The 144,179-nt window shown below is 31.8% G+C and overlaps 6 protein-coding genes, 1 long non-coding RNA gene and 1 pseudogene across 22 annotated transcripts; 4 read left to right on the top strand and 4 right to left on the bottom strand.

The window, feature by feature from the left end:
- Window positions 1-40,521: 40,521 nt before the first annotated feature.
- On the top strand, window positions 40,522-45,640 carry LOC107896784 (protein IQ-DOMAIN 14). Of its 3 annotated transcripts, XM_041078886.1 has the most exons (7): window positions 40,522-40,778; window positions 40,983-41,012; window positions 42,139-42,315; window positions 42,779-43,192; window positions 43,692-43,931; window positions 44,096-44,224; window positions 44,752-45,640. In XM_041078886.1, the coding sequence occupies exons 3-7, from the start codon at window positions 42,241-42,243 to the stop codon at window positions 45,463-45,465; spliced, it is 1,572 nt and encodes a 523-aa protein (XP_040934820.1). In that variant the 5' UTR covers window positions 40,522-40,778; window positions 40,983-41,012; window positions 42,139-42,240; the 3' UTR covers window positions 45,466-45,640. The 3 variants fall into 3 exon arrangements, with proteins under 3 accessions (XP_040934820.1, XP_016677543.1, XP_040934819.1); XM_016822054.2 differs by having other exon boundaries at window positions 40,522-41,012; XM_041078885.1 differs by lacking the exons at window positions 40,522-40,778; window positions 40,983-41,012 and adding an exon at window positions 41,342-41,799.
- A 12,911-nt stretch (window positions 45,641-58,551) lies between these two features.
- Window positions 58,552-64,180, bottom strand: LOC107896783 (stearoyl-[acyl-carrier-protein] 9-desaturase, chloroplastic). The gene is made up of 3 exons (XM_016822053.2): window positions 63,934-64,180; window positions 59,410-59,914; window positions 58,552-59,314 (listed from the first exon to the last, which is right to left on the bottom strand). The coding sequence occupies exons 1-3, from the start codon at window positions 64,059-64,061 to the stop codon at window positions 58,754-58,756; spliced, it is 1,194 nt and encodes a 397-aa protein (XP_016677542.2). The 5' UTR covers window positions 64,062-64,180; the 3' UTR covers window positions 58,552-58,753.
- Window positions 64,181-65,426: 1,246 nt separating this feature from the next.
- On the top strand, window positions 65,427-87,981 carry LOC107896780 (uncharacterized). Of its 13 annotated transcripts, XR_005903291.1 has the most exons (7): window positions 65,427-65,632; window positions 65,829-66,685; window positions 66,816-66,911; window positions 72,390-72,785; window positions 73,142-73,218; window positions 80,288-80,440; window positions 87,716-87,836. It is a non-coding gene; the product is annotated as an uncharacterized lncRNA (long non-coding RNA). The 13 variants fall into 13 exon arrangements; XR_005903295.1 differs by lacking the exon at window positions 87,716-87,836 and having other exon boundaries at window positions 72,390-72,859; window positions 80,288-80,651; XR_005903293.1 differs by lacking the exons at window positions 80,288-80,440; window positions 87,716-87,836 and adding an exon at window positions 73,406-73,777 and having other exon boundaries at window positions 72,390-72,859.
- Window positions 87,982-89,181: 1,200 nt separating this feature from the next.
- Window positions 89,182-94,114, top strand: LOC107896779 (stearoyl-[acyl-carrier-protein] 9-desaturase, chloroplastic). The gene is made up of 3 exons (XM_016822052.2): window positions 89,182-89,400; window positions 92,853-93,357; window positions 93,442-94,114. The coding sequence occupies exons 1-3, from the start codon at window positions 89,285-89,287 to the stop codon at window positions 94,000-94,002; spliced, it is 1,182 nt and encodes a 393-aa protein (XP_016677541.2). The 5' UTR covers window positions 89,182-89,284; the 3' UTR covers window positions 94,003-94,114.
- An 18,392-nt stretch (window positions 94,115-112,506) lies between these two features.
- LOC107896777 (stearoyl-[acyl-carrier-protein] 9-desaturase, chloroplastic) lies at window positions 112,507-117,528 on the top strand. Of its 2 annotated transcripts, none has more exons than XM_016822048.2 (3): window positions 112,507-112,880; window positions 115,920-116,421; window positions 116,721-117,528. In XM_016822048.2, exons 1-3 carry the CDS (start codon window positions 112,756-112,758, stop codon window positions 117,279-117,281), a joined length of 1,188 nt encoding a protein of 395 aa, XP_016677537.2. In that variant the 5' UTR covers window positions 112,507-112,755; the 3' UTR covers window positions 117,282-117,528. The 2 variants fall into 2 exon arrangements, with proteins under 2 accessions (XP_016677537.2, XP_016677539.2); XM_016822050.2 differs by lacking the exon at window positions 112,507-112,880 and adding an exon at window positions 113,513-113,607.
- A 133-nt stretch (window positions 117,529-117,661) lies between these two features.
- Window positions 117,662-119,121, bottom strand: LOC121208034 (shewanella-like protein phosphatase 2; annotated as a pseudogene).
- A 652-nt stretch (window positions 119,122-119,773) lies between these two features.
- Window positions 119,774-120,184, bottom strand: LOC107896778 (uncharacterized). Its single transcript, XM_016822051.2, has one exon. It carries the CDS (start codon window positions 120,140-120,142, stop codon window positions 119,960-119,962), a length of 183 nt encoding a protein of 60 aa, XP_016677540.1. The 5' UTR covers window positions 120,143-120,184; the 3' UTR covers window positions 119,774-119,959.
- Window positions 120,185-132,213: 12,029 nt separating this feature from the next.
- On the bottom strand, window positions 132,214-136,854 carry LOC107896776 ((+)-neomenthol dehydrogenase). Its single transcript, XM_016822047.2, has 4 exons — window positions 136,301-136,854; window positions 135,910-136,171; window positions 132,866-133,048; window positions 132,214-132,784 (listed from the first exon to the last, which is right to left on the bottom strand). The coding sequence occupies exons 1-4, from the start codon at window positions 136,363-136,365 to the stop codon at window positions 132,392-132,394; spliced, it is 903 nt and encodes a 300-aa protein (XP_016677536.1). The 5' UTR covers window positions 136,366-136,854; the 3' UTR covers window positions 132,214-132,391.
- Window positions 136,855-144,179: the final 7,325 nt, after the last annotated feature.

Consider the following 144,179-nt stretch of genomic DNA (forward strand, 5'->3'; position numbering starts at 1 on the left):
TACTAGACTTGAGAGTGACATGGAGGATAAAACGAACACACCTTTTTTACAATGGTTGGGTACCATGTCGTGGCAATGAGCTCAAAGTGTCAATGAGGGCTTTCACTATGGTCATGTGACCACCGACTTGGCGAAAAGTGTTAACTCTGTGTTGATGAAAACACGACATCTTTCTATTTCATCTGTGTTCTCGGCTATGTTCTACAGATTGGCTACCTTGATGCTAAGAATAGGGCAACAACAAGTCAACCAGATGGAGGCAGGACACTTGTTTGTCAAATATGCCAGGGATGTAATGGTTGAAACCATAAGATGACGAGGTCGATGAATGTAAAAGTATATTCATGATGTCTTCAAACATTTCGAGTTACGGAGACCATTGGTCTTCTACTCGGTATACCACCTAGGTCTTATGGAGTTGATCTTTGAAATAGACGGCGCGACTGTAGGAGGTTCCAAACACTTCATTATCCTTGTGCGCATGCTGTGGCAGCTTGTGCTAAATTTTCACTCAATGTTAAACAATTTATTGATGAGATGTACACCCTCGAGTGCACGTTGCGTGTCTAGAAAAATGAGTTCCCCGTCCTGCCTGACCTGTTTATATAGGAGGTATCTTTAATGACTTTCGAGCTTGTCCAAAATAGAGGATCCCGTAGGTATCCGAAAGGTCGTCTGCAATCATCCAAAATCTATAATGAAATGGACATTAGGGAGAAATATTTGTGGCATATGAAGATTTTTTTTAGTAGAAATGACTGGTATTTATTAAGCACATAGCTCAATGAGGGTAGGCAAAAGTTTACAGCAGAAAACAAAATGAAAAGACCATACAACAGTAGGCCAAATGGCAAAAACAATTAATACCGCACACTAAAAAAGACAACCATAAATGCAAAAGATCCAAAACCTCCCTAAACCAAAACCAAGACAGTTTACAATCAAAATACTAGCCGGAAGAGCTTCATCTACCTTTATAAAAGACGGTCTGGAGATGAATAAAAGGAAACCCGAAAGCTTTGAGTTTAGCCATGGAGATTCGGAGAACCTTCTCCACATTAAAAGCAATCTATGACGAACTTTAGTGTCTCTGTTTCCAACCCATCTGATCCTTTTCCACTAATATCTTTACTGAAATCGAACCCCCATCAACCCAAATAACAGAGCTTTGTCTTCTCTTTCCTTCCATTGCCAAAGTATGGGCTGCTCTATTGACTAGTCGAGGAACAAAAAGGTAACTACTTCTTCAAAATAATTTTCCAAATTTCGAATATAATGAATAATAGGTCTAAGAATCGACTTATCTTCTTCCTTTATCTTAAGTTTTTTTTATTACCATCAGAGAATCCCCTTCCAAAAACAGGCGCCAGAAACCCATTCTAAATGCAAATAGCAAAGCTCTTTTACATGCCCTTGTTTCAGCCACGAACGCGTCGACAATGTCTTCAAACAGATAAGTTTCTGCTCCTACAATTTTTCCATTAGAATCTCTAGCTAAAACTGTTGATGTAAAAGTTTCAAAGTCACTTTGAAAAGTTGCGTCAAAATTTAATTTGATAAAACCCAAATATGGAGGACTTCAAAATTCTTTCGGCAGAGATCTATAAGAAACTCCCAGTTTCTTATAGCATAGACTTATTTCTTGACTATAGCCTTGGATGAATCCTCACAGTTCCTGTAAAGAAAATTTAGCACCTTGATGAATCAACTTATTTCTTTTGTACCATAAAGCCTATAGGGAAATTGCAATAAGTTATTTGTTTTGTTCATCAGCTACAAAGAAAGTATTAACAAAATGATTTTTGCAATTCGAAGTGCTATCGATAAGAGCAATTCTGATGTGAAGGGTCGCCCAGGCACTCTGTAATATACCACAGGACCATAAAAGATGATCAATATCTTCTAGAGCTTTCTTGCAAACAGGATAGTCAACTTTAGCTCTCAATGTTCTTTGAAACAAATTACTGTAATGATGTAGAAAATTGTTAAGTAATCTCTAGATATGTATTTTAATTTTTGCTGGGATGTGCATAGGCCAAAAAGACTTGTAAAAGTCCTTGTAAGCCTCAGTATTAGGAGTGATGTAATTAGTGTTCTGAAGATGTTCTGAAACTAGGACCTGATATCTGTTTTTCACTGAGTATTCCCCAGAGCCTTCATGTTTTTAGACCAATATATCCTCCGAACTAGACCCAGATAGTCGGCTGGAAAGAATGTGATTTGCCTGATCATCATCCACAATATTGTAGACCAGCTCCTTGTTCCAGGTATTGTCTTAGCCTTGATTAACTGATTCACTGTCTTTCAGTTCAGATTTATGTTTTAAACTGATATTCTGTTGTTCTCTACTCTAAGCAGCCAAGGGTCGTTCCATATATTTACGCTAGCTCCATTACCAATTCGCCACAAAATTCCATCTACAATCAGATCCCAAGCACTGCAAATGCTCCTCCAAGTAAACGAAGGGTATGAGCCTATCTTTGCTGATAATATGTCTAAGTGAGGATAATAACAGGCATTAAGAACTTTGGCTAAAAGACAATTGGCCTGGGATAAAAGATGTCACACTTGTTTTGCTAATAAGGTTTTATTAAACAAAAATAGATTTTTGAATCCCAGCCCACCAACATTTTTTGGTATACAGAAAGTGTCCTAATTACTCCAATGGATACCCTTAGTCAATTTATTATTAGACCACCAAAACTTGTTCATAAAACCTTCAAGTTTTCGACATAATATTTTTGGCAAAGTAAAACATTGCATAATGTAAACCGGTATAGACTATAAAACTGATTTAACGAAAACTTCTTTTCCCCTATTGATAAGTAGCGTAAGCTCTAACCTATGATACATCTTTTAAAATAATCAATAAAGTTGGCAAAAGCCCAAGTCTTCTTCCGTCCAGCCATTATAGGCAACCCTAAGTACTTCTCAGGATTTGAAGCTACCCTTACATCTAAGATATTAATTATGGTGTCCTTGACATTTACATCTACATTAGCCCCAAAGTATATTAGTGACTTATCAAAATTCACTTTTTGGCCCGAAATCATCTCGTACTCTCTAATAATATCTCTAACCACATTAGCACCCTCATTAGAAGCATCTCCAAAAAGAATACAGTCGTCTGCGAAGAATAAGTGGTTGATCGAAAATCTTTCCCTTCCAACAGAAGCCCCCTCATTAGACCCTTTTGCTTTGCTTCATTAATTAGTGTTGAAAAGCCCTTTGCTCAAATAAGAAAGAGATAAGGGCTAAGTGGATCACCCTATCTTAAGCCTCGTGAAGGTGGGAACCACTTACTATTCGAACCATTGAAGCTCGCCGAATAGGAAACAGAACAAATGCATCTCATGATAAGAATAATCCAATTAGCATGAAACCCCAAATGATTCATCATTTTAGCTAAAAAATCTCATTCAACACGATCATCCGCATTACTCATATCGAGTTTAAGCACAAAGTTCCCCTTCTTTCCTTTATTCTTCATTTTCAAAGAGTGAAGGACCTCATAAGTAACAAGCACATTATCCGAAATATGTCTTCCTGGGATAAAAGCCCCTTGAGCTTCATTAATGCAGTTTCCCCAAATAGCACTCATACGATTTAACAAGACTTTTGCGATAATTTTGTAAATTACGTTACAAAGACTTATGGGTTTAAATTGTGAAAGATTTTTTGGTTTATTGAGCTTAAGGATCAAAACAATACGGGTCTTATTAATATCTCCTATTTTAGATTCACCATTCAAAACATATAAGTAATAGCTAGAAATTACTGAAAAACCATCAATGCCGGGAGCTCTCAATGGCGCTATCATCTTAGCAGCATATGCGATATCCTCCTCTGTAAATTCTTTAAGTAAGAAATCATTCATATCTACAGTAACTCTTTTCTCCATTAACCCAAAACACACTCATCTGAACCCATATTTGAAGCCGAAAATAAGTTACCAAAAAAATCCAAAGCAAGCTTTAGCATCTCCTCAGTCGTGGAAATCCTTACGCCATTCGCCCCTTCTAACTCATTGATTCGACCACGGGGCTGACATTGAACAGTTACTTTATGAAAATAGCTAGTTTTTCTGTCTCCATTTTTCAGCAAATTTACGCGGGCTCGTTGTTCTCAAAAAATTTCTTCCTGATCAGCCTCTAAATTAAGGCCCAATTGAACATCTGTAATTGTAGCAAGAATCTCATCTGTTGGTTCCCGGTTATAAAGATAGTTTAGTCTTTCTTCAAGATCTACATGGTTCTTCTTTTGCTCTCTAATTTTAGATCTACTCCACTTTTGAATCTGCTGCCCCAATCTAACAAGCTTATTCGGGACACTTCCTGAAATATCAGTCCAATTTCTTTTAATCTCCTCCTCAAAAGAATTACCTAAACACCATTTGGCCTCAAAACCTGAAAAGATTATCTTTATTAAATAGATTATTTCTTTACTGTCCCATGGTATTCAAAAGAATCAGACAATGATATAAGAAAGAGTGATTCAAGTGTTCTAATTGGTAACTAGGACAAAGATTTACCCAATTCAAGGATGCAACACCTCGATCCAGCCTCTCCCTTATATTTGTTGACAAAAACATTCCTCGCTCTCATGTAAACCACCTACCAATGTACCCTAGATCATTGAGCCTGTAATTTTCCAATGTCATTCTAAAGTCATTCATCTGACGTTCAGCTCTTAGACGACCACCTTTTTTTTCAAAAGAGTTCACAATTTCATTAAAATCCCCCAGCACTACCCAAGGGGTCGTTTGGTCCCCCCCAATCGTCTAAATAAATCCCAAGACTCACTTTTGTTCCTTTTTTCTGAATTCCCATAAAATCCTGTTAATCGCTAAATAGCATTACATTAATTATTGTGAACCTTAATATCAATATGAAGAAAAGAGAAACTCTTAAGATGAATCAAAGAATTTCCTTTCTAACCCCAAGATATACCTCCTTTTGAACCCAATGCTCTTATATCAATACCATTTTCAATACCTCATTTCATTCTCATCATCTCCATCTTTTTAGAACTTAACTTTATTTCCATAAGAAACAAAATCTGGGGATTAATGGCTCTCAACTTGTTCTTGAGCCTCTTAACAGTTCGTGATCTCCCCAAACTATGAACGTTCCAACTAAGGACTTTTATTGCATTCGGCTGCTCTGTTCACCAAAGCTAGCCGTTAAATCAAAAGGACCTACTTCCACATTGTTCCCCGCAAGAGTTAATGAGCCCTCCACTATCCTTTGCCATTTCTTTCCTTCCAAATTAATTAATGGGTCATTTTCCTCCTCAAACATTAGGTCTGTGGGCCCATTTCTTGAACCATTTCCATTGAAAACCCCACTGCCCAAATTGTGCCAACTGTCTGTGTAACGACCCGAATTTTACGGTTATCGAAAAAGTGTATTTTCGGGTCTCAGTTTCTGAAAAATGGATTCTTAAATTAAGGATAATTAGATAAAAGGATTAAATTGAATAAAGGGTGAAAGTTCAATACTAATATACATACAATTGTGAAATACATGGATGTTTACTTATTATATAAGTATATTATTAAATTATATTATTATAATATATATATAAAGTAAATGAAATAAAAGAAAAAGAAATGAAAAAGAAGGAAAGTAACAGAATAGCATGAAACGAAACAGAGAAGGAATGTAGGAAAGAAAGAAAAGAAAGAAAAAAAGGGAAAATTGGGGATTTGAAGCTTTAAGCCTTAATAATTAAGTCAATTAAGTCCTTTTTCTTTTAATTTTGATGTTTTAAAAGTTTTAGAACAAAGTTTTGTAGAAATTAAGTTGAGATTTTGAAAGTTCTTAGGTTTTTGAGTATAGTTCATGTTGAACAAATGATTGAATTAAGGATTAAATTGATAGAATTTTTAGTTAGAATTGATTAAAGGATTAAATTGTAAAAGAAGCTATTAGTTTTACATAGTAGGGGCTAAATTGCTAGAATTTCGAAGTTAGGGTTTTATGATGAAATTTAGATAGTTATGTCTAAGTTTGGTTGAAAATTGAGTAGAAACAAAGTATGAATTGAGATAAAAAAGTAAGTGAATTTAGTTAAGATTAAAATTGAAATTAAAGTAGAAATTGAATAGAAATTGAGTAACAAATGTAAATATTAAATGTAAATTAGTATTGTATTAATGATTATGAAAATTATCTTAATTTTTCGTAGCTAACATTGCACCCGAGGTATCTACGAAGAAAGGAAAAGAAAAGGTGGATGAAGAATAATTCGAGAAATTATGGTTTGTATTTATATAATCTGAATTTAATTATTAATTGTTATATTTTAATTTAAATGTTTATGGTAAGAAAATTAAGGAAAGTGTAGTATATTTGATATTGAATTGAGTATTTGTGAAATTATAATTTATATGATATTTGAGAATTGGTATTGAATTTAAAATTGAGTTGGTAAATAATCTGAATTTTAATTATTAACTGTTATATTCGGATTTATATGTTATTGTAAGAAATTAAGGTAAGTATTTGGAATTGTTATTGAATTGAATTTATATGGATATATGTGGTTGATATAAAAATTGAATATTGGATGTATGTTATATTTGAAAAATATATTGATTGGGAATGTGATGAAATTAATTATGAATATGTAATTATTGTGAAATTTAAATATTTGTTATTGAAAAGTAAAGTGAATTGTATTGATTTGAGAATATATGTGATTAATTGAAATGTGTATTGGTTGAAATTTTTTTTTGAAAGTGAAATTGAAAACCCTATTAACAGTATTCGGGCTAAGTCGGATATAGTTGGCATGACATAGGATTGGAAGTGTTCAGGGATACTTTGACCTTGAGTTGATGAGGCACTATAAGTGTCGTACTGTTACTTCGACTTTAAGTCAATGAGGCACCTTGTGTGTCGTACTGTTACTGTTACTTCGGATTATTCCGATGAGGTACTCTGTACCGTACTGTTACTGTTTACTTCGGCTTGGCTGATGAAGCACTATGTGCTGTACTGTACTGGTGTGATGGGCTGATCCGTGTATCCGTCAGTGTCCGGGTCATGTTAATAGGGGTAAATAAAAGTACTGAATGACTGACTGTTATTGAATAATTGATCGTTACTGAATAACTGATTGCTTTTGAGCAAATGATTGTTACTGAATAACTAATTGCTATTGAATAATTGAATGTTACTAAATGAAACTGATAAATTGACTGACACTGAAAAATATTGACTGATATTGAGCTTGGATATACGGGTTACTAAATGAAATGTAATAGTTGAATATTATTTACTGAAATTGAATAGTGAATAGAAGTGCAAGTGAGACATATGAATGGAAAATATTATTGTTTTAAATGATTTGTGAATTTATTTTGAAAAGATAATCGGGTTAATAGATGATAAAGACTGAATAAGTTATAAAGAACTTATCCATGAAATGAATAATTGAATATTTATGATCATTATATGATTTTAAGTGTATGTTATGTTATTAAGTGTTCAGATTATAGAAATAGCACTGAGTTCATACTCAGCGTACGGTTTGTTTCTGTACGTAGGATAAGTTAAAGTCAGATCGTTGAATCGACATCCTAGGCCGATCCCAAACTGTGAGTGGAGAAGTATGTTCATTATTAGTAATGGCATGTACATAAGATGTCAAAAGTGGTTATTTTGGAAAGTTATTGTAAATGTTGTTATAAATGATAATGGTTGAGTACATAGCTTAATTAAGTTTGGTATAAAGATGCAAATTTGGAAATAATTATAAATAGGTTTGATTAGTAAATTATCGCTAGGTTTTGTTGATAAAAATTGTGGTACCAATGAAGGTACATTGGCTAGACACTTAAGATGGTCGATTTAATATGTTTTAGATGTGTTTGATCGTAATTTGAGTAAGTTAAAAGATTAGAAATTATGTTGTTTGTGGTTTATGATTTGCAAGGTTGGTAAACTTGAACTGTAAGATTCATTTTGGGTCCACACGGCCTGGCACACGGGCGTGTGTCTTGGCTGTGTGAAACTAATTTGTTCATAACTAATACGTCAGAGAGTTATATGGGTAAAGGACACGAGCGTGTCCCCTAGACCACACGGGCGTGTGGGTACTGTTCAATAAGAAAATTTGAAATTTTGAGAAAAATTCGTAGAGATTTTAAATTAGTCCCGAATTGATTTTACTGTTCATATTGGACTTCGAGGGCCCATTAAAGGGACAATACATTAAATTTAGGATAAGTGTAAATAATTGTATTAAATAATGTCCGTAATTGAACTGTATTGGCTGGTAATGCCTCGTAATCCTGTTCTGGGGACAGATAAGGGTTAGGGGTGTTATAGTCTAGCTCTTTAGATAAAATCTATTGACTAGATTTTAAAGGGATTAAATTTGGATTTGAATATTGATCCCACAAATCCCCCATTAAATTTCGCCCAAAATCATTCACCCATTTACTACTTTGATTGTTACATTCCATATTCTCAATGTTCCACTGTGATCCATCAGCTTGAAGGAGTCACCGACTCGCCACCGTACTTTGCAACCACGCCACTGCACACAATGATATATCTCAACCAAAAAACAATCTTAGCTGGTTCAATCCGAAGTTGAATGGGACAGTAACTCTCATCGTGTCCCAGCTTGCCACAAATGAAACAAAATAAACTCAATTTCTCTTACTAAAAACAAGCATAAACAGTCGTTTCTTTTCCAATCTGGATCTTTTTCTTTCATTTCAACGGAGTAGAAACATCCAAACGAATACGAATACGTATAAATCTTTTAAGACCCAAAGTCAAAATAGAAGTATCATATTCTAGAAATTTTCCCAAAAATTCACCAAATTGTTTTGCCATTATTTCAATCATCAGCCTTGGAGGCAAATCACGAAATTGGACCCAGAATTCAGTAAAATTTAATAATATGGCTGAAAGATTTTCTCATTTTTGGATTGTTTGCAGGATAAATAAATGGTTGTTAAAAAACCAAGGTGTACCGAAAAGCACCCTTTGCATGTTAACCTCATGGAAGAATTGGAAAAAGATATATTTTATATTGGAAAAAGATATATTTTATCTCCTAGATTCGTGATACATATCCCTCCAATTGGATGCCACAGATCAGCTATAGTGTTACGTAAAGAAGGGAAATGGACAACACTATCAGTGAGACATCGCCCCACCAAACAAAATTGATAACTGCGGTCCACAACCACTGCTTCCTTTTGAAACACCTCTGCTTCTTCATCTAGAAGTCTTAAATTGGCTAATTCTTCTTCCATGCCAAAGCCACGCACAACAAAAATAAAATAAAAAACAGAACAAAAGATAAAATTGTAAGAAAACAAGAAATCAAAGGGAAAAATTTTAAGAGAACGTGTCAAAAGACAGACAAAGAACTCATGTTATAAGACAGACCATGCAGATGAGCGAGTCATAATCGGAGTAAATGCCCATAGCGAAACTACCATATTGGACAATCGTCGTGATTAGGTAGGAATTGAGTTAATGTACTCCAATGTAGCAAATTTATATTACAAATTTTGTTCTTCGTTTTAATGTTACAATTAATCTAATTTAAATTACAAAGTTTATTCCAAGTTTTAATGTTGTAATGAATATGAATTAAATAAATACAAAGATTTTTTTTTCATTTATATTTTTGTAGAATTAAATAAATACAAACTTGACTATTTAAATTGCAAAAACCCCTAAAATTGATGCTTTGATGATGTGGCCCTAGGGATATATTTTTGTAGAGGTCGACGTTCACATTGCGAGTGATCGCAACGATCAACATTCTCTACACTCGCACATGAGGGTATGCAAAACATAGAAGAAAAATCATATTTCCCCAACGCCAATGATGAACTTGAGCTGGGAGGAGTGGAGTACTGCGATGGATATAAGCTGGGAGGAGTGGAGTACTGCAATGGATACGTGCCGGGAAGAGTGAAGTACTATAGTGGATACGAGCCAAGAGAAATAAAGTACTGCAGTGGTAATGGGCTAAAGATATCAAACTCTGACTGATATCCATAGTCTGACGAACCTGGGAAATAGTCATTGGCCTACAACTTCGGATGATAAAAACTATCCCCAGAACATGTATGAGACCGCTTGGTCTCTAGCTCTGACTCTAGCACGGGCTCTGGCTCGTATGCCCCAAGTTGGTGCATGTGTGAGGGGACTACAATCGATTTCCTATCAACTAAATATGGTTTCCCGTATTGGAGTAACACTATATGTACTATAATGAGGGTTACAAATAAAAAAAAATCTATCTGAAGTCTCTGCGCTATCCAGTTGTCCCACATTGCAATATATTGTTGATGCACAACCCCCCAATTATTTCCATGTTTCCCCTCTTGTTAATCTCGTGGATCTTGCCCAATTGCATTGGCGGAGCTGAGATATACTATATGCAACCAAACTGCCGGAGTACTCAATCCCCATTATACCACTCCACTGTCTGGAAATTGATAATGGGTGTGTTAGTGCACCATAGGTGTGAGTGAATGTAGGCAGACGAGGGAATAACATCTACAATTTCTAGTATTTGATAGGGTATCCAGATGAATTGAACAATTAATAACATGGTTAAATTCTAACATGGTTCGAGTAAGATATACAAAATAATTACGTGTCACAAATATTGGAATAGCTTACCACTTCCCCGGCATGTTGTTCAATCATCAGATGGTATATCGAAACAGTATATGACCTCCGGATACCTGGTTTGGTGCTCCATCTACGAGAACAAATAACTTGTTAGAATAATATCATTAAAAAAAATATCAATTGATTGCTATAACGGGTAAAAGTTTGTCACCTATTCACTAGTGGAAATACATATGCTCGGTACTAACTGATGCTAAGAATAGCATCAGGTAAATAGCCCAAGACTGCAGCAATATAAGGCATCCACCTATCTCCACGGTAGAAGGCTTTGTTGTCCGACAAAGCTCACAATACAACATAGCCAGTACTGCGGAACCCCAATTATACGAGCGGACATTATGAAATTCAGTTAATAGGGGTAAGTACATCAAATGAACCTTGTTATTGTTTGCATTCGGCATGAGCACACCCCCTATAATGTGCATAATGTACGCTCGAGTAGTGAACATCACCTCCTATTTAGTGGCATTAATTGATAAATGCTCAAAATTGGCTTTCAGCCATGAAAATCTCAAACCTGTAAATTTCGACTCAGCATCACCAGACGTGTAACACTCCTAACCCGTATCCGTCGCCAGAATAGGGCTATGAGGTATTACCGATCAAATATAGCATACAACAAACATTTCTCATACTTGAATCCATTATCGCATAAACATTAATCAAACATAATCAAAATGGCCCTTATAAGGCTCTACGAGACCTTAAAACATACTTGGAAGAGGTTCGGGACTAAACTGGTAACATTTGAAAACTTTGGGAAATTTAGAAAATTTTCATGCATAAAGGGATCACACACCCGTGTGAACAGGCCGTGTGAAAACAGGGCATACATATTTGACTTGCACCACACAGTCGAAGACACGCCCGTGTGCCATAGCCGTGGGAAAACTGGAGGGTAAACTGGCTTGGGTCACACGACCGGTCACATGCTTATATGACAGCCCGTGTGTCACACATGGCAAGTAGACACGCTCGTGTGTCTAATCCATGTAACTCACTGACTTGATTAATTAAGTTACAGTAGACACAGGTCGAGTCACACGCCTGTGTGCTCAACCATGTGGGGTGAAATTACGCTTGGTTTAAGCCACATTTCTCACCCTCCTCAAGCATACCTAAACCACATCATTTCATACCATTTCAATGCACTTATAGGCAACCAAAACATGCCAATTCATATACAAATTATCCCATTTCATCTTTAACCATTTCACTACTCAAATCAATGCCATTTGTACAATCAGACACATACTAACTAGCATGATCCATTCCTCATTACTTACCTATTCAATCATATACCAAAGTACATATCATACTCATCAATACAACCTATTTTAATATGTGTTTTTACTACCATCAATCACAAAAAAAGCTTAACTCATAAATAATCTATTAACCATTCATTTATTAAGTCCAAACTTATGCTTTTCATAAGTAAATACTCAACATATACCAAATTGCCAAATGATCATCTTGAACCATCACCAACCATACCAAATTATGCCATTACATAAGGCAAATTACACATAAAACATAAGACATTAATAAGCCATATAAAATGGCCAAATAGATCACCAAAACCTTTATAAAAAAAAGACTCCAGCCTATACATGCCATATAACCAAGTCACAAGTGTATAAATACCGAAATAAAAAACCAAATAGTGTGATGCTGTCTCTGCCGACTTCCAACCTGAGCGAATGCCCGAATCACTATAAAACATAGAAAAATAACACAAAGTAAGCTATAAAGCTTAGTATGCTGGTATGGTAATAAACTCGTATTATTAAATAACTGCATTTAAAACCATTATTCAAAATATGATATAATTCATATGATTGCACCATTCTATCTCGAATTCATGCATATAGCTAATCAAGATTTTCATGAGTTTATTTATTCAAAACACATATGGTTTGAATACTTCTTATCAATTCATTCACATCTTTATATGCATAAGCAATTATATATCTAAACTTCATTTAATTCAATTACCATCACCTTTTTTTTAGCCAAGTGAATTATATGAAATGTCATCAAATAACGGTATTTCTCACACTATGTGCCATATATATATTTAGTTAAAACAACTACAACTCATATCTCACATATCATTCAATTCACACCTCATTATAGCCAAACAAATACATTTTAGTAAGGAACATACTTATACATAAATATTTCTCATTTCATATACATGATACACTAAAAACTTACCAAATTACCTTCATTTGATTCTCATATAAGTTCTGTATGAACCTGTATCACTTAATTCAATTGTACTTTCCTTCTCGTCTTAACTATGCCCATTGAACCATTCGGAATCATTAACGATACTCAGAAATCACATAAAGCTCATACAATGCCATATCCCAGATATGGTCTTACATGTTATCACATATCGATGCCACTGTCCTAAACAGGGTCTTACATGAAATCGTATAACGATGCCAATGTCCTAGACATGGTCTTACACATAATCACAATACAATGCCAATGTCTCAGACATGGTCTTACATGTAATCACATCTTGGAAATCCTAATGTCATGGCATTTGTATCCTATATTATTCCTAAGGTTCGTACGGGACTTTCGAATGTTGTAACTTCGTCATTCTTGCTTGTATTTGCTCGTTCAACATTCGTAGCAATTCAATGATAATGAAACATATATAATTCAATTCAATTAAATTCAATGATAAATAAGCATTTATAACACAATTTAAATATGTTTATTAGCATATAAACTTACCTCGTTCGTTGTAACGACGAATTAGGTCGATTAATCTGATACTTTATTTTCCCCCGTTCTAGATCCAAATCTCATTTTTCTCAATCTATATAATAACAAAATTTAATTATTTAATCATTAATTCATTCAATTCAACACAATTTACACATTTTTGCAAAATTACACTTTTGCCCCTATTATTTCACATTTTTGCAATTTAGTCCTTATCACAAAAAATCACAATTTCATCCTACCCATGCTTAGCCAAATTCTTCTTATTGCCTTAGAAGCCCATATTTTTCAAATAATCACACTTTCAACCACATAATTTCAAAATTCACAATTTAGTCCAAAATTGACATTTTTACCAAAATTCACTTTACAAAACATTTATATCCAACAACAATAATTTATTTTCCATCATCAACTATCAAAATACTCATGCATTCAACAATGGAAATATTCAAATACTTTAACAATTTTGAAATCAGAGGTACGGGCTAGCTAGAATACAAAACAACGATATAAAAAACGTAAAAATCATTAAAACCGGGTAAAAACCACTCACCGAATTAACTTCCAAACTTGGCCTAATACTCAAGCTTCCATGGCTGTTCAAACTTTTCATTTTTAGTGGAGAATTAAAGGAGAAATATGATACAAATGTTTGTTTGATTATTAAACTTATTTATTTCCTAAATTACTATATTATCCTTAATTAATAAACATGTTAAACATCCATTTCATGTCCATTAATGTCCACTCAACATGTCAATGGTATAATATCAACATAAGGACTTTTAATTTAATGTTCTATAGCTATTAGACACCTTTAGCTAATAGAACTCAACTTTTGCGCTTTACGCGATTTACCTTTTTACCGAATTAACCACTCAAAAGGTAAAATTTCTTCACGAAATTTTCAAAAAACCCTAATATCATGCTGTAAATATTAAAATAATAATAAATTAAATTTTTTGATTTCAAATTTTTGGTCCCAAAACCACTGTTCCGATTAACCCTAAAAACGGGCTGTTACAAGATGAGACTCCTAGTAGGTTATAACAAAGGGCGGCTGGCTCAAAGATCGTAATTACACTCGTTAATGCACTCCTATTGATTGGAAGCCCAAGTTGTAGTGCAACATCCTCTAGAGTTATAGTGCACTCCCCACACGGCAAATGAAAAGTGTGGGTCTCCGGGCACCAATGCTCGACCAAAGCAGATATTAAGTCATACCGCAAATCAAACATCCAGATCAATGCTACTGACCTGAATCCGGCTAACTCCAAGTATGGCATCAGTCGTTCATCCAGGGGATATCCTAAACCATTCACATGACCCCTCAATGCGCGGTATGGGCCCTAACACTATTAAATTACAGAAAATAGTTTTTATAATATAATTTAATTCCCTAAATGGCGTGGAGCTTTTTATAAAGGAACCCGTGAATAACAAATAACAATATATTACCATCTTATTAACTGTGGTTGATATGTGACCATCGTACAAAGAACCCATTTCGATATCTGTAATTTTAAAATAAATTTCGATAATTAATTTCTAAGTTTGATCTATTTTAAATATTTATCAAAATACCTAAATATGATATACAAAATTTTACAACAAATACAGTACAAAAATTTCATTACAAAAATATTAAACAGTTTTGTTCATATCATATTTATATCATATTTTTTGTTATACTATTGTAGTATATAATTAACAAAATAAAAATATCTCATTAATTCCAACTCAATTGTCCCATCTTTTACCTACATAAAAAACAAAAAAAAATATGTTAAAATAATAAAAATAACATGCCAATAAAAAAATATAACAGAAACATAACATAAACTATCTCAACATAATAAATTTAAAACACTCATGACAAATAAGCTACATAAAAAGCAAAACATAGAGGATTATACATAAATATGAATATTGTTATTTAAATATAATAAAAAAACATAAAAAAACTTACGAATGAAAATATAAAATAGAAACATACCTTACCAAAATAATATCTCTTTTTAACGAAATAATACCTTACAAAAATAAAATCCGAAATAAATAAATAACAACAAAAAATTAACATTTATAACAAAAAAACCACTAAATTAAAAAAATACCTTTTATGATTTTTTTTAAACACCAAACCCCTATAACCCCCAAATACAACCTCTTAATTTTTTTTCAAACTCTGAACACAACCTTAAATTAAATCCCTTTTTCTTTCCCATTCTCTTTTCCTTTCCTTTCTTCTTTCCTTTTCTTCTCCTATTTTTCTTCTTCTCATTCTCCTCATTTTACCTATTCTACTTCTATTTTTTTCTTTCTTTTTCCCTTCCTTCCCTTCCCATTCTCTTGTTCTATTCTTCTAAACTGTTTTTTTTCCTTTCAGATCATAATGGGACTAGGGACCATTATGAGGCCTCTAAAACACAATCCATGGGACCAATAATGGTCCCGTCCCATCGCTGCAGGGCAGTGCAGTGTCCCATCGTTGTAGAAGAGCCTGGTGCCACCTACCAATTGGGCTTTACCATTTCGGTGTTACTTACCAATTGGGCATCACAAACTCGGTGTCGTCTATGAGGTGGCCTTCACCTATTGTTTTCACTTCGCTGTCAAGGTCATGGGGTTAGTTTTGGTGGTATAGGGTCGTATTTGACCCGTATTTCTTTGGTATCGCATATCTACATGCCATGTCCTATTAAAATATATATTTTTAAATTTGACTATCAGAATTTAGGGTAGTGTCGCCTATGCACCACTTTCCACTGCCATGGATATACCATTTTGATATATATTTGGCTGACATACCAATTTGGTATATAAATATTATTTTTATATTATTGTTGTAAAAAGCCTCAATCATCTCTATAAAAATTTATTACGGACAAAGTTTAAAATTTGAAAATTTATTTGCTAAAAATTAAATGTAGAGTTTAAATTATAAAATTTGTGGTATATTACTTAAAATCAAATACAAAATATAATTAAATTGTTTAATAAATATAAAATTTTAAACCATGAAAGTTTTTATTTTACATTTTTATCTTTAAAGGTGGTAACAGGTAAGCTTGGATTGAGCTGTGTTTGGATTCGGATTATTTCAGGCTCGAATATCTCTAGTTGGAATCAGTTTAAGCTTTCTTGGACTCGAATTTTTCTCAAATTCAGATTTTTCAAATTTGGGTTTTCTCAAACTCGGACCCTCTTGGATTCAGATATTTTTAGGCTCAAAATTTTTCAAGGTTAGGTCAAGTGAGCTTAAAGAGATTCAAATAATTTGATTTTTTATAATTTATATTCGTGATAATAGCATATTTGCCTCCTATCCTTTAGCAAATGTTTTAATGTGGTATCTAAAGTTTTTAAATGTCCAATGTGCCTCCTATACTTTGCTTTTGTTGTCCAAAAAAGTACCTGGGTCTAAAGACGTTAACGTATGATGTGGTAGTACACGTAGACCGCTAAAATACTACCATGTGGTACTTTACTATAAAGAAAGTTAATCAAGTCAAATAGAGGCATAGTAACAATTTTACCATTTTATTTCTAAAGCCAAAGAAATATTTATTTTTTCTTTCTTTTCTTTTTCTTCTTTTTTTCCTTGACCAATTGGCAAAAAAAAAGCTTTCTTTTAAAAAAAATTACAAAAATGGGTCGATTTTTTTAAAAATGACGGGAATGGTCTATTTTTACAAAAAAACGCTAAGCTGGCATGGTTTTCAAGGGAAACACAGAAAAATATGTCCAGCTCAGTACTTTTTTGCCTGATGTGAAGTAAAACGCGCTGAAGTGGAAGCGTTTTTCTAAAAAGCGTCTACGTGGGTACGCTTTTGCCCATGTTTTCTTAGTTAGGGTTTTTTAATTTTTAATTATCTAGGTTTAGGGTTATGGTTATAGTTTAGGGTTTATAAAATTAGGGTTTAAAGGGTTTTATTTTCTAAGTGTCTAAGTTTAGGATTTCCTTTATTTTTAGGGTTTAGAGGGTTTGAAAAAAATAATTTGTACAAGATGGGTTCTGAAAAAATAGTTTTGAGGGGATAGATTCTAACAAAATAATTTTGACGAGATGGATTGAGTTTTGTATAGAAAAATGCTTTTAGTAGGATGCAAAGTCAGCAAAAGAAATAAAAACACTTCCAACTGGACACCCTTTCCAGAACTACTGCTTTTGAGAAAATAAATTTGATGAGATGGTTCTGAAAAATATCCCGAGATTCCCGGGATGAGGTTTATGAAAAATTCCCTAAATAGTGGGGGTTGAAGTTTGTAGAGGAAAAACGCTCCAAGTAGGATGCATTGTCAGCAAAAGTAGTGAAAATGCTTCCAATTGGACTCTCATTTCAATACTGCTGCTTTTAAGAAAATAAATTTTATGAGATGGTTTTGAAAAAATATCACGGGATTCCTAGGGCATTTTACAGAAAGGAGTGGGATGCATTCTCTTAGTCTATAAATGACCCATATTTCAGCATCTGATGACATAAGTTAAAGCAATAAAAATTGAAAAATTTCAGAAGAATAGAAGTTAGGATTGAAGGTATAAGTTGATTTTTCGTGTTAATATTTATACGAAGCATTATATTTATTGCCTAATTTTTTTATTTTTTATGTTAATTTTGTGTGTTTTGAATTTCTATGATAGATAAATTGGTTGAAAATGAGTGGATGAATTAATGCTATTATTTATTACGACAGTGAGGTCCGTGACACTAAAAACGACATGCTTTTTTTTATCGAAGAACACAACGCGAGTAGCTTTTAACCAGAACATAGATTTGACAGAACTTCGTAAAAGAATTAGGCGAAAAATCTTCGAATCTATAAGAATGAGAGTTTAGTCTATTAAGTATTGATTTTGTGTTTCGGTAGATCCCGTGAGATATGGCTCATTTGATATAAAAAGTGCTTAGGGCTTAAAGGTGATGGTGCAGACTCACCTTGAAAGTGGATCATTGTTTCTTGAATTATATGTAGAATTTTCAAAACCGAATGAGGGACTTGCAACTTCAATGTCTCTTCCTTTCCGAGAGGTGAGAATGGTTTAAAATATTGATAGTACAACTACTTTGTTAAAAAGTTCCCATTATGATATCATGGGATCATCAATGGGAAGCCACTTATTTGTCTCGGCCTTAGATTTCAATCGTGGGGGCAGAACACTGAACCATCGAGTTTTGGTGGTAAAACAGAATACACGACCTCTACACAACACTCAATTAATGGATAAGACATGAACCTTGTTGGGTTGATGTTTGACGCTGAGAATACTTACTAGGGAATGGCATCATCTTTCAGTGGTTGGTAATCGACATATGATTTTATACATTCAGAAACGTACACAAGAAGGGATGATTTACTTCCTACGACATCCACTAGTGAGGGGACCTCCAACATGGCAGATGTTAGTGGGTCAGAGAATGAAGATGACAATGGATTTGATGTGGATCCATCCTGAGAGCTTGGTTTTGATGGTTCATAAGTTGGATTATTTTTTGAATCGGAGCCTATCCCAACTGAACCTAAAGATGGTGGAGTAGGTGATGAAGATGAATAAGAAGATCTACAATTCACATCATATTTGTTGGCAGCCCACAAACATAATGTTGATCTTTTAGTAGAGGAAGCGTTGGAGTTTACAGACCTGCCATAGAAGTGTATCGTTGGATTTGGGTGATTTGGAAATGGGTAGGAAGTATTCCAGTAAAGATGGTTTTCTCGTAGCATTGAAGCGATACAACATCAATAACAAGGTTAACTTTCACGTGGTTAAATTCAAACCTGAAAAGTTTGAGGGGAAGTGTGCAGTCCAAGATGGCAACTACTTATAGAAAATCATGGCTTCTGTTAGGAAGAATATGGAGTTATTGATGATTAAAAAGTTCACTAGTTCGCATACATGTGTTGCCTCAGGTACATTATCACTGGGTTATTAAGGCTTGCACCTTTTAAGTTGTTACCTGATAAAAATCTACATCGCAAACCAAAAGGTTAACTATGCTTGACCCAAACACGCGGCAATATAGATATTCGAGAGCGTTTAAACTAACAGAGGTTATGTGGGTCGTGTAGGAACCTGGGTCATACAATGTCGTCTTGTCCACATCGAAGTTAAACATTATAATATGTCTTCATGGGAATTGTTAGCCATTGTTAATCCAAAATAAATTTAATATTTGTTCATGTAAATTTTCAACAAAAACATTTGATATTTCTGTTCAAATCAAATCTTATTACAATGCTATGTGAAAATATTCAAGGTAAATTCAAATTTTGATTAGGGTTTGATGGATAGCTAAATTAGATAGTGTACAAAAAATATTCAAAGGAACTTATACTAATTTAAATGATACAATTTATAATTCATCACTGCATATGCCAGTCGAAATCTATGCCACATCAAGGTGGTTGACAGTTACACACTGGATTCCTTCTAGGTTCGGCTTTCAACTGAAGTTGTGGTTGTTGGGGTTGACATTCAGTCAATATAGATCGTTACATTTGTGCAACCTTCAAACTATGACTAAGTGGTTGAGAAGATGACCCACCTTGATAGAACAAAGATGCCAGAGGTGTTTGCGTCACCCACGATGAATAAGCGTAACTGTGTTGAGTCCCATAAGTCGATTGGATAATGAGTGGACTCCCCGCCGATGCCTCATCCATAGATGGCCTATACATTGTCGTATGCGTTGTCGCCATCGAGAAATGAGATGGCCCAGGCCTGTACCGCATCGGTGATGGATGACCAACAGTCCAACCTGACATAGGAATAGAAACAAAAAAATGTTGTGCAATATTTTATACTTGTGTGAAAGTAAAAAAGTTAGGATAATGACCAGAATAAGACGATACACAATAAAGGGGATATGGTGAGGGTGGCGGTGTTAATGTCGTCGAAGTTGGTTCTTGCGTGGGCGTTAATGATAGGCCCATCTCCCCACTCCTTGGATTTAAAGGGGTCTGTCATAGCCTACTCGTATGGGGACACCGACGCGTATCATCTTTGGTCAAAAAATATGGCTTGCTATGGATCCTAAATCATGTCATGTAATCTGGATCGCATGCTAACTCCAGAACGAGAATTGCATCACGAGTAGGTAAAAATCATACCAATTATTCCACATCTTGATGGATTGTGAGTGGAATACTAGCCAAATATTATCCGATCGTCGTAAGTCAATACGTTGCAGATCATCAAGCTCCTGAGGTGGCACAGAAATCGATTGCCGAAATCTAAACTATCGTAACACTTTATCCGCCTCGTGCATCTCGATGGTAACGTATACTTCAAATTGAACTTTAACGTGTCAGGCATTGGGATTCACAAAGAATTCCTCAAAAATTACTGCCTGAATTGCTAGGTCCTCATATGGTGTCCATTCAAAATATATAAATGTGATAAAAAATTAGTTATATATATACTACTAAATACGAAATCGACTACCCTATTCGTATATAGTTCAAAATTAAATAAATACATACATTTGCTTTCGATCTCTGGTCCAATAGAAGTCGTATATCTTCAAACTCGATAGGTAATCCCACGTGACTTAGTCCATGATTCCACCTAATTAAATAACTTATTAGCATAATAATTTTATTTTAAATCAATTTCATAATGGTAATACATACTGAATTTTACCTTCTTACGAGTGGAAATATATACAGGTAGTCCACTCGAAGACGTAAAAGTGGAAGGCGGTACTGAGCCCATGATTGTAATAGTAAAAGGCAACCATCAATTTTGATTTTTCTGGTTACGTCGCTCGACACATGTAACAGCCCGATTTTAGGGTTAATCAGAACAGTAGTTTCGGGACCACAATCTAAAGTTAAAATATTTAGGTTATTCTTTTATTAAGGTTTACAATATGATAGAAGGATCATTTGAAAATTTTGTAAAGAAATTTTACCATTTTAGTGGTTAATTCGATAAAAAGGACTAAATCACGTAAAGCATAAAAGTTGAATTCTAAAAGTTAAAGGTATTAAATGGCTATGATATTAAATATTTGGAGTCCTTAAGTGGTAATTATACCATAAATGTTGATAGTGGAATTCTATGTCTTGGTATTGTTGAAATTTATGATGTTATTAAATGTCAGCTTTGTAAATTAGTTAATAAAGATTAAATAACTAAAATAAAACTAAATTTCATCTTTCTATTCATTATCTTCCACCGAATGTTCAAGGAAAGGAAACCATTTTTGTTCTTTAAAGGTTCGACCACTTGAATCTTTTATTAAGGTACGGTTTTTGTTCCATTTTTAATGATTTCTATGTTTTTGAGCTCATTGCAGCTTAATCTAGCTAGCCCGTACCTTCATTTTTAAAATTGTTTTAGATTTTTAAATGATGCCATTGTTGAATGCTTGGTTGTTTAGATGATTGATGATAGTTTTGGAAGGTTTAATGTTAAATATACAAGTTTTGTTAAGTGATTTTTGACAAAAATCTCAATTAGGGATTAAATTGTGAAATTATGAAATTATGTGGTTAAAAGTATGAATAAAATGCAAATATGGGCTGTTGTGAGGCTATACAAAATTCGGCTAGCATGGGCTTGTCCTTAATTGCATGAATTTCTGATTTTATGTGATAAGGACTAAATTGCAAAAAGGTGAAATAATAGGGGAAAAGTGTAATTTTTCCAAAATGTGTAAATTGTGTTAAATTGAATGAATTAATGATTAAATAGGTAAATTTTGTTATTATATTGATTGAGAAAAATGAGATTCAGATCTAGAACGGGGCAAAAATAAAGTATCGGACTAGTCGATCCGTTTCATCATTTTAACGATCGAGGTAAGTTCGTATTTATTAAGCATTTATTCTTTTAATACTTTGTTATCATATAAATTGTATATGTATGTGACTACTGTTAAGTTTGACGACATATCGAATAAATTTGGCACTTAGTGTGCGATTTGAGATAGCTTCGGCTATATATAGCACTTAATGTGCGGGACATCAAATATGGCACTTAGTGTGCAAAATATTGAGAACGGCACTTAGTGTGCGAGATATTGAGAATGACATTTAGTGTGTGAAATATCGAATGGTTCAGAGGGTATAGTTAAGAAGAGAATTAAAGTACGGTCGGAATAAGTAATACAGGTATGTATAGAACCTATGTGAGAATCGAATGAAAGTAAATTTGTGAGTTCATATTGTATTCTGTATATTAAATAAGAAAAAAAATTGTGTATAAATATGTTTCATGTCAAAATGTGTTTATTTGATTATAATGAAGTATGTATTAAATGTTATGTGAGATATGAACTATAGTTGCTTTAACTAAATATACATATGGCAATCGACTAGTAAGACCATAACCGGGTTATGGCACATAAAAGAAAGACCACGGTAGGGCCTTGGTAATGTATGTGTAAGACTATAGTTGGATTATGACATCGAAAAATCGATGAATTTGTATCATAAGCACTTATAAACCAGAGAGGTTTGATAAGAGTATGTGTGATAAATAGAAAGGTATCAGTACAGGAATGTACGAAAAATTACTCAAGTATCGAATTATATGAAGTTGAGAACTTACGAATGATGACATGAATAATTTGATGTTAGCTCATGAATTGATGCTTTAAATGTTAATGATTTATCTATTTCGAATTGCTATTTGAATGTTGTGATCATTTTAGGCTCATATATAAACTTACTAAGCTGTGAAGCTTACTTTGTATTATTTTTCTATGTTTTATAATGTTTCAAACGTTCGCTCAGGTTGAAAATCAACGGAGATCGCATCACACTATCCGACTATTGATTTTTAGTATTTTTACACTTTGTGGCTTGGTTATATTGCATGTATAGGTTATGGTCTTTTTGATATGGTTGTTAGAAATGTATATGGGCATTTGAAATGGCTTATTAATGATTTTGGTTGATGGTTATAATATGGCATTATGTTTTGGCATGTTTGCCATGGTTGTTGATATGACCAAGTAGTTGCTTATTTGGTTAGTTATTAGTTGAGGTGTTAATGCTTGAGGAATGGTATATTTTGGTATGATTTATGGATATGAAGTGGTATGTTTGAGAAGCATGATTGGGTTGATAGAAATGTGAGAAAATTCATTTAGAAGTTATGCAAGTTTAATGATTTTGGCATATTGATATGGTATGTTTTGGATTGTGGACTTGAGTAGCTAAGAGGATGGTTTCTGAATGGTATAAAATGTGTTTGGAATAGCATGTTTTGGATGCTTTTATATTTGTATTGAAATGATACCATTTTGGTTGATTTATGTGCATAAGAGATGGATGGAAAATTAGCTTTGTAAGTAGCCTATTTTTGTCTACATGGGTAGAGACACAGGCATGCGTCTCAGCCGTGTGCGACACACGGTTATGCTACACTGTCGTGTGTCCCCTCGGGTACCTATTCGAATTAAGTCAGTATACCCTACAGGTTTGACACGGCCTAGGCACACGGACGTGTCCACTGGCCGTGTGTGTGGCACACACTGGCACACTGGCGTGTGGCCTGCCGTATGGCCAAGTTAGTAACCCCTCCAGTTTTCCCACGGCCAAGGCACACGGGTGTGTCTCCGACCACATGGTGAAGTCAGTATATATGCCTTGTTTTCACACGGCCTGTGACACGGGTGTGTTTGGTAACCGTGGGAGACACACGGCCTGTTCACACGGGCGTGTGACCCTTAAATGTAAAAAAAATTTCCATGTTTCTCAAGGTTTGCCAATGTTATCGATTTAGTCCCTAACCTCTTCTAAGCATGTTTTAAAGTCTCGTAGAGCTTTATAATGGGCAATGTGAACATATTAGATTGATAATTATATGATAATGAATTCATTTATGATTTATGTTGTGATTGATCGGTAATGCCTCGTAACCCTATTCCGGCGACGGATACGGGTTAGGGGTGTTACATTTAATTGGAATCAAAGCCATGGTTAAGTCGATTCTAAGACTAACGTAGCAAGCGAGAGTCTAGCTATAGATGCTATATTTAACCTGTGATAGTGTGATATCTCCCGATTTTGATGAGAAATGTTTTAATTAGACAAATATGCTTTCCAACCAGGCTAATTCCTATAGTACAGAATATTACACAAACGTTCGAGTGAAAGTGTGTTGGTGATGAGTGGAAACTTATAAAGGTATGAATCAGAGTGGATGATATTCTGCTATTGATAAATGTTATAATTATATGAGTATATGAGTTGTGATGTTTGGTTTATGATTGTTATGTGAATATTTTTATTTGGAATTAATGATTTGATTTAGCGTATGAGCTATGTGTTAAGTATAAAAGTGATCATAAGTATATGATTGTTAGGTGTTTTGAGAATGTGGTATTAGTAATGAACTAGTCATTCATAATAGTATGTGTGACGTGCATGTTTACGTGAGAACTAAATTTTTTGGCTTTACAATCCTCAACCCCTCATCGGTAAAGCATTGTAATGAAATCCATATTATATGGATTAAATAAGCTTAAAAGTGTGGAATTACAGAGTTTCGTGATTGAAGAATTAGTATTGTGATCAGATAAGAGAATGAGTCCGCAAGTGAAGACAGTAACAGAAAAGATATTGGACCGTGCTGAAGGCCATTCGTAAATTGCAAAGTCACTGTTAAAGAAGAAGTTGAATTCGATGAGATGAAAGTATTCAGGTATGATGTCTAAAGAATGTATTAACTGGAGGTTCTTCTGAATTGATTGCTCTTAGTAATGGGATAATGTGAAATCAGTGATGACAGAATTAGACAGTGGAATAATGTTTGAATTAAAATGATAGCTGAGTGCAGTGGTTATAGTCTGGCAGTTACTATGGTTTCTTCTGGACATTCTATGTGTACATTTATTCTCAGAGGTATGTGTAACTGTATATTTTCAGATGAAATTCTGATCATATGAGAACGTTATTTAAATATACTGATATACTAAATCATTGTTGGGCTATTCGGGTTATGATCAGCATTATTCTATTTTTTCTATGGTATCTTATTACATTGTGCCGATAGAAGGTCGACGATAAAATCTGTATCATGTTAGTTTTCTGTTTCTATGGGTTATTGTTTTGTTGAATATACATGAAAGATTATATTGCTTTTGTTACCGTTGATTCCAGTGCATATGAGTGATACTTTACTTCTGGATTTCCTCTAAGACATCATCGAGACATTTACCATCTGATATGGATGCTTTCTGAAACAGTTCAGTATAGTATTATATTTGGGATTACACTATCTAGGTTTTCTTATGATTCTATGTGATTGTCTGTAAGAGATATTCTTTTGACATAGATGACCATATCTAATATGATTTAAATTTTCTGGTTTAATCCTAGGAGTACAGTGGTATATTTATCAGATTTATAGAGGTTGTGTTTTTGTACTGGTTGCTACTGAGATCATATTCGAAATTTCTCTTGTGTTCAAAATGCATTATTAATAATTGAGACATTATATATCTATACGGTTGAGATGTCGGCCTTATTATGGCACTATGATTTTAATCTATCTGATGGTTGTGGCTTCAGTATGGTTCAAACTTCGTTGATTAATAATTGAAAAGTTATTGTTTAACAGTCGAGATTGATTCAATTGTCTAGTTTGATTGGATTAATTGCTTGAAGGATTAATCAAGTTGCTTGTATCTGAATCTATCCACAGGGTGGAAATAAACCTTGAACGTTCACGGATAAATAGATGAATATTCTGAATGCAGAATTCATATTCTAGAAGACATGATATAGAATTATATCCATCAGAATGGTTTTATTGAGAAATTTTTTTGTAGATCACACTTGTGAAGTATGCATTATATGATATTTATTAATAAATTGGTAAACAGTTGAAAACATTGTTAACTAAAGCATCAGTTCTGGTTTAGTCTGTATCGAGTAAAGAGTTATTCGACACGAGAATTAGAGATGGTTGACAAGGTATTTATGTTCAATTTTGAATACTGCAAGAGTTTAAAATATTTGATGTTTCTGAAATATTTGAATTTGAGACAGTAAAGATGGCTTGAACTGTTGAAAGATTGTGAGTCAGTGAGTGATTATCACTCTGGGCAAACAATTATAGTCTCGGATGTTCTGAGCCAGAAATCTTTGTGTGTTTTCGACCGATAAACATGCGATTGATGATGAGTAGTTATTGGTTGAGTTAGAAACTAAATTGATGTTTAATCAACAAATTTGTGAGGCTAAGAAGTGTGTCAGTGAATTACAAGTTAAAAAAATGGTACAATGTAAATTTATTTTTGATTCAGAATTTTAGATTAAAACTGAAAATTATTCGTTATGTCGAAATAGAGTTCGTGTACTGAGAAATCCAGAGATTTTACAACAATTGTGACATCTAGCACAGTGATAATTATCTGTCCATTCGGGGGTACTAAGATGTACAATAATCTGAGATAGTTGTATTGGTGAATGAGTATGAAAGGTGATACTTCTAATTTTGTATCCAAATGTTTGATTATTCAACAGGTTAAAGCTGATTATCGAGTGTCTTCGAAACTGTTATAGCATGTGTTGATATCTGAGTAGAAATGAAATAGAATTTTAATGAACTTTTGTAATGGGATTATTCTTATCACTGAAAAAGACAGATGTTATTTGAACTATTATTGAACATTTGAAAAAGACTACATATTTTATCTCCGTATGTATGAATTTCTCCCTTGATAGATTAGTTGAATTATACATTCCTGAGATGGTTAATATTTATTGAGTGCCAGTTTTGACTGTTCAATTGGAGACACGAGGTTTATATCGTGTTACTGAAGTAAACTATAGTGAGCTTTGAGTATGGGATTGCTTTGTAACACTGTTTACTATCCTTAATATGACAAATGATTCTGGTTTTCAAAAATATATTTTGCTATTGTGTTCTAGAACTTGAAAGCAACTGAGAAAGACATTCACTGTTGGTTAAGTTTGCGTATAATAATAGTTATGAAATGAATATTAAGATAGCATTGTATGAGTATGGTACGGTTACAAGTATTGAACTTCATTGTATTGAATTGAATTTTGATAAAAAGAATTCCGGGGTCGATGTGATTAGAAAGACTGAGGAGAAATGAAAGTAATTCGTGACAGTCTAAAAGCAGTTTCAGATTGGCAGAAAACATATGCGAGCTTGATACGTAAAAGCATTGAATTTCAATTAGAAAACTGAGTATTTGTGAAAGTATTATAGTGGGAATAGAAATTCTTGATTTAACTATGAAGAAAAGTTGAGTTTTTGATTCATCGGACTGTATGAGATTATTATCAAACCTTAAGAAGACCTGTAATGTGTTTCTTATTTATATATGATGTGATGATACAGATAAGACCTTTGTTTATAATATCTCTTTCAGAAGTAGAAACTCAGCTTGATATGACGTATAGCAAAAAACAGATAAAAAATCTTAGCCTGTGAGATTAAAAAGTTGAGAAATCTGTAGCTATGTGAGAAATTGATGAGGCAAATGAAAGCAAATCAATAATCTATTCTCTGATAAGATTTTCGGGGATGAAAATCCCTAAGGGGGAGAGTTGTAACAGACTGATTTTAGGGTTAATCAGAATAGTGGTTTTGGGACCACAACCCGAAGTCAAATATTTATTTTAAAATTTTATTAAGGTTTACAGTATAATAGAAGGATCATGTGAAAATTTCGTAAAAAAATTTTACCGTTTGAGTGGTTAATTCGGTAAAAAAAATTAAATCACGTAAAGCGTAAAAGTTGAATTCTATAAGTTAAAGGTATTAAATGGCTATGATATTAAATAGTGGAAGTACTTAAGTGGTAATTATCCCATAAATGTTGATAGTGAAATTCTATGGCTTAGTATTGTTGAAATTTATGATGTTATTAAATGTTAGTTTTGTAAATTGGTTAATAAAGATTAAATAAATAAAATAAAACTAAATTTCATCTTTCTATTCATCATCTTCCACCGAATGTTGAAGGAAAGGAAAACATTTTTGTTCTTCAAAGGTTCGGCCACTTGAATCTTTGATTAAGGTACGATTTTTGCTTGGTTTTTAATGATTTCTATGTTTTTGAACTCGTTGCAACTTAATCTAGCTAGCCCGTACATTTGTTTTTAAAATTGTTATAGATTTGGATGATGCAATTGTTTTATGCTTGGTTGTTTAGATGATTGATGATAGTTTTGGAAGGTTTAATGTTAAATATACAAGTTTTGTTAAGTGATTTTTGACAAAAATCTCAATTAGGGATTAAATTGTGAAATTATGAAATTATGTGGTTAAAATTATGAATAAAATGAAAATATGGTCTGTTATGAGGCTATACAAAATTCGGCTAGCATGGGCTTGTCTTTAATTGCATGAATTTCTGATTTTATGTGATAAGGACTAAATTGCAAAAAAGTGAAATAATAGGGGAAAAAGTGTAATTTTTCCAAAATGTGTAAATTGTGTTAAATTGAATGAATTAATGATTAAATAAGTAATTTTTTTTATTATATTGATTGAGAAAAATGAGATTCGGATCTAGAACGGGAAAAAAACAAAGTATCAGACTAGTCGATCCGTTCCGTCATTTTAACAATCGAGGTAAGTTCGTATGTATTAAGCATTGTTATATTTCTGCTTTTAATACTTTGTTATCGCATAAATTGTATATATATGTGACTACTGTTAAGTTTGACGACATATCGGATAAATTTGGCACTTAGTGTGCGATTTGACATAGCTTCGGCTATATCTAGCATTTAGTGTGCAAGACATCAAATATGGCACTTAGTGTGCGAAATATTGAGAACGGCATTTAGTGTGCGAGATATTGAAAATGGCACTTAGTGTGTGAAATATTGAATGGTTCAGCGGGCATAGTCAAGACGAGAATTAAATTACGGTCGGAATAAGTAATATAGGTACGTATAGAACCATGTGAGAATCGAATGAAAGTAAATTGGTGAGTTCATATTGTATTTTGTTTATTAAATAAGAAAAAAATTATGTATAAATATGTTTCATGTCAAAATGTGTTAATTTGATTATAATGAAGTATGTATTGAATGTTATGTGAGATATGAACTATAGTTGCTTTAACTAAATATACATAAGATATGAACTATAGTTGCTTTAACTAAATATACATATGGCAATTGACTAATAAGACCATAACCGGGTTATGGCACATGAAAGAAAGACCACGGCAGGACCTTGGCAATGTATGTGTAAAACCATAGTTGGACTATGGCATCAGAAAATCGACGAATTTGTATCATAAGCACTTATAAACCAGAGAGGTTTGATAAGAGTATGTGTGATAAATAGAAAGGTATCAGTACAGGTATGTACGAAAAATTACCCAAGTATCGAGTTATATGAAGTTGAGAACTTGCGAATGAGGACATGAATAATTTGATGTTAGCTCATGAATTGATGCTTTAGATGTTAATGATTTATCTATTTCGAATTGCTATATGAGTGTTGTGATCATTTTAGGTTCATATATAAACTTACTAAGTTGTGAAGCTTACTTTGTGTTATTTTTCTATGTTTAGTGTTTTGGACGTTTGCTCAGGTTGGAAGTCAACAGAGATCGCATCACACTATCCGATTATTGATTTTTTGTATTTCTACGCTTTGTGGCTTGGTTATATTTCATGTATAGGCTATGGTCTTTTTGATATGGTTGTTAGAAATGTATATGGTCATTTGAAATGGCTTATTAATGATTTTGGTTGATGGTTGTAATACGACCTTATGTTTTGGCATGTTTGCCATGGTTGTTGATATGACCAAGTAGTTTCTTATTTGGTTAGTTATTAGTTGAGGTATTAATGCTTGAGGAATGGTATATTTTAGTATGATTTATAGATGATGAATTGGTATGTTTGAGAAGCATGATTGGGTTAATAGAAAGGTTAAAAAATGCATTTAGAAGTTATGCAAGTTTGATGGTTTTGGCATATTCATATGGTATGTTTTGGATTGTGGACTTGAGTAGCTAAGAGGATGGTTTCTAAATGGTATAAAATGTGTTTGGAATAGCATGTTTTGGATGCTTATGTATGCATTGAAATGATACCATTTTGGTTGATTTGTGTGCATGAGAGAAGAGTGGCAAATTGGCTTTGTACATAGCCTATTTTTCCCCACACGGGCAGAGAGACGGGCGTGCGTCTCAGCCGTGTGCGACACACGGTCATGCTACACGGCCGTGTGTCCTCTGGGGTACCCTTTCGAATTAATTCAGTATACCCTACAGGTTTGACACGACTTAGACACACGTGCGTGTCTATTGTCTGTGTGTATGGCACAATGGCTGGCACATGGACGTGTGGCCGGCCGTGTGGCCAAGTCAGTAACCCCTCCAATTTTCCCAAGGCCAAGGCACACGGATGTGTCTCCGGCCGTGTGGTGAAGTTATTATGTATGCCCTATTTTCACACGGCCTGTAACACGGGCGTGTCTAGTAACTGTGGGAGGCACACGGCCTGTTCATACGGGCATGTGACCCTTAAATGCAAGAAAATTTTTCATGTTTCCCAAGGTTTGCAAATGTTATCGGTTTAGTCCTGAACCTCTTCTAAGCATGTCATAAGCTCACGTAGAGCCTTATAAGGGACAACGTGAACATATTAGATTGATAATTATATGATAATGAATTCGTGTATAATTTATATTGTGATTGATTGATAATACCTCGTTACCCTATTCCGGCGACGGATATGGGTTAGGGGTGTTACAACACATCTCCTAGTACAATGGCGGCAACACTGCAGACCCCAACTAAGTTCGCTAGCCTGTTTAAAATCGATAAGTTTCAGCAGTCACCTTATATATACAAGGTTTCATGACTTATCAGGTATCAAAATACCCTCGATAATCTGAAGGATATACGCCCGAGTGTATCTTAATCTTTTCTTTTCAGTAGAATCCTCTGCTAGTTCCACGAAATTATTTCCTAATCAGGCCATTTCGATTCGACCTCGAGTAATCATCTCTGGTACCATACCCAAAAGTTCGTAATAGACGATCCCCCGATTAACTGACTAAACAGACCCGATAACTACCAATCCATCCACGGGTAACCCCAATTGTAATTGCACGTCCTCTAGAGCAATGTACACTCATCGTATGGAAGATGTAATGTGTGCATCTTTAGTCTCCACCTCTCCACCAACGCACTTATGAGTTTTGAGTCCAACTTACACCCCTCCGCCTAAGTAGGCCACGCGGAAAAAACCAACTTCCCTCAAGTATGTTTCGGTTAACGGTGATGAAGGATCGGGTAGATTACGAATATGGCATTGCAGAATTCGATCTTCCACATATTTACATAAAAAGTTCTAAAAAATATTAACTTTAATTATAACTATGAAATGAAAAATTAAAAAATTAAAAATTTATTCTTACCATTTGCAATTGATTGCCGGAGATGTGCTTGTCATCAAGATGGATTAGAGACCCGACCATTGCTAAAATGAACACGAATAATTTTTTAATAAAAAATACTATTTCTTGGAATTACTAATAAAAATAATAATATTAACTTAGATAAAAATAGAATTTAGGATACTAATTTGAGAGCTTTTTGAGAATTGTGAGAAATTTGAGAAATCAGAGGAGAATTTGTGAGAATTGTGTGTGACAAATGTGTTGGAAGGGGTTTATATATTTTTTTTGGACTATTGGGGGTCCAACGGCTAGTTCAAATAGTTGTTTGAGTTGACTGTTGGAAAATGGGCAAAAGCGTGCCCATATGGACGCTTTCTAGAAAAGCGCTTCGACATCAGAGTGTTCTACCTGACATCAGGGAAAAAAGCGCTGAGCTAGACGCACTTTTCTACGTTTCCCCTGAAAACGACATCAGCTCAGAGCATTTTTGTAAAAACGGACTATTCCCATTATTTTTGAAAAAATCGACCCATTTTTGTAGTTTTTTTGGGAAATGGGTCTTTTCTAGTCAATTAGTTTTTTTTTCTTTACAAACTAGAATGCAAAATTGAAAGAATAACAAAACAAGAACAAAAATACAAGATTGAAAGAATACAAAACAGAATGCAAAATTGAAACCCTATAAAATTGATTATTATGAACCATGTAACATTTCCAACATTTTTTTTAATCATATCTCCATTGATTTAATCACTAACCTAAAAATTTAATCACAAAGAACAAGCATTACAAACATAATCAGTAGCTTGTTTGGATCTACACACTCCAAAGTCCCAAAATCAGTAGGTTTTTTTCCTAAAATCTAATCTATTTGCCATTCAACTGCAGTAATGTTCTTCAAATAAACATATCTTTCTTTTCCATCATCCAGAAAACTTCTTAAATCCATTAAAATCATATTATAATACTCTTTGTTCTACCTTAGACTACCATGAAAACAATGAAAATTGACATCTAAGAACCATCACTTACCATCAACAACACCCAAAGAACATCATCACCACAAGCCCTCAGTTCAATCGAGATTCAAGCCCCATCCTCGTAAATTCAAATCAAACCTTAGCATACTTTCACTTAACTCATAACGAGACCATCGAACACCAAAAATAGTGGTTAACATGGTGGCTCGATGTTGGTTCTGGGTATGGGCTGCTGATTTAAAATTTGAATAGAGAAAAATAAGTAATAGACCTAAGTGACTACCATGGAAAAATATAATCAATGATGATGGTTTTCATCGATGATGATGGTTTTGGACATGGGAGTTGTCTGTTTGGCTACTTAAAAAACAGGGGGAAAGCAAAATAAGACTAAAAGATGATCAGCAGAAAAAAAGAAAAGAGAAAATGAGAAGAAAAATGCTTTTGAGTATGGATGTCATCTAATTTGTGCTGTAGAGGAGAATAACAACAATGCCTAGGACCTTTGTTAGAAAAGATGAGAAGAAAAGTGTTATGTGGTAGTATAGCAGTTCAAGTGTACTGCCACGTCATATTTTAACACAATTAGAGTCAAGTATCTTTTTGGAAGATAGAAGTAGAGTTGTCCATGGTCAGACTGGATCGGGTTTGGATTGAGTTCTAACAAAATTTTAGTCTGATTGATAGGCTTGGGCTTGGTCCGACCCAAAAAATGAGTTTAAATTTTTACCCAAATTTGGCCAAATAAAAATGCTAAAACCTAGGCTCGGCCTACCCATATTAATTTTTTTTATTTTTTATATATTTTTATTAAAAATATAATACACTAAAAATATTAAAATAAATTTCCTCAACAATTTGAAAATAAATTTTAAAAAAAAGTCTTTATACTTAAATAACTAAGATAAGTGCAACTTCACAAGCAAATGTCTCTAAAATAGTTGCAAAATTAACAATAAAATAAATGTTATACAATATCCAAACATTAACAACAAAATAGTAGCAATATAATAGTGAAATAGTAGCAAAACAATGGCAAAAAGTGGAAAAACAACAACAAAACAACAGGATTTTTTTTTTGCAAATTTGAGCCGGGACCAGGCCAAAAAACCTTTACCCGAGGCCTGACCCATTTTCTAAATAGCCAAAGCTCATTTTTTGGGCTTATATTTTTGCCCAAACCCTCTCATTTTTTGAACGGACTTTTGGGCCAACTCTAGATGGAAGCAAAGTATATGGGACACATTGAATGTTTAAAACTTTAGATGTCACATTAAAAATTTTACTAAAATATAATGGACAAATATGTCATTATCCCCTTATATTTCGAACATAATAATTAATTTTACTTTGATATGATGATAACACAAAATTGTCACACCCGATTTTCATCAAGGACCGAAAATTAAGAAAAGTTTGGGAGTAAATTGAAAGAGATAGTAGGTCTGACAGACTCTACTGAAAATATAGAAATTTTAGTGGCTGAATGGTAAATATTTGAGTCTCAATCCTGGTTTAGTTAAGTTGGAACTGGCTGGTTCCTTAGTGGGAAACAGAATAATTAGAGATGAATGGCTTATTTAGGACTTTGGTGATCATGCGTGAAATGTCATATATATGTATAAGGAGGCTTATTCTATAGGCAGAATTATTTGCATTTTTGTTTTATTTTCTTCTCTTCTGCATCATCTTCTTTAATTGCTCCAAAAAAAAGAAAGTTGAGGAAAGCTTTGCATGGGATACACCTTCTGTCTCTGTCGTAGAATCAGATTTTTAATAGTCTAATACTGATTTAGTTGAGTAGTCTCATCTAAAGTGGATGATTGATCAACAATGATCATGAGGTTTGAGTTCGGAGAGTAGAAAATCCAGTGAACTAGTAAGCTTTTTAATCTTTTTGTATTCGTGAATTTGAGAAAAAAGAGAAGTAAGGATTTTTGGAATCTTTGAAAAGCTTTTACATGATACTGGATTCTAGGTTTTAAAGTTTCAATACCTTTAGTTTTATTGGTATTTGGGTTGTAGTGTTTAACTTCCAAGATGAAGGAGACTCTGGCATTCGGAAAAGCTAAGCTGGCAGGGACGAAGGATAGCAAGTGAGTTTCTAAACTCCACTATTTAAGGTGTTGTTCTGGTTGTTGTGTTGCTTGTATGTTCTGATCTGAGTTCAGTTTGGGTTATATGGTTGTATATGATTTCGGTAAATGAGAAAGTTGTACATGCATAAAGTTGTGCAATTACATAAATGTTTGCTAGTATGTTCTTGAATTGCATAATAAAATTGGTATGTGGCGTACTCTATGATATAGTATGATTTCTAAAATGTAGAGTACGGAGGGAATTATTTGATGGTTTAGTTGAAAATAGGAAAATTGGTGTAATGGAGGAATGAATGGATTGAAAGGGGATTTAAGGAGGTTTGGTTGGATAAATGGTCTATTGGCATTACGGAGTGGCATCATGGCAATAGTCTACTGGCTCTATAGATCGGCATCATGGTAATGGTTTACTAGCTCTATGAAGTGGCATCACGAAGATGGTCTACTAGCTTTACGGAACGACACCATAAAAATGGTTTACTAACTCTTTGGGGTTGAAAGTCCACAACTAGCCCTGACATGATGCAATAAAAGGCAGGTTTGCCTTATGAAAAAATGAAGTTTGTCAGGACAGTAAACAGGGAAGTCTGTTAGGGCATATAAGTGGAAATTGCTTTATGGCTCGCATAGTGAAAAGTCTGTCATAATAGTTATGGCGCATATGGGAACCTTGGCAAGTGTATTGATAAAGGGTCTAGCCAAGATGCAAAGGCAAGAGGAATATAAGAGAACGTCTTGAACGTGGATATATGTGGAAAAAGGGGGTTATCCTTCAGAATATTTGCAAATATATATTTGTTATGAAGAGTCTACCAGAGGTAACAAACAAGCTAACATTGGTTATGAGAAAGTGAGACAATTCTCTAAATCCTATTTCTAAGTGTTTCTTGGCAAGGAGGTCACCAGAGAAAGAGATGTCCACCAAAGACTATCTTATGCGGGAAGTCCTCCAAGAACTATCTTATGTGGAATGTCCACCAAGGACTATCTTGAAGACGAAAATGTTCACAACGACCAACGGATGAAAATGGATGTCCGTTAGGATTATCTAGTGTTGAGAAGCCCACTAAAGACTATCTTATAAATAGGAAGTTCGCCTTACATAATCTAGCAAGAAGATAGTCCGTTGGGGACTATTGGTGGCTTGAAAGTCCATTAGGACTATTTGATTAAAGAAATATCTATTTATACTATCTCGAAGAGGGAAAGTCCAATGAGACTATCTTACAGGTACAATTTCGCAAGGAAAAAGTAGTGCTTAAATATCCACCGAATCTTATATTCGAAGGCTATATACAAGGATGGAAGTAAATGGGTTCCCTCTAAAAATGATATATGCACAAGTTAAATTACAACGAAGTGGATGACTGGATAACACAGTAAGTAGATTTTAGATTTGACACAGAATGAAGGAATCGGGGTAAGAATCCGTCATTACAATAAAATGTGTACTAGTCCGCCAGAGTTAACCAATGATACGAGATGAGATATCTAACAAGTTTATCAGGAAAGAAAGGCTATATATCTGAGATGAAGTTTAAGTCTCTTATAAGATTCGTCGAGGTACATACAACTTAGAGAAATTTTTCCACAGATGTACCCATCAACAATTTACGTATAGGTGTCGACCACGCCAACCAAATTGCGAGAGCTTATATGAAACTCAAGGAGTTATTTACATGCATTAATCCTTGTTGCTCATAACATCAATACGCTATTATTTAATAATTTATATATGGAATCTCACTAAGTTCATTCGAACTTATGAGTGGTTTGCCTTGATTGCAAGATCGAAGGCTGTTATAGAAACTATGATAAGGGACCAAGCTAGACCTCGTGAAATCTATGTGCATTTCTTTGAAACGGTATCATGCATATAGAGGGGCCCCTTTAGAGGCTACGCCTGTGGGATTGAATATGTTAATAAGCAAAAGACAACAGGTTAAAATTACATATATAGGTATATTCAGTAGATGCGTATGTTGTAAAGAACATTTTTCTACTTAGTTAATCATATAATAACAGATTTCATACAATGTTAATTTATGAAAATGCTTTGATTAGTTACTTGATTGAGTCAAATTTGTATGTGGACGTAGCATTGAGTCTAGTGTAGAATTAAATAAATTGGAAATATGTTGTTTTGTAACAATTAAATTGTGACATTTAGTACCGAATCTAACGGTCGGGTCGGGTGTAGGGTGTTACAAAACAAATTTGCTTCATATAAAACATAAATTTTATATAGATGTTTTTTTTAAATAGAAATATTGTATATAATATAACTAAAAAATGTTTATTATAAGCTATGTTTATGATTATATAATATATAAGAATTTTATAAACCTAGTTAATATTCTTCTATAATATGCATATGAAATTTTATGATTTTTTTGTTTATTTGTATGTAATATTAATAGTTATATATATATATAAATTTTATTTATTTGAATTATTATCTAATATATATAAGGTACAAGTTTGAAAAAAATTTTAAATTGGTAAGAATAATTTTTATTATTTATTATATTACTAAATTGGTATTTGAATAATATTTATTTTATTATTAAAATTTGAATAATGAAAAATATTTATTATATTTAGGCTTAAGGGTAAAAAATATCTTTAGTAAAAAAAAATCAATTAAACCCTTAAAAGAATGTACTCAATTGTGCCCTCAATTCAACTAGGCTTTGTTGATAATGAAAACCATTATTGACTGGTTTGATTATTAACAGATGCTCACGTGATTGGCAAAATCAATGAGAAGTTAACACATGGCATGCCACTTGGACAAGTATGCTGATGTGACATTTTTTAACCTATTTATTAATGTTACATTAATAAATTTAACAAAAAAATAATAGTATTAACAATATGATTTGATTTTTAAAATTTGAAAAAGTAAAGAGACTAAATTTTTGAAAATAAAAGTATAAGAACTAAACTTTAAATTTGTGAAGAATACAAGGATTTATGGTATATTTTAACCTAATTATTGATGATTGTTTCGTTATAAATTTGGACCTTTTCAGATTTTAGATTAGATCTATCTCGGGCTTTAGCTCGAATCGGTTTCAAGTTTGAGCTCAAGCTCGGGTTGACCTTAGGCTTAGGCTTTTTCAGGCTCAGATTCTTTAAGCTTGAGCTTTATTGGGCTCAAATTTTTATCGGACACAAATATTTTGGGGTTTGGATTTCTTGAGCTTGGATAATTATGGGTTAAATTTTCTCAAATTTAGATCTTTACGAGCTCGGATTGACACAAGCAAATTTTCTAGCTCGAGTCTATTTTGTCAACTCTATTTATCGTTACTATTAAACACTTCATTGTATTTTAAATCACATTAAATTTTAAATGATTTTGAATAGACCTATAAAATGCTTGGAATAAATTATATGAGTGTTTCAATTTGAATGTTGATGTTAAAAAAATAGAATTACCAGACAAAGAAGAGGACGATTCACTAAAAAAAAAGTACTCCAAAAAAAAACGAGAATGTAGAGTAAATAAAGAATAAAGGTAAGATTTTAAAGGATAATATAGTCCTAAAAGAAAAATAAATAAAGGGTTAAATCATTATTTGGGCCAAAATTTGGTAGTTATTCTTAATTGGAATTTCAACTTTTTTGTTTGTGTCAAAGTTAAGTCTTGAATTTGATAATTGTTCAAACATTAGGATATGAACTACGCAACTATTTTCATATTGGGGTTTGAATTGTTTTTTTGTCTAAGTTAGTTCTTAAACTTGTCAATTATTCTCATATTAGGATCTGAACTTGACAATTGTTTCCACATTAAAACCTGAACTTTAGAATTTTCAAAGAACTATTAAAGACTAACTTAGATAAAAAATAAAGTTTTAAATGCCAATGTGAGAACAAATATAAAGTTTAAGATCAAACTTGAAAAAAAAAGTTGAGGTCCAATGTAAAAAAAAAATCAAGTTCAAAACTTAACTTGAATAAATAAATTTTAAACCCCGTTACGAAAATTTAAAAAAATAATTTATCCCATAAATAAATAACGTATTCAACACGTTGTTATTAAAAAGAAAATTTGGAGTGGTAAATCAAACAAGTAACAAAATCCGTACAATCAAGTTGCTTAGACGGCACTCTAAAGTGTAAACAAAAAACCATATGCTGAACTTATAAATAAAGGATAGTAGTTATTTCATCTATATCACACTTACCAATCTTTGTGAGCTATGCACCACAATGCTTTCCTGCAACAACCACTTTCCCTTCTCTAATTTTATAAATCGAGGACAAATAATTGTATTTTCATTTTCTCTTATTATATGGATTTCAACCTCTGATATCAAAATACCACCAAAATTTACCCTCATATTATTTGCAAAAGAAGCTTCAATTTTAAAATGAATTACAACATCTTACTTTATATTTATTAAATATGAAGTGAAATTTCCATTTATATTATATATTAATTCCAACAATCTAAAAATTTAAATTCCAACCTGCTTACTATTAATGAATTATTTGAGAATTTTTTTTAAAAAAAAATTCATTTATATAAGTTTTACATACCCTTTCTACTACTTAACCCCAGAAGTTGTTTTGCAACTCAACACGCACGCGCTGACTTAGAGCCAGAAAAGAATGATGCATTATTTTTTTTTCTTTTACTGCAACAAACTTTGCAGAGATCAATCACATCCTTATGCTGATCCAATGGCTGAGATCACATGTCCCAAACACAAAATTTTTCATTTAAATTAACTCTAAAAATAAATTCTTTTTACTTTAATCCTTTAAAAATTATAAAAATATAAATTTTAAAATATTATAATTTAATTTCAAACTCTTTAAAACTTTTTCCTGATTCCAAACTTGGGTGTCTGTGGTCCCACATCCTCTTGTATGAGGATCACCCCCACATTATCAGTTTTATTCATTTTATTACAAGACAAAAGTTAATGCTCGAGTAGGTTTACTATTTGTAGCTCCACTGCAATAAATAGCAAGTGTTGAACACGCTCCTCCTCTAATGCACGTTCCCAATGCCATTGATAATATTATTAATATCACTTTACCTAAGACTAAGGTAACTTGAGATAGTTGTGGACTGCCAAGTTTCCTTTACAGTAGTGCTGGATCATTATTATTACCAAAATAAATTTGGTTTTTCATAAAATCTAGAAAACTAAATAATATCCAAAAATAAGATTCATTAATCAGAAGAAAACATTCTTTATTACTGTCTGTTTGAGCTTAAAAGAAAATCAAAGTAGTGATAAAATAGAAACCAGGTCAATAAATGAGGTAGGTATGAGTAAAAAAGGGACTTAAAAGAATATTGGTAAGATAAAATGGCATTTATCATTTGACCATTTTCTCCAAGGCTTGAGACTCGGTCAAGCGGAGGTATCCATGGTTGCGAATCTCAGACAGAAACTCAAAAAATATTCGTGTTTCTCCTTGAAGGTCAAACCTATCAGACCAGACAGATAGTTCACACTCGAAGCATGTCTGGTATGTGAAATACATTTTAATATAAAATTTATATTTACAACATTAATGGTTAAGAAAAAAAAAGAATTGAAAGAGTACCAAACCTAACCGTTTAAATCAGTGAGTGGGCATGGTTGCTGTCCAAATAGTCTTCCTATTCAAGTAAAGGTTGTTGAAGTTTGGCACATTGAGTGAAAAAGTGGGCAACCCTTTTTCTCTCAACCCTTCCCTTTCTTATACTCGTTTTCTGATATGAATGTGATCATCATCATCAACTGCAGCAACCCCTTTGATGATTTCTTTCTTTTAAAAACATGTACACATCCACCAAAAGTTAAAAAAAGGTGGCAAAAGAAAAAAAAATGAAAAAGTTGGACAATTTCATACCCACCCAAGGGAAACAAAAAAGGTTAAAGAATTTGTGTTTCGAAAGGTAAGAAACATTACAATAGTAAGTAGAAAGAAACAAAATAGAAACTCTCCCCCATGTGTTAGATAAAAAGGCTAGGACCAAGAAAAAGATTATTTGAAACAACAATGTTGTATGGGATAGATGGAGGAGGCTAGATATGGCTGTTTGCTGCTGTTCTTCTTTTTCTAGCTTCTCATAACTTAGCTTTTTGAAGGGTTCTTGCAGAATTTGGAAGTTTGAAGCTCTCTCTTAAAGGTACATTACACGTATGTTTTGTTTTATTTTATTTTTTTTTAGCATTTTTGTTTATATAAAATTTTGGGTTTTTGTCAATTATGTTCTTGGGGAAGGAGTAGAAAACTATAATTTTCAAAAAGTGAGCTTTTCTTTAAGGTAGTAAACTTTTAGTATTAAAATTTTCCTGTCTTTGGATCTTTTCTGTACGAGTGTCAGAAGTTTTGTTGGAGAATTAATAGTTGTCTTTTAAGCTTTAAAAAACACAGATCCCCCCCCCCTTCCATGGCAAGTATTATATGTTCTCAAAACCAGGAGTTTCTGAAAATAAAAAATCTCTAGCATTTTGAGTATTTATGGTGAACTTTCTTTGGGGGGTTTCTACTAGGAGCACTCAAGCTTCCCAGAAGGAAAAATTTCTGCGGAGAGGAAGTTTATGCTGATTGTCAAGGATTTCTGTACTATTATTTTAATTATATAAAAAGTGACAAAACTATCTTTCATGGTGATTAACAAAACAAATGGACTTTTATGCCTGCTTGTATATGTCTGCAAGGGTTTCTATACTTGGACTGAAATGTTTTGAGCTTAACTTGGAACCATAAGAAACAAACTTGTGGGTTAAACCCAATTTAGTTATATCTGTGAGAATCTGGAAGCTGTTTTTGGTTCAACTTACACCGAATGCTGAATCACCATACCAAAATTCCCCTGTTTCTTCTCGTGTCATCTGTTCTTTTCATTTTGCTTTTTGTTTGATTCATTCATGGTGGTGGAAGACCTTAGTTTCAGGCCTATAGCCTCCTTTGTGAGTAGTTTTAATTCTCTTTTAATGAGTAGTTTTGGGACCTTATCCTTATGAATAATCAATCTAATACTATTGTGTTTACAAAAGTTTCCATGTCGTAACATTTGTTCTTTATTTAAGAACTTTTGCATCATGAAAAGCCTGAAAAGTTTCCAAGTCATAACGCTTATCAAGCAGTTTAATCAGATTTCATGGTTGAAAACTTGAATTTTAGAATCTGCATGAAACAGTAAATGTTTTGATTAATGCATTGTTTTTCATCCTTATCTTTCATGATAGACACTATGCTGTATAGCACTGTAATTACATTAGATCTTATGCATCTCTTTACGACTCCAGATAGGACCGTCGTTTTGGCCCTTGCACGAGTGGATTTTTGCTGGCTTTTTTTGGTTATTCTGTTTCTTCACATGCTTAGACCAACAAAGTAATGCTGGCAGTATGGGAAAGAAAGGAAGTTGGTTTTCTGCAATTAAAAGGGTTTTCATACCACACTCCAAGGAAAAGCTAAGTAATGTAAGTTCATATTTTTAACTAGGTGCATATGGACTTCGCTACTTTGTCTATGGTTTTGATTAACTATATGAAAAGAACGTACTAATTGTAGATGTTTTTTATTGTTTAATTTCATTATCTATCTTATATTTTTGTTAGAGAAAAACTTACATTTTGTGTATAAGGTTCAAACATCCAGCAGATAGTTGTGATTGCTGATTAGGTAAACAAAAGAACCCGGCATTGGAAAGATGTCAAAATAGAAATGGGTAGAATTAGTTGCCTTTGGAGAGTGAAATTTCTGATTGAAGACATTTTTGTTGCATAGTCAGCTCTTGAAGTCAATGTGTTTGTTTCATAGATCAAATGTATCTCATGCATCGTAAGAAGCACTCTGGATTTAGTTCTTGTAAAGCATGAACTTTTTTCTGCCTAAATGTTATTGAGAAGACGCCTTCTGTTTTTCTATGGTTAAATCCCTCAGGAATCGGATAAACGAAGTGGTAAAGAAAAGAAGAAGAAAGGCCTAGGAAAATTAAGGCATGGAGAAACCAATTCCTTTATTCCCCTCTTTAGAGAGCCCAGCAGTATTGAGAAAATTCTTGGGGAGGCTGAAAGAGAGCATAAACTAGTATTCAGGCCTCCAACACCTCCAGAGCAGCCAGCGACACCACCTTTTGTGCCTCATAAAGATGCTTCTCCTAGAGTTCCTTCACAGAGGATTGCCTCTCCTAGGATTGCTTCCCCGAGGGCTGCTTCTCCAAGAACCGTTTCCCCTCCACGAGCTGCTTCTCCAAGAGCTGCTCCACCTAAGGTCGTCCGTCCTCGACCAGAACCAACTTTAAGGAATCATCATGCTTCTGCTACAAAAATTCAAGCAGCCTATAGAGGTTATATGGTAAATCTTTCACTTTTCTTATTAATAAAAGATTTCAAAGTGGAAATTTCATGGAGGCAACTGGTTTTGAAAAGACGAACAATGACAAATTATATGGCCATAAACTGAATAATAGTACAGCAGAATTAATCTGTTAAAGATTTCATATTTTAGGGACTTATGACAAGTACTGATGTAGGATATTATTGTTTGTGCAAGTCTGGTCTATATTACGTCACTTTCCCCTCCACTTTCCACCAGCTGATATTCACATATTATAAATGAACATAATTCCCCTTAAAACCTTTATAGGTAGAAAGGTTAAAAGCCATTTGCTATGAACAACTTTCTAATGGGCTCAGTAATGGGTGAAGTTTCCCTGGGAAAACAGTTAATCACATTGCTCTTAGTTGTTGGTGATATCATGTTGTATGATGATACACGGTAGAGTCCTTTGCATTGATTTGTCTTGCATCAATATTTGATTCCCAGATTGATTATCTTGGAACTCATAATACAGGCGAGGAGAAGTTTTCGAGCTTGGAAAGGCCTTGTGAGGCTTCAAGGAGTTGTTAGAGGTCAAAACGTGAAACGTCAAACTTCAACCGCAATGAAACGTATGCAGCTTTTGGTGCGAATACAGTCCCAGATTCAGTCACGCAGGATCCAGATGTTAGAAAACCAAGCACGACAAGAGGTTCATTTTAAGAATGATAAAGAAGTGGAGAGTACCTTGGGTAAATTGGCCTTCAGTCAGGCAGTAAGTTTTCATTTGTTTCATTTCTGGTTGCATATACTCTTCTTTCTGGTCTCATAAGACCTTAGGGAACTTGGTGAAACTTAAAGATAATTCATGCCTGTTTCGTACATATTTACTCTTTATATTCCTGTTAAAATGAGTAACTTAGTTGAGCATTGGATCAGTCTGAGACAGGCAATGAAGACTGGGATGATAGTGTGCTACCAAAAGAAGAAATCGAGGCAAGAATGCAGAGGAAGGTAGAGGCAGTCATCAAAAGAGAAAGAGCCATGGCCTATGCATATTCCCACCAGGTATTTTTACTACCCAAATCCAGTTTCAGTTGGATCATGCTGGATGGTTAGTGTATAAACTCATATTTTCAGCATATCTTTTCGCTGAAAGCTGCTAGTTGAAACAATACTTTGTCCTTCAATGGACCCCTCTGTTGGTTAAGCATTCTAGTTTTTCTGTCGTATTGGTGTATCATTTCCTATGGGAATTAAACTGATGAAGTGATCTCGAATGATCATCTGAAGTGAGACTTGGCTTCTGAATTTTCGCTGAAAGCTGCTAGTTGAAACAATACTTTGTCCTTCAATGGACCCCTCTGTTGGTTAAGCATTCTAGTTTTTCTGTCGTATTGGTGTATCATTTCCTATGGGAATTAAACTGATGAAGCGATCTCAAATGATCATCTGAAGTGAGACTTGGCTTCTGAATATTTTACGTCCAACATTGATAGGGTTGAATGTCAAATCTAATCAAACCTTAGCATTCATCTCCATTTAGTTGGAGTTGCATAAGCCTAACTACCATTAATTTACCTTTCTCCATACAGCTATGGAAAACTACTCCAAAAACAGTTCACGCAGACATTCGCACTCGTGGATTTCCTTGGTGGTGGAACTGGTTAGAACGTCAGCTATCTTCTAGCAACACTCCTGAAAGCCAAGGCATTAAGAATTTCCAGCTTACACCACCAAGGTCAAATTCCGAATTGAAGCCTAGTCCAGAACCGCCATTGAGCAGCAAGCAACATCAATTTATGTTTGACAATATGGACACTCCGACACCGAAATCTACAAGATCAACAACGCGACCTATGCAAACTCCACCTAGTAGAATCCTACAAGGAAGCAGTTCAGGATTGTCCAAATATTCAAGACCGAGAGCTAGTGGAGCGGATTCGCCATTCGACTTGCCCTTGAAGGATGATGACAGCCTTACTAGCTGCCCACCATTTTCAGTTCCAAATTACATGACACCAACAGTTTCAGCGAAAGCCAAAGCAAGAGCCAACAGCAACCTGAAGGAGATGTTCATGGGGACTCCAGGAAGCGAGTCATCAAAGAGGCGGCTTTCATTCCCTTTGACACAAGGGATAGGATCATTCAAGTGGAGCAAAGGGTCTTTGTTTGCAGGCAAGGATTCAAGCTCTCAAAAGGGTTTAGATAAGAACCAATCGCTTCAATCTATAGGTAATTTGAGTGTGGATTCAACCGTTTCAATGCCTGCTACGGTTGGAAGAAAGCCATTTAACCGATTTGTGTGATCTTCTATTGTTCCTTATTTTTTAACCTTTGATTTCTTCATTTTGGTGTTTATCTGAGTGTATGGTGCTATGTTGAGTTGCACAATTTACTGGTTGTAAGATAAAAATAAAAAAATTAAAAAAAAACCCTATAGGAAATGATGGTTTCAATGTAACACGATTTGGGGTTTGGTAAGCTATTATAGTATTTTTTTTTAATTCTTTATTTATTTTTCTAGGTTGGGTAAGAGATTTATAGTTATTGATGACCAAATTTGAACCTGCGAGACAGATCTTAAATTAATTCGCTTCGAATAAAGTAGATATAAAAAGAAAAATTGTGGATAGAGTGGGTCACGGTGAATTTCTTATTTTGAATAGTGCTTATGGAGTAATTATAATAACCACTTTTTTTATTTTATCTCGTTCATTTTACTATATAAAATTACTATTTTTTCTTTGTATATATAAGGTAAAAATGTAACAAAATATTATAGAAGAAAATTCATAGATTTTATGTTTAAATAATTCTTTAAAGAATTATGTTTAGATGTTTACTCGACTTTAAAAAGATTTAAAAGATTAAAGATAAGTACAAAAATTAAATTGAAGTAGCGCATGTTGGGGCTGGAGATGGATGTATCTAACATCCATGGAGGTGATAGTGGTTTTTAAAACTATACATCCATAGTGGAGCAGGGTATGTAACATAATTAAAGTTCCCTTAGTAGTAAGAAGAGTAAACTCGAGAATATATATGTTAAGATTTCTTAGAGTAAATAAAATGGGATTTATCAATGTTAGTAGAAAAGAGTATCGGATATTGAAGTTAAAGCAAAAAATATGTTGTGAGATAATGATTTGAAGTAAGGACTAAATTATAAAACAAAAAATTGAAGAGTAATGGGGCTAAATTGTAAATACTCAAAATTTAAGGGTTTAAAGTGAAAATAAAAAAAATTTAACGACTAAAGTGTCATTTTTCCAAAAGTGTGAATAACAAAATTGTAAATATAAAAAAGTTTCAAGAGCAAAATGAAGCTTTTTGCAAGAAAGATAATTTTGAAAAATTTACTACAATACCCTTGAGTGTATGGATGAATCAAGGCCATTGGATTTACTTGAAGATTAAAAAAGGGGATATGAACCCTTAGATTATTATTATGATGTTGGTGATATTTTATTATTTAATTATTATTTTAATATATATATGATAATTATAAAGGAAGTATGAAAAAAAATCTTCATACTTTCAAAGAGCTCTCAACGTCCATAAAAGGGAGAAGAACAAAATTTTGCACCTTAGATAATTTACTCATTTTCCATTAAATTTACTATTTTCATCCAAAATTCATGAAAATTTTTAATCACCAAAAATGAAAAATGAAGCAGAGATCCTAGAGAGTTCGATTATCATTTTGGAAGTAAGAAATTGGAGTTGGAAGTGAAGGAAGTTAAGAGAAGTTAGGAAATCAAAGTGTCAAGGCTTGAAGATGAAGAAGGAAGTGTGAGAAAGAATGGGTATGTGAAGAAATTAGTTAATAAATTAAGCTAAGTGGTTTTAATTATTATGTTACATTTATTTGAGTGTTTAAATTGATGAGATATTGTAAGAATTAATTTTGTATAATTATTTTTCATGTTCTAAATAAAGAAAATATTATGTTTATGTATGCAAAGAATGGTGAATAACTCTAGGAATAACTGATGAATGATTTTAAGTGAATAACTAAAAGAAAACAAGCGTGAGTGGTTTAATTATGAAAATTTGTAATGCAAACTTTATTAGTGTGAATGATAAATTGTGCATTTGTGATGTTGAATGTTGTAAATATTTATTTTGATTATTATCTGGATGAGTAAATTGAAAAATTATTTGTTAAAGTGATTAATTTGATAAAAATTGAAGTAAGGAGTAAATTGTAAATTTGGCTGAAATTCTAAAATTAAGGATTTAAATAGAGAGATTAAATTTTGGGCTTTTATGATAAGACTATGAGAATATGATATATTAGAACATTGTACATAAATTAACATGTTTTAGATTAAAAGAACTAAATTGAAAATTTTCTAAAAGTTCAAAATTTAAGAATTGAAATGTGGAAATCTGAAATTTTAATATTAATTATTATGTATGGTTTTTCATTTGAAAACTTATAAAAGAGAACATTATGAGATAAGGATTGATGTTATAGTTGACCTGTCCATGGGTCGGGTTACCCGTCTAGACTTGAAGGTCCACCCAAAATTCGAGAGGGTTTGGGCAAAAAAAAAAGCTCGAAAAATTGGCTTGGGCAAAAAAATTAGGCCCATTTAAAATATAGGTCGGGCTCGAACATTCAAGCCTCGAGGCTGGCCCTGCCCGTTTTAAGTTTATAATACTTTATATTATGTTATTTTTATATATATTATATAATTTAGAATACATGAAAAAGAATAAACCTATACTAAATATATAATACTACTCTAATGTAAACATTAAAAAAAGTTAAGATGACTATATAAAAATTTTCAATAAATAAAAAAATGTATAAAATTATTAAATATTAAAATAAAACAATAAAAATATTATTTTTTAAAAATTAAAAAATAATATTGGCGAGCTTAAAATTGACTTGGGTTAGTATTTTGTAAATATGGGTGAGGACAAAATTTTAGGCCCAGATTTTGGTCGGGCCAGGTTTGAGCAAGAATAAAGTATGTTAATATTATGATTAGGCATGACCTAATCCCGACCCAACCCATGTACACCTCTATGTTATAGGAACTAAATTGTAAAGATTTTAACATCTGGAAATTTGAGAAAAAGGGACTAACTTATAAAAAATCTGGGAATTTTGGGCTATTTTTGGAAGAAATAGATTCTATTTTTAGGGATTAAAACCATAAAACAGTAAAAATCGAACTTCAAGGACCAAATTGTAAAAACTACAAAACTAAAATTTTATGGACTATTTGTAAAATTTGTAATATTGAAAAATAAAGTCTATTTAATAAATTTTGAAAATATAAGAGTGGAAATGAAGAAAATAATTATATAAGTGATTAAATGAAAATTTTGAAAAATTATTGAATTAAGTATTAAGTTAGAAAATAAATAAATAAAAGTATATATATATACATATATTGAGAATTTACGCCTCAATTAAGAGGAATTAGTGAAGTTTAGCATGCCATTGTTATAATGAGTATTTGACAACCATTCCTGAAATTTGGACTAAAGATGTTTAGGTATTTGAGGAATAAGGATAGTGAGTCTACTATGTACCTCTATTCTTAAGTGAAAAGTTATGATTTTGAGATGAAACTAATTCGTGATATGAAACTGCAAGGATAAAGAAAAAATTGATTTCATGTATATGGAATTAAAAAAATTAGCTACATGAGGTCCAAATGGTGTTATGTTATCGTGATAAATTTGGGCAACGAACTGTATGATAAATATCAAGGTGAGGTTACAAAAAAATGAGCTAAGTAAAAGGAAGTCAAGTGGATCTGATCCATTTTAAAATTTAGAATGACATGAAATGAAATCAAGATTTGGTTGAGCACCACATCTATTAGGAATGCCTCGAAGAACTGATGTGTAGTGAATCTAGAATGGTAAAGGAAAGAATTGAATCAAGAAACCTATGAACTTTATGGAAGAGAATTAATTATTGAACTTTTGAGGTGTGATGTAAAACTTATTCTTGTTTGCTCTGATTTCATGGTAAGCCTTTATAGGTTTTGTTGGCTTTGGTAGCTCAACAATCAACACAATCTGATAACTATCAAGAATAAGATCATATGTATAAACAAATAAAATAAAGGGATTTAAAATCGATACCTTAAGTGAGTAATAAGGATTATAGGAAAGAACCAATACATCAATACAATTTCTCGATAACCTTTTAGACGAAATTTCAAGGATGAAATTTTCTTAAAGAGGTGAGAGTTGTAACACCTCAAAATTTTCAATTAGACACATGGCACTATTCTGGTAGAGGATATAGTAAATTTGCAAGAAAATTTGGAAATGAGTCAGTTAAAGGATTTTTATGGAAGAAAAGTTGATTTTTGAGATAGAAATTTATTGAAAGAATTTTATAAATGAGGATGCGACAAAAAGTGACTAAATCATAAATTTGCAATGTTTGATGAGTAAGGTGAAAATTTAACCAAAAGGGTAAATGCGAGTTATTATTGACTATTTGACATAAGAATAAGTTGGAAAAATGCAATAGTGTGATAGAAATCACTTCTGAAACCAAATTGAAAAGATTGGAAAGCACAAAGACTAAATCGTAATTTTTTATTATTTTTGTTAAAACAAGGTTAAATGCATATTTTTTTTAATTAAAGGATTCGTATTAATTATCAAATGTGAATTATGATATTGAAGTGGTCAAGTGTTTATTTATTGTGAATAAATTAAGTTTTGAAGTAAAAGAAGCAAGATGATAATTTTGCGACATAAGAGTATTTTGGTAATTTTTCAAGAATTTTATGATGAAAATAGTAATTGGATAATATATTTTATGTGGAGGATGAATTTGGACCAATTGGGTAATAAATTGGATTAGTGGATCATAATTTTAAAAAATTAGACTTAATATTATCGGACTGGGCTTTTGGTCCATTTGGTGTTTTTAAAAGAAGAAAAGGGGAAAGGAAGAACCCACATCAGCCTTCTCCTTGTTATTGCCAAGTAGCTCCTCTCTCATGGAGTTTTACTTCTCCTTCATTCATTTTTCTTATTTTTTCTTAGAATCTTTGAAAACCCAACATTTAAACTTTGAGGATTTGCTAAAAAACTTTTTAAAAAAGGCCTTTCTAGAATCATTTTCAACATCAAATATCTATTTTTTAACAAAGGCTTTTCTAATTATTGAGATAGAAAATGAAAGCTAGAGACAGAAAACTTCAAAAAGGTAAGATGTAACAGTTCATTTTCAGTGGTGTCAGAAATAGTAGTTTTGGGACCACAATTTCGATGAGTGAATTATTATTTTATTATTTATTTAAGTTTTACAGGATTATATTAAGGTCGTATTAAAAATTTTTTTAATGTTTAAATGGCTAATTAGATGAAAAGGACTAAACTGTAAAAGATGTAAAAGTTGAATTCTAATAGTTAAGAGGGCTGAATGGCTATGGGAAGGAAAGTTAATGGACTTGAATGGTAAATGTACCATATTTAAAATTAGTGGATGTGTATGGATATGTTTTATTGAAATTTTTAATTAGTAATAAGGTTAATATGGTAATTTAGTAAATAAAAGAAAAATCAAGTTAATAAAACATAAAGTAAAGATGATATCTTCTTCATTGTTTTGTTTCAAACCCTAAGTTAGCCATTGGAGAAGAAGAAACTTTCGGTTAAGCTTGCGTTGATGCATGTAAGTGAATTCAAGCCCCGTTTTTAATGATTTTTATGTTTTTGAAATCGTTTTAGCTTAATCTAGCTAGCCCGGGGGTTAATTTGTAAAACTGTTAAAGGTTGAGGGACTTTCCATGGATGTTTTTTATTTGGCTTTGTAGTTATTTGATAGATTATTAATCTTGGTTGTGAAATAAACAAGTTTTATTAAAGTGATTTTTAGTGAATTGCATTTAGAGTTTTATTTGTGAAAATAGTAAAATTTCACGTTAAAAATTATGAAATGTTAGTTTAAGTGAGTTGGTATAAGTCCTTATGAAAATCAGCTAGTTAGTATGGAGGATTAAAATGGTTAAATTTCAAGTTATGAGCTTAAGGACTAAATCGTGAAAAGTTAAAATGTTAAGGGCAAATTTGTAATTTTTCATAATTATGAATTATGGATTAAATTGAATACTAGAAGTACTTAATTGATTGAAATTATCTATTTAGATCAAGATAAACCACATTCGGGCTTAAACCGAGGAAAAGCTAAAGTTTCGAATTAGTATTCGATTCTACTTCTACGCTTTAGTTATTGAGGTAAGTTCGTATGAACTGTGATCATTTTACTGTTAATTAAATTGACTATTTTCCATGTCGTTTTAATAGAAATGAATCTATATATAAATGTATCCATATTATGATGAATTGGTGGATAACGAGTCCTGGTTGAACCTTAAGAATTCTTAGGATATAAATGACATGTCACTAGCAATTTCATGTTTTGAGTACTGGTCTTGAATGTCCTACCGATGGCTGAGGTCCTGCATTTATTGTGGATTCTCCATAGCTCATTTGAGTAGCATCGTGTAGCTTACATTTCGACCCACAACTCGTGTGAGCATGCCCATTTCACAGCTCGTGTGTGCATTAATGTAAAGGAAATGTTACAGTTATATGTAAAGGTACATTATGTGTGAGCTTTCCTAAGTATCTGATGTAATTCTAGATGGTTCAACGGGTAAGAAAAATGGTAAGAATGAAAATGGAATAAATCATGAATCTATCAAAAGTTTGATGAGTTCATTGTATACATATGTATGTAATTCTACTAATTTATGGTTGAATTCATTTGTATTATGGACAAGTACATTAACTTGTGAGTTGATGATGTTTGTATAGGCTTATGCCAAGCTTATGGTTTTGGTTGATATCATATTTATGTTATATATTGTGCAAATGAAATGGTAATTTATGTTTAAGTTTATATGAGCTTAGTGAGCACTCATTGCTTACATAATTATTTTCCTTTGTTTTATACATAATCGGAAGCTCGATTGGTTGGAAGATTGTCGGAGACCTATCACACTATCCAACAGTTATATTGGTAGGTTTTGTGTATTTTGGCCAAAGTTAATAATGACATGTATAGGATCTCTGTAATGTATGTTTTGATATGTTTAAGCTTTTGAAGTTATGTTGGTTTGGTGCACCTTAATGCCTTACCAAGATATGTCATATTGATCACTTTTAAGTGCTTGTAGATAAGGTTCTTTTGGTATGTTTGATGGCTTGGAAATGATCATGTATGGTAGTTAACTGGACTAGATTATTATGCTTCAGAATATGCAAATTTGACTTGTTTTGGTAAATGATGTTTTGATACAATTGTGGTGCCTTTGAATGGCATACTTGTTAGGTGATTTAAGATGATTGGAATGACATGTTTATGTGTGTTTGAATGATATTTGAATCCTTTGAATATGTGCCCAAATGGTTTGAATGGTTAGGTATGAATTAGACTTCAAATGGCTTGATTTTATGTAACACCCCTAACCTGTATCCTTCGCCTGAATAGGGTTATGAGGTATTACAGACAAGACAAAATTTTCAAACATTCATAAATATGCACTTGCACAAACTTTTGAACCAATCCAATCCTTATATATATATAACATAGCCGAATATAATCTTAATGTAACTTAAATAATATGCAAAACATGCAAATTACATTACACTTCAAAAGCAAACCAAAATTATACATGAATATACCCCACAAAACCAAATACACATAATCACTCAATTTGATCAACTTATATTCAGCATTTGTACTTTATAACATGTACAATCAATTTTTTTTATAATTATAATTAAAGTACTAACTTATACATTATACAACTTTCATCTAACATCAAGTAGGTCACTTATACATCAAACTAAAACTCATATAATTCCCATGGTTTATTATTGCTCAAATCACTATTCATTTGGTCATTTATTATCGTCTCACTTACATACTATATTAAACAAAACAATCTCAATAGATAATCATTATTTAACTTCATTAACCATACTTATTTATTAAACCATTTAAACACTTTAAGTACACATACATTTTCCCATGCAAACCGAACCAACATAATCTATGCATATTCGAACACACACATACATCATTAACATTTTTAATCTGTTAATAACCAAAACCAAATTTCATTCATTAAAACATAACATAACCTATATCATGCACATCTAAATATACCCTAAACAAGCTTATTTCAAATCATATAACACATAACTCAAACAATACTTATTTAAATCACATATCATTTAAACCAAAATGAACTCAATCCATAAGCAAACTAAACCAAAATCAAATATGGAAATTTAGCCATTTTCGCATGGCCTTAAACAAACCATAGTCAACATTTCAAAAGTATGTTCTAGCTTATACATGCCATAACTCGAGTTTAACTATTAAGTACCGAAATAGTGGATAGTGTGATGAACTTTGCTGACGATCCTAGAGCTATTCAACGTCCATTTTATCCTTCCCCTTAGCTACTGAATTAAAACAATTAAAATTCATTAATACAATACAATTCAATTCCACCTTGAGTATTTCAATTTTTACTCCATATTTGCTTAAATTCCAATTTAATCCTTAAACCAAGACTAATTTTTAATCTTCACATTAGATTCTATATTTTCATACTCATTTCATTTTAAACTAAATTTAGCTCCCTATTTTCAATTATACCCCTAAATTTTGAAATTTTCACAATTTAATCCTTATACTCAAAATAAAAAATTAACTTCACTATTTAATCATTTTTCACTTTATACATTGAAATCTATCAATTAATCCCTAGTATTTGAAATATTCAACAATATTAACATCCAAAATTCTAAGCAATATAAAAAATTACAACACAGGTCGGCTAGCCCTAAATACTGGGATTCCAAAAACGTAAAAATTATAAGAAAATAGACTAAATTGTACTAACCAATTGAGCTTGAATCTTAGCCGTGCGTCTTTCTCTTCTTATCTTCTTTCTTTTTCTTTCTTTTGTTTTCTATTTAATTGCATGCTTTGTTTCATCCATTTACACTTTCTTTTCATTTATTATACTTTAATATTATTATTTAATACATATATACATTCGTTTAGTTTTTCAATTACTTAATATTATAACATATATATATAACACATGTCGTCCACCAGATTAAGTAATTGTATAGTTACTATTTTGAACCCTCAATTGATTTTAATCTATAATTCAACTTTCTTATTTTCTATCTTTTTAGATAACTTAACGGATTAGGACGCAACTCGATATATAGAGGGTCTCGGCTTTTTCTCACATACAAATTATGAATATTTATCATTATTTTTATTACTATCATGATTATCACTTATTATTATGAACTATGGTATGAGATATCTTTATTTCAAACATTTAAGGACATGACATTAATTATTCTAAAAAGACATATAAGTAGATGGACGGATATTTAATTTACATTGTTGTTAAGGATTTAAGATGATATTATTACTATGTGATAAAAACGAGTTGATTTATTTTAAAAAAGATTATTGATTTATCTTTCGCTGCTATATTGATGTTAGTTTTAAAGTGATCATAATGAGGTATTTCCTTGTATAAAACATGTTTAAAATGGAAAATTTTGTTTTTTGTTAAAAACTGAGCCACTTCGATGGCAAATATGATCTCTTAGGCTCAAGTCTACAGTCTAGGCCGGGTCAGGAAAGTTACATTTAGTGGTATCAGTGTCAGGTTTTCTATAACTCGGGCCATAATAGAAAAGTTGCATGCATGCATACATATATATAATGGGTATTTTGGGAAAGATCATATCACGAGAATTTTTTAAGACTAACTTTTTGGTTGCAGGAAGATAAGCTTAAGACTCCGGTGTTGGTTTTGTAATAGTTTATTTGGTGTTTGATTATGATAAATAAATAAATTGAAATTTTAAATTATTTATGATGAATGAATGAGATTTTGATTATTTATAGTGAACTAAATTAAATTTTTAAACTATAGATATAATTTAGTTGAAGTATGAATTTTTGAATAAAACTATAGATAAACTAAAACTCTTGAATCCTAGTTATAATCCAAACTAATATGCGTGAATTTTTGTATGAAAAATTGTAGATAACTTTAGATTACCTAAACACTCGCATCTAGAATAAGTACCCAAGACAAACGTGGCAGGGGTAGACCTTGTAGAGTTGCCCCTGTAGAATCACCCACTGTTCAAGGTGGGGACCCTATTTATGAGGATGATTATGTTGAGAACTCCACTGCTAGTGTAGGTGGAGGCATGGAAAACGACTGGGAAAAATGATAATGATGCTATAACTGAGGCAATATTGAGGGTTTTAGAACAGTTACTTGTACCCGAGGTGGATTAGGGAGCCACGAAACCATAATGGTGAGGGACGGACGAATAGTGCTGAAATGTTCAAGGGTATTTCTGGTACAACTCCTACTACAACTGAGTAGTAGCTGGAGACAACTGAACAGATCTTGAAGGATCTAGAATACACCCCACAGTAGAAACTAAAGGGTACAGTGTCCTTATTAAGGGAGGAGGCCTACCATTGGTGGAAGGCTGTTGAAAGAGGTACTAAGGTTGAATGTATCAGAAAGTTTGTGGAAGCTTTCTAGAAGCATATTAGAGAAAGTTTGTGTGCACGAGATATGTGGGATAATATCTTTATTTCTAACATTTAGGGTACATGACATTAATTATTATGAAAAGACATATAAGTAGATGAATGGATATTTAATTTACATTGTTGTTAAGGATTTAAGATAATATTATTAGTATGTGATAAAAACGAGTTAATTTATTTTAAAAAAGATTATTGATTTATCTTCTGCTGCTACATTGATGTTATTTTTAAAGTGATCAGAATGAGGTAATTTCTTGTATAAAATAGGTTTAAAATGGAAAAAAAAATGTCAGTGGCGAATGTGATCTCTTTGGCTTAGGTCTACCGTCCAGGCCGGGTTGGGGAGGTTACATTTAGTGCCCCTCCTTAAATATGGATATATCCCAAAACTATACATTAACTATGGTTTAATGCATAATTGTATACATGAACGTTGGTTTCGTGCAATTTTATACATGAAATTTGAATTTGATCAAATTCTTGTAAATTATTAACACGATTATTGATATAACATCATTTTATATTTATATATTACATTCATTAACTATATTTATCCAATATAAAAATAATTTGGTGTATTTATTTCTTTAAATGTGCATGACTAAATCAAAATTAGAGTTTTACGTGTATAATTCCACCAAATTAAAGTTCATATATACAGTTGCACATTAAATCAAAGTTGGTGTATAATTTTGAGATTTATCCCTTTTAATATTAAAAATATTTTTAAATAGTTTGGAAATATTTTTTCAATTTCAATATTATTATAGAAACCAGTAATAAAATTAAAAATGTTGGTCAATAATTATTGGGTCCACATTTTATTTTAATATGATTATGAATGATGTTATGATTGTTTAACTGTCAGATAGAATTGTTTCCAAATTTGCTTGCGTTTATTTTATTTTATTTTAATATAATTATTGGGTTTATTTTATTTAATAATTGAATGATGAATCATGTTGCATAAGAGACACAACACATCATAAAATAGAATGTCACGAATATGTAATGTTATCATTAATTAATTAAAATTTTAAGTAAAACAAAATATTTATTATAAAAATCATAGTTTCATAATTTCACAAAGCTTTTATAAATTCACATTGAAAATAACTTAAAAAATGTATAGTAAACGAAGAAAGCTTAAAATAAAAACTTTTCTAGTAGTATAAAAATTTTAAAACTTTAAAACTTATTATTCAGAACTTTTAAAAGTATTAAAAGAGGATGTGAGTTTAACTACTCCATAACAAATTGTCTTTAATTAGGTTAAACAAACATGAAAATATTTAGTAGAAAATAATGCATAATTACAAGATTTATGGGTAATTTGTAATAAATAATTCAAAGCATATTTTGTATAAAAAAATGTGTTAAAGGCAAGCTAATGATTTTTGAAATATCAATAGATAAAAATCAAATCCCTATGGCCACCCTTAACCTCATTGAAAAAGGCCAAAAATCACAACTAACCCTTGTAACAGTGGGTCAAAACAAAAAAAAAAACATAACTAACCTCAACGGAAATGGGTCAAAAATCACTATTCTAAATTGGGGGTACGGTTGAAATCAATTTCTAAGCACGAAATACATGTTGACATGATCAATGTTTAACTCCCATTGATAAGGTTGAAACATAGTATATTAGGAGCAAATTCAAAAATAATAAAAATCTGATTACTTGAAATGTCGTAGCTTAGTATAAAATATATTCCGATACTTATGGTCAAAATAGCATATATACATATTGCATAAATGACATCACACATTTGAAGCTGGTTTTTCGAGAATTAAACATTAAAGGAATGCCAAGTCACTTACCTAGTCTACTAGACTAACAAGTGAGCAACAAATTTCACAAATCTCCTAGTAAATTAAAAATTAGGAATGGAACTTAAAAAATTAGAACTCGATCAACAAATCAGAGGTTTAAAAGGTATAACTTTCCTTGGTACTCTCAAGACATTTCAATTGTGTGGCAATCCTCTAACAAACTAGGAAATAATTGTAAAATTTAATAAAATTATATTTTAAAAATATATAAATTAAATTTTTATTATTTTAAATTTATTTATTATACTTATTTATGTTAAATCTATTCAAGGATTTTATCTATTTAAAATTTTAACTAATTAATAATATAGCAATAAAATATTTTGATAATGTTTTAAATTGGCAAGTTAAAAGAATACATTATTCTAAAACATTAAAATAAAATAAATATTAGGGATAGTCTCACAAATATACATCAATTATGGTTTAATATGCAATTGTATACATGAAATTTATTAACACAATTATGGATATAACATCATTTTATGTTTATATATTGCATACATAAGTAATTACATTTATTCAATATAAAAATAAATTAATGTAGTTATTTCTTTGAATGTGTATAGTTAAATTAAAATTAAAGTTTCAAATAGAATTAATTTTGAGATTTATTATGAAAGTAATTAAATATTCTCCATCTTGAACTTATTCTTCAATCTATTCTCCTCTTGAATCAACGTTAACTTCTACTGCAATTACATAAATGCTGATTGTTTATCAATATTAACTAAGCAAATTCTATGTTAGTATTTTTTATAGCTGCAGACAAAAAAAAAAACCCAATTTGCATTCTAAATGTTATTTTATAAGTTTTGTGAATTTTAACTATCTTGAAGGTTATAAATATCTATTTTAATTTTTGTTTTAAGGTCTTGTCATTTTTAATAAATGAATAACTTTTAAATTTTTTATGGAACAAACTCAAAAATGAAGCTACAAATAACTCAAGGTTGATTGGTTTATTATTATATTGAGTTCATTTAGAACATAAGAGGTCACCAACAACACACTCAAGAAACAAACTTTAAAAAAGCAGAAATAACCACAAACAACTTTGATCTCTTCGCCCCTTGCATGGATTAAGCATCTGCCAATCTCTACGATCCTAGAGTCCACACTTGTAGGATATTAAAGCACATACCTTAGAGCTTCAATTTTCTATCATAAATCCAACTAAATTTAACATTGGGTGCTTCCTTAGCCCTTAATTGAGCTCTCACTTCCAGCTTTCTAAGTCTTTGAGGAAGTTGACACACAAACTCTTGAGCTTTTCGCCCACCAGCTGAAAGTCCAGTTAATTCCTTCACCTTCCATTGATCCACCAAGAACTCTAGAATATCAGTATAGTCCTTGGTAGTGTAAACTCCAAGTCTTTGTGCAACAGTTGAAAAGTGGTTGAAAAGGTTTTCATCTTGGCCATCGTACATGAATTGAGCTGGCATGTTGATATTCTTCCTCATCATGTCAGCAAAGGCTCGGACAGTTTGATCAGGATCGATCTCAAACAGCTTTTCAACGATTTTAGTATAGGCTGTCTCATGCCGCTTTTCATCTGCGGCAATGAAACCACATAGTCTAGCCAACTCAATATTCTCATGCTCTTTAGCAATTTTGGCTGTATTCTTGTGGGAAATAAAAGTTGCCCTTTCTTGGAATGATGTGTAGATGAATGTAAGATATGGATTGTTCTCTGCTTTCGGGTCCTAGAAATATTCAAAAGAAAATTTTATTTAATAAAGTAATAGATATAGTAAATATGTAAATATCTTATACTACAAGAAGTGAGTAACCTACTTACCATTCCTGAACCAATTAAATACTGGATTGTCTTTTCGATTTGTCTCATGTCGACTCTTCCAGACAAGTAGAGATACTTATTAAGCAGATCACCATGCCTGTTTTCTTCAGCAGTCCAAGCCCTTGTCCAAATTGCCCAAGGAGAAAGGCTAGCGCCTGTTTCATCACGAACGCAATCTAAGGTATTAAGCATTGTTTGGTAAGTTGGAAGGGCTTCCTCTGTGATCATATCTCCAACCAAAACCACAAAGTAATCATCTGGGATCTCCTTTGCCCTTTCCCTTAACTCTGCCACCTGCTCATTGAATCCATCCGACGTAGGATCTGGAAGAAAATCCTGGGGTTCCCAACTTTTCTCAACTGGTTTCAGGTGAATTAGAATGTTGTTCTCAACCCAGTTGTCTAATGACTTAAAAATCTCAATCTTTTGCGGTTGCATCGAATGTGTGATCTGATCTTGCACCTTCAGATGAGGCATGAATGTTTTTCTTAGATTCTCAACTTTCCTGGATTCAAATAAATTTCATTCATATGGTTAGATGTATACTAGATTACATAACATGGTGGTGGTAGCAAGTGGGTAAGTTTTGTGTTAGCACTCTGAGCTTTAAGCTAAGTCCTCAAAATAACATCTTGTTTTCTCCTATTTCTAATGTACGAGGGAAAATATTTTAGATGAAAAGAGAAAAGATTATGTGAAAATATATTTATGAAATATTTATATAAAAATATATTTGTGTTAAAATAATGATTTACATTTTGACACTCTATAATTTTATGCATTATTAATAAATTAGATGATGGCAAATATATAAAAGGATTTATTTTTAGAAAAAAGGTATAATGATTTTTGTTGTCCTTTAACTTTACAAAAGTTATTTTAGTTATTCATTTAATTTTTTGTCTTTTTTAGTTTTTGATTTTCGTTTTTTTCGAATCAACCCAAAATATATAGAAAAGTTAACGTTCATTAACTTTGCTGACATGGCATACATATAAATATATTAACATTTAATTAATTTTTCAAAAATTAAAAAATATTAAAAATGTTTTTATATACTTTTAAAATAATTTTAATCATTTCTATTTTTAGAAATAATTTTAAAAATTTTAAAAAATTAATTAAATACTTACGTGTCATCCACGTGTATGCCATATCAAAAAAGTTAAAAAAAAAGTTAACTTTTCTATTCATTTTGATTAAAAAATTAATTTAAAAATAAAAAAAGTGAAAAATTAAATGAAGAACTTATATATATAAAATTAAAGGGCCAAATAAATCATTTTGCCAAAAATAAATAGTGAGTGATTACCTGACAATGCAGATAATTGTATAAGCTTAATTTAGTAAAACTTTTTTCAAAACAGAGCAATCTTTCTAATTAAGGGAGCATTTGATACCGTTGAAAAATTTCAAATTAAATGCATATAATAAATATTTTAATTTTTTATTTAATAAAAAATTTTAACAAAAAAATGTTAAATAAAATAAGTAGATTAGTAACTATTTATCACTTAAAATAAAAAATATTTAGTCTATTTCATTTTATTAAAAAATTCAAATAAATTATCATTTTTATTTTTAAAAAAAAAGAATTATTCAAATTACCATATTTATCTTTCATTTAAAACTATCTAAAATAATATAAAATATCATGATTAAAATTAAAAATAAATAATCTTTTAAAAATTAATATTTATTTGAATCAAACAATATTCACTAATTTACCAAATAATTTTTTAATATAAATCCAACACTTATAAAATTTAGTAGAAAAAATTCAGTACTTAAATTTTTAACACTAAAATTTTTAATTTACACTCTAAATTGATTCTTTGTTAATTTATAACATCAAATCCAGTCAAGAACTTTATATAAGTAAATATATATATAGTTACACGAATTACTTAAAATATGAATATTTTATAAAAAAAATTATATTACTTAATTTTGATCAAATAATTTAAAAAAATATATCATTGATAATTTAATTATAAGTTAGTTTTAGAAATTTATAAAAATAATTTCAATTATGTATTATAAAAATACTTTTTACTTAATTAATAAGGTATATAAATGCTTAGAATCATAATTATAAATTTTAATATTATCTTTTACTATCAATCGTTTACTTTTGTGGCATATTATTTTACCCATAATACACTTTACTTGTGTCTTGTAAATTATTTATTAATATGTAATGATGCGTTTACATTTACGTTATTATTTAGTTACTACTATTTTACCTCTATGTGCTGATTTTTTTTTTCAATTTATTTATATATAACTTAACATATTTATTATTAGTTACTATTTACCAATAATTATTATTTGTTATTTATCATTCCTTACAATTTATAAAAAAAAAAATTTAGCGTTTAATTATGAAATTTTTTGTATATTATGAATAAAGATAATCATTCAACTATTTAATAAGTTTGGACCCCATCCCCAATTATTAAAATTAAGGTTAAAAAAAAAAAGAAGAAGTAATGTTTGTTAACCATTGAACTTGTATTTTTTATTAAATTATCCCAAAATAGATAAAAAAAAAAGAATGTTTGTTAACTTTATTGATGTTGCCACGCATATGCCATGTTAACGGTTGTTGACATGATATCCACGTTAAATTTTTTATCCACTTCAAGTGATTTGACAAACAATTCAAACTAAATTTAAAGGCTAAAAAAGATTTAAGAAAAAAAAAAAGAGAAACAATAAAGTTGAAACACATTGCGGTAGCTCATGTTGTTCCTATAAATGTTATAACAATTATTAATGACCAATAAATAAGTAACTAAAATTTTAAATATCATTAAATTTGGTGCCTATAAATGTTTTTTATCAATCATTAAAATTTACAAAAAATTAGCTTTTAATTATGAAATTTATTGCATATTATGGATAAATTACAAATAGATAATCATTCAACTATTTATAGTATGTTTGGACTCATCCCTAGCTATTAAAATTAGAGTAAATTATATCGTTGATCATTCTAAATAGGCATAATTTTGTTGGTATTGCTATGCTATGTCACGTTAGTAGTTAATTAATTTTTTAAAAATAAAAATAATTTTTTTTATAATTTTATATTTTTTTGAATTTTAAAAAATTTTAAAAATTAATTAATTGTAGACCTGACATCTACATTATGTTACATCAGCAAAGTTAAAAAATATTAAAATTTTCATCTATTTTGAGTGGATTGACTAACAAGTGCAGTTTAGTAAAAACTAAATAAGTAATTATCCTTTTTAAAATTCATAAAGCCATATGGCATTTGTTGTGGCGACCAATATCTTGTAACTTCCTATAAATGATATAATAATCATTAATGACCAACAAATAGGTCTTAAATTAGGTGCCTAAATTGACTGCTGTAATAGTTAAAGTCAAGCCAAACCTCATTCATAGTAGAGCAATTTTATGTTTAATTTACTCTCTCTCTTTTTTTAATCATATATTCCATTTTATCAACAGTTTACTATTAATATTTTCATCATGCACAATCGTTTTACAATTATTAATCTTTATAATTAGGATAATTATTATCAATATTTTATATTATATTTTTTAATTAATTACTAATCATAAAAATGAAATTCCTTTCTTCAATTTTCTTTTTTTTTTGCAATCCTAGAAATGTGTAATTTTTAATTATTTTTTTATATATTAATCATTCACTAAGTATATTTTACTCGTTTAAAGCTCTTATGTTAGAATTATTTAACATGGTGATCAAATTATGAAATAAAAAATATTGATATTTTTAAATATAAAAATTATTCTATTTAAAAAAAAAAAAGAAGATGATTGTGAGTTGCCTTAACATAGTTTCGATAGTTGTATTTTAAAGATGATAATGTTGTTAAAAGAGTAAAAAAAATTGTTTTCATTTATATGAATAGTTTATGCAATAATGACTCTAAATTTATCCCTAAATTATTAAATGTTTAATATATTTTTCTAATAAATTATATTAAAAGAAATCAATCTAAAAGTAGAATTTAATGGCTTAGTTATGGCCTAACCTACTGTATTTAATTAAACTAACGGAATTTATTATTATATAATTAATTCATTTAAATTTAGATAAATTAATAAAAAGACGTATATCAAATAAATGAAGTTTTAATGGGAACTATAGTAAGAAAAGGAAGGGAAAATGGTGTTGAATCTCCCTCCTAAGGTGAACTAGAAATGGAACGGTGGTAGTAGCAGAGGGTTGAATGGGACATGGATTAATATGGCAAGGTAGGTATAAAACTCTAGAATCTGTATATATATTCATAGGCGGTTGCTTCCCTAGAATCTGTGGATCATTTTTTGTTTAGTTGCAGGGACCTGGGAGGTACATTATGAGGGCTTATTACCAGATGTTTATGTTGGGATTATTGTCTCTTTGTTCCTAGGATAATTCTTTTAAATAAAAAATTTAAAACTAAGGAACCTAGCGCAGAAACTCAAGCGAAGAAATAACAAGAGTATGACGTTAGAACAAGGAACACAATAAGAACTAACATGTTGGCAGAAGGCACAGTGGATGTCATGAAAAACCTGGGAGATCCGAAGCTCGCCATTGCTGGAAGACCACCAGAACATGGGACTTCCTGCGACTGAAAACTCATACTAACGAATTTCAATGCCATTTTCTTTTCTTCCTTCTGATTTATATTTAGATTCTTTCTTTTTGGGAGTTTCCCTCTGTTTTTCTAAGGAAGAATGAACCCTACATATACTCTTTACTTTTATCATTACCCCTAACTTTCCTTTAAATTACAGATTGCCTAATTTTAATTTTTAACTTTTTTTAGTCATTAAATTTGTATTATTTATCAAATCACTCCAAAATAAATAGAAAATTTAAGAGAAAGGATTATATGACTGTGATTCCATATCATCCCTATCATTTTTCAATAGAAGAATGACAAATCAGATTTTTCCTCCTGATTTTCAGTATTTTTAGTTGAATTTGAATTTTTTCAAGAGGAAAAATCTGAAAATCAAGAGAAAAAATATGATTTATCATCCTCCATTGGAAAGGGATAGGGATGACCTTGAATCACAGTTTCATATAATCCCTTCACGAAAATTTAATGTCTGTTAACTTTACTAACTTGACAATCCACATATATGTCACACTAACAATTATTATTCTTTTTAAAAAATTAAAAATACTTTATACTCTTTTAATAATTTTTAATTTTTTAAAATAAATATTTAATTTTTTAAAATTTTTAAAAAATTAATTAATTGTGACATGACAATCTACGTGTATGCTACGTCAACAAAGTTAACAAACGTTAAATTTTCATCCATTTTGAGATGATTTGACAATTATTGTAAGTTTAAAGACTAAAAGAGGTAAAAATTTAAATAGAGAATTAAGATAACTTTCTTTTTTATAAAATTAGAGGGCTAAATAAATTATTACTGTCTTCTTTTAATATCTAATCTGAGTAACTTACCCGCCTAATCAATAATATTTTTAATGTTAATAACTATTTTATGGAATAATTGAAAATATTGCTATTATGAAAGAATATGTATAATTTTTATACAATATTAAGATAAAAAATAAGTAATACAATTTGAATCCGTATCAAACATATTTTTAATAAAACTTTAATAATGACTTTATACAAATTAAAATTGAAAAAATTGTTTTTAAATCCCTAAGTATTGGATAAAAAAATTATTTGATTTTATATAAAAGAAATTATTTTCTTGAGAATTTAATATAATTAAGACGCATATCTATATTAGGAAAATCATGTCACGTGTGTTTCCTCACCATCCTTTTCCTTTTCCTTTTTTTTTTTTTTGACTAAATCGACTAGTTTTATTAAAATAATAAAAACTGTAAAAGGAACAAATAATCTCCTGCAACTTGGACTTGGGTCCAAACAAAGCAGGTCCAATAAGCTAAAAAACCTAAATAAAGCAAAACAAAACTGCCCATAAATAAAATAAATTGAACAAAAATTGGAAACCTACTCCTTTTAATGCCAGTCGACATCAACAGCTGCCCTCTTAATGTCTTGTCCTATCATCTGAACTGTCACAGCTGTTTGAAATAGCAGAGTGATCAAATCTTCTTAAATATTTTTTCTTCTGCTACAAGTTTTCAGAAAAAGTCGTTTCTTATTCTTCAATCTGGAGCTCTCGACTTTAGCCTCTCCACTTCTCTTTGAACCCAGCTTGAGACGCCTCCCTCCAGGTAATGATTTTCATTTCTTTTCAATGCTTTTCTAACGGTAAAGTGAGCAAAGAGATTTTCTGATTTTGGGATGAAAAGAAACCCTAAGTCTTGAAAGTGTATTTTTAAGAGTTGGATATCTCTGATGAGTGCTCCAATGACCGATCTATCATAATCTACACTTTGACTTCTTGATAACTGTTTTAAAATCACCCAGAATCATGCATGCATTAAAACCCATGGAACTACCTAATCTTATTGCATCTAGTCCTGCAAAAGCCTCCGCCGCAAACGGTGATGCAACGTCAAAGTGAAGTACCGATTTAGAAGCCAAGATTTCCCCATCCATCGCACGTACAATCAAACCTGAAACCTATCTGAAAAGCTTTTGGTAGATGGCTGGACACATTCTTTGTTCATCATGTTTGAGATCTCTATCAGAATCAAAGCTAAGTATTTTCTCATCTAAACCTTTCAACTCCGAAACGTAACTAATTATGTGATTGGAAATATCTGAACTTGTTGTGTTTCAATTTTCATAAAGGAGCTTATTTCTACTTGTCCAGATGATCCATAATCCACAGCAGAAAAGACGACACTATTCACTTGTTCCCTGGTTGAAAACCTAAGTAATCCATTCCCAAATTTCTTGATTGTTACAATTAAGCACCCAAGAAAATTGTAAATTTCTCCATACTTCCTCCGTTGTAGAACATTGTAGAAAAATGTGAATACTGTCTTCTTCATTCCGATGACACCTGAGGCATTGAGTCTCCACAGCAACTCGTTTTATCTTAAGATTAGCAAGAGTAGGGATGTAGTTCCAAGAAATTTTCCAGACTGTAATTTTGAGTTTTGAAGGAACATGTAGGTTCCATAGTTTTCTGTAGAAAGTTTTAATCTTGGCCTATAAATTATTAATTACTAGGAACTAGTGTAGCCCTTTGTAATAGTTTGTAGGCACTTTTAATGGAGAAATTACCGGATGGTTCCCCTCCCCATACTTGGAAATCGTCGTGCACAGCCCTTGCCAATGGAATCTGCATGATTTTTTTAACAATCTCTATGTGAAAGGTATTAACCAATAACTCTGTTTTCCATGATCTACTCTCTTTATCAATCAAATCTAAAACAAACTCAACATTAACATTGCTTCTTTGATTCTGCAATTTATCTTCCTCAACATTCTGTATCCAAATGTCAGACTAGATAGAAATGTGATCCCCCTTCCCGACCCTCCAGTACAATCCTTTCTCCAAAAGTCCTTTAGATGCCCACACACTTTTCCAGGTAAATGAAGGTGAGTTTCCTAATTGAGCTTTTAAAAAATTGGAGGACAGATAATATTTTGCTTTTAAAACTCGAGCTAACAAGGAACAAGGATAATTAATCAAATGCCAACCCTGTTTAGCTAGTAATGCAACGGTAAATTTATCAAGTTTTCGAAAGCCAAGACCTCCTTCATCTTTTAATGCACACATATCCTTCCAAGCACACCAATGAAAGCCTTTTTTACCTCGATTTTTCTGCCACCAAAATTTTGCTATTATACTTTCTAATTCAGAACAAAGGATTTTTGGAAGTAAAAAAATGCCATTGAGTAAGTTGGAATGGATTGGAGAATTGCCTTAATAAAAACCTCATTTCCTCCTTGCGAAAGATGTTTTATACTCTAATTATCAATTCGTTGTAGTAATCTATCCTTTAGGCTTTGAAAAGACGTTTTCTTCTTTCTCCCTACTAAATTAGGTAAACCCAGATATTTCTCTGAATTGTTTGAGCTGCGTACTCCGAGTACCCTAGTAACAACTCTTTTCTCTCCCTCTTGCGTATTGGAACTGAAGAATATAGTCGATTTAGCATAATTAACACTCTGACCAGAACATTTCTCATACTCATGTAGAATCTGTTTCAGATAAACTGCTCCTCTTTCAGTGGCCTCTCCAAACAAAATACAGTCGTCTGCAAATAATAAATGTGAGATCTGTGGTCCACTTTTGCTCGCCTTCACCCCTCTATTAATCTTTTTTTTCATTGCTGTCCTTATAAGGCTAGATAATCCTTCCCCACAAAATAGAAACAAAAAAGGACTTAAAGGATCGTCCTGTCTAAGACCTCTAGAAGGGGTAAAGTACTGGCCAGTAAAACCATTAAAAACTACGGAGTAGGTTACGCACTTCATTAACGAATCCACCCAATCTGAATCAAAACCCATTTTCTTCATCACTCCTACAAACTTCCACTCAACCTTGTCGTATGCTTTACTCATATCTAGTTTAACTGCCATAAGCCCTTTCTTCGCCACCCTTTTTTGCTTTAAAGTATGAAGTAGTTCATAATCTAATAAAACATCAGAAATCAGTCTCCCAGGCATGAATGCACTCTATGCCAAATCGATACATTTGTCCATAATTGATCGGAGCCAATTAGCAATGACTTTGGCTATCAATTTATATAGCACATTGCATGAACTGATGGGTCTAAATTGAGTGATACTTAAAAGGATTTGAAATTTTTGAAATTAGCACAATATTAGTCTTATTTATTACGTTTAGATTCGTACCATTATTTAGAAGATTAAGGTAGAATGATGTAGCATCTTCTCCAATGATTGGCCAACACATTTGATAAAAGAGTGCCGAAAATCCATCCTCTCCAGGTGCTTTTGTCGGACCCATTTCTTTCAATGCCTCCTATATCTCCTCTTTTGTAAATCTCTCCTTAAGTTTAGAATTATCTTCATAAAAAATACATTGATCAATACCCGATAAAATATGATTATAATTTCCTCTTCTTCCAGCTGAAAACATATTTTGAAAATACGTTTTGGCAACCTCTTCCATTTCTTCGATTTTATCCGTCTCCCCGCCCTCATCAGATTGTAATTTACGAATAAAGTTCCTCTTTCGTCTCTATGTCGCTTGTTTATGGAAAAAAGCAGTATTTCTATCACCTAATTTGAGCCAATTAACTTGCGCCCTCTATTCCTAATAACGTTCATTTTTCTCAATCTCAAAATTAAGTTCTACCTTTTTGTCAATAAGCTCTGCAAGATTTTCATCAATTCTATCATCTTACAGTAATTTTATTAATTTTGATGTTAACAGCTCCTTTACTTTCCTGCAGTAATGAATTTTATTAGCCCATTCTTGTAACCCTCTTTTGACACATTCCAGCTTGTTCAAAAAATTACCTATTGACTTTTCCAAATTTTCCGAACCTCTCCAAAAAATGTTTCTTCCATGACCCACTATGCTTCGAATTTAAAACTTCTATTAAAGCGACCTTTTTCTTATCGTTTTGTAGTAAGGAGTAATGGAAAATGATCAGAAAAAGAATGAGGTAAGTGCTAAATTTGAGACTCTGGAAATAGAGACAACCAACCATCAGTGGCCACACCCCTATCAAGACGTTCTTGAATATTTGTCTCTGGTAGATTTCCTTTTTCCTACGTGAACCAATTCCTACAAAACCTCACATCCACTAAATTGCAATCTTCTAACACTTTTCGAAAAGCTTCCATTCTACCCTCCTCACGAATTAAACCACCCTTTTTTTCAAATCCATAGAGAATTTCATTGAAGTCCCTGCAAACCATCCATGGCATATCCCCATCAGTACGTAATTGTCTTAAAAGATTCCACGCTTCATCCCTATCTTGTTGATAAGGAGAACCGTAAAAACCAGTAAATCTCCACTTATAACCTTCATCTATTTCCTCAATGACCACGTCAATATGCCTTTTCGAAAAACTTTGGAGCAAGACATTTGTATCCCCATTCCATGCCAAACATAAACCTCCTCTAGATCCCATTGCTTCTACATTAATACCATTGATAAAACCACAACTTCTTCTGACTCTTTTCATATGACTTTTATCAATTTTTGTCTCCATAAAGAAGACTATTTGAGGATTATGTACCTTCAGCGTATGCCAAAGTCTTCGAACTGTCTGTGAGTCCCCCAAACCACGGACATTCCAACTCAGGATTTTCATTGCGTTCGATCGGCTTGCTTGTTGGCAGCCGCTGATAATAAATTATTTGTTTCCACCTTTCTCCTATTCCTTCCCTCAACTATGTTAATCTCTTCCCAGATTATAGAATATTCAATCTCTTTTCTAGACCTCTTTTTTCCTTCCTCTCCAATTAGCACTCCATCTTCCAGATCGTGTTCCATGGTAGTATGGAAAAGTTCTGCATTCACGTTTCCCCTTCCTTGACATGAGTTCGACCTTCTTCCCTCCAAATTAATACCCAATATTGGATCTATATTACTCATGTTTTCCATATTTTTTCCACAAACCCCCAAATTATTCCCTTAAACATGACTTTTCCCACAGTTTGCATCCCATACATCATCTCCTTTCTCTAGTAACCAAACACTATTCATGGCTACAGCTCTCCAAGATTGAGCATGCAAAGATAGATCCCACCCTAATACTGCGCATTCCACTCCTATTGCCATTTTTTCTTCACAAAAAGAGTCAATATAACCCAAGCAACCACAATAAAAACAGAAAAGAGACAACCTTTCATATTTAAATTGGACATATGAACAAATTCCATGAAACATAAGCTGCTTTTTCCTCTTCAAAGGTCATTGAATATCAATCTGGACTCTTATCCTCATAATTACGATTTTCTTTTCCCAAATTAGAGCCATCATACTTAATAAATTTTCTAATAAAATTACCCAACTTTACAGCCAGATTTTTAGAAAAGAAACCAATTGGGATGTTATGAATCTGAACCCAAAAGGGTGTAAAAATTAAAAGAACTCTCAATGGATCCTCTCCCCACTTAAGTTTGTATATCACCAATAAATGATTATTAAAAGTCCAAGGTGAACCCTTTAAAACCCTCTCCATGTCCAAAATATGAAAAAATTGAAATAAGTACATTTTTTCTCTTAGATCTCGAATTTGAACACCCCGAACAGGATGCCATAGATTAGCCGTTGTGCTTTTTATTGCTGGGAAGTGAATAATACTGGCTGTGAGAAAACACCCCACTAAACAAAACGTTTCCACCTCCCTCTCTGAGTTTGACTCGACTTGAACTTGTAGAATCTCATCTTCCTCATTAATTGATAAACCAGCAAATTCTGACTCCATGAGTAAGATCAATGCATAAACGAGAATTCCAAAATTATTAAAAGAGATCAAAGGAATTTTTCTAAATCGCCGTCAAAGGAACACAAACAAATTTTTTTCAAAAAGAACAATAAAACCTAATCCCTGCCAGAAAGAGCAGACAGAGATGTGCTAAGGTAGCAGACCTTAGCTATAAGTCAATTTCTTAAACACCTCTTTTCCTTTTTTTTTTAATGGAAGATAAATGATAAATGTTCAGTTTTGATTCCTTTATTATAATCAAATTTATAGTTTAATGTTTTTATTTTTATTTGACATAATAATTTAGATTTGAATTTTTACAATGATATTAATTAGTTCAAATAGTTATTATGTTTCAATATTCGGTTTAAATACACGTAAATTATTCTTAAAAACTTTTATCTATCACAAAAAAAAACTATCTCGATATGATAAGTCAAATTATATAAAAATGGTCAAATTTTAGTTTTAATCCCTATATTACCTTTAAAATTTAATCTATATACTGTAATCTTTTTTATAATTTACAATCTTAGCTTTTATAATTTAAGGCACTCCTTACGGGATACAAATCCAAGTCATTTTCTCTCTTTTTTTTTTCACACTACATAATGGTTAAATTTCAATTATTATCCCTTTGTTTTTTTTTTAAAGATTATATAGCAATGGTCAATTTTTAGTTTTTGTCCCTTTATTATGTTCAAATTTGATATTTAATCTTCATAATTCAAATTTTGACATAATTTGATACCTTAACTTTTACAATGTTAATAGTTAGTCTAAATACTTATTCTAATTAAAAAGCTTATATGAATTTTAAGAATTCTCAACATTGTTAAATTCTTTGTTAAATTTAGGCTTTTTTTTACATATATAATATAAAAAATTCAAAAATTCAAAAATTCAAAAATGAGATACCAATAAGATTAATTACGAAAATGGTATAGTTAGTGTTGAGGGTGGCGCAGAGGCGGCACCACCCCAATAGTTCTAACACTAACAGGTTGCTTAAAAAATATTATTATATTGATTTTTGTTTCAAAATACGAGTTTAGTATATAGATTGTGGGTCAAAATTTCAGTAGAAATACGAAAAAGGATCACTTGGGTGAAGCCTATCTGATAGGTGGCACTGATGGGGTAAAGCCCATCTGATAAGCAACATCACTGTCACACTGCCATGCCAGAAGCGTTTCAGGCAGAGAAGGAGATGGGACTTAAACAAAACAGAAATTTTATGGGACTTAACACATCTGAAAAAAGATGTATTGGGGGTCCTTATAACCATGAATAAGAGTGGAAAATTTTAGAGTGAAAAACAAAGAAAGCAAAATAGAAAATAAGGAAGGTCAAAAAAAATAAAAAGAAGAAGAGATTAGTAGAGAAAGTAGAAGAAAAAGGAAAGTAGAATATTATTTAATGTATAATATTAATGTGTTTTGGTAATTATTGCAACAACCTAATTAAACTGATATTTTTTTTTTAAATTGTAGATATCTAAATAGATTCTTTGATTAACGACAATAATCGCATATAAAAAATAGTTAATATGATGGTACTAAAATTGTTATTTGTTACTCACGAGTCCTCCTGTAAAAAGTGCAAAGTTATTTAGGTTATATTAACTCACGGGTCCTCTAATTGGTAATTTAATATTGTCAGGGCTCCTACCGCGCATTGAGGGGGTTGTGTGAATAGTGTAGGTTATCTGTCGGACGAATGCCTCATCCCATACTTGGAGTTAGTCGGATTCAGATCAGCGGCATTGATCTGAACAATTGATTTGTGGTATGACTTAATATTCGCTTTGGTCGAGCAGTGGCGCCCGGAGACCCACATTTCATTTGTCGTGTAGGGAGTGCACCATTACACTGTAACTCAGGCTCCTAACCGATGGGAGTGGGATTACGGGTGTAAGTACGATCTCTGAGCCGACTGTCCTTTGCTATAACTTACTGGGACTCTCGCCTAGTAGTGGAGTCGAAATTTACGGGTTTGGGGTTTTCATAGATGAAGGCCAATTTTGAGCATTTACCAAGTGCTGTGATTGAGCAGGAGGTGAGTGTGCTGCTTGAGCATACATTATGCACATGATTAAGGGTGTACTCATACTGGATGTAAACAACAATAAGGTTCACTTGATGTACTTGCCTCTATTAACTTATTTGTATAACGTCAGTTCGTATAGCTAGGGTTTGGCAATACTATCTATGTTGTATCACGAGCTTTGTCGGACGATAAAGCCTTAAGCCATGGACATATGAGGCCCTTTACCAAATGCCTTTCCTGGCATCAGTTAGTCACTAAGCATATGCATTTCCACTCGTGAATAGATGATAAAATTTAAGCATTATCACAATTATTTGACATTTTTTATGTAAATTTGTTCTGACAAGTTTTTTTTTCGTTGATAGAGTGGAATCTGGATATCGAGAGGTCAAACATGGTTCCGATATAGCGTCAAATAATTGAGACACATGTTAGGAAGAAGGTAAATTATTCATGACATGTAATTACTTGATTTATCTTATTTGACCCGTGCTACAATAACCATGTTATTAATTGTTTAGTTTATCTAGATGCCCTATTCCTTCCCAGACATTGCAACTGTTATTCCTGCATTTGCTTACATCCACTCACACTTACGATGCATTAACGCACCCATTATCAATTTCCAGACAGTGGAATAGTATCATGGGAATCGAGTAATGTGGCAGTTCAGGTGTATACAGTACATCCCAGCACCGCTAGTGATAGTAGGGAAGATCCATAAAATTAATAAGAGAGGGAAACAAAGATTGAATTGGGCAGTAGAGCATCAACAATATATTACAGTGTGGAACAATCGAGTGGGCTTGAAATCTCAAATAAATCTCTTTCAATTTGGAGCCCTCATTAGAGTATATCCAATAGTACTTTAGGATGGGGAAAATGTACTTATTTGGTAGGCAATCGATGTTAGTTTCCTCGCACATGTCATGACTTGAGCAACTGATCGCGAGGTTTCGTGATAGGTTTTAAATATTTATAATTACTCGTTCTTGAACTAACATTATCGCGATGTATGCAATTGTACCTATCAAACAGTAGTATAGTTTTAGCAAGACCGGATTATCGAACCCAAAGGAACTATAAGTATTAGTAATGACTGTCTTTTTATTATCTAGCCTAAGAATAAAGAGATTTTATTCTAATTAACTAATTATCTAAACAAAGAACTCACAGAGAAAAGATTTGGGGAATTGTTTTTGGGAAAATCGATTGAATGAAGACAATACCTAAGGAAAAATTTACCTAGACTTTACTTGTTATTCTGGCTCCGGATCGGACGATTTATTCATTCAACTTGTTCCATAGAGATCCCTAAGTTATGTTATTATCCCTATTCAAGACTAATAACGTCTAATCCCTAGATTGAATAACCAAGACTTTTTTCTAATTAACACTCTAGGGTTGTATTAACTCGATCTATGGATCCCCTTATTAGGTTTCACCCTAATCCGGTAAAATCTTGTCACCCTATTTCTAGGCACGCAATCAACTCCGCTTAATTATGACAAAAGTACTCTTAGACAGGGTCTATTCCTCCTCTGAATAAGAGCATGTCTTGGATCAGTATCTTGGGATATCAAAACAAGAATTAAGAACACATAATTAAGAACAAGTTAAATATTTATCATACGATTCAGAAAATAATAACAAGATTTATCTTAGGTTTCATTCCCCTTAGGTATTTAGGGGTTTTAGTTCATAACTAAATAAGAAAACATTTCAGAAGAATAAAGAATACAAAACATAAAGAAAACTCAAAACTCCTGAAGGGAAATTGACGAGAGATCTTAAGTCTTGATGATGAATCTTGGCTTCCGAGATGGATCAATCGGCTTCCTTGGAGTAATTTTTTACCCTTCATTCTCCTTCCCCATTTTTCTCTTCTTCTAGAGTGTATAGGTTTTGGAATGCTTAGAGGCCCTCAAAAGGGGCTTTTTCTAAATTGGACTAAACTTAGGCTCGGCAGGGACACGTCCGTATGCGATTACTTTAGGTCGTGTTCGAGCCTGTTAGAATGACACGGGCGTGTGCTATACCCGTGTGAGTCGTGCTCCAATTCTGCCAGATTGACACGGCCGTGTCGTCTTTTCGTGTGAGGAAGTTCAGGCTGTGTTGATTTTGTACTTTGGTACATTTTCTTCGTTTTTGGCCCGTTTCTCATTCCTTTCACTCTTTTATGCTCTCCTAAGTATAAAACATGAAATTAAAACATTAGGAGCATCGAATTCACCAATTCTAATGAGAAATCATCCATAAAATGCATTAAACATGGGGTAAAAAATATGTATAATTTACGGTTTATCAAATACCCCCACACTTAAGCATTTGTTTATCATTCAGCAAAATTCTCAACTCATAATCAAAATAAATTCTCCTCAACTTACAATTCCTATCGATAATATCTCAAAATAATCCATAGGTAATCATACATTGAGAATTCAACTAAAAGAACATAAAAGTTTCAAACATTCCAAGTTGAGTATTTAATCATGCAAACATAGGTGTCTCTCTACATCTAAGTACCTTTGATTCAGAATATCACAGAGTTTCACATCATCACTAAAGATTCACTCAAATCACTCGAGGTGTTTAAAGACAATAAATGAAGCACTCAATAGTAAATAATGAAAAGTCATTACCATAGGCTTGCATGAAGATTAAATCTCCACCACTATAATTTAAGATGATACATCAATCAAAAGGTCTTTAGAGGGTTGTAGTGAGCCTTCGTTAGGGGGTGTGGTCACAAGCTGAAAGAAAGGGTTAGAATCGAGATTGAATTGAAAAATTGCCTAACTAAAAAAGGAGTTAAGCTTCACTTGCGTACAACAGAGCTTCTTTTCAGAATATGAAATTACAGATATGTATACATAGTTTTTTTTTTAAGAACAAGTTAAAATAATATAGACTAACTATTAAGAACAAAACATAGCTAGGCAGTCCATTCAACTTAAATCTGGAAAAAAAATAGGGATTAATTTAGGGGATTTCAACAATAATGGGTTAAAGGTTAATATTAAGGGTAATACAAAAAATGGTTTGTTAGGCTCAGGGGGGTTTACTAGGGGTTAATCGTGGAGGTAGGCTTTTCATGGCATAAGTGGGTTAATTCTAAGTGCCTTAATCATTTTGACATATCAAATCAAATGGTCTGGTCTTGGCATGCATAATCAAGCAAGTTCTAGAATAACAGTTCAATACTGATGCACTTAAAGCAATAATAAAAGTGAGCATGAAAGAATTAATAAATGCTCAAAAGGCTAAAAAATCTCACAATAAATTAGGACTTTTTGATGTTTAGACTCTTGAATTCTAATTCAAAGTAATACTTAGACTTGGGGAAAAAACCTATAATTTTAAATTCTTAAAAATCAACTTATCATGCTTGATTCTCTAAAACCTTAAAGTTTAAAAAATCAATGCATAAATCGCTATGTTTTAATTCAAGATGTATCAATCAAAATCATAAATTAATTAAAATTTATCCTAAATATAATATGAGAGTTTTTCAAAAGAACAAGATTATTCAGGGATTTTTCTGATAATGAAATAAATACCCCCACACTTAAGATGTACATTGCTCTCAATGTACAAAGATAGATATTAGAGTATAAAAATAAGATGGGGAGAGAAATGAAACTTCTTGCATGATGAATTCCTCGAACTAGAGTTTTGGAGAATGATCGGTTCGAGAGTGAAGGAGGATACTCCAGCGATCATAGAGGTTCATTAGGCTATAAGTCTTGCACCAAAAGAATATTATATCTAGTGGTGGCTATGGTCGTGGTCGAGCAGGACATGGCAGTCGTAGAGAACCTTTCCTGGTGGAGTTTTAGTTCCTATGTGATGATGAGCTTAAGAGCTCTATATTACTGTGATAAAATCATGAACTTTTTAGGGGATTTTAGGAAGAATAAGTACTCGAAAAGAAATAACCGAAATTAATACTTAAAACTAAAATTCTAAAATCTAACAAAAATAAAAAAGTAGTTTCAATAAAAATTAAAAACACAAAACAATAAATAAATATTTCTAAACGTCTTCATCGCTGGATGGTTCGTGAGGTGGGACTGGCGATGAGCTGTGGAGGTGCTGACAAATCTGTTGTAGAGTAGCATCAATGTTGTCAAATCATTGAAAACACTGCTGCTCGAATCGGGTGAGGCGCTTAAAGATGTCAGCATATGAAGCCGCCGCATGAACTGGACGAGAGGGTGGTGGTGGCTAAGTCGATGAGTCCTCGTGCTGTGGGGGGACATCATCAGAAATGTCCTCGTATGCCTCTTCCTCGGTAGATTGGGCGAGACGATACTAGGGAGGGTAGGTTTCTTGGTGCCTCTCGATCATCTTCATGCTAAGCATGCTCGAGATGCATTGTGGAGACATCTGGCCGATGAGGGTGAGGGATGATTCTTGGGCCGCGGTGTTGAAGAGCCCGAAGTGTCACGCCAGCCTAGTAACGTAAGGGCCAATGAAGATGACCCCCTTCCGATGTCGCTCCGTCTACTGCTGAATCGCAAGGGTGATGAAATAGGCAAGGTCAATGACTTGCCCTTGTGATATGCACCATAAGAAGACGTCGTGGGTGTTGACGACGTCAGTGCACTCTCGTCTCCCTATAATTGTGAGCTAAAATTGCGTATAAATATCTCAGGGATAGTGGGAGAACTGATGCCTTAGAGCGGCTAGGATTGTAGGAGGGCGTGCTAGGGGCCAACCTGTGCCAACACTTCGAGGGAGAGACATGTATGTGGCGACTGAGAGCATGTAGTTCATTCTCCTCTTGAAACTCCTTCGTATATAGGCGTAGAGTAGCACCGAACTCTGGATGCTTAGCTGGCGGATTAATCCGCCTAGCCAAAACTGGACTATGCCAGGATCATCATACCTTGTCATTACAGTCTGGAGATGGAATGTTGAGCACAGTTTCATCGTGAGCTCGAGGTATGTCGACTCGATAATCTCGAAGAACAGCTCTCAAGGGTCGATGTTTAGGAGAGCCCGAATCGCGTCAGTCATCTGGACTTATTCTACAGCAGCCCAGTTGATACAGCAGCCTGTAATTAAGGGTCGAGCTCGAAGTTTTTGGAACAGTTCTTCCTGGGGCCCTCGGGGAAACTGTAGGAGAGGGTTAGTGAGTGGTCAAAGTGAAAGGAATACAATATCCAATTAAAAAATAGACTTTTAGCCACAACCAAACATAACTAATATAATAATTTCGTGACTTTGTCATCGTATGTAGTAATGGCGTGTGTAAAAGAATGAAGCTTTCCTAGCAACATGAAATGTATAAGACATAATTGAATAATGCAAATTACATGAGAGATATTGGCATGGGAATATCATGAGAATGAGCATGGTAAATTCATGGGTATGAAGTTTCTTAATAACTTTTTTTTAACATGCAATGTATAATAACTAACTAAAAATGCAAACTAAATGATAAAGTAATGAACAAAAATGGAAGATAGTTCAAAAGAAATGGAAACTATTGTAATAATAAGCATTAGTAATCAGTAGAATAGAAGTGAAGAGAGTAAACAAACGCTAAGAGAGAGAGATTGAGCGTCAAAAACGAAGTTAAATGCGGCGCACGGGCGTGGCAGGGGGCCATGTGGAGTTGCAGCTGCTAGGGTTAGGGTTTTTGAATGGGGAAGAAAGTGAATAGTGCAGGGTTTTTATAGATTTTGGGGCACACGGCCATGGCACACGCCTGTGTCCCTAATTTCAGCCCGTGTGATTCGCGAATTTCAAATTTGGGCGCGTCTAACATTTAGTACACGCCCGTGTTCCTCGGGCGTGTGGGTTCACACGGCCGTGTTTCATGGTCATGTCTAGCTTCGTTTGCGTCTCCTACACTTGTTATTCTGGCTTCGAATCGGACGATTTATTCATTCAACTTGTTCCGTAGAGATCCTTAAGTTATGTTATTATCCCTATTCAAGACTAATAACGTCTAATTCCTAGATTGAATAACCGAGACTTTTCTCTAATTAACATTCTAGGGTTGCATTAACTCGATTTATGAATTCCCTTATTAGGTTTCACCCTAATTCGGCAAAATCTTGTCACCCTATTTCTAGGCGCGTAATCAACTCCGCTTAATTATGACAAAAGTACTCTTAGACAGGGTCTATTCCTCCTCTGAATAAGAGCATGTCTTGGATCAGTATCTTGGGATATCAAAACAAGAATTAAGAACACATAATTAAGAACAAGTTAAATATTTATCATATGATTCAGAAAATAATAACAAGATTCGTTTTAGGTTTCATTTCTCTTAGGTATTTAGGGGTTTTAGTGCATAACTAAATAAGAAAACATCTCAGAAGAATAAAGAATACAAAACATAAAGAAAACCCAAAACTCCTGAAGGGAAATTGAAGAGAGATCTTCAGTCTTGATGATGAATCCTGGCTTTCGAGATGGATCAATCGGCTTCCTTGGAGTAATTTCTTACCCCCTCTTCTCCCTCCCTATTTTTCTCCTCTTTTAGGGTGTATTTATAGGCTTTGGAATGCCTAGAGGCCCTCAAAAGTGGCCTTTTTCGAATTAGACTTAACTTGGGCTCGGTAGGGACACGCCTGTGTGACACCCCTGTGTGCGATTACTTCAGGCTGTGTTCGAGACTGTTAGAATGACACGGACGTGTGCTATACCCGTGTGAGTCGTTTTCCAATTCTGCCAGATTGACACGGCCGTGTGGTCTATCCGTGTGAGGAAGTCCAGGTCGTGTTGATTTTGTACTTTGGCTCATTTTCTCTATTTTTGGCCCGTTTCTCGTTCCTTTCGCTCTCCTATGCTCTCTTAAGTATAAAACATGAAATTAAAGTATTAGGAGCATCAAATTCACCAATTCTAATGAGAAATCATCCATAAAATGCATTAAACATGGGGTAAAAAATATGTATAATTTACGGTTTATCAACAACCCTCGCTTCCCATCCCACATCCACCTCCTGCACCCAAACCCGAGTTTAAAATTGAGTTGATGCCCGAGTTTAGGGGTAGTTTTTATCATCCAGACTTGGGGGTCGATAATTATTTCTCGGGCTTGTTAGGTCACTGATATCATTCAGAGTTTTCTGAATCTAGTTCTAATTATCCGGATCTAAGGTCATCAATAATGTTTGATAACTTCAGCCTATTACCATCGCAGTACTCCACTCCTCTCTACCCATTACCGCCTCAGTACTCCACTCCTCTCGGGAAAATGTTTGGGTCATACAATTTTTCTACAGTATCCTTACAATTGATTTCCAATGGTTTTCCCCTAGATTGCTTGTGAATCTACTTAAACTGCTCACATATGCATATTTATCAGTTCGTCTCAATATGTACTTTTCATGAGTATGCTCAATGTGTCATTCAATGATTGTTTAACATTTTGTTTAACAAACGATAATCCTATCGTCAAGCATTAAATCACACCAAAATAGGGAGTTCCCCAAAACCCCTCCAAAAACATCAAATGTGGACTTAATACCATAAATATTTCTTTGGTGCAGATAAAATTTTCCGTTTGGCTAAGGATCCACAACCGCTCGCAGTTAAAAGATGTCAGAGGGATTGTGGACGCCCAAGAACAATAATATTGCAGTTGGAATCATCCATTTTGTTGGTACATAGTAAGACCATTGTAGTTGGAATCTGCTGAAGTTGTAAGTACATAACCAACATTCATTGTAGTCATAACCACTCGTAGATAATAGTTGTTAGAAAGATCGTGCAGTACAGTAGGATTGCAATTGGAATATGTTGTTCTTTGGGTACACAGTTAATCACTTGTTCATACAATCAATCCGAGCTGTCATTCTTCCTCCTTTCATATCGTCCTCCCATGCATATACAATGCAATCATTCTTTAATACATTCATTCATTGAATCATTAATGCTTTCAACATTCTATTTCATTGCATAATAGCAACCTTTACGGATATATCCATCAATAAATTGTTCAATCATTTAGGCATACGAGACGTTCATTCAACATTTATAACATTGATAAATATAAAATCATTCATGGATCAAGCAATCAATCAAAAGCAATTAAGATCATAAATTCATTTATTCATATATTCAATCATTCTAATTCTAGTCCAGGACCTAATTGCATAATCTAGTTCTCTAAATGCCATTAAAAACCTATTCAGGGACTAATTTGCATAAAATAATAAAAGATAAAACTAAAAATTTTAAGCTTCAGGGGCCACATGGCTATGTGACTAGCCCGTATGTAAAACCCTAGGTCATGTGCGATACATAGGGGTGAAGGTGCATGAAACACACGATCATGTGCAAAGCGTAAGGATAAAGGTGCAATAGTCACACTGTCATATGTCCAGGCCATGTGCGAGGCTCCAAGCCATGTGAAAAACATGGATGCAAGGGAAAACAAGGTAACATGGTTGTGTAAAGGACCGTGAACCCACACAGGTGGGCCACGCACCCGTGTGGTAAACCATGTATACCTAGGCCATTTCAAATTTTGACTCAAGTTTTCGTAAAAAAACACACACTTGACTCTTTCAAGGTATTAGGCAACTACCCTACATTCAAGCTCGATCCAATCACCTACAAGGGTCTTTCAATTGATAAAATACAAGAATTAAGAACGAATTTTGAATATTTGTGGATATTTTCGGCAAAAATATTAATGATTTATAATCAGATTGAAAGATTTATCAAAACTCAATATCTTCTAGAATTGAAAGGTCCTAATTAACAGGGAGCGAGGTACTTCCTATATTGATAGAAACTTAATGATTTAACGACTTGGAATTCAACAATTTGGAGAAGAACAATTGATAAGGACTTAATTGCAAAGATTCAAGAATTCAAAGAAAGTTTCTAGTAGCAAGGGCTTGAGAATAAGATTGTAATAGTTTTTGAGAGAAAACTAGATTATAAATAGAGAGAGTTAGGGATTCAATTTGATAAAATAACAAATAAGGAATTTTAGTAGAATTAGGAAAGGACTTAAAGAGTTTTGAGGACTAATGGGAAAATAACCCATTTGTCTAAAAATCATCAAAAATTAAGATAAACTAGGGTGTATAGAACTTTGGTAGTGAGGAGAAAATTAGGAAAGCCTTAACTATTGGGCTAGTGCCCACATTTATTCTCAAAACACACAAATAAATACATAAACCATATTATCTAGGTTCTAAATGTGCAGAAAAATTAAAAAGATAAAATCAAGTTTATAAGACTTGAATCTAAGTTCTTAAGACTTCCTATTAGGCTTCTAACCAACAATGCTATGTTTTAATTCTTAAGAATTCTAACCCTTAATTTTTTGGAATGTTACAATCCATATTTAGAAATGCATAAAATTTAAAATTGTTTTATCAATATTTCACAATTGTTTTAAAAATAAAAATCTATTTTACTTATTTTTGTTCAAAAATAATTAAAATGATAGAAACATTAAAAAATTATAATTCTAGAACTGTTGAATAAGTTAATTTTATTTTTAATAAAATCTATTAAATATTTTTAATTATTAACAATTTTATAAAATATATGTAGGGATAAAAAAACTAATGTGTGTATATGCATATATAAAGACAAAGTTAAATATCCTTAAATTGTGCAAACAAAATGTGTTTCACCCCCATCAAAGCAGCCCATCCATCATGCTTCTTTCATGCTCACTACACTTCCTCACCTTTCACGTTAACACAATTTCATACACATTGTGCTCGTGTTCAGAATTTTTACGTATTTATAACTTGCTGATTTTATAGAGGCAATTCCGATGCTTAGTGGAGTTTTTGGGGTTTCACTTGAATGCTTATCAGAATATATGTATATCGGAAATGATCTAATTATATCAGTGTACAATTTAAATAATTTTATATCTTTTCGAAATTTTTTATATGATTAATAATTAATAATTAAGCAATTTAACTGTCTTTCATGCTCTATTCACATAGATCAAACATGTTAAGTCTATTGTAAATTAAAAATTTATAACTATTCGTTTTATATTAAAAAAAAACTTCCAACTATTAAATATATAATAATATAAATAATATTTTAGTGGCTTATTACTATTTTTGCCCCTATACTATAGTAAAATTCTCACTTTTACCCTTTTACTATTTTTCAGTTACTTTACCTCCCTCAACTTTCATTTCATCACTCAACTTACCTTTTTTAATAGTTTTCACTAAAAAAACAAACCAACCAATGACACGCGGCCACATGTAAAAAAAATAAATAAAAGTTCAAATTAAAAAATATTGTTAAAATAAGAAAATCATAAAAATCCCAAAAAGAATATGAAAACTTAGAAATTTAAAAAAAAATAAAAAATCATTAAAATTAAAAAAACCCAAAAACTACAAAAAAATCTTAATTTTTTTCGAATTCACTTAAATTTTTTAAAAATATAAAAAAACTAAAACTAATTAAAATTCCCAAAAAATAATAAAAAATTTTAAAAAACCCAAAAAAAACTTAAAATTTTAAAAAAAAACTAATCTGTTTAAAATTCACTTAAAATTTTAAAAACTAAAAAAAAATCATTAAATTTCCCAAAAAAATCATAAAAATTTATATAAAAAGGCCCAAAAATCTATAAAATAAAAAAAATAAAAACTTAATCTATTTTTGAAAATTATTTAAAAAAATTAACTTATAAGTATGCAAGACTTCAAAAAAATTTAAAAATTCATAAAACTTAAAAATTAATTATTTGGAATTTATGATTTTTAGAAAATTTTATAATATTTTTACTTAAAAAATCAAATTTCTTTAAAAATATAAAAAAACACATAAAATGCAATAAAAAACCATAAAATTTCCCAAAATATATTCCATGAAATCATTTAAAATTTTAATAAAATTCTAAAAATTTCTGAAAACTTAAAATTAAAAAAATGCAATTCTTTTTTTTTTAATTTAATGGAAATTTTTGGACGCTTCGTATACTTATAAATTTTTAAAAAATATATTTTTATGATTTTTTTTATTTTTAATGATTTCTAATTTTCAAGTGAATCTTTAATTTTTTACACATGGAAGCATGTCATTGGTTGGTTTATTTTTTCAACGAAAACTTTTAAAAGAGTTAAACTGAGTGACAGAATTAAAATAAAGGGCCAAACTAACTAAAAAAAATAGTAAAATGGCCCAAGTGAGAATTTCACTATAATATGGGGGGAAATGGTATTAAGCCTATTTTAAATTAATATGATAGAAATATCGGATTGATTAAAAAGTTTACATGTACAACAAGTACAAATATCTTAATTAATCTAACAGTTAAGTTTTTAAAATATTAATCATATAAGAAGTTACGAAAGGGTATAAAACTACTTAAGATTTACACAAGTGTAATTGGATGCCTACGTGTATATATATATATGCTAGTTCTCATTTTATGTGTGTTGCATGTGATTTTACATTTTTAGTTTTAAAATTTTATTAAATAATATTTTTTTATAATTTTTGAAAAAAAATATTTACTAAGTAAATGAGAATTTATCTAATTTATAATAAAAGTTGATTAATTTTGAAAAATAATTGAAAGAATAAAATAACGTCTTAAAAGTAATGAAAATATAAAATAAAATAAAAAAGTAGAAAACATCTAATGGCAAAATATTAAGTAATTAGATCAAATAACTTGTTATTTGAATATGAGTTCAAATTTCATTTACAAAGAACTATTACTTTAATACTTCATTTCTTTTGATATAATATCTCACAACATAATGATAAACAACATTCACAATTATGTAAATATTATTAAGATCAAATAATAATAATAATAAAACTATTGAATATCAAATAATAATAAGTAAACATCTCAAATAATAATAAAAATTGTATTATTTTTTTTAGAAACAAAACCTATTGAATAATGTTAAAATATGATTCTTTTAGTAATTTTTTAGATGTTATTTTAAATGGAAATGTTTTGCTAAGGCATATATTTATAGTGTTAAATATTAGTTTTAATTGGTATATAACTATAACACTAATTATGTCACATCCCAGAAATGGGATTAGAAGAATTGAGTTTATAGTTTATTAATTGACTGGATTTAAGCCTGAATACACATGATTGTTAAAGTGTGTTAATGTATGTTTTAGTGGAACTAAGCATGATTTGTATGATCTATGTATGATATACAGTATGTTAGAATAGGAAAATTTGACATGAAAACACGAAATAGTATGTATAGGTGTCAATATGTCATATGTAGGTTGGGCATGTTTTGTTAACCTTACAATTAGGTCCTAATTTTATGCTATACAATTTAAGTCCCTAAATGCTATGAAATGACTTGAAATTTTGTATGATTAAATCTTATTTGGATAATTCCATAATTTTACTCTTGATTTTACAAAAAGGTTTTACTAAAATATTTTACTAAAATTATGATTTAGTCTTTAGACTTTGCTTTAAAAATTAAATGAGTTTTACTTATCAGTTCTAGAATTTTCTTTCAATTATAGCCCTTATTAAATTGTTTTATATTGTACAAATGATTTAATTGTTGAATTACAAATTTTACTTATATCGTATGTTAAATAAGAAATGAATATTAGGCTTGATTATTTCCGTGTATCTAAGTCATTTTATTAGAGTTTAATAAGGGTGAAATGAATTAAAATATTAATATTGAGACTTGACTATGAGTATTAATTGTTATATATAAACTAAAATGGAATGTGCTAAGAACTATAAGTTAAATAAGTTAATAAAAAATTGAATAAATGTGTAAGTTAATAAAGAATATGTAAGTTGAGCCCGAATTAAATATATAAAGTTAAGAAATAAGATTAATTAAGAAGTAGGTTTTAGGTTTAATGGTTAAATGTTAGCTTTCCTTCTTACAGAGCTTAAGTTCAAATCTTACTCTTTCCATTTTTTTCCTTTTTTATTTTCAGCAACCTAAGATAAAAACCACACTAAAATAAATATTGTTAGGGGTAAAAATTAAACAAAAAATAGGTTTAAGCTAAATGGTTAGCATGTTAAAATCCTTTTTGGAGGTCCTAGGTTCAAGTCTCTCCTTCCCTTTTAATTTTGATATTTCACCAAAATGCCCCAAAAACATATCAATATAATTAAGCGTAAGAAATAAATAAGAAATAGACGATAACCAATTGTTAAAGCATTAGTTTCCCCCTTGTGAACTTAAGTTTAAGCCTCCATCTTTTTTCATTTCAATTTCAAATCTCGACAAAATCTTGAGAAAATTACAAGTGGCGCCCCTATGGTTTACAAACTTCTTTTCTAATTAGAATTTACAACTTGCTCCTTCTTTTTTTCTTTTTATCTTCTTTTTACTAATTAGATTTTCATATTATCCCTTTTCAAATCCTAATAGAATTTGCTTTCCATCTTTCTATTTATTCTCTTTTTATTTTCTTCCATTTTCTTTACACCATATTTTCATCCTAAATGTTGAACACTTTGCTACCCTGAATCAAATCATTCCCCGTTCAATCATTTTCTATCGGAGTTTAGATTTGTCATCAATAAACATTCATTATCTTTGTCAAGAATCAGTAAGTACATCTCGTTTTTGATGTTTAAATCCTAAATTTTTGTAGAATTTCTATCTAACATTCATCTTTCAATTCAATTACTCAATCTTTTTCGGTTCTTGCTGAATCCTTCGACAATCTTGACGAATTTTGAAATCAATCGTTAAATCGTGTATAAATGTTGTTTAAATGACCTGTTTTAGGTGTGTCAAATCAAATTTGATTGCAAGGGACGTTGTTCGAACTTTTGGTGAAAGGTGTATGTTCTTTTACAAGTGAATTGAGGCAAACCGAGTCTAGGAATAGGACCACACAACCCCCCACACGACCATGTGCCTAGCAAAACCTAGGCTAGTTCATGAACCATAAGGCAAGACCCTTCCACACAGCCAGGCCATACATCATGTGACCTCTGTTTTACAGTTTTACTTAGAAATTTATGTTATTTGTAGTTTATTCCTTAAACATTCTCAGAATTATTTTTAGTGTTTTATTTTACTCAATTGAGTCCTTGACAAGGTGAATAATATTAGAATCCATGACCTAACTAATTGAATTATTATATATATGCATGATATGTGAATAATATATGTCCGTTGCATCTTTATTTTTTATTGTACTTTCAACATGCCTCACGATATTGTCAAGTCGTATCCATGAAAAGCACATGTTTTGCTACTATACTATTAGTTAAAAGCATATATATTTTTGTCATATTGATCTATATAAGCATTTTATTCGTTACAATTTTGATCTGTCATAAGCATGTCATATTGCACTGCATGGGGTGGGACGCTTTGAAAGGAGAAAGTTTAGACAAATTAATAATCTGCAACTCTGGTGGTTCATCCACAAATTATCTGGTAGCTTTTATATGCAAAAATGTTGTGCATTTACAACCATCTGGTAGCGTATTGACCTGCAACATTGGTGGTTCATCCACCCATTTTTTGGCAGCTTTTATTTGCAATTATGTTGTGTATCCACAACCATCTGGCAACATATTAACTTGCAACAATGGTGGTTCATCCACCCACATTTTGGTCGCTCTCATCTGCAATTATGTTGTGCACTCACAACCATTTGCCAGCGTATTGACCTGTAACTTTTGTGGCTTATCCATAACCCAACGTGTAGGGATGGACGAGTTTTAGGGAACTCTTACTATAGTGTGCAACAATGGGGTAATATCTTTTCTGTTAAACTGAAACATGTATTGCATTCATAAAGAATGTGCATACAATTCTGAGATGATACATATACATATACATTGTTGAGTTGATATGATATACCGATATTCTAAAACTACTATTGTGGATTATTCTATGTGATGTGATTTTGCATGCTAATCGGTTGCACTGATTTTTTTATAATGGAACCCACATTAAGCTTCATAGCTCACTCCCCTTTTATTTCCATTTTTATAGATAACCTACTAGGTTTGAATGCGGACACGACATCCAGAGGGTCTCAGCTTGGTTTTAATTTATTAAAATATTTTATATTTATTATTCGATATTTTTACATTTTAGAGATTGTACCGTTTTATTTTGGAACTATGGCATGAGATTTATGATTTATTTTTTTATAGCCTACATGACTTTTAATTTAATCTTAGGATATCAAAATATGAATTTTATTTATTTTTGTATGAAATATAATTTTTATTTAAATTAAATTAATTATCACTTTTTTGGTGCTTGGTAATAATTAAATCTTGAATAATAAATAAATTAGAAAATAACTAAGTTTTCAAAAGGTAGAACACCATTATAAGAAAAATCAGTTTTTGTTAACCCATGAGTTGTTTTTTTTCTAAAATTAGAATAAATTTTCTTCTAAAATAAACAAATGTTTTAATATGATCGTTTTAAAAACTCTAATAACTTACTGGATCATTTTAATGACTAATGTAATATTCCAAATTCGGGCCTAACATCTAAGCCGGGTTAGAAAGGTTACAAATTAAGTGATAATTACTATTACATTGATAATGAAAACATTATAAATAAATAATAAATTTATACATTATAGATTAGATTACCAATATATTGATATTATCTTTTTTTTAATATAATGTTATTTTGACGCAATTAATTTTTATTAATTGTAAAAGATTAATTTTAATATTATTAATTATTATCATATTTAAAATAAAATCATATTTATATATAAACGTTTTTTATTTAATTAAAGAACTTTGAATTTTATTTTTTTGATTTATCCAGTTATATTTCATCATTTTATATTTTTACAATTATATTAATTAATAATATAGTATGTTATTTTTTAGGTAGAAATTTTTAAAAATATGACTATATTAATTAATTTCACATGTATATATTATTATATTAATTAATATTTAATTAAAAATATTTATATTATTATCACATAAAAATACTAATAAATTATTATGGTAATGAAAATTAACAATATAACAACATTTTATATGGGAAAGGATTGTATGAAACAGTGACACCACGTCATTTGTATCCCTTTCCAATAGTTTTATGGCACATCAGTACTTTTATCCTGAATTTCAGGATTTTATCCTGAAAAAAATTAAATCCAAATTAAAATACTAAAATTCAGGATAAAATCCTGAAATTCAGGATAAAAATACTGATGTGGCATAAAACTATTAAAAAGGAATACAGATGACGTGTCGTCACTGTTTCATACAATCCTTTCTCCATTTTATATTGACATAATCACAATTAAAGTTTTTTTTTTTGTGTGTGTGTATAATTGCATAAAATCAGAATTGTAAGATTGTAAGTTGGCCTAAAAAGAAAGAAGAAGAAAGATAGAAGATTTGAATTGGTAATTAAAGCCAAAATTAGGGGTAATGTGATAAAAGATAGGAGTATTAATTGGGTTAGTTTAATAAAATAAGATTTCCCGGTTGTAGAGAAAATTGAGAGGCAGACGAAAGCAAAGAGAAATTCCCAAATAAGAAGAAACCAAAACTGAAATTGAAAGAAAATAAAGAAAGAATGGCGTTGAAATTGAATCACTTCCCACAAAAACTCCTATGTTTTGGTCTTCCGGCAATGGCTACTTTCTCATCTCCCAAGTTTTTCATGGCCTCCACTCTCCCTTCTGCCTCCAAGTTAGTGCTGCGTCTTCCTTTTTCAATATCCCCTTCATCTTCTTTATCTTTCTTCCTTTTTCATCATTTTCTTTCTACTTCATATTAATAGATATATAGAGAGAAAGAAATATGTTGAAAAATGTGTTTGAGCTTAGGTTCTTGGCTGGAATTTTCTATTAAAAAAAAAAACAGTTCACTCACAGTTTGTGTTGGGGTGAATATTTATTTGTATCAAATCATAAAATAAAAATTTAAAGATTAAAATGTATTTTAAACAAAGTTAATAAATTTGGACCGGCAGTTAAATTGGTTAAGTCATTGATTCGAAAAATTGGATTAAAAAAACATAAAAGAAATTAATAATCGCAGTTATTAGCTTGGTTCAATTGGTCTGTACTTATTTACGAATCAATCGACCTAATACCTTTCTCCAAACTGGTACCTTGGTTGATTCCCAGTGTGACCAAGCAATACGGTTCAAACAACTATGATCCTAAGTCTCTATAAGTCATACATTTAGAATTTAGTCTTCCTACTTTTATTTTAAAGAATTTAATCTCTCTACTCTTTGGATTTAAAAATTGATTTCAAATTATATATAACCACGTAACATTTTAATTGAAAAGTTAACAATATTAACTATTTGAACTAATTAATAACATTATAAAAATATAGAACTAAATTATATTAGAAATTAAAGTATAAGGATTAAATATCTAATTTAAACATTTTAGAAGGATCAATTATTGAAAATTAACTATTTTTATATAATAATAAGAATAAAAGAAACTTGGTGTGTGCCACGTGTCAGCATGAGTTTTATATATAGGTATATAGATATAGATATAGATTTAAATTTTTAGCATATTTTAAGAACTAAAACAGAAATTATACCATAATTTAAAAAAGAAAAAATAAAAAAAGGAGAGCTTTGTTTGTCTTCTGGACAGGTGTGAATGGTTTAGATACAACGTATAGAGTAGTAGGAGATTTTTTGGGTACATATAGTTAGAAAAATAATTAAGAACTTTGGTAATTTTTCTAAATTTAGTTTTTGAATTTTTTATTGTTTAAATTAGTATTATATTAAATAATTTAGTTTTTTTTCTTTTTAACTGTTAGAAATTGTTATATATTATCTATTATTTTTATTTTAAAGAAATTGAAAAAAAATGTTAGAGAATTACAACAAAATTATAAAAAAATTAAAAAATGTAAATTTTTTAAATATATATTACAAAACATTTTTTTAAAACACAAAACGGCCATAACTTGACTTTTCAAACTCGAAATTGAATTATTTAAAGTGCGTTTCGAAACTAATAAATAGATCTTCGAACACTATAAAGATAATTCAACCCAAAAATACTTGGATTACATCTAAAAACTTGTTGCAAGTTAACTGATTTTTCAAACTTGAAAATTGACATTTTCATTGAATGAAATTTAATAAAATTTCACTATCATCCGTTGAGGTATTAAACACTATAATAATTCTTAAAAAAAGTTTTTCCTAGAGACTAGTGAGAATGTCTCTTTATAATTAGTATTATCTTTTTTTAGGATAACCTTTGACAACAAATCTAACTTTATATCATTCGATATTTGTATCCAACTCATTTTGAATCTTTTGACAATATCTCATACTTTATTTTATTCTATAGATTTATCTCATCTTTCATGAATTTGTCAAACTATCACTGTTTATGGCTTGTGAAAATGAAAATGGATCTTTGTTGATTCCAAAATAAAAATACTTAAAATATTAAAATTTTATAAATTTTATTTAAAAATAGTAAAAATAACTATTAAAAATGGTAAAAATAATAATAATAATAATAATAATAATTAAAATTTTAAAAATAAAAATAAAAATCAGAAATATCCTAATGAATTATAAAAAATTACTAAAAATACACATCAATAATAAATTAAAAAAATGGATGTCCACATTCATTTGAACTTAGACTGCCATTTGTCTAAGTTAATTATCAATGCGGTTTTAAATATTAAAAAATGTAAACAAAAATTAAAAAGATAAAAATTTTATTAAACTTTATAAAAATGTTTAATATTTATTAAAAGATTTATAAAATTATAAAATCCATAAAAAAATATCATCTGATTTTGCATACACATTAAAGATTTTAATAATTTCTTCTACCATCTTATAATTTTTTTAAAAAAATTTAATATTTACTTGTATTTTTCTTCGTATCATATTTTCGTGACAATCTATTTACTTAAATATAAAAGTAATGTTCATCATTGTTCCCATCTGCCGCGTGTCCTTCTTGGCTTCTCTTTTCTTTTCCTTTTATCTTAGAGAAATAGTTAAATTTTAGTTTTAATTTCCCGATTTAATCTCTACGCTTGTCCCTATATTTTTATAAATTTATTAATTAGTTCAAACAGTAATTACTATTAATTTTTTTATTAAAATATTATGTTGCTATATATAATTTGAGTGCCATAAAAATTTTAAAAATTGACACATAACTTCCCATAAATCAAACTAAAATTTTGTCTCTAAATTATGTTGAAACTTGAGATTTAATTTATATACTTTAAGTCTTTTTTATATATAAATTGGCCCCTCTATTTTTATAATATTATTAATAAGTATAAATAGTTAATATTGCTAAATATTTCAACCAAACTGCTGATGTGAGAACACCATTTTCAATAGAAAAATATTTTACAATGACAAGTTTGAACGAGTGTTTTTAAAAAAAATTCCAATAAGTATTTTTAATGTTATTTTTATTGTTATATAACTACCAAATAATTTTTTTTATTTCAAAATACCACATTAAAAGTCCTATGGACACAAGAATCTGCCATGTTGTCTTTATTCTTTTTCTTTACATTATAGAAAAACAGTTCAATTTCAATTTTGGTCCCTCTATTGTTTTTGAATTTGAGATATGGTCCTTATAGTTTAATTTCTAACATAATTTGGTTTTAATAAGTCATACAGTTTTTAATTAGTTCAAATAGTTAATAGCATTTACTTTTCGATTAAAATGTTACATAGTTATATATAATTTTAAAATGGATTTTTAAAACCAAAAAGTAAAGAGATTAAATTTAAAATGTATGAAGTATATAAAGACTTAGGGTGTACTTTAATTTTCAATTTTTTATTTTATAAATTAACATAAATAAATAATTAACTCACCGCAAAACGTGAATCAAAATGTGAATGAACCATTTTAGTTATAATATTATTTTCAATAGTTGTTGAGTTATTAGATAGGTTATATAATTATTATATGTGAGCCTTCAATATCTAAAGTTTAATGTAGTGAGCTAATTTTAGTTCCAATTATTCTTATTCTTCTATTGTTTGTGCTTAATATTGATTTAATACTACTTTATAATACTTGTAAACTGTAAAAGAAACTATGAATCGAAATTTGAGTGGAAGACATATAAAAGTAACTCAAAAGATATACATTTGAATCCAGGGAAGGTGAAAATCTGAAAAAGACATATATGCCTCGGCGACATATGCATGTTCAATTCACACATTCGATGCCCCCGCAAAAGATCGAGGTGTTTAAATCTTTGGAGAACTGGGTAGAGGAAAACCTTTTAAGTCTCCTAAAGCCAATTGACAACAATTGGCAACCCCAGGATTTTCTTCCAGATCCTACGTCTGATGGGTTCTATGATCAAATCCAAGAGATACAGGAAAGAACCAAGGAGATCCCGGATGATTACTTTGTTGTTTTGGTTGGTGATATGATCACAGAGGAAGCCCTTCCAACTTACCAGACGTTGCTTAACACCATGGATGGAACTAGTGATGAAACAGGTGCTAGCCTTACTCCTTGGGCCATTTGGACGAGGGCATGGACCGCTGAAGAAAACAGGCATGGCGATCTACTTAATAAGTATCTCTACTTGTCCGGAAAGGTCGACATGAGGCAAATCGAGAAGACAATCCAGTATTTGATTGCTTCAGGAATGGTAAGTGAGATGGTTGCCAGTTGCTCCACTATCTTATTATTTAATTCAGAACCAATTAAGCTAAATCTGAGTTTATATTTGTAGGACTCGAAGAGCGAAAACAACCCATATCTGGGAGCCATCTACACATCATTCCAAGAAAGGGCAACTTTTATTTCCCATGGAAACACTGCAAAACTCGCTAAGGAGTATGGGGACACTGAGTTGGCTAAAATATGTGGTTTCATTGCCGCGGATGAAAAGCGGCACGAGACAGCCTATACCAAACTTACTGACAAGCTGTTTGAGGTAGATCCTGACGAAACCGTTCGAGCCTTTGCCAACATGATGAGGAAGAAAATCACGATGCCTGCTTACTTGATGTACGATGGGCAAGACGAAAACCTTTTCGACCACTTCTCGGCTGTTGCACAAAGACTTGGGGTTTACACTGCTTCCGACTATGCTAATATTGTGGAGTTCTTGGTGGATCGATGGAACGTGAAGGAATTAACTGGACTTTCAGCTGATGGGCGTAAAGCTCAGGATTTTGTATGTAATCTTGCTCCAAAAATTAGAAAATTGGAAGAGAGATTTCAATTAAGAGCAAAGCAAGCGTCAAGTCTTCCCTTCAGTTGGATTTTTAATAGAGAAGTCATGCTCTAAAGTCTTGAAACAGCAACTATGGACTTTTTTTATTTTCCTGCCAATGTGATCTTATCTTTCAAGTAAAATCATAGCTATTCAAAATATTATAAAGTATAAAAGTTTTTGAGTATTTCTATGGAGATTTGATTTTCTGAAACTATTAAATATAATATTTTATGAATGTTTTATAATATAAAGGTATAGCTTTCTAATTTTGCAAATATTATATGTGGTTTTTTTTTTAAGTTTTATTATGTTTGTGCTCTTTTTTTACTATATTTCGAGTTTCCATCTGTTCTATTTTGTATTGAGATGAATTTAATTCTAATTATTTGAATATGTACTATACATTCTGTGACCATTTTTAAAATTCTTAAAAATAGTTTGACCAATTTTTTGAAATAAAGAAGTCGTCACTATTTTTTTTTATTCCACTGTGATTTTAATGAAATTTTAAAATAAATTAACTTTTTTTTAAAATAAACATTAAAACAACAATTTTTTAGTTTTCGAAATCAAATTTTAAATTTATGAGTTTAAATACAGAGAAGAAAAGTATTAATGGCTAGTTTAGTAATGCTTCTAAGAATTATTTTTGAGATAAAAAATGCTTTTGAGAGAAAAAGTATTCCTAAATAAGACGCTTTTGAGAGAAAGAAGTGTTTTTCAAAAGCCAAAAATTGGCCAAACGCGGAAGCAGGAAATTTGAGCTTTTGCTGCAAAATCACTTTTGGGTGTCGAATTACTTTTCACCTTTACTTCAACACACAGATGGTATTTTTTATTACTATACACCAACCAAAATAACTTTTTTTTTCTAGTTCTTTCAACTTTTGTAGCAGTTCTTTAAACTACTTTCCCGAGTTTCCCTTTCTCTGGTCCTTCAACTTTTGCAGAGTTCTTTGAACTACTTTCCCTTCTGTCATTTTCTTTGAATAAAAGTCCGATTTGTGAAGTAGCAATGGAAGAGGACCTTGCCCTTCTTTTTCAAAGATACATCTGTTGATATTTGTTCCTTCAATGTATGCTTTTTTATTTTCTTTTTTTCCTTTTCTACTTTTTCCGTGAAAGGTAAACGGCTTTAGTCTCCATCTAAAAATGGGTTTTGTTTGGTCTCCTTCTATTCACTTTGTTGTTCTTAGGTCTTGACAAGCTATATAGGATTTGCTTTTGTGTTCATTGATAGTGTAATGTACAGTAGTTTGTTGATGATTCCCTGTCACATTGTTTGCTTCACTGGCTGAAGAAGTACGTCCACTGAAAGCATGAGCCTAGCTAAACTCTCACTTGTATGCTTTTAGATATTGTTCATATACATAACATTTAACTTGTAAAATACTTAGCCAAAAAATTTGGTGAAATTCATGAACAAACGAAAATAGTATTGTTGTATGCAAGGGATGATTGATATATACAAACTAAATTTAAAGATTATTTATTTATATTTTAAGAATTTTTTGTAATATTAATTTTCAATTTTCTATATGTGATCATATATATTTATATAATAGATGAAAAGTACTTCGGTCGTTGAAGTTAGTGGTGAGAAAGATCAAAGCAATGTGAGATTAGAGATTGACAAAAATATTCTGAGATATTTATTAAAGAGATATTGAAAGGCAATAAACTTAATACTCATTTCACAAAAGAGGGATGGCTGAAAATAATGGTCATCTTCGAGAATGAAACATATAAGGCTTATTTGAAAAGACAATTTAAAAATAGGTGGGATGCCTTGAAAAAAGAATGGAAGGCTTGGAAAAAGCTTAAAGGCGAAGATACTGATCTATGGTGGAATCCTATAAAAGGAACCATTGATGCATCATATGATTTTTGAACTATCAATTTATATGTAGGTTGTGCCTGAAGCTCAAAAATTTAGAACTTCAAGCATTAATCCTGAATTCGAAAGGAAGTTAAACTAGATGTTCATGGGGATAGATGCCATCGGTGATAAAGCATGGGTGTCGAAACCATTTTTTTAAGTTTGGAAAAAGTGGGTCAACTTTAAAGCGAAAATAGAGTCGCCACCAATCCTTTTTGTTTAGGTGTGATCGGGTCACCCTGTGATCGATCATTTTAATAAAGGATTTTGGTTTATTAAAACAACATTTTTGGTCTACAAAAAGCTAGAAAACAGATTCGGGAGTTGGTTACGCGCGAATAAAGATTAGCACCCTCGCAATGCCCAAAATTGGTACCATATTGATCAATTAACGCCCTAATGTTGAAAACTTGAGAAGAATTTAAAATACAATTCCTTTAAAAATGTTTGGATAACTTGAATTAGATATTGAGATTCTCTAGTTTAGAAGGAATAAAATATCATATCCAGCACGTTAGGACACAACATTTCGAACCCCCGGTACAAGATTATCTTATAATTTCCAAAACTCATGCATTTAAAATTTCAAAAAGATATTTGGCTATTTGGTCAAACGGTAAATCGAAACCTAGTACGATTGCGCATGATTTCTCGAATTTCCAAACATAGAACATTGCCTTTATTTTTTTAGAAATCCTTATCTCGAGATACAAAATGCCATATCCAGTGAGTTAGGATACAATAGCTCGAATTCCTGAGAATAAGCTTTTATTTGAAACTTATGCGTTTTGATTGAAAAAGGAGTACTTGGTTACTTAGATTCAACGAGGAAATTAGGACCCAGTAAGTTAGGGCACAATCTTCTCGAAGATGCCAAATGCCGAGTATTGCCTTATTTTGAAAACTTTTGAATAAAATGATTTTAAAACTTAAACGATATTAAAACACGACCTTTTAAACGAATAAAATGCGATGGAATAATAATGTACAACGCAAAGTAATAATTCATAAACAAAATGTTATAATAATGAATCACAAATAACAAATAAATACAAAGTAAGAAAATCTAAAATAAAATATAAAACAATTCTAAGCAAATGATACGTAAAAAGAATTTAAAATGGATATTATAAAAGCGATCTAAAGTGTATAAAATAATTTAAAAAAATTATTATCCATTCAAGATAAAATAATATATAAAACTCCTTAAAAATAATATATCAACAATTCAAAATATATAATGTGTGAAAAAAGTTTGAAATACATAATATATGAAAATATTAAAGTAAATAATGTATAAAAATTTGAAATAAGCATTATATAAAAAGTTAAAATAGATAATAATAAAAAATGTAAAATAAATAAATAAATAAATAGAATGTTAATAACAAAAGTAAAAAACATATATAAGAAAAATAGTAATGAAAATAATATTAGTATATAAATAGAAATAAAAATATAATAAATAGAAATATAATAATAGTAGAAATATAAATAGATAAATAATAATAGCATTAGAATAACAAAATAAATATAAATAGAAACATAATAATAATAGCAATAATATATTAAAATAGTTAATTTGATAATAAAATAGCGAAAATAAAAAAAAAGATTAAATCTAACCTTAAAGCAAAATTTTGGGGCAAATTGAAAATAAAGAAAAGGAAATGGACCAATTTGAACATGCGAATAACAAAGAGGGACCAAAAGGAAAATAATCCCCACCTTCCAAAACGCACAGCTTCAAGGAGGACCAAAATGCAGTCAAAACAAATTTTAGGGCAAAAAAAACTTAATTGCAAAACAATAAAAAAACGAAAGGGCTAAAAGCAATTGGACGAATTTAGAAAAAACAAAGAAATTGAAAAGAAATGGACAAAATTCCCGCGTAATTGAAAGAGAAAAGAAAATAATTCAATTTCAATGGAAATAGGAAAAGAGAGAATAATCCAATTCCAAATTGAAGTAGGAATACAAAAGTAATTCATCCCAGTATCCCTTTCAAAGAAAAAAAATTCCTATTTATATACATGGGGTTTACTAAAAAATAGATTAACTAATTTAATAATAAAATCAAATCAAATCAAAATCAAAATCAAATCTTTCTATTTTTAGCCTTTTACCAAGTCAACAAATTTTGATAACTCCTTGGCTTTCTCCATCTTTTTTATTTGGCCACAATTTAATATTGTCTTTCAATTTGGTCCTTTTTGGCTTGTTTTCGACCAATTGCATCCTTTGGCTTCGGTTATTTCTTTTTTTGGGGGCCCAGGCCAAAATTAGCCTATTACAATGGGCACCTTCTTCGGGTACACTCCCTAGTGAATTTTTTGAGGATGTTGACAATGAAATACTTGAAAAAAATGAGGAAGAAAATGCGATAAATGATGTTCACATTTCAAGTCAAGTGGGATGTGATTTTGATGGAAACAAATAAAAAAAAACATTTGAGGCATGAACTTCACATTTTAAAATTGGAAGGAAGAAATCCTAAAAGAAAATTAGAGGGGCTGCAAGATTGTCCAGTCAAATTGAAAATTTATGCAGTGCAACTAACAATATGATTAAGCCACATTTAGTTTGACCCCTGTTATGGATCCATATGGTATTCCACAAGCAATCAAAGTGCTTAATAGCTTGTCGGTAGAAGTTCCAGAAGCTGGTCCGCTATACTTTTTCTCAATGAAATTATTAATAAATAAGGACAAGCGAATTGTGTTTTTATCAACTAATAACAATATTAGACCTTGGTGGCTTAAAATGGAAATGAAGAAGAGCTCAAAAATTTTTAGTTTTCTAGGTATTGAGATATCTACTATGCGACTTATAAATGCCATCCATGTGTAATCTTTGTTTGACTATTTATTTATGTGTAATCTAGTTTTATCAATAGTTGTTTATGCTTTTTTTTATATAGAATTTGTTCACAAATACTGAGTATGGTTGACAATTCCAATGATGATGGAAGTGATGATGAAAGGTAAAAGAAAAAGATTTTACAATGCATAGAAAGTTTTAACCGGTTATTTCATGTTGCATCTTCTTTTGTGCAATTATATTATAAGAAGTATATATTGAAGAAATCATGTATGGATTCAAAATAATTAGCTAAAGCATGGATCCGAGAGATTATTGACAATCATGAATCAAGTTGCATGATTAATTTTAGGATGTCAAAAATTGTATTCACAAGCTTGTTAAAAGTTTTAGAGATATGATTAATTTAAGTATGGAAATGACTTGAGAATTAATTGAAATTAGAAAATTAAATTAAATTAATTGGTCATTGTGAATCCATTGAATATAGAAATTAAATATATTTCTCATAGATTCTTTTACAGTAAAGTTGTCATGATTTTAACGGAATTAGAATTTGGTTAAGAAAACTATTTTAATTGGAAAATTAATTATTTTAAATTAATTTAATAAATAAGATTTATTTTAGGAAATAGAAAAATATGTATTGGGTTAGATTAAATTATAAAAGGCTGGGTTAAAAATCCAGGAAACACATATAATTGGACCTGATACAGGAGAAGCCCAAAACCCCTCATGACAAGCATGAGGGGTACTAGGGTTGCTGCCCTTCTCTCCTAATTCAACTAAGGTATTATTTTTCTATTAAATAAATATTATTTGTATTATACTAATTCAACTAATGTAACGCCCCAAAAATGTAAGTTTTCTTATCAGGTTGTGTCAATGAAAATGTAGGTGTTTCTGTGTTAATATACTCTGGTTGCTCACTAAAGATCTGAGGTTCGAGTTGCATCTTTTGAAGTTTTATGTATTCTTTGATTGAATTTTAGACTTGCATGTGTCCCATAAGTTAAGTTATGTACGTTGATGTCTCAATAAATGAGCCTAGCGGTTTAATGGTTAAGCATCTATCTGTTTCATTGGTCCTATGTTCGAATCTCTGCGTGTGCATTGAGGAGTACTATTTTTGCACTTCTCCGTAAATACCGAACTTAGAATTTTAAATGAGTTTTCTTATACGTTTAACTTTTTTTCTCTCGTTGTTTTTTTTTATTTTTTAATTTTATTTTTCTTTCTTTTTGGCATCGTTCTTGAATTCCTCTTCGTATAACATTCTATTGGGTTAATTGTTGAATTGTGTCATACTATTGGTTGTTCAGTGCTTAAAGTTAAGATTAAACCGTAGTAAAACTGGTTGTTATATATGAATTACGAATTTCTTCGAAATCTCAAAGTAAGGGTGTTGATTGGTTTTGTTTTGTTTTGTTTGCTCATGGTTACGGAAGGTTAGGGAAAGGTCAAGTGACGCCTAACTCTTCTCTCGTTATCTAGAACTCGAGTGTGTGCTGTTGAACTTTCGATAAGCAAGTTTTGTTCATTTCAGGTTTGTGCGTTAAAGGTTTCGACGTTGATTGTTGTTGTGATTTAGCGTATCCCTTTGAATCTCCATTAATAAAGTAATTGGATTTGGTTTCTAGGCATTGGAAGTCTCGAATTTGCTTCTGGGTCATCTTTGTTTTAAGTAGCGTATTGAAACCCTACTTTTACATTTTTTTCGTCAAAAACGGGACAGCAAATGGCACACGGGCTGCGACACTGGCATGTTGCAGGCCGGGTATGCCACGCAGCGGTATAGAAAGCCGTGCGGTGGATCGTGTAACTGAATAACTTTATATTTGAGACACACGAACAAGCTACACGGGCATGTGGTAGCCCGTATGTGAGATATTAAGGTGTAGTGTCACACGGGCTAGCACATGGGTGTGCGTCCAGATCGTGTGACTCATTATTTATGTATTAGAGACACACGAGTAGGGGACATGGGCGTATGTCCAGACCGTGTAACTCACTGACTTAGTGAATATGGGTAAACATGCAACCACACGGTCGTGTGCTAGACCATGTGGAGCCACACGGGCATCCACACGAGCGTGTGAGCCTGAATCGCCAAATTTCTGTTAACACCATAATTGTTATATAATGCGAGTGTAAGCCATCTGTAGGATATGTATGAACTAAACTAAACTGTATGATCTGCTTTATCATGATTACAAACTAGTTCTACATACCGTATGAGAGAATTCGTAAGAATTTCAACCCTCTGTTATACTAGAACAGTATGATTGTATCTGCATGAATATATATATTGGTCATTTGTTCTCTGCATTTGCATGGGACGGGAATTTTGAATTGAAGAAAGTGTTCTATACTGATTTGGTAGTCAAACCACCCATAATTATATTTGATCTGGTAGTGAGACTGTAAACACTACAACGTGTCATACCGACACTATGAGGTGTGTAGGGCTTGACGGGTATTATATACCTACTAGTGTGTTAGGTTGGTCGGAGATGATGTGTAGTGGATGGGGGTAGGATAACTTCATCTGTATCTATATTTACATCTGAATCTGTTTCTGTATCTAATCTGTTGTGCATCTGAACTACTCTGTATTTGAAATTATTGTGAATTATTAATCTGATCAAAATAAGACTGAGAGTGCTATTTGAATTCTCAATGATATCTGAGTTATTTACGTACGTTGAGTATTTATATTTTACATTAGGTTACAACGTACTAACTAGACTAAATAAATTTCAAGAACCTCTTAGAACTAAGTGGTTAGCAGACATGAAACTCAGTCATCTAATAGTTCTATTTTAAATATAATTGTGTGTGTGCTTAAACTTGTTATTTAGTTTTGAATTTAAGTTTTAAGATTGAATTATGTTAAATGATTGATAGTTTTAAGACTTATTTATGTATCAATTAAACTAACTTTTAAGTGTATCTTTTTTTCTGGTAAGTTCATTTAACATCCTAGGCTTGGTCTTTCCATCTAGGTCGAGTTTAGGTTGTTACATTTAGTGTAACAGCTCGATTTTGACCCTAGTCAGAATAGTAGTTTCGGGACCACAAATCCTAGTTAGAAAAATATTTTACTATTAATTTTCGTGTATTTGATAAGTGAATTGACATGTGTGAAAGTCTCGAGTGAAAATTTAACTGTTTGTGTGCTTAATTTGCAAAAAAGACCTAATTGCATAAAATATAAAAGCTGTGTGCTAGATGTTTAAGTGCTTATTTGAGTTGGCTTTCTAGAGTAAAGGTCCTTATGTGGTTAATTGACCATTAGAAGTTTGAATGGACATAAAAGGGCATGTGTTAGGTGAAATTATAATGGTTTAATAAAGGTTATAATGGTCAAATGTTTAATCAGTTAATATATGTTATAAAAAAACTTGACAAGAGGCATTTTATGCTTTGTTTGTGTCAAAAATTGAAGAACAAAAAGAAAAGATAAAGAGTTCTGGGGTTCGGCTAGCTGGAAACTTAATTCGAGTATGTTTTTGCTTCGGTTTTTGATAATTTCTACGTTTTTATGATCGTTGCTAAATGTACTATAAATCCCATGCCTCAATTTCTGATTTTTTTGATGATTTGAAAATGTGCCATGGATGAATTCCTGAGTTTTGTGTTGTTAAATAGTGAAATATGAAAGCTTGATGTTGAGTTTACATGTTTTATCTTTGGATTTTAGTTGGATCTGAGCAAATTGGGCTAATTTGTGAAAATGTTATTTTGAGGGAATAAAATGTGAAATAAATGAAATGTGTGGACTTGTATGAGAGCCATGAAAATTCGGCTAAGCTTGTGTGCAAACAAATTTTGTGTATTTTGTGAAATTGTGAAATAGGGACTAAAGTGTTGAAATGTGATAATATGAGGGCTAGTTTGTAAAATGCCCTAAATATGTGTTTATGGATTGAATTGAATTAATTGGTGAATAAAAGGGTTAATTTTGAAAACCTATAGATCAAGAAAGGAAGAATTTGGACTTAGATTGAGGAAAGTCGAAAGTTATCGAGTAGATAGTTCGAGTCGACAAATTACGAGTACGAGGTAAGTTCGTACTTAAAATATGATGTTAAGTATGTTTTGATGTCTTTATTATACATAGGTTGTATATAACTGAATTGGATAATATGGTGATGGAAAGGAAGTTTTAGCACTAAGTGTGCGATTTAAACTAGCTTTAGCACTAAGTGTGCGATTTAACTAGCTTCGGCTACTTGAGGCACTAAGTGTGCGATATCGACTTAGTCTCGGTTATTCGAGATGGCACTAAATGTGTGGAAATATTTAGCTTTGGCTAACCTTATAGCACTAAGTGTGCTGATGTGTAAAACATGAATAACTTATGGAAAGTCTTATTACATTCATCATGAGGTAAGTACAAAAGTGAATAAGTACGAGAAGCTTCAGATATGTATAATGCCTAAGTGGTAATGGTGTTATGTATATGAATCATTGAGTTGATATAGCTATATGGATTGAAATTGTGCAAATACTCATAGGTTGTCATTTTATGTTTATATACTATGAATGTTTTGAGTACGAGCTTACTAAGCTTTTGAAAGCTTACTATGTGTGATTACTGTCTGTTTTATAGTTATCGTAGCTACTGAAGGCTCTAGAATAGTCGAGGATCGTCACCAAACTATCGATCTCATTTTGGTACTTTTGAAAATGTAAATATTTGAAGTATGGCATGTCTAGGCTAGTAGTTGTGAAGTATGTTTTATGATGTATATAGTTAGCCATGAGATTTAGCTAATTTGTTTTTGAACTCATATTTGATAATGGCTTATGATATGGGATATTAATTTACAACTATGGTATGTCTTAATTGGATAAAGAAGAAGGTAAGTTTGATGAGTTCTTGGTATGAGAATGAATGATGTATGTTTTAGAATAAAGAATGGTTGATTGGGTTGTACATATATGTTTGTTTCCTTGTTGTAGGTTAATCTATAATGGGTGGTAAGATGGCTTAAACCAAGCCTGCATTGTGCCACACAATCATGGGACACGGGCGTGCCTTGTGTCCGTGTAAGGAAAACAATATTCTATTAAGAATCACACGGCTTTGACACACTGGCCTGTCATATCACACGTGCCTTAATTGATATAAGTTCTACTCATTCTTATATAGCTATTACTATAGCTGTTAAATTTGATATTTTTGCTAATTTTACTGCTAGTAAGGTTTCTATGGTTAATCCTTTAGGTCAGTTCGTCTGGTTTGACAAGGTTTACACAAGTGTACCATTAGAGATTCAGGGGGTTGCATTTTTGGCTAATTTGATGGAACTACCTTTTAGGGAGTTTGATCTGATTCTGGGAATGGATTGGCTCATCGAATACTGAGTCAGTCTCGATTGTACCTTTAAGAGGGTTACTATGAGAACGGAAGAGAACTGTGAGATAGTTATGATAGGAGAGCATCGAGATTATTTTGCCAATGTAATATCCCCCTCGTAGCTGAGAAATTAGTCCGAAAAGGGTGCGAGGCCTACCTTGCCTTCATCTCTGACTCTACTTCAGCTAAAGTGTCTGTTAATACATTCGGACTGTCCGGGACTTCTCGGATGTCTTTCTTGATGAGTTGCTAGGTGTACCACCAAATTGGGAAGTTGAGTTTGGTATCGATCTGATGCCTGGAACAACTCTAGTGTCGATTGCACCATATCGCATGACATCGAAGAAGCTTGCTGAGCTGAAAGCTCAACTTCAAAAGCTTCTCGATCGAGGTTCATTAGACCGAGTGTGTCTCCGTGAGGAGCGCCAGCGTTGTTTGTCAAGAAGAAAGATGGTAAAATGAAAATGTTTATTGATTATTGTCAACTGAATAAGTTAACAGTCAAGAACAAGTATCCACTCCCGAGAATCGATGATTTATTTGATTAGTTCTACGAAGCTTCTGTGTTTTCCAAGATTGATCTTCTTTTTGGTTACTATCAGCTCAAAGTTAATGAGACATATGTGTTCAAGACTGCTTTCAGGACTCGTTACAGATATTAGGAGTTCCTAGTTATGCCTTTTGGCTTAATGACTGCCTCGACTGCATTTATAGACCTGAGGAATAGAGTATTTAAGTCATATTTGGATCGGTTTGTGGTAGTGTTCATCGACGATATTCTGATCTACTCAAAGATTGAAACCAAGCATGGGTATCTTCGTATTGTACTACAGACACTCCATGAGAAATAATTGTATGCTAAGTTTATTAAGTGCGAGTTCTGGTTGTCTGAGGTTTCCTTTTTGGGCATGTTGTGATCACCGAGGGGGTCCAAATCGATCCTAAGAAAATTGAGGCTGTAGTTGAGTGGAAACAACTGAAGAATGTATATGAACTCTAGAGTTTCCTCAAGTTAGTCGAGGGATTCTCCCTGATTGCACATCTCATGACTAAGTTACTGCGTAAGAACACCCCGTTCAGGTGGTCTGAGGAACATCATTTGAACTTTGAGAAGCTCAAGTCCGTTCTGACATAAGCTCCTATTTTAGTTCAGCTTGAGTTAGGTAAAGATTTTGTGGTTTACAGTGATGTTTTGCACTTTGGCTTAGGGTGTGTTTTGATGTAAGATGGTATGGTAGTAGTTTATGCATCCCATCATCATAAGTCACATGAGGGAAACTATCTTACTCATTATCTTGAGCGAGCTGCAGTAGTGTTTGCATTTAAGATTTATAAATACATTATCTGTACGGTGAGAAGTGTATTATCTACACTGATAAAAAAAGCCTCAAATATCTAATAACCTAGAAAGAGTTGAACCTTAGACAATGTAGACAGGTTGAACTACTTAAAGACTATGACTGTACCATAGAGTATCATCCTGGTAAGGCTAATATGGTAGCCGACACTTTTAGTAGTTGAGCGATGTCTGATTTGCAAGTGATGCTCACTCAATTGAGTTTATTTTATTACGGGAGTTTGTTAGCTGAATTACAAGTTAAACTACCTTGGTTTGATCAGATCCTAGCTAAATAGTTGGATAATGAGTCTTGAGTTCAGCGGTTACGAAAGGTTGTGTCTGGTGAAGCTTCTGAATTTGGCTTGAACAGTAATGGGGTTCTGTGCTTCAGAAGTCAGGTTTGTATGCCTAAAGATCGTGAATTACAACAATTGATCTTGCAGAAAGTGCATAACAGCCCTTATGCTATGCATCTTAGTGGGAATAAAATGTACCATGATTTACGAGTAAAGTATTGGTGGTCTAGTTTGAAGCAAAAAGTAACTACTTTCGTTTTTCTTTGTCTAATGTGTCAGAAGGTCAAGGTTAAGCATTAGTTGTCTTTAGAGCTTCTTCAGCCGGTTAAGATTCCCTAATGGAAGTGAAAGCGTGTGATAATAGATTTAGTATGGGTCATTGTTGATTGAATGACTAGGTTTACACATTTTCTTCCAATCAGAACAGATTATTTGCTATAGAGGTTAGCTAAACTGTACATGTCTAAGATTGTGAAATTACATGAAGTCCCATTTTTTATTATTACGGATAGGGATTCATATTTCACCTCTCGGTTATAGAAGAAACTGCATGAGACTTTAGGTATATGACTGGATTTCAGTACTGTGTATTATCCTCAGTCCGACGGACAATCTGAGTGAGTTATTCAAATTCTAGAGGATATGCTTAGGAGTTGTGTGATTGACTTCAGGGGTAGTTGGGAGGATCACCTACCGTTAGCTGAATTTGCGTATAATAATAGTTTCCAATCTAGCATTCAGATGGCACCTTACGAGGCTCTGTATGGTCATAAGTGTCGTACCCTTCTATGTTGGATTGAGTTAGGTAAACGGCGAGTTTTGGGTCTTGAGTTAGTATCTGAAACTAAGAACACAGTTAAATTGATCCAAGATTATATGAAAGCTACTTTTAACCAACAGAAGTCATATGCTGACTTAAAAAGAAAAGATATTGAGTACTTTGTGGGGGATCAGGTGTTTCTGAAAGTATCGTCGTGGCAAAAGGTCCTTCAGTTTGGACGAAAGGGTAAGTTAAGTTCGAGATTCATTAGACCTTACTGTATTCTAAAATGGGTTGGACCAGTTACTTATCAACTTGAGTAGACACCTAAACTTGATTTGATGCACGACATGTTTCATGTCTCGATGTTGCGAAGATATAGATCTAACCCTTTACACATAGTATCTGTAGAAGAGATTGAGGTGAAATTTGATCTAACCTTCGAGGAGAAACCAGTTTAGATTTTAGAGTGGGACATTAAAGTCCTTTGAAAGAAGATTGTACCTCTAGTTAAGGTCTTGTGGTGGAATCACGGTACCGGGGAAGCCACTTGGGAACCTGAAGATTTGATACGCCAGTAATATCCGCATCTGTTTGAAACAAGTAAATTTTGAGGCTGAAATTTTCTTTTAGGAGCAGAGAGTTGTAACGCCCAAAAAATTTGAGTTTTCTTATTAGGTTGTGTCAATAAAAATGTGGGTATTTTTGTGGTAATGTACTCTGGTTGCTCATTGAAAGTTTGAGGTTCGAGTCACATCTTTTGAAGTTTTCCATATTCTTTGATAGAATTTTAAACTTGCATATGTCACATAAGTTAAATTCTGTGCGTTGATGTCTCAACCATGAGCCTAGTGGTTCAATGGTTAATCATCTGTCTGTTTCATTAGTCTTGTGTTCAAATCTCTGCGTGGGCATTAAGGAATATTATTTTTGCACTTCTCCGTAAATACCGATTTTGGAATTTTAAATGAGTTTCCTTATACGTTTAACTTCTTTTTCCCTCACTATTTTTTTATTTTTATTTTTTTCTTTCTTTTTGGTATCGTTCTTGAATTTCTCTTCATATAACTTTTTGTTAGGTTAATTGTTGAATTATGTCGTACTGTTGATTGTTTGGTGCTTAAAGATAAGATTAAACCGTAGTAATTCTGGTTGTTAGTTATGAATTTTGAAATTCTTTGAAATCCCAAAGTGATGGTGTTGATCGATTTTGTTTTACTTTGTTTGCTGGTGGTTACAGAAGGTTAGGGGAAGGTCAAGTGATGCCTAATGCTTCTCTCGTCATCTAGAACTTGAGTGTGCACTGTTGAACTTTCGGTAAGCAAGTTTTATTTGTTTCGAGTTTGTGCGTTGAAGGTTTTGACATTGATTGTTGTTGTGATTTAGCGTATCCCTTTGAATCTCTATTAATTGAGTAATTGAATTTGGTTTCTAGGCTTTGGGAGTCTTGGAATTACTTCTGGGTCGTCGTTGTTTCAGGTAGGGTATCAAAACCCTTCTTTTTCTATTTTTTTGTAAAAAACGGGATAGTTGACGGTACGCAGGCTACCACACGAGTGTGTATGTAGGCCGTGTAATTGATTGTCATCATATTTGAGACATACAGATAAGCTACATGGGCGTGTGGTAGGCCATGTGTAAGATATTAAGGTGTAGTGTCACACGGGTTGGCACACGGGCTTATGTCTAGACCGTGTGACCCATTATTTATGTATTAAGGATACACAGGTAGGGGACACTAGCGTTTGTGGGACTGTGTGAGGTTTATAGGTAACACATAGACGTGTGCCCAAATCGTGTAACTTATTGACTTAGTGAGTAGGGGCACACGGGCAGCCACACGGCCGTGTGGAGTCACACGAGCACCCACACGGGCATGTGAGCCTGAATCGTTAAATTTTTGTTAATGCCATAATTGTTATACGAGGCGAGTGTATGTCGTCTGTAGGATATGTAAAAACAAAACTAATCTATATTATCTGCTTTATCATAATTATAAATTGGTTCTACATACTGTATGAGACAATTCTTAAGAATTTCAACCCTCTGTTATATTGAAACTATATGATTGTATCTACATGAATATATATATATTAGTTATCTGTTCTCTATATTTGCATGGGGCGGGAATTATAAATTGAAAGAAGTGTTCTATACTAATTTGGTGGTCAAACCACCAGTAATTATATCTGATCTGATAGTGAGACTGTAAACACTGCAACGTGCCGTATCGACACTATGAGGTGTGTAAGGCTAGACGAGTATTATATACATACTAGTTTATTAGGTTGGTCGGAGATGGTGTATTGCGGATGGGGGTACGATAACTACATTTTTATCTGTATTTACATCTAAATATGTTTTTGTGTCTGATATGCTGTGTATTTGAATTGCTTTGTATTCGAAACTATTATGAATTATTAATCTGATCGAATAAGACTGAGCGTGGTATCTGAATTCTCAATGATATCTGAGTTATTTTACGTACGTTGAGTATTTATATTTTACATTAGGTTGCAACATACTAACTAGATCGAATGAATTTCAGGAACCTCCTAGAACTAAGCGGCCAACGGACACGGGACTCAGTTATCTAATGGTTCTATTTTAGATATATGTGTGTGTGTTTAAACTTGTTATTTATTTTCGACTGTAAGTTTTAGGATCTAATTATGTTGAATGGTTGATGGTTTTAAGACATTTATGTATCAATTAAACTGGCTTTAAGTGTATCTATTTTTTGGTAAGTTCATTTGACATCCTAGACTTGGTCTTTCCGTCTAGGTTGGGTTTAGGGTGTTATATTTAGGGTTTCACTTCCTCTTTCTATAGATAGATGGCACCGCTAGGGTTAGAAAACCACCACAAGAACAAAAGTTCTACTTAAGTTTTCAATATTGTTATTCTGCTCGAAAATAATCAAAATTTATTCCTAAGTATAAATTCTATTTTCAAGAATAACAATTCTACCAGTTATTTTTGGTTCTATGTTTGATTAAAAATTGTTCAAGCTCACCCTCGAAGCAGTTTATGATATGAGAATAGTAGAGAAGGCCGTTCAGTTAAAAGTCATAAACATTTAGGATCCGTCTCGCTCAAAGAACATGTAGTATTTTGGGGAAAAAGATAAATATCACAAATCGGTTTGATTTTCAAAATTTTTATTTTTCTACTGTGCAAGAAAGTCATTTTCGAACCAAATTTTTTCCAACAACTATTGTGGTCCTTAATCTTAAAAAAAAAGCTCGATTGTATGAAGGATCTTTGATCCATCATATTGTGCAATATTGTTTATAAGATCCTTATTAAAACTTTTGCCAATCGATTGAAAACTATTTTGCTTAAGATCATCTCGCCTTTACAAGCTTTTATTTTTAGGCGGCTTATAACTAATAATGTGCTAGTGGCTTTTGAAATCATTCACTATATGAAGAGCAAAGGGCATGGAAAAGTGGGTGAGGTTACTCTGAAAATAGATATCAATAAGGCATATGACAATGTTAGTTGGGACTTTTTTATGTTTTCTTTTGACTAAGCTGGGTTTGATGCGAAATAGATTAGTTGGATGAGGTTATGTGTTTCCCTTGTCAATATTCGGTTCTTCTGAATGGTAAATTGGTCTCATTATCCCGTATAAGGGTCTGTGTTAGAGAGATCCTCTATCCCCTTGCCTGTTTATCATATGTGCAGAAGGGTTAAGCTTTTTGTTTCGACAAGCGAAAGTGCATGAAGAGCTTTATGGGGCTTGTATTTGCAGGGGAAACCCTTATGTTTCCTACCTCCTTTTTGTGAATGATGTCTTTTTTTTTCTTTAAGCAGCTAATTTAGAGTTTCAAATTGTTAAAAGTATTATTTCAACATATACAGAGGCTTTGGGTTAACTTATAAATTTCCAAATTTCTGGTATCATGCTTAGCTCTAATACAAGCTAGCATAGAAGACAACCTTCTTATTCCATTTTGAGTGATTCAGAGCCAATTTCTCACAGTCATTATTGGTAAAAAAAGATTGTTATTAAAACATTAGTCCAAGTATTACTAGTTTATTGCATGAGCATCTTCATGAATTATGATCCCTTTACGTATTTGTGAGGAACTCTAATGAATGATGAATTCCTTTTGGTAGGGTTCAAGGTCAAGTTTGAAAAAGGGTATTCATTAGGCCTCTTGGTATAAGCTTTGCGTGTCTAAAAAACATGGTGGTATGGGTTTTCAAAATCTCAACTCTTTCATTAGGAGGAGTGTCTTTGTAGCCTTAAATTTGTATTTTAAAGGTCTTTGTTGGAGATTGAAGATGGTAACTGTATTCAGTTGAGGATCATTGGTTACCTAATGATGATGATTTTTTTGTTGAATTTGAGGCTTTATGGGGGTTTACAATTTTTTTGTGAAAGATTTGTTGAATAATGATGGTTCAAGTTGGAATTCTTCTCTCGTTGAAGGACTCTTGGTGCCTCGACATGCTATGCAAATTCTTAGCATTCCTCTTTTGATTTCTAAGCCATCGAATCAACTTATATGGCATTTTCCTAAGGATGGTCGATACAATGTGAAGTCCTACTATCATGTTGCTCTTCAAATTAGTACTAACATACTGTCGTTTGTGGTTGAGGATTCTTGGTTGAAACTTTGGAACTTAACTCTTCCATCAAAATTAAATCCTTTGTATGGCGGGGTTGTAACATATTACCCCAAGTAAAAGTCGTTTACTTGAGAAGAGTTGCGTCATTGATCCAAGTTGCACTAGTTGTGTGGAAAATGAGAGTTTGGATCATATTGTTGTTTATTGTTCAACTGTTGCGACTATTTAGAATAGTCTTGGCATGGTTTATGCACATAATTCATTTACTGATTTAATGTATTACTTTTCTTCATCTTTCGAACTCCTATTGTAGCAAATGCTTTCTCACTATTTCTTAGAGTATTTGGTCCCACCGAGATGTATTGTGTTGGAAGAATGTGGTGATTCAACCTTCCCAAATTGTTTCTTTTGTAGACATGTTCTTTCAAGATTGGCGAGAGGCAACTATGGTTTTCCAATGTGTCCAAGGTGTATCTTTCAAGCATCGAACTCGCCTATGGTACTAGTTGAGACCTGTGATTGGTTGTTTTAAATGTAACATGGACACTACCATCTTGTCAAATTGAAACATAACCGTTCAAATACCCTAAAAATAATATTTGTTACTTTATAAAAGTAATGATTTTTGATAATTTCTCAATTAAGTTGAAACTCGATTAATATAGATTACACCAATTTAATCATAAACTTAAATATATAATAATATAAAAATATATATCGTGTACATGTATATACTCTTTTAATAGAAATTTTATTTGTAATTATTTTACAACTTTCATTTTATTGATTGGCTGGAAGAATTTGTTTACGGTGACCATTATCTATCTTAAAGGAATTCCAAGCACTCTACATAGGAAAGAGTGGTCCACTACAAATGTTTTGTTTTTATGATGAAACATTTCCTTTTATGAAATCACGTTATTGATTTTATTTATTTTGGAATTATGACTATTTTGGAATATTTTATATTACTACTCAAATTCTAATTCTGAATATTTAATAAGCTTTTTTCTAATATTGTAAATTGAAAATAGAGAAAGAGTAAAACTTAATTAACTTTCGCAATACAAACCTAACATTTGAAAAAGATTTGGTAGAACAAACAACAATGCTTTTACCAAAAAATAGACCATTATTGCTTAAACTTGATATAATTCAGGTTTTAAATTAATTTTAATTGAGGTGTTATTTAATAATAAAAATTATAGTTATAATATAAAATAGGATGATTACCAAATACACACATTAGAGTTTCTTTAGTTAACAATACTATAATATGGAAGTCATTATATTATAAATTTAATTGCATTTTATCTTTTTCTACTTAAAAATAAATAAATTAGGTCACATGTTAAATTAAAAAAAAATATCAATTTATTAGAAATTTTATCCATTCTACTGTTAAAAACTGATGTGATGAATGAAATAACCAAACAATTAAACATAACATACTCAATTTTTAACATAATAGAATCATGTGTTTGTACCTCAAACTTTAACCAATTTATTTTGTTATAGGAAAAAAAATATTTCATTGAAATAATGGCTCCTACTTTTACTAATTTATTATAACAAAGAAGAATTGAATGCGCAATTAGTAATTAAAAGGAAAGTGAGGGGTAATGTTAGAATATAATGAAGGTCTGTATCCCTTAAGTAGGCTATGTTTCTTTCGAGAAGCGTTTGCACTTTCTGTGGAGGAAACTGAAGCTGCCAAAGCTCGAGAATTCAAACCGAAACAAAAAAGAAAAAGAGCTCTTAAACCCCCAAAATACCTAAAAAGAAATGGCTCTGAAATTCAACCCCATCACTTTTCAATCTCAGAAACTCCCTTCATTTGCTCTTCCACCAATGGCTGGCCTTAGGTCTCCCAAGTTTTTCATGGCCTCTACTCTTCGTTCTGGTTCCAAGTTCGTCTCTTTCTTTCATATTTTCTTGTTAAATCATGGATTTTGATTCTTCTTCCGTTATTTTTAGCTGATTTTGCATCCGGGTCTTTTTTCTTTTCTGCTAACTAACATATATCTTATGATCTTAATGTTCTTGTTGTTTAATGGTAATGTTGTTCTTTTCTGTTTGGGATAAGACTTTCAATTTGGAAACGATTGAAATAAGGTTCGTTTCTTATTAAATGTTTATACTTTCTAGCTCAGTATTATGTTTTTATGTATGTAAGGTTTACTGATTAAGGTGCAAGAATAGGGAAAACACGTTTCTTTAAATAATTTTTGCTCTCTCTCTCTCTCTCTCTCTCTCTTTTTAATTTGTGTTTTCCTTCTTTATTTTGATCTTTTTGTGATTTGGTTTCATGTTTGATGGGTTGTTTTGTATTTTTATTATAAAAATTTAGACTTCGATAACTTGGTTTTAGACTGAGTTATGTGCTTCATTGGAATTATCGCCTGATAAGGATCTTGAGAGTGAAAGAGGTCCATGTTTCTAGCTTTATGTAGCTATTATGTGAAGGCTCCATGTGTTTTTTTTTTGTCCTTAGCATATTCTCTAGTATATTAATCTTGATGCGCGTGTTTCTTGTTGGATTTTAAGATTTGTTTAACTGTAAGATATGCTGGGTTCTTATTTTGATGTGGACAGCTTCCATTGTTAAATGTGTTTTGGATGGTTTCAACGAAAGATGTAAGATCAAAGCAATGTGGAACATGTTTTTGGATAGCTTGTTCTTATCAAGAGTGTTTTTTTTTTTTTTTTGTGATGATAACTTTCAAGAAAAATCAATTATTTGGTTTTTCCTGCTTCATGTCTCGTTTTTATTTGAGAGGAGTTAACGAAACCGAAAATACCCTGTAAATTGTATTTTATAAATATTCTTAACCATTATTGATTGTCTGGTCTCTTTGCTGTAATCTATGTTGTTAGGGCCTTCACGAATTTTCTATTTGTCTATTACAGTTTGGTAGTTTTGGGAGTGGCTAGGATATTAATTATTTTCTCAACTATTTTTTTCTGAAGGAATTAAATTTTCTTGGGGTTTGAATTACTGGGAAGCTATTTCTGTTGTGATATACATACTTTTTTCTTTTAAAAAATCTATTTGTCTAGTTAACCTGTATTTTCCTTATTAATATTCATGCAAATTGTATTGAAGCATGTTCTTTCAAGTTTATGATCAACTGATCGGTTGAGAGTGCATCATTTATCTGAAATTGATGATGTCTCATTTATGGACCTCTGGGGCTCATCCATTGATATAACACCAAATGCAATTAATTAAATGTGTTGCTTCATCCAAGCCCGTCTCTAAATTTATTTCTATGAAGAGAATGTTAATGTTATATCATTGTGCATGCTGCACCTGCATCCATGTTATCCATTGTGTTTAGCTTGACTGCAAATCATGCAAGTGTTCCACACAAACGGTCTTCAGATTTTCCATTTATTTCATTTTAATTTTGTTTCAATATGGTTGAATCTGCCTTTGAAAAGAAAATTGAAGTTGGTGGAAGTAGTTAAGATTCTCTAGACTAGCTGATGAATAACATAATGTTTCCTTTTTTTTTTCCAAATAGTTCCATTTTGTTTTTAAAATATAGTTGAATCTACATTTTGAAAAGAATATTCAGTTTGGTAGAAGTAGTTCAGAATATGTTGTCCTCCTTTCTTGATTCGATATTGTGTTATTCCTTTTTCTTTTCTTTAAACTAATAGTGATCTTATCATTAAATTATTTAAACTTCTGTCAAGTCTTTAGGATTTTGGTTATCTTTCAAGTTGAATTTTTCATTTTGAATTTTGGGACTTATTTTCTTTTTGATTCTTGGATGAGTATTTGGCTATAAATACAGCAATTACCATTCATTCATTGTACGCTTTATACTCTCATATAAACATGGTATTTAAACTGAATAAAATCTCTCCATGATTGCTTCTTTTTCTTGCACAATTTTTTGAAAATGCTTGCGTATCTCCTTTGAATCTACTTCATTTAACATTTTAATCAACCGAGTATTTGGTACTTTTTCTTTGTTTTTATCTTTTAACTTGTATCATTTTGTGTATGTTTGACAAGTATAATTGCTGAACCTGAACCTAGTATTGATACTCTCAACATTCTTACCTTCTGTTATTAGGTCATCGAAATTTGATGATTTCCTTGCAAATTTTAAGTCATGGCTGAATATTCATTCATGTATTTGAAAAAGAACATTTCAAGTAATTTTTTAGTTTTCTTCCTGGTATCAGTTTTGGGCATCTTTGTGGTCCATTCTTGATCTAGTTTTCAAATACTATGTTAGGTAATGATGAATAGACATCTATCCATTTTCTCCTGTTAGTTTGATGCACTTTTCCTTGTGTTTGGTTTGAGTTTCTCTGTTGGTTCCCTCATATGGTCTCTGTTCTTATGGTTGTTGAGGGTTGCTGATAGCTACTTCTGCTTTTCCTTATAAATAAATGGTAATTTAATGCCTTGACATTGCATATAAATGGGCCCTACCCAATGAAAATTCTGATAATTTGATTACTTTCCTTGGATGTGTCATAATTTTGTTTTGAAATCAAAGACGAAGTTATATAATTGCACTTAAAAGCAGGATAGTTTACATTCCATGCCTACTTCAAATCTAACGAGATGAATTCTCAGATGGTATCACTTATTTATACTACTATAGTTCTGCTACTGGGTCTGCTGCTGCATTGGTCCTTATATTTTACTCTGATGCTCACAATTCTAACATCTGGTCTCTCATTTGATTCTCTACTTGATCTACGTGAACTTCTACCCTCAAAGATGAAATTTAGTCCTGTTGTGCATATATAATGCCTGTTTCTTTGCATTGCTTTTGCATTTCACTTGCTGTATTTCCTGGTACATGCAGTGGGCAAATTTGTGAGATAGGTTTTGTGCTTTTACATTTTATTGTTTCCTTTTATCGTTACTGACATATCTAGTTGATAAGAAAGTAATTGGGAATTCGTTTCACTTAATGCAGAGAGGTCGATCTCAAGAAGCCTTTCATGCCTCCTAGCGAGGTGCATGTTCAGGTCACACACTCGATGCCCCCTCAGAAGATTGAGATCTTCAAATCTTTGGAGGACTGGGCTGAGAACAACATTCTAACTTACCTCAAACCAGTTGAGAAATGTTGGCAACCCCAAGATTTTCTTCCGGATCCCGCGTCAGATGGATTTCATGAGCAAGTAAAAGAACTTAGGGAAAGGGCAAAGGAGATTCCAGATGATTACTTTGTTGTTTTGGTTGGCGACATGATCACGGAGGAAGCTCTTCCAACTTACCAAACAATGCTTAATACCTTAGATGGAGTTCGTGATGAAACAGGCGCTAGCCTTACTCCTTGGGCAATTTGGACAAGGGCTTGGACTGCTGAAGAAAACAGGCATGGTGATCTACTTAATAAGTATCTCTACTTGTCCGGAAGGGTCGACATGAGGCAAATTGAGAAGACAATCCAGTATTTGATTGGATCAGGAATGGTAAGTAAGATGCTTACTATAAATTTTCTCACTTTGCATAGTTTAATTTTGAATCCTATGATGCACTTAACTTGTCAAAACACTATCAAACCCTTTGTTGTTCATCTTCTGAAAATGAATGCATTAAAACATTGCACTATATCACTTCTGGAATTTCACTAAATTGTGTAGAAACTGGCCCACTGATGTTGCCTTCCCCGTATACCACCCTGAGGCAGTTAAATCACTTATCTCTCACAAAAAAACATGCATTCACTATGCCATGTTTCTTCTTATTTTTTCTAATGTATATTTAATAGGATCCACGTACTGAGAATAATCCTTATCTGGGATTCATCTACACATCATTCCAAGAAAGGGCAACTTTCATCTCCCATGGGAATACAGCCCGGCTCGCAAAGGAGCATGGTGACATCAAGTTGGCTCAGATATGCGGTAACATTGCCTCTGATGAAAAGCGCCACGAGACTGCATATACTAAAATTGTTGAAAAGCTCTTTGAGATCGATCCCGACGGAACAGTCCTGGCTTTTGCTGACATGATGAGGAAGAAAATCTCCATGCCAGCACACTTGATGTATGATGGCCAAGATGACAATCTTTTTGATAATTTCTCAGCTGTTGCACAGAGACTTGGTGTTTACACTGCCAGAGACTATGCTGATATACTAGAGTTCCTGGTGAACAAATGGAAGGTGACGGAGTTAACTGGACTTTCAGCCGATGGGCGTAAAGCTCAGGATTATGTGTGTGGACTTCCGCCAAGAATTCGAAGGCTGGAAGAGAGAGCTCAAGGAAGGGCCAAGGAAGCACCCAGGGTTCCATTCAGCTGGATATTTGATAGAGAAGTCCAGCTCTAAGGCTTTTTTAAGTTTTCTGATGATGAAAAATGGTGATTTCAGTTTCCTGCAACAGAAGTAGAAGTTTTCAACATGCAATTTCTCTTTTTAAATTCCCCCATGTAATGTTGCTTGAACAAGTTTCAGTTAATCAGATTCAAGTTAAAAGTTTTAAACTGGATAAATAATGTTTATAATCCGTTAGTACCCAAACCAAAGTGGCTATGAACTAGATCAAATTCAATTGATTTCCGATCAGTTATATACAGACTTATGCTTCCATGAATTGGGTTGGTCAATTGGGTTTTAATGTTTTGATATAGATTCGGTGAATTTGAGTCTGGTTTTGATGACTTTTGGTTTGAGTTCTGAGTTTGGGAGTTTTGACATTTTAATTTAATATATTACACTTTGCTTGCTTGTTAGGGTTATTTAAGTTCAGCTTGTTATGAATAATCAAGTTGGATTTGACTTGGAACATTCTCGAAATCGGAAAACAAGCAATAAGAAATTCCTTTTCAAATTTTTCATCTGCATGCAAGTTATTTTTTAGTGTTTGGTAACTGAGAAAAATGAACTCATTATCAAGATTTAGCTATCAACAAAATTGCCTCCTAAAATGGCCTTTATCGGGCGAACTTCTATTTTTGTTATATACCTTTGATATTTAGATTGGAATGCAGTGTAAAATATGATCAATAAAGCTTTGAAGAGGATCACTTGACACAAGTCTATATACAATGAAAAACTAAGAACTTGTAAGGGAGGTAATGAATGTTACCATAGAAAATTGCAACCATATCATGTATAACAACAGCTATGGCAATCCAGGCTTAAGATTTGTGATCCTTCGTCGCTGCCATTACAGTATCCAGGCAACAAAACGATACTAACCTTACATAAATACGACGACGACAAAGTCAAACAAATTGATCAATACCTAAAATTGCTAAGCAAGTGTTTGTATCGATCAAGTCGCTACACACGTATCCTATAAAACCAAGACTGAAATTCAAGAAATTCATAACTCATTATGTTTCCGGAAAACGAATATCGATGCAGTACTTAACGAGGCAGCAGCTTTTGGTAGCTCAGATACTCGAAACTTCCAAGCTTTCCCTTCGACTTGTACTGGACTATGTTCTGGTATCAACAGTCCAAGCCCTCGTTTCCTGTCAACATCTGCCTCTCCAACCCATAATCCACATGTTTCTTAAAACCCCTCCATGGACCAACACAAAATCTCCTACCATTAAAAAGTCGCATTATCAGCCAATAATCTACGTGAAATTGGACCATTAGGTCTCAGTGTAGCAGTTCTAGCTCTGAAACTATGACAAAACTTTTCAAGCATGCCATGAAATATCGATGAAGGAATCCCCTGGAAAGGCATTTCCAACCCACGACACAAACTCTTCATCTGTTCCCAACACCATACCAATAAGCCCAAACAATGACTTCCTCCAAACTCTTTATAGTTACCTACCTAAAATCATCTTCAACATTCATTATCTCATGATTGCCATTCAAAGTTATCAGTTTGCCCACCATTTTTAACAGCTTCATGCTTCAACATCTTTTAGAAATAAAGGATCTTGAGCACACCACCTATTTGAACAACGGTGGTAGACACACCAAACCAATAATTGGACCCATCAATTAGGCCACCAAGACGGAAGGCTTGCATGATCTTCTCGAGATCGCCATGGAGGGCTCCCTTAGCAACGACACAACTGGGGGAAGGGTAATGAGTTTGAAGGGGTTTTTGAGGAATTTGTCGATGGTGATGCTTGGGCAAAATGAGGCCGCTGATAGACAAGTCTACGAAGGTGTCAACAACTGATGTAAGAAATGAAGGTTTTCACATGCTGATGATCATCTTCTCTTGTGGACTGATGCTGTTTTCCATTATTTTTTAGGGATTGCTTTTGGCCATCAAGTCTTAAAACCAATCACCATTAAAGGTTGACTAGACGACAGGTCAACTTATTTTCGACCAGATTAATTTTGATTAAACAAATATTTGGGTCGTTTTTATTTCGGGTTATTAGAAATCATTAGAATTGCTTTACTAGGATCAAACTACCGAATCGAATTTAATTATGATAAAGTTAATGCATTACTGTTTTCAACTGGAGGAACCATCAGGACATGTCAAGGAACAATTATGGTTTCCTGGAATGTTCAAGCAAATGGAAAAGTAAAGTGACAAATCTCCACATCAGAATGGCTGCCTACAGTTCTAAGCAGTAAAAAGTATTACTACAGGTTAACCAAACCTTCCAAGATACAAAATATAAATGAAAAATAACCAATGGGATGAAGTTTTTAAACTATACAAGTGCCCGCGCTTGCCTTTGGACCCGTCCAGAGAAAGGTCATTGGCTGGTTGCTATAGGGGCAACAACATCAGAAACACACAAAAAAATTAGGGTTTGAGCTTCTCCAACAATAACCAGTGCTGTCATCACAAAAGGTCGTAACATGATAAAAACTTAAAGAATACAGCCAAGGGAAAACTAGTAATAAGTTTTTATTATTATCAACTACAATATAATGTATAACAAACAAAGACAAATAGTTTTCAAAACACAGATTTTAAACACATTATTTTGTCTGTCATATAAATGACCTTTACCTAGTTCTTGACTGCATTGTCACAAAAAAGGCTAATGAGATCAAGGCTTTGATCCCATGCTTCACTTCCCCTCTTGCTTTTTCAGCTCCTCGAACTTATCTATAGCCACCTGAAGCTCATCTGTACCTCCAACAGCTCTCATAGTATAGAAATATACACCAAATACAAATGCTGTCAAACCCCCCGCGACTACCATATTCTTAGTCTTTGGTGCAAGGCTGCCATAAGCAAATAGTCCAGCCATCTCAAAGCAGAAAATTGGTCCAATGTGTTAATACCGTCCAAGCTGAAATTCACCAAGCTATTAGTCTACTATCTTCCAAAACTCCACTTGGAAATGGGGAAAAAAGGAGTACAAAAACATGCTCCCTTAGAAATTAACTCTATTAGCCTATATGGTTCTTCGGCAAGGCGATGGAAAGCAACAAAACGTGAAAAAAGAAGAAGGAAATATCCAAAAAAATCCCAATATTATATTACAGTAATTTGAGGAATCTTCTATTGCGTGATACATGATTATAAATTAACAAACAGGAAGAAAAAACAAATTATCTAGCACATCATGTTGATTTATTTTTGAAATTTCATTGCTGAGTCACAGCATGATCCCTACAGAAAGAACAAGATTTTAATCCCCTTCTCCAAATAAAAAATATATAACCAATTAAAATGCAACAGTAATTCCATTGTTCCTTATGAAGTAAAATCATGCAATTCATTTTCTAAAAGATATATATAGTTTCAATTTTTTATTATTCAAAACAATACAACTTGCTTTGATATCAACAGATAACTTGGTGCTTTTTGGTTCTGGAAACAAAAGGCTAAGCAGTTTGGTAACAACAAGTGATGTTTAGATTATTAAACAGAAAATGCAAATAAGGCATCAAAATTCAAACACAAATAATACTGATTTCAAGCAAAAAGTTCATAGCAACAAAAACAGGCATTGTTCATACTTCATCCTTTAAACAATCATTAAATCAAACGAATATTTGTAACAAATCATAACAATAGTAACCAGCAATCAACTATCCAAGAAGAACCCATTTCTCATACCACTGAAAACAAATTAAATTCATATAAAATCAACCCAAAGTCTTAAAACAGATAAGTGGTTCCTCCAAGTTCTGCTAAACAGCAATCTTTCTCTCACACTTTTCAACTTGACCAAGCAATTTCTTTCCTTTTTAAAGTAACACATAATAAAGAACTAAAAAAAAAAACAGCGATAGAGCGGAAGCTTACCCGAAAATCCCAAAGCACCGATGGGTTTTTTTTATTATCTTAACCTGAATACAGAGGAGAAAACAGAAAGGAAATGCTGCAGATTTGAAAGGTAAAGGAATAGGTGGTGCGTGGATTTGGTTGGGATGGTTATGGTTGGGCAAGCAAAACAACGTGGGCCTTAATATTGGCCCATTAATTAATATCATTTACAAATAAAAAGTAAAAAAAAAAACTCATTTTGGTAAATTACAATAAAGGGTAAAGCCCAACGTGACTGACACGACTAAATAGAAAAAAACTATGGTTGGGCAGATTTGAAAGGTAAACGAAACCAAGGAATAGGTTGGGATGGTTATGGTTGGGCAAGCAAAACAACGTGGGCCTTAATATTGGCCCATTAAGTAATATCATTAACAAATTTATAATTTTAGTTTAAAATAGAAAAAAAGAAGAAGCATGAGTTTATTGAACCTTTTAAACAGACTAAAATCTTTAGTGTTAATTACATTATTAAATTGACATTATTATTAAATTTAAAGTATTAAAAAATAGAAATTATACTGTATATCCACGTTAGATTGTATTTTGAAATGCTCACTGTGGTATTCAAAATAAAATGTACAGCTACAACCACCCTGGACCAATCAAAGCACTTTGCAGTTGGGGTTGACGAAAACACTAGTTGACCTGATGATGTTATGGAATATATGCAGAAGGAAATTGGGGGAATTTCTACTTTGCCTTCACTAGATAAGCTTACCATACCATGGAAAATGAAGCCATCAGGCGCCAATGCACTTGTACCTACTTTAGAGACAATGGAAACAGTGGTGACCAACCTTACAAATCCTAAGGAGGCCATGGTTACCATGAGTGCTAAGATGGTGTTAGCAAAAGAGGTGGAAGGGTTGCCATGTGTCTATTTCCATCTCTTTTCTTTTCATATTAGGGTTTAGGGTTTTTTATTTAACAACATTGATGTGCAATTTTCAAGGCTGTGGCAATCCTGAATTTCGTAGTTTAGAAATTTAAATGATTTCAATTATTATGTAAATGGTAAGAACGAAGTGAATGAATTAGTTGATATATATATACTTGTCAAATTGAAAAATATTGTTAAAGATTTTAAATTCATTACTAAATAGACTTCTAACAAATCTTTAAATTTTGAGAAATGATCATGAATATTATGTTCCTAAATAATTCACTACTCAATTTACATTGTTTTTGAAATTCAAATACAAATTCTGAAATACTAGTTCCAAACACTACATAAAAGAATATTGTAAACAGCATGATCTAGATTAGACCTGATCATAGGTTGGGCTAATGCCAAAATTTAGCCCCTTTTTTAGATTCGATTCGACTTGAAAAATGTGCCTAAAATTTTACCCAAGCCCGCCCTAGACAAAAAAATGCTAAACCCGAGCTCGACTTGACCTACCCATATTAATTTTTTTATATAAAAACAAATCTAAAAAATATAATACTTCAAATGCACTAAAAAATATTAACATAAATGTTTCCCAACAAATTAAAAATACATTAAAAAAGTTTTTATATTTAAATAACACTAAGATAGTTACAACTTAGCAAGCAAACGACTCTAAAATAGTATTAAAACTAACAATAAAATAAGAGCTATACAATATTTAAACAATAACAATAAAATAGTAGCAATATAATAGCAAAATGACAACAAAACAGCAGCAGGAAAAAAAATTTAGGCATATTCGAGCTAAGTCGGGCTTGGGCCAAAAAAAATCTTACCCAATGCTCGATCCGTTTTCTTACTTTTTGTTCAAGCCCATTTTTCGAGCCTATATTTTTGCTTAAACCCTTCCTCTTTTTGGGTGAGCCTTCAAGCTTGGACGGTAGCCTAGCCCATGATTAGGTCTAATCTAGATGTTGTTGGTATCTTTGAAACCAGTGTGATTAGGGATAAAGAAATCAATAGAATGATTTCTTCCTTTATCTTATTGGATTGAAGCTTGGGGTTTCTTTAAGGAATATGGATATGTGGAAACACAAAAATATATAGACTTTTTCAGTACCTTTTGAGCTCTAATTCATGTAGTTTCGTAGTAAATTTTGTCAAAACTCACACTTTAATTATAAAATAATTAATTTGCACTTAAATCATTAACATATTGAATTTTAATGATTTTTATAATAAATTTTCACAAATTTATTTTATTTTCGATAGTTTTGCACAAAAGGTGAAAATTAGCTCGGCAGACACCTTGAAAGGCTTGAACCGTTGGGGAATTTTTGCATCAAGCGAACCAAGGGAAATATTAAATATTTTTCCAGCCAAGGTCGATCCAATTTATGATCATTTTATATACTTTATATTTAATTTTTATTCAAGTTAAATTGGGTTAAAAATTAATATAAAGCCTGAAAGAGAAAATGCCCAGTGTGCTAAGCATTAAAGACAGATCTAATAAGAAAGTTTGCAGCCCAAAACCGACCCAATAACCTGACCCAATCAGCTTATTTAGCTGATTAAATTAATTGCAAAATAACCTCAAAATCCTATTCAAACCCCTTTACTTTTTATGCCTTTGAAGATTTGCCCAAGCTAAATTTAGCAGAGTTTGAAACATTCAAACTTTGCTCCATATGCGGCCAGCCAAGGGAAGTGAATGGCTGCTAAATATTTTTTATTTTTAGTAGCCACTTCCACCTATAAATACCCTTTTTCGCCTATTAACTCAACACACCTCTAATTTCATACTTCTCTTTCACTTTCACTCACTCCTCTCATTTGTTTTCCATTTTTCTTTCTTGTCCCTTCCTTGCCGATTTCTCTATTGGAAAAGAGCCCTTCAACCACCTCGGGTAGCAGTATTTAGGTGTTTGTAGAAGCCTCAGTTCAGCAGAACAAGCAGAGAAGGAGGAGCGGAGCAAACTTGTAACGCCCTGAATTATGTAATAAGTTTTTGTGAATTTGGTCATAAATAAGTATCTACTTCAATGGTTGAGTGTTCTGATTGTGTGTTTGAGGTCTTGGGTTCAAGTCCCATAGTTGGAAATTCTTCTATTTTTTGATCCTAGCCTCATCCCTTTTTGGTGGGTTTATGTTATATTTTCGGTAAACTTATATCAGAATTAGCATGCTGGTTTAAGTGGTAAGCTGTTAGCTTGCCTTAGGGTCTTCTATTCAAACCCTCGTGTGAGCGAATGATGTTATTTTTTATTTGTGAGTGTGTGCCGATTGTGTAGTAGAAGTTCGGTGGGATTGAAATTCTATAATAGTTAGATGATGTTAATGGGTCAGATTCTGTGGGATTGTGGTTGGTTAGTAAAAGAATGGGATAGTGTTTTAATTTTATTTTTTTCCTTCTCTTTCTTTCCCAAAATTCCTCCCATTTGAAGTTTTCTTTCTCTGTTTTTTGACAAAATTTCCTTTCTTCATATTTTTGATTTCATCACAAATCTTTTTTCAATCGTGGTGTTTTAAATTTTTTATTTTTCTCGTTCGATTTGGTAAGTAGAGTTTTTCTTAACTCTAGCTTTTGATTTCTATAAACCTGATTAGAATTATACCTTTTGATATGGTGTATTGGGTGTAAATTGGAGAATTGAAATTCTGTGAATATGTTGCTTAGAAGAAGTCCAAGACGCGGTTTGGACGCCTCCAACGACGTAGAACTCGTGTAGTGGTTGTTCGTAAGAGGTTTCGAAGGTCTCAAGATTGCTTTCTCATAAAAAACAAACCAAGTGTGTAACGAAAACAGGAAAAATGACAATCAGTGAAAGCTGAAAATTTGGCTTGTTGATGCCACACGGTCGTGTGTCGTGTGCCCGACCGTGTGGTAGGCCGTGTGTGTGACAGGTGTGTGTGTGTGGCCATGTGATATGTTTAGGCAAAAATATAAGCCTGAAAAATGGGTTTGGACAAAAAAAATAAGGCCCATTTAAAAAATGAGTAGAGCCTCGGGTAAGGCATTTTTGGCCCGAGCCCGGCCCTACCCGGCCCGAATCCACTAAAGGACAAAAAAAATCTACTTTTTTAATATTATTTTTTTGTTGTTTTCTACCTATTTTGCTACCATTTTACTATTATGTTGCTACTATTTTGTTGTTATTGTTTGGATATTGTATAAAACTTATTTTATTGTTAATTTTGTTATTATTTTAAAGACATTTGTTAATTTTGTTATTAGTTTAGAGACATTTGCTTGTTAAGTTGCATCTATCTTAGTGTTATTTAAGTATATATATTTTTTAAAATTTATTTTCAATTTGTTGGGAAATATTTATTTTGATGTTTTTAGTATTTTTGATGTATTATATATTTTTTAAAATTATATAAAAATAATATAAAAATTAATATGGGTGGGCAGGGTTGGGCTCGGGTATTAACATTTTTATCCAGATCGGGCTTGGGCAAAAATTTAGGCTCATTTTTCAAGTCAGGCCAGCTCGGTCCTAACAAACGGGCTTGAATTGTTAGTTATGCTCAGCCTATGATCACCTCTAATGCATCACAAGTATCCAAAATGACATAATTTGGCAAGTATCAAAAGGTACCAAATCCAAACAACTTATGCATGCCAAAATCATCAACTAACATTCAACTATGTACTAATACGGCCAAAACATAAAAAAAAACTTTCGATATTTATGTTGGATAGTGTGATAGATCTCCGACGAGCTTCCAAATCGATCGAGCTTCTGATAATCTATAAAAAAATTAAAAAAGAAAACACGTAAGCAACGAGTGCTTAGTAAGCTCGTATAAACTTAAACTATACTTACCACTTCATTAATAAAACTCATAGATTAACGCAAATCATTACCAAAACCATAAGTATATTATAGGTCAATTATTACACCATCAATTCACGAATTAGTAAATTCGCTTATACATTACATAAATGAAATTATTCATAGCATAAGTAAATTTCTCATATACAAGCACATCATTTAATTTATCAATCTCTTTTTACTTATAATATCATGTTGCATTTGAAATCATCCATAACATATGAAATTTACCATTTATGAACATAACCTTTAATTCATCAACAATATTATAATTATCAACCTTTTCATAAGTTTGTGAACCATTCCATTTACTTACTTACCATTCCTTTCCAAATGTTTAGCATAAGCCTAAACATCATCATCAATATACAAATTAGTACGTTTATACATAATTCATTTGGATTAACCACATCATAAGCCATTTTCATGAGAAAATACATCATTCATTATTTCCATGAACATATGAATAATACCATTTGTAAACTTACCATTTCAATCCCTTTTTTTGCCTGTTGAACCACTTAGAATATCATCGGATAATTGGGAAAGCTCACATGAAGTGTGCTTAAACATATAATCGTAACCTTTCCTTTACATCGTTGCTCACATGAGTTGTGAAATAGGTCTGGTTACACGAGCTAAGGGTCGGAATATACGCAACATGATACTGCTCACATGACTTGTGGATAATCTACAACAAATGCAGGACCTTAGCCATCGATAGGACATTCAAGACCAGCACTGAAAACATGAAATCCTTAATGACATGTCATTTGTATCCTACGAATTTCTAAGGTTCAACCGTGACTCGATATCCATCAATTCATCATAGCTTCACTACATTTATGTTTTGATTCATTAACATCAAAACAATATAATAAACATTCAATTTAAACAACATTTTAGTGATTATAGTTCATACAAACTTACCTGGTTAAATTGTAGCAATGACTAATTATAGGGGCTATTTGATAATTTTCTCTTCTCATCGACTTTCCTCTCATTCTTGATCTAAAATAATAATTCCATTCAATCCACTTATCCTAACATAAAAACCAATTCATTTTATACAATTAAGTCTTTTTTGATATTTTACGAAATTGCCCCTAACATTTTACTTTTATTCAATTTAGTTCTTAAGCCCAAATCATGCACATTAACCATTTTTATTCAAATTTCATTTCAACCGAATTATTCACTATTTCTCTATAGCCCATACATATTGTTATTTCATACCAAGTCCTTGTACTTTTATCACTTTAAAGATTTAGTTCTTGAACATTAAAATTACCAAAAAATTTCTTTACAAAAAAGTCTTATCTAGCAACCAAGCTCAATAATATTTTATAAAAATTCAAGAATACACTAAATTAATTAATGGAATAACCCAAAACATTTGAAATTTTTACAAATTAGACTTCGGGTTAGCTAAATCGAGCTAATACGAGCTCAAAAACATAAAAATCACTAAAAATGGGATCAAAACACTTACCATGTACCCTAAAAAAATTTGGCCGAATGGTTTTCCTCCCCTCACCATAGCCATTCGGTTGATGAAAATAAAGAACGAAGAAGATGATAATTTTAGGTTAGGTTTATTTTAGTTTATATTATTTAATTACTAATATAACATTTAAAATTTATAAAATTTACCATGCAACCTATCCATGAATATCCACTCACATTAAATATGGTATAATTGTCATCCAAGTCCATGAATTTACCTTTTCATAGTTATTAGATCCATTTAACTAATAGCATTCGACTTTTGCACATTTTTTAAATTTAGTCCTTTTCACCTAATTACCCTTTTAAACATCAAAATTTCTTAATGAAACTTTAATACTACCTTAATAACACTCCATAAATATTTAATAAAATATTTAAGGATCGATTTGTAGAAATTAGGTCCCGATATCTTATTTTTTAAAACCACTTGATTTAGGGTCTTACTAGTTGAACCTAATTGTTCTTCCATTCAACATAAGTTATTAAATCAAATTTCACTATTACACCATATATTATTTATAAATATTAAATAATAATATTTACAGACTCACATGTCAGATTTGTGGCCCCGAAACCACTGTTCCGACATCATATAGAAATTGGAGGGTCATGGAGAATGGCTTGCAAATGATGGTACCAGAAACCCTTAGAATATTAATATGGTTGTTATATTGAGCCAAATGGTCTTCCAGATCCCTTGATCCTTTTATGTGAACTTTGGGAATTTGAATAAGGATGAGATATTATTGGCGAGAACTTTCGGGACGAGTGGTTCATTGGAGTAATTCTAGACAAGTCTGTTTGCTTTAACCCATTTCATTCATTACATCATTTCTGCTTTGAAAGCTTTGAGTTGCTCTTCTACAGAGATGTTTTTGCCTTAAGAATATTGGTACACTGTCAGGAGGTCATCATTATTTTCATGACAATTTTCGAGGTCATCATGCATGTTGTCTCCACGGAGGGTTGACGAAGCTTCATCTTCTTGGCAACCTAGGTTCTTTTGCCTGGGCACCTCTTGTGTAGACCTTAATTCACCAATCAACTACTTGTTCTGAGCATTCCTTTGATCGAAAAGGCATTATTGTTCTTGTTGCACCTTGAAATGACGCTCCTGCTGAGAGAGTTGCTTTTCCAATCGCCATAATTTCTATTGTGTCTTTGAATCATGAGGTTCAGACCCAAAAGCTAGCTAATGAGTGTTGGATCTGGTGCCCTAAGTTTAGTATTTTTATTTATGTACACGTGTATTTTTTTCGAGCAAATTGGTTTAATAAAATTATCTATGAATTACATTAATACCTTATGTATATTATCTTTAATGGTTTTTGCACGCAAAGCAACATGGAAGCAAATATTAACTTACTAGTTATGCAATGTTTAACTAATACTAAGTAGTATTATGTGGTTGAATCATAATACGAAAAGCTTATATTAGTAGATGAACCTAAACATGTCCTTAGTCTAATTGGAAATGAGCAAACCGATTGAAAGACTAATATGTCGTCTATCAAGTCCAATTAGGGAGATGTTTTATCTTAAGCATCAAAGCAAATGACTCTCGGAAGATAGAGAAAAAGATGTGACTGATTGGATTTATAGTACATTAGACAAGACCTAAGTAGTCAGTGTATGAATTTACTCACTTGTGACATTTATAGTATGGCATACCTTAATCTTAAGTGAAAACTGGTGCGTTGGATATACGACTTCTGCACTATGTAGCACCATTCACAATAGTAGAATTCATAGACCTAGAAATGGGCAAATGATATCATCTAATTGGCATTTCGTGATAGATGAAAAGTAAACGTGACCACGAGTCATTTGTCTTTATGATAAATGACTTAATTACTAATTAATAGTACCATAAGATAAAATATAATCATATTAGGAGAACGGATTTATCCCACAGAGATTAAGGATATTTTATAAGGGTAACATACTTATTACAAGGTCATTGGACGAGCACTGGTCGAGTAGCTTTCATAATGATATGTAATTGGGGAGAGCTTGGTCACGATACTATAGTGGAATAACTTCGTGACTAAATGAGTTTATAATTAATAAGTGAAAACCTGGAACTTAATTATAAATCATTTGAGCCCTAATTATATATGTTCAATCGGTTCCTCTGCTAGCTCATTGAAACTAGAAACGAATTGCATTTAGAATCAAATGAATAGAACGGAATGAGATGGTAAAGTGAGAGAAATATGTTAGATTTGGAAATGAATATGGTTTCTCACTAAGTATGGAAATGACCTGAAAATTAATTTAATTTTTTTGAATTATTATTAAGTAAATAATTGAAGCCAGAAAATGGAATTAAATTAATTGGTCATTTTGAATTCGTTAAATATGAAAATTAAATATATTTTCTCATAGATTCTTTTACGATAAAGTTGTCATGACTTTAACGAAATTAGAATTTGGTTGAGAAAATTATTTAATTGAAAAAATAATTTATTTAAATTAATTTAATGAATATTATTTATTTGGGGAAATAGAAAAAAAAACATGTACTGGATTGGATTAAATTATAAAGTACTAGATTAAAAGTTTAGGAACCACATTTAATTGGACACAATACAAAAGAGACCCAAAACCCCTCATAATAAGTATGAGGGGCAGCAACTCTAGTATAATTAACCAAGGTTAGTCATCCCTCTCTCTTAGTAGAAGTAGGGGACTTGTTTTTCTATCAGATAAGCATTATTTGTATTCTACTAATTCATTAGGATTCTTTTTATCTCTCTTTATAAAATGATGGCACTGATAGAGCTATTTATACATATGTTTTCAATATTATTATTTTGCCCAAAAATAGTCAGAATTTATTTGTAAGTATAAATTTTATTTTCGGGAATAACAAATCTACTAGTTTTTATATATAGAGAGAGATACTTTCTTATTGAAAGAAAGAAAATTATTTTCGGTTCTGTGTTTGATTCATGATTGTTCAAGCTCACGCTCGAAGTAATTCATGGTACGAGAATAGTGGAGAAGGTCGTTTAGTTGAAAGTCGTGAATGTTAAAGATTCGTCTCGTACAAAGCAGAAGTACTTTTTAGGAACAGTTTTATTGCTATATATATCACAAATTGACTCGGTTTTCAAATTTTAATTTTCGTTGTGACAGAAAACAATTTTTGAACCTAATTTTTTTCAACAATTGGCATCAGGGTCAAGTTGTACTCTGTTTATAATAAAAATCGGTACTGAAATTTCCTTCTTCTTCATGTTTGGTTAATTTTTTATAAGGTGTATCATTCTTATAATTATTAGTATATTTTGGGTTATGTATATGAATGAATGTATTTTATTGTTTATATGATAAAATATTTTTTTCAAAGTTGTTCCTAGAAATTAAGTGGTTTAATTATTATGTTAATATATTTTGGGGATATGTAATTAGATCGTGGACTACCATTTCTATGTAGTAATTATTTTATTTCTCTAGTGATTTTTTAGCTTGCCACGTGTCTTCCTTCGTGGGAGGTACAACAGATTTAGAGAGCAAAATATAGAGCATTAGCTAAAGTTTAAAGGTCCTCAAAGGATCCGACAATTCCTTTGCCTCACCTTTAAACAATAACCTAACAAGGAAGCACATAAAGCTAAGCGACTAAGGTGGTCACCTCACCTCCTTCAAAATGTTGGATTAAGGTGAATCTGAATATCTCAGTGTAGATGAGGACTCTTTTTACTTCAATAGGGAGGTGTCTTAGCGTGGAAGCGGTGGGAGCTTATCAATGGGATTTAATCGTAGAATTGACATTAGTTCAATGGGGGCGACATACAATGGTCTCAAAGCTTACAGTGAGGTTGGTTTTTGACTAATAGAACTAGAATGTGATAGTTTTATCAATGTCAGTCGAAATGCTACATTGGACATTTCTTAACAACCGTTGAAGGATATCATGGAGTTATGCAATAAAGATTGGCAAGTAAGATTCACTCCAACAAAGATGCGGACCAATGGCAGCAACAACAGTTGATTATACCTCCTAGATGCAGGTATTCAAGCAACCACCTTTAGAAGCTTACTGGTTTTTCCTAGATGACTTAATGGGTGTGCTGGGTTGGGTGAATAAGTGGAGGGATGGGAGGAAGGAGTGGAAAAGTGGAAAGAAAATAAAATTAGAGTGTGTTTGGTTGGGAAAAAAAGTGGTAAGAAAGAACATAGGAGGGATGACCATTTTCTATCCCAATGCATAAAATCAATCTTCCAAATTGGAATGATGAGAGGATAGAAAATGAGAGAGAAATGTATGTTAGTTCAAAATTATACATTTTCAAATGTTTTATTTTATTTTCTATCATTTTTCAACTCTATCAAGTAATGGATAAAAAGAAAACTTTTTTTTCTCTCCATTTTTTCATCTTTCTTACCAAGCACATTTATAAAAGAAAAAAAAAATTATGTTTTCGATCTTTTTAATTCCCTACTCTTTCAATTTTCTTTCAATAAGTGTATTAATTATTACAATGTTTGAAATTTTGTATTAGAGGGCTCTACCCCTATTTCTACCAAAAATAAATAAATGAAAATTGAATTAGATAGGAGTTCATCATCCATGTAAAGAAAACTAATAGATTTGAAAACCAATCTAAAATCATTTTTAAATGATATATATTACTTGCAATGAAAAATATTTTATTTAGACTTTTTTAAAATTTATAAAAATTTAAATTAGTAAAAATAAAATTATACTTTAGCCCCCTAAAATAGAAAAATTTTAATTTAATCTTTTAAAAATTATAAAAATATAGGTATAAAATAAATCTAATATCCGTATTGGTAGAAGATATTTTATTATCAATACTCAATAAAGGCGGTAAGTTTTAATTCTATTTCAGATTTGCACGTACTCTATATTTTCCAAAAGCAAAAATTCTTTGTTTTGGATCAACTTTTTCTTTTTCCTTTTTCTTAGGTTTGAAATAACTAATAATAATCAAAACTAAAAACTGATTTATAGTCTAGATTGATTATAAGGTCCAAATCCTAGAAAGAAGTGACCAGTAGGCAACTCATGCGGAGGAAGCAAGGCCAAGCTGACGGCAACTTCAGCGGCGGCATCAGGGGTGTGAGTGCCTTGCCCACGTGTCATGGATGTTTGAGTGTAGCCGGGGCAAAAGCAGTTAACACTTAATCTTCCTCCTTCAAATCGCTTCGCCAAAACCCTAGAGTAAGCGTTCAATGCCAGCTTTGACACTGAATAATCTGTCCATATTTGCGGCCACCCTTCCCTTTCCCATCTCCCTTCCTTCACGGCTTCAAGAAACATTTTTACTACGCCCTCAATTTCTTCTTCCGATAGCCTCTCCTTCTGTAGAGTTGCTTTTATAGTATGGTTTCTCACTTTCTGCAATATTACATCATTAACCCAAGCTGGGAACGTAAAAGTTAATAAAGCATATAAGTAAAGAAGATAATAGGAACTTACGTTAATGGAGCCAAGCCTGGAGCTAATGTTAAGTATACGACTTATAGAAGGAGAAAGGCGAAACAACGGCAAGAGTGAGTCAGTGAGTAACTTGGGTCCATGAAAATTGGTTTTGATTACTGTCTCTGCGAACTCCACAGAGTTCTCGTGGATATCGTTGAAGGAAACACCTGCATTGTTAACCTGAAAAACAATATATTTTATTATCTCCGCTATAATAAATATAATTTATTGACCTGATAAATAAATTGTAGTTATAATGATGAGGTGGGTGACGGTGGTAGAAAAATAATTAATAAAGTTGAAAAATGCAGAAAGAAAGAAGATTTGAAACAACATGGGTCGTTAAATTGTTAAGAAGTTGGATGTGATTCACATAGTCTGTATTACATGCATGAAAACAATAGTATATATTAACTGCAAATTGCATGAAGCTTGTTTAATTATTTTATATAACTATGTGTAGATAAAATATCATTTTTATCATTTAAATAATGATTTGGATCCCAAAAAAAAAATAAAAAAAAAGAGTCTATCCCGTCGGACAGACTGCCATCTAAAAAACAAAATAAGATTCTTAATATAATAATTGATGTCATTGTCAAATAAGGCTGGCTACAAAATAAATTTTGAATTATATGAAGTGATAGTAAAATATTTATATCACTACTATGAGACTCTAATTTAAATAAATTAATTAATTAAAGTTTTAACCTTCAAAATCTTATTCTGTTTTGATATTGCATGAACTATTATTTCGTGCCATCCGATAATGTACAACTTATCATGTTGGGTAACTTTTTTTTATTTAATTTTTGGTAAATTTGGATACAAATATCAAAACGAAACAAAAAAATTCAAATAACAAAGTGAGAAATTGGGCATAATACTTATATTGATTGATAATTATAAAGATTATATGATAAAAAATAATTATAAAGATTATATATCCAAATCTTAAGAGTAAAATTAATTGTCATAAAACACACATCAAATGTAATCTAGATCAAAATAATTTTAGATAAAACCTTTAAATTAATTAATTTATATAAAATAAGACTCCAACCTAAACCCAAAGAAAACATTTGCAACTCAATTTCTGGGCTAACGATTCTTTTCACAAATATTTTCATTATTAATCTAATTAAAATAAAACAATTTATCTCAATTTATATATAGTCTTCCACATAGAAATGTAAAACCCTAATTAAAATGAGGTTGAGAGTCATCTTTGTCATTTGACATAATCATGATTTTCAACTTTGAATCTCCCGTCCGGCGATCGCATTAATTTGTAAACAGTAAAGAGGGCAAATATATACCTTTAGTTCAGTTATTAATTTTTTATATAATGACAAGGAGGAAATTCTAAAATCTTGAAATTTTAAATCAAGTTATTTTTTTCTAATTTGATTTCTAATTTGTTGATTAATTTGTTTGATTTTAATTATTATTTTTTATATAATTACAAGTGTTGTTATTTATTTTATAATCTTATCTAATTATATTTAGATAAGTGATATTCAAATAAAGCATTTTCAAGAATGTCAAATTATTTAATTTTTTATATGAAATCTTTGCTTATAATATTTATGAAAAAAAAATCTTCTCTAATCATTTATATTTGACTATTGTGTGACTTTTTTTTTATATATTTTTTATTTTCTTTAATCAAGATTGTTGGGAAATATAATATAAGTTTGTTTGTGTATGATTATATGTATTTATGAGTCGAATTGAGTTAGATTCAAGATAAATCAACGTTTGATATAAACAAATTTCATGTTTGTCCAAATTTAGCTTGGTTCAAAATATGAACCTAATCTTTTTACCTATAATTTCTCATATTTATAAACCGTTAGTCTAAACTTGTTTTAAGTCCGCTTATGTTAAGTTTTTAAAATTATGTTTTTTTTAGTTTATTGTTTAATAATTTAGTTTTGTTTTTATTAAATTTTTAAATATAATCAACTTAACATATTATTGGATGTTTACAATATAATATTATCTATTATTATAAATTTATATTTATATTATGTAAATTACATAATGTATAAAAAATTAGCAGACATATTAAGTCAAGGTTGGGCTTAAATGTTATATTCTAACATGACTCGTATTTTAAATAAGTTTAATTTATTTTGTTCAAGCTCATTTTTTAAACTTGATATTTATTGTTTAAACCCTCTTAAATATCAGATTAATCTTCTAATTTGAGCGAGTAGCTCAACTCTTAAATATTATATTTACTCACGAAACGTATAGTACAGTATATTTTAGTCATGAAAATATATATTATATATGCAAATAATACAATAAGAATTATATATTTATTGTCATGGCACAGTAACTTTGGCATATTTAAAAAAAAAATTCTTATAAGAAAAATTAAAAGCAGTTTCCTTTTTAATAGAAAATCACTAAAAAATGAAATTTCAAAAGCAGTGAAACTAGTTTTCTTGTGTTCATATTATAGATAGGGGCAGAAGCATTTTCCAAGTTTTACGTATTTGAAAAACAAAAGGCTTGACTTGAATAGTTGTGTTGGATTTGATTGTATTTTAGATTCATAAATTTAAATCCAAATACATTGAATTCAATCCAATCCAGTCCTATCTTTATTTACTTTTTCTAATTTTGAGTCTTATAAAAGTTGTTGACTTTATTGGAATAAACCCTTGAGTTGAAGGCTTCACTTTCGATTCAAATCATCTATTATAATCATCACTAACATACTTCAATTTTTTCAAATTTCTTCATACTTTAGTATGTTTAACTTAATGTTTAATTTAAAGAAAGGATGGTATGAAATTATGATTCTATTTTATTTTTATTTTTTTTTATTAAAAAAATAATAAATTAGATATTTTCTTTTAATTTTTAATCTTTTTATTTTTTTCTATTCAAAAGAAAATGCTAAAAATAAAAAAAGTAAATATCTAATTTATCATACTTTAACAATGACATAAAATCATAATTTTATATAATCTTTTCTTCAACGGCAGTGGAGATTTATGAAATAAGGAAGTGAGAGATTTACTTACAAGAATATCCAGTCCTCCAAATGTTGTTTCCACCCACGACACAAAGGTTTTAATGGAAGCAGCCTTGGAAACATCCAGCGCAAAAAACCGCACATTATCAAGCCCTTCTTCCCTCAATTTCTCGGTAGCTTTCTTCCCTCTTTCCTCTTCCCTCGCCGTCAATACCACCGTTAATCCCAGCTCTGCAAATCGCTTCACCACAGCCAGACCTATACCTTTGTTAGCTCCGGTCACCACCGCAACCGTGTCTCCGCTCCACCATCTGCCACGATCGTCAAATACCCATGTTAAAACATCCAAATGGGCATCGTATTGCATCAAGATTTTCGAGAATTTAGAGAAATTCCAGTATCAGGAAAAAAAAAGAAAGAAAAAAAAAAGGGATCGTTACCTATTTGATGCATAGAGGGAAACCATAGACGAGAAATGGAACTGATCAACTAGTTTTGATTCCATTCTTTTTGTTTACAAGAGATCAATTTCTGCAGTTTGTGTTATATAGAGAGAGGAGAAAGGAATTAAGATGGCATTATTGTATACAAGGAGAGATGACTGTAATTCTTTAACTATATACATCTTAGGTAATGGGCAGATTTGAACTTTATATATATATATATTTCAATTTGTAAACTATAATTTTTTAAATAATTAAAAGTTTGAAAATTTTACTTTTTATTTCAGAAGAAAAAAAAAAGAAATTTCACAAAAATATGAAAATTGTTTTGTATTTTTAAGAAATAAATTAAAATTAAAATTAAATCCTTCACACATGAAAGTTGTTAATAAAAAAGAAAAGCTGAGACTTTGAAAACCACACTCCAATTGCATTGCATGTTTACATTCACAAAGTTTAATGAAAAAGTTAGTAGATGGATGTCATTGCACATGTAGAAATTATTTTATATATGCTACGCAGGTACACCTCTAGACTTTCACCTTTTCTTTTATTATATTTTAAATAATTTACCCAGGTTAAGTAAGTCTCTAAAGCAAAAAGACACACATTTAGTATTAAAATATTAAACATGTAACCAAAATAATATATAAATTTTACATATAAATTTTACATTCATAAGTCTCATCATTAAAATTATATTATAAACATGATTTGATGATCAAAATATTTATCGTTTTAAATGCGATTTGAGTTTGAATCGCGTTAACTGTATTTATTTTTTGAATTTTATCTTATTTTTATAATTTACAAAAAAATATTATAAACCTTTGATTGTTTTATTTTCTTTTTTCTTTTTAAAAATTAATTCATACTTATTAAACAAAAAGGGAAAAAAAAAGATAAGGCTATCCATGCAACACAACAAAAGAAAATGCAAGCCTCCTCTCTCCTTCAGACACGTGGCAGGTTGTATACCACCGCAAGTCCGTATAAGGGTTTTTTTTTTTTAGTTTGGAGGTTTATTTTATATTTAGGTTAAAATTTACTTCAAATCCCTATATTTTTTATATTTAAAATTTAATCCTTTTCTATTTAAAAGAATCTAATTACTTTATTTTTAAATTTTCAATATTTAACTTAAATGGTTACGTTGGTTAAAATTATTTTATCAAAATTATTATTATGACATTTTAAAATAAAAAAATGATGATGACAATGTCAACAAAAAGTATTTAATGAATTTAATTTATCAAAAGAAATTTAATCATGTTATGAAATAAATTTATATTTTTAAATAAAAACTAAACAAATAAATTTCTTCAAATTTTAAATATACGAAAACAATTTAATCCAAAAAAATTGTTATTTATTGTTATGGAAAGAAACAAGGAAAATTTTAGCAACGGATAATGACAGACAAATTTTGTACCAAAAGGCGATTAAGGTAAAATTTATTGATCACGACTTCAGAATTAAAATAAGATGTTCCAGTAACGGGCTTAATAACTGACACATTTTTATTTTTTAATTAAATTTTGGATAAACTATATAAATGATCACCTAATTACGTTCATGTTTTTATTTTGATCGCTTAATTTTAAAAAATTTTAATTTAAGTACTAATATTTAAATTCATTCCTATTTTGGTTAAATTAATAACGGAAAGCATTTTTCTAACTGGCATAATGCACATTTAATCTTTAATATTTACATATTCTATCAATTTGATTCTAATTCTAAATAATTTAATAATTTTAACCCTTCACATTTATAAATTTTATCAATTTGATCCTTAGACTTCCTAACCAAAGCTTTTATATTTTAAAACAGAGGCATTCCACATCTATTAATTGTTTTGTTTATGGTTGAAATTATCCAATTTTATACATAACCCTTTTTGTTTATATTTTTAAGAAGTTGGTATTAGAAATTAACTAAACACCATTAAAAACAATAAAAATTTTAAATTTTAAAAATATAATATATAATAAATTTATATAAATAATTTAATGTTTGTAAAAAATAAATTTTCGCCCCGACTAGCATAACTTTAGTTTTTAATAAATTTGGTAAATAATTTGACATTAAATTAAATTATTAGTGATATGTACTGCTTATTTTAGATTTAAAAATTAAAAATAAATTATTAAAAATAAATATAACACATAATAATCTCTTAATAAATTTATAAATTAAAAAAATGATTATCAATGTAACAAAAGGAAATTCAATTACTTTTTCACTTTTTTTTCTTATGAAAAAATAAATATTCACAGTTTTTTATTATATAATTATTGATTGAATAATTGGATTTTCAAAGTCATGTTTTTAAAATTTTAGATTTAGTTCCCAATTTCAAGGACCAACTTTGAGAACTATATCTATGTACCTTGAAGAAAATATTATATTATTAACAATAAGAGTAAATCTAAAGTGTTTTTTTATTAAGATTTTTTCATTTTCTTTAGCCAAAATTTCATCAATCAAAGGGTTATAAAATATTATGTTTAGAAGAGAACTAATAAAAAAAAAAAGGAAATCAAGTTTCAAGATAAACTCATTAGTATGGAATTGGCTCGGAAAATGGCTAGTTAGTTAAGAGAATTTTTTTTCCCCTTTTATGCGTTTTGTAAATTTATAGATGTGGAATACATTTATTTTAAAAGTTGAAAGCTTTATTTAGGAAGTTTGAGGATCAAATTGATAGAACTTGTAAATAGGAAGGTTTAAAATTTTAAATTAGGATCAAATTGATGGAATATATAAGTATTGAGGACTAAATGTGTTATTATAACAATTAAAAAAAAACTTTTCATTATCAATTTAACTTTGGGTGACCAAAATAGGAATGAATTCAAACATGAGTGCCTAAATAAAAAAAATTCAAAGATAGGTGACCAAAATAGAAATGCGGGCATAATTGGGTAATAACTAAAATTTTAAAAATTAAATTGAATTCAACTTGATTTTTGTACATATATGAAAGTTTGAATAAGATGAAGTCTTCTATTTTAGATAATATATTAAAGGTTTAATATATATACATATATATTAGAGTTAATTTTTTTTAATGTGGTACATGTGTTTTTTATCAATGTAGTATTGGTATTCAATAAAAGTTAAATATTTTTGTACCCAAAGATAATAATACTAACATATCACTGTTTAATTCCGCTTTAGGGTTGATTGATGAATGTTAATTTCTAATATTATTAGCTTTGAATTGTTTGTGATTTTGTTAATAGAATAAATTCAATGTTAATTGAGAATTTGTTTAATTTTGTGTTTACTTTTAAAAAAAATATTATGGTTGTGATTTTTTTGAGTTTTACGGATGATTTGATAAATGTTTGTAACACCTGACCTAGACAGCAGATCGGAATGCAAGACGTCATATTCGTTGCTGGAGCAACTCAAATAATCAAACTTTCAAGTAGCGGAAGTCCATAATAAATTTTTAACCAAATGTAAATGGGTGTAATCATTATGAATAAGGCTCACTACAAACGTATGAGGTCAAAGGTATTAAAAAATGGGGCCAAGATATGCATCCTGGGCTGAAAAGTCAATGTAAGAGCTCGATTTTTAGTGCTACCAGAAAAGATAGTTTCAGAATCCCATTTTCGTAAATTGAGTTCATAAATATTAAATATGAATATTTATGGAGTTGGTATAAAAATATATTTAAGTTTGGTCTAGTCAATTTTGTTTATTAATTATTTGATTTAGGTATAGAGACTAAATTGTAAAAGTCCAAACGCTATAGGTTTTTAATTGGCCAAAGATTTAGGGGCTTAAATTGCAAATAACTAAAGGTCTAAAATGAAAATTTAACCATTTTTGGAATATGTGATAGTAGATGATTAATTTTAGATGTTACCAAGGTTCAACATTTGTTGCGGATACTCAAATACATGTGACACGGTTTTAGCTTGGATGAGTAACCTGATGTCAGTTTAAAGGTTTAGCCTCGACGGGGAACTTGACATGTATATATTTATTCAACTTGGATAAGCAATCGAATGTGTCGCTATAAAGGTTTAGTCCAGACAAGTAACCTAACACGAAAATATTCAGCTCGAACGAACAACTAGTGTGGTGTAGTTACTTATGTATCCGAGTCCATTTACTACAGTTCATTGGGTGAAATAGTTTATATGAAACGAGAAATTGAAATGAGATGAAATGAACTCGATGTTTAGATGAAAGATTATTGAATTATTTGAGTGTAACAGCCCGATTTTAGGCTAGTTAGAATAGTGGTCTCGTGACCACAAATTCAAATTCAGAGAAATTATTTTATTATTATTTTGGAGTCATAGCATGTTTATATTAGTACATGAAAAATTTGGTGAGTTAATTTTGACGTTTGTAAGCCCAATTGCGAAAAAGGACTAAATCGCATAAAGTACAAAAGTTCTATTTTGATAGCTAGAGGTGTTATTTTTTTTAGAATCAAAATTGGAGGATTTTAAAGGGAAATTGGACCCCTAGAAATAGAGTGGTCGGCCATAGGAGACATATGTGGTCAAAATTTTCAAAATTTGTTTGGTTAGGTGACCAATTTTGACTAAAATAGAAATAAAATAAAAAAGATGATATCATCCCTTTATCATCTCTATTCCCCACCAAAAATTGCCCATTAAAGGGGGGTTTGAGAGCTTAAAATTTTCAGCAACTTGAAGCACTCACAAGTAAGTGGTTCTCATACCCTTTGTGGATGATTTTTGTATTTTTGAGACCCTTGTAGCATGAGCTTTCAAATGAGAGGTATATCTTGAAAAATGGTTGAAGGTCTAGAGTTTTTCCATGAGAGTATTTAGGGTGTTTTCTAAAATTTTATAGAAGAATATGAGTCTTAGTTATGAAATAGACAACTTTTGTGAAATGTGTTACCATGAAAATACTTAAAGGGACTATTTTGCACAAGTTGTAAAATAATTGATAAATGTGTGAAATAGAGAGATTTTTGGGTTGCTATAAGATTAAAAAGAGTTCATCTAGGCTTAAGATAAGAGGAAATTCGATAAAAATAGATTTTCCAACATATGGGTAAAATGGTCATTTTACTAAAGATGTGAATTTTTAATTGCTTAATTTTATTTAGTGATTAAATGAGTGCATTTTTCTATTTTAGATCAAGAATTTCCAAATCCAAACCTAGACCGGGGGAAAACCAAGCAAATTGACTAAACCAACTAGTTGTCATATTTTGTAATCCGAGGTAAGTTGTATGTAATTAATGCAACTATATTACTAATGTATGTGTTGAATTGTATTTGAATTAATATAGCATGAATTGCTTGATTGTGGAATTGAGATGGTATGATGATAATAGAGATAGTAAAGTTCCTGTTTGAACCTAGGAAATAAATCGGATATTCATGCCGTGACATATGAGTTATTGTTGGTTAGTGTAAGACATGTCTGGGACATGCATCGGCCACATTATGAGAGCCAGTGTAAGACCATGTCTGGGACATGGCATCGGCATTGAGATGAGAGCTAGTGTAAGACATGTCTGAGACATGCATCGGCCTCGAGACGTAAGCCAGTTTAAGACATGTCTGGGACATACATCGGCTACGAGATGATAGTCAGTGTAAGACCATGTCTCGGACATGGCATCGGCATCGGCATCTTTCCCATGTTTGGGGCTTAATGAATATCCGGTAGTGTTCAAAATGGTTCAACGGTGAACGTTGTATTCTTAAGCTAATGAGGAAAGTATAATACTGTGTTGTGAGTGGTACAGGTACCTAATTGGTACGCATGAGATATGAGCTCATTGAACAATATGTGATCAGTATGGATGGTAATGAGTAAGTTATGCTTATGCCTACCTTGGTATCATAAGCATGTGGATCATTGATAAAATGTTGTTGTTGTATACTTACTTATATATAGCTTACTAAGCTTTTATGCTTACTCCCTTTCCTTTTCGTTTCCTTACAAGGCCACCTATTTAGCTCCAGGATCATCGGAAGTCAGAGATATCGATCACACTATCAACCGAAGCATTCGGTATAGTTGGATATATTTTTGATTATGGCATGTATAAGACTTATAATTTATTATTTTGTGACTTTGAGAATTTGCCAAATGTATTGGCTTGGGTTGGAAACCCTTCATTTTGTATTAAGCCTTGATTGATGGCTAATATTCATTTTGAGTTTTATAAAAGATGCATTTTCATAGTTAAATGAATGTCTATTGTGACTGATCTGGTTGTATGAATTGTGCTTGTTTTGGTATTGGTTGGTATTTGCATGGAACAAGGTATGTAAGGGTGGAAATGAGGCTTGGTAAATAGCCTATATTGTCCACACGGATAGACACAAAGGCGTGCGTTTAGGCTGTGTGTGTCACACGGTCTATCCCATGGGCGTGTAGTTTGGCCGTGTGTTCCCTGCACGTAAAAATTTCAAGTTAGTATGCATGGCAATAAACATACGGGCAGAGACACAGCCGTGTGTCTCATCCGTGTAGAGGACACGGCCTAGTACACTGGCGTGTACCATGGCCGTGTGTCATTTTAGGAATGCTGACGTCAGAAACAAAATACCCAAGTTTTTGCACACGGGCGTGTACACTGACCATCAACACGAGCGTGTGTCTGGCTGTGTGAAAACCCCTGTAGGTGTGAATTAGAAATTAATTTCACACAGATAAAGGACACGAGCGTATCCCTAAGTGGGTAAGTCGTGTGAGTCACACAGGCCATTAGCACGACCTTGTCGAGTTGGTCACACGAGCGTGTGCCTTGTTTTAAGGAAAAAAATTTCATAGTTGGTTTAAGGACTCAGTTTAGTCCTGATTAGTTTCAAATGGTCGATTTGGGACTCGTAGGCCCATAATAAGAAGATTAAAGTAAAAATTGAAAAAGATTTAAATTGGACCGAGTTTGGGTGACTCGAGATTGTTTGTGTACATGAGATTACGTTACGTAATGCCTTGTACTCTGCCCCAGCGTAGGGTTACGGGTACGGGGTGTTACATTTAGAGGTATCAGAACTATGATTTAGTCAGTTTTAGGACTAACCTAGCGAGAGTACGAGTCTAGCTATACATGCCATAACTGTATATTGATAGTGTGATGATTTCTGACGATTATAAATTATGTTTTTATATAGTAAATGGATCCTGATATAGCTACAACGGATGACGTGGAAAGTAACGCGCCGACTCCCGCTGAAGGGACTGCGCCAGTAGAGAGTGAGCCTGTAACTATGGGCAAAGGCGGAGAGGCCAGAGAAGCCTACCTCCGGATGATGGACGTTTGGTACACAGAGTTTGTTCGTACAAATCTGAACACTTCACCTCCCTCAACTCCTCCGATTCCTCAGTATGCCCCGGTAGTTCCGCAAGGTGCGGACATGTTTAGAAGAGATAAGCCTCCGGTAGACAAGATCAGGAAATAACGGGCCGAGGAATTCCAGACTAGCATAGATAATGACCTGAAAAGAGCAAAATTTTGGTTGAAAAATACTCTTAGGGTATGTGATGAGCTAGCATGCACACCTGAAGAATGCATGAAATGCGTAGTGTCACTTCTATGAGACTCGGCTTATCAGTGGTGGAACACTTTCGTGTCCGTCATGCCGAGAGAAAGGATCACTTGGGAGTTCTTCCAGGGGGAATTCTGGAAAAAGTATATTAGCCAAAGATTTATAGACCAAAAGAGGAAGGAATTTTTAGAGCTAAAGCAAGACCGAATGTTAGTGGCAGAATATGAACGTGAGTTTGTTAGGCTTAGCAAGTATGCGCGAGAGTGCTTATCTACGGAAGCCACCATGTGTAAGAGGTTTGAGGACGGCCTCAATGAAGATATCCGAGTATTTTTTGGCATTTTAGAGCTGCAGAAATTTGTAGT

Source organism: Gossypium hirsutum, chromosome A10 (genome assembly GCF_007990345.1).
Source record: "Gossypium hirsutum isolate 1008001.06 chromosome A10, Gossypium_hirsutum_v2.1, whole genome shotgun sequence".
In the NCBI taxonomy this organism is placed as follows: Eukaryota; Viridiplantae; Streptophyta; class Magnoliopsida; order Malvales; family Malvaceae; genus Gossypium; species Gossypium hirsutum.

Excerpts from the sequence above, each read along its gene's own strand:
- LOC107896783 (XM_016822053.2), bottom strand. The coding sequence starts at position 64,061 with ATGGCATTGAAATTCGTTAGTATGAGTTTTCAGTCGCAGGAAGTCCCA. Across the intron at positions 59,915-63,933 it reads ACTGTGCCTTCTGCCAACAT|GAAAGTTGAGAATCTAAGAA; the intron begins GTTAGTTCTTAT and ends ATTTGAATCCAG. Across the intron at positions 59,315-59,409 it reads ATTTAATTGGTTCAGGAATG|GACCCGAAAGCAGAGAACAA; the intron begins GTAAGTAGGTTA and ends GAATATTTCTAG.
- LOC107896777 (XM_016822048.2), top strand. The coding sequence starts at position 112,756 with ATGGCTCTGAAATTCAACCCCATCACTTTTCAATCTCAGAAACTCCCT. Across the intron at positions 112,881-115,919 it reads ACTCTTCGTTCTGGTTCCAA|AGAGGTCGATCTCAAGAAGC; the intron begins GTTCGTCTCTTT and ends CACTTAATGCAG. Across the intron at positions 116,422-116,720 it reads ATTTGATTGGATCAGGAATG|GATCCACGTACTGAGAATAA; the intron begins GTAAGTAAGATG and ends TATATTTAATAG.
- LOC107896784 (XM_041078885.1), top strand. The coding sequence starts at position 41,758 with ATGGTGGTGGAAGACCTTAGTTTCAGGCCTATAGCCTCCTTT. Across the intron at positions 42,316-42,778 it reads CCAAGGAAAAGCTAAGTAAT|GAATCGGATAAACGAAGTGG; the intron begins GTAAGTTCATAT and ends TAAATCCCTCAG. Across the intron at positions 43,193-43,691 it reads CAGCCTATAGAGGTTATATG|GCGAGGAGAAGTTTTCGAGC; the intron begins GTAAATCTTTCA and ends CTCATAATACAG.
- LOC107896776 (XM_016822047.2), bottom strand. The coding sequence starts at position 136,365 with ATGGAATCAAAACTAGTTGATCAGTTCCATTTCTCGTCTATGGTTTCC. Across the intron at positions 136,172-136,300 it reads TCCCTCTATGCATCAAATAG|ATGGTGGAGCGGAGACACGG; the intron begins GTAACGATCCCT and ends CGATCGTGGCAG. Across the intron at positions 132,785-132,865 it reads CCAGGCTTGGCTCCATTAAC|AAAGTGAGAAACCATACTAT; the intron begins GTAAGTTCCTAT and ends GTAATATTGCAG.
- LOC107896778 (XM_016822051.2), bottom strand. The coding sequence starts at position 120,142 with ATGGCTGGACTATTTGCTTATGGCAGCCTTGCACCAAAGACTAAGAAT.
- LOC107896779 (XM_016822052.2), top strand. The coding sequence starts at position 89,285 with ATGGCGTTGAAATTGAATCACTTCCCACAAAAACTCCTATGTTTTGGT. Across the intron at positions 89,401-92,852 it reads ACTCTCCCTTCTGCCTCCAA|GGAAGGTGAAAATCTGAAAA; the intron begins GTTAGTGCTGCG and ends ATTTGAATCCAG. Across the intron at positions 93,358-93,441 it reads ATTTGATTGCTTCAGGAATG|GACTCGAAGAGCGAAAACAA; the intron begins GTAAGTGAGATG and ends TTATATTTGTAG.